The 122860-nt window shown below is 43.9% G+C and overlaps 4 protein-coding genes, 1 non-coding gene and 1 pseudogene across 22 annotated transcripts; 2 read left to right on the top strand and 4 right to left on the bottom strand.

Moving 5' to 3' along the window:
* Positions 1-485: 485 nt before the first annotated feature.
* Positions 486-676, bottom strand: LOC120095476 (U2 spliceosomal RNA). Its single transcript, XR_015632431.1, has one exon. It is a non-coding gene; the product is annotated as a U2 spliceosomal RNA (small nuclear RNA).
* Positions 1877-2640, bottom strand: Bax-ps2 (BCL2-associated X protein, pseudogene 2; annotated as a pseudogene).
* On the top strand, positions 11708-16599 carry Ccdc200 (coiled-coil domain containing 200). 2 transcript variants are annotated; one of them, NM_001433409.1, is given in 4 exon segments: positions 11708-11898; positions 14404-14854; positions 15272-15321; positions 16330-16599. In NM_001433409.1, coding segments are annotated over 4 exon segments (615 nt in total). In that variant the 5' UTR covers positions 11708-11811; the 3' UTR covers positions 16357-16599.
* Positions 16600-18379: 1780 nt separating this feature from the next.
* Positions 18380-27322, bottom strand: Tmem106a (transmembrane protein 106A). Of its 9 annotated transcripts, none has more exons than XM_087570791.1 (9): positions 27288-27322; positions 26912-27030; positions 25865-26091; positions 25314-25377; positions 23823-23976; positions 21515-21655; positions 21367-21410; positions 20147-20200; positions 18380-19789 (listed from the first exon to the last, which is right to left on the bottom strand). In XM_087570791.1, the coding sequence occupies exons 3-9, from the start codon at positions 26070-26072 to the stop codon at positions 19669-19671; spliced, it is 786 nt and encodes a 261-aa protein (XP_087426917.1). In that variant the 5' UTR covers positions 26073-26091; positions 26912-27030; positions 27288-27322; the 3' UTR covers positions 18380-19668.
* A 552-nt stretch (positions 27323-27874) lies between these two features.
* Nbr1 (NBR1, autophagy cargo receptor) lies at positions 27875-56205 on the bottom strand. 9 transcript variants are annotated; one of them, NM_001024765.1, is given in 23 exon segments: positions 27875-29250; positions 31734-31839; positions 32494-32551; positions 33200-33291; positions 34572-34986; positions 36424-36498; positions 36731-36895; positions 37132-37242; positions 37713-37788; positions 38236-38385; positions 39639-39929; positions 40006-40165; positions 41029-41238; positions 42137-42304; positions 42773-42990; positions 43410-43487; positions 44377-44574; positions 46241-46263; positions 47915-47933; positions 48755-48817; positions 51766-51882; positions 52162-52228; positions 55747-55838. In NM_001024765.1, coding segments are annotated over 21 exon segments (2952 nt in total). In that variant the 5' UTR covers positions 51868-51882; positions 52162-52228; positions 55747-55838; the 3' UTR covers positions 27875-29076.
* A 600-nt stretch (positions 56206-56805) lies between these two features.
* Brca1 (BRCA1, DNA repair associated) lies at positions 56806-116873 on the top strand. The gene is given in 23 exon segments (NM_012514.2): positions 56806-56930; positions 59347-59445; positions 69094-69147; positions 73473-73550; positions 75239-75327; positions 77270-77409; positions 78289-78391; positions 79718-79763; positions 81284-81360; positions 82951-86268; positions 87043-87113; positions 91808-91979; positions 96349-96478; positions 98787-98965; positions 101722-102008; positions 104356-104443; positions 107780-107857; positions 108357-108397; positions 109313-109393; positions 113169-113223; positions 114833-114906; positions 115161-115221; positions 115669-116873. Coding segments are annotated over 22 exon segments (5454 nt in total). The 5' UTR covers positions 56806-56930; positions 59347-59365; the 3' UTR covers positions 115821-116873.
* Positions 116874-122860: the final 5987 nt, after the last annotated feature.

The following is a 122860-nucleotide window of genomic DNA, read 5'->3' as shown; positions in this document are numbered from 1 at the left end:
GTGCTTTACGGCAAACCACATTTTGCTTTCATAGTACAAAACAAAAAACAAGACAAAACGAAACAAAACAAAAACCCTACAAACCTGACTGACGGTACTGACAAATAAAACTTCAAACGTTTGTCTGTTTCCTACCTACCATTGTTGCTAAAAGACAATTACAGGAAAAGCAGTAACAATCTCTCGACTAGAAGAACGTACAGAAGGATAAATAAAGATAATTAGGGGCTGGAGAGATGGCTCAGCGGTTAAGAGCACCGACTGCTCTTCCAAAGGTCCTGAGTTCAATTCCCAGCAACCACATGGTGGCTCACAACCATCTATGGGATCTGGTGTGTACTTGTATACATAAATTAAATAAATCTTTAAAAAAAAAGATAATTAGAAGAGGTAAGTTAAAGTTAAGGCCAAAAAGCAGGAGGAAGGTTAGGAAATAGAGACGTAAAGGCAGACTCTCATCTTAAAACCAGTGTTAAAACCCCCCGAGGGGGTGCACCGTTCCTGGAGGTACTGCAATACCAGGTCGATGCGTGGAGTGGACGGAGCAAGCTCCTATTCCAACTCCTAGTTCCAAAAATCCATTTAATATATTGTCCTCGGATAGAGGACGTATCAGATATTAAACTGATAAGAACAGATACTACACTTGATCTTAGCCAAAAGGCCGAGAAGCGATACCACCGATCGGTACTATGGTAGTGTGATCCTCTCAGTGTCCCACTTTAACTCGTGGTGAGCGTTGGCGCAATTTCTGTCTCATATGCTGTGCCCCCCACCTTTCCAAGAAAATTACGGGACTCTGCTACAACCGTCTAACGCCTTCAGGTTTCACACGCGTGTGGGACCCCTGCATTTCTTCCCCTCAGAAGCATGGTCTCCATCTAATTTGCATGCTCCGCCCAGTAGTGGGCGTGGCCACTGACAGTCAACTCCACCGTAGCCGCCCTAAATGAGCGGCAGTAGAGTTCCTCTTTTGTTATAGGTGAAGAACAAGCAGAAGACGACTTAATGGGCTTCTTGGAATCCGGTGTTCCTTCCACCTTTCTCGAAGACAACATGGTTGACACACAATACACACAAGAAAAGCTAATTAGTTAAGTAGTTAATTTATAGGGAGGTATTTTTTAGCCCTGCCTGACTTTAAACTTGGAATTTTAACTTGGAATTTATTATTATTAAATATCGTTGTTAAATATCGGCCCGCGCCCGACCGGGTAGAGCACACCAAACCAACACGGTTCCACGTGGAGAGATTTAATGATAGAACGAGACAAGGGGAAGGGGCGAGAGAAAGAAGAGAAAGAGAGGAGGAGGGCAGAAGTCTGCCTTTTATTTGGAATGTGATATATCTACTCCCAGGTGGAGGTGAGAATTGAGCCAAAAGGTCTTCTGGGAATGTATGGCCGTTACCATGGCAACAGTGACAAAAGAAAAAGGTGTCGCTGTTGAAGTGAAGGCAATTCCTGATACCAACAGAATTCTCTTGCCTTTGCCTCCTGCTCCAATGCCTGGCTTCTAAAAGCTTTTCATATGTTGAGAATCTTTTCTGTGATGTGAGTTGGGTTCTTTTGTCTTCCTTCTTTTCTTTTTTCTTTTTCTTTTTGATACAGTGTTTTGGAACTCAATATGTAGTTTGAGTTATGGGGCATTCACCAGAGAAGACTGCTTGAACATCGGTTTATGCCAATAGAAAGTCTTTTTTTTTTTTAAAGATTTATTTATTTATCTTCGGACACCCCAGAAGAGGGCTTCGGATCCTATTACAGATGGTTGTGAGCCACCATGTAGTTGCTGGGATTTGAACTCAGGACCTCTGGAAGAGCAGTCAATGCTCTTTTTATTTTTATTTATTTTTATTTTTATTTATTTTTTTTTTCAAAATGGATCTGAGGTTTATTGACGCCTCCCCCAGGCCACCATTCCCACCCCTCCCAATAATTACAAAAGTAAGAAAAATGCCTTTCCCCGTCCCCCATTCATCCCAGGAAAAATGTCATAATTTATGAAGAAAAGACACAGTCCAAGGCAGCAGGAGGCCTCAGCCCATCTTCTTCCAGATGGTGAGTGAGACGGTGAGGACTCCAGCCACAAAGATGGTCACTGTCTGCCTTGTGGGGTTCCCGAAGTAGGAGAGGAGGCCATCCCAGCCACCCTGGTTTTGGATCCAGACAAGCAGCCGCTCCCGGAGGAAGTCCAGTGTCCAGCCCATGATGGTTCTGATCAGCTCGGGCACTTTAGTGCACAGGGCCTTGTGCACCAGTTTGCTAGCGAAGTAGAAAAGGGCGACCACCCGGCCCCAGTTGAAGTTGCCGTCTGCAAACATGTCAGCTGCCACACGGAAGAAGACCTCTCGGGGGGAGTCTGTATCCACATCAGCAACCATCCTCTGCAGCACCATGTTGTTGTCCAGTTCATCTCTAATTCGCCTGAGACACTCGATCAGCTTCTTGGTGGATGCATCCTGGGGCGGCTGCTCCAAGGTCAGCTCAGGTGTCTCCCCAGCCATCCTCTCTGCTCGATCCTGGATGAAACCCTGTAACAAAAAGGCCCCTGTCTTCATGAACTGTTCAGAGCTGGTGGGCCCGCCGCCTCCGAGCTGATCCCCGGACCCATCCATCACTGCCGCTGCCTCTCGCCGGGGCAGTCAATGCTCTTAACCACTGAGCCATCTCTCCAGCCCAGAAAGTCTTTATTAAGCAGTCCAGCAACTACACAAGGTGTTCAGGATCCCAGTGTAGCCCCCAGTCTTTCTCAGGGTGTGCTTTTAAGCACAAAGGTCATGTTCTGGGTTGGCATACTTCGGTTAACAAGAACAGTTAGTCAGAAGCAAAACTACAGACGCCACAACACAAGCTTAGTACGTTTAGAGAATACAGACTTTGACAGACTAGGCCTTTGTTTTAGTTTAGGCAATTGATGCTGTCTATGTGCTGAGTTTTACAGACTGAACGGTGCATTTATCATGTAGTCAGTCTGGGGGCCTTCTAAGGTCTGGTGCCCTGTTATAGTCCATACTGGCTTTAAACTTGAAATCCTCCTGCCTCAGCATCCCGAGTGCTGGCATTACAAGCGTGAGCCTTTACTCCCTGATTTTGTTTTGTTTTGTTTTGTTTTTTAAGGCAAGATTTCTCTGTGTAGCCCTGGCTGTCCTGGAACTCAGAGACCCATCTGCATCTGTCTCCAAATGCTAGGATTAACAAGTGTGTCACCATGCCAGCCTCTGGATGTGTTTTGTCTTTATCTCTCTGTGTGTCATTTGTTTTGGGTAGTTTGTCTGTTTGTTGCCTCTGTCTGCCTCTCTCTGTATCTCTCTGTCTGTCTCTATCTCTGTCTCTGTCTCTCACTGTGTGTGTGTGTGTGTGTGTGTGTGAGAGAGAGAGAGAGAGAGAGAGAGAGAGAGAGAGAGAGAGACTGAGAATACAATCTACCACTCAGCATTAGTCTGTCTAACGTCTCTGTCTTAACTTCATTGAAAGTCACAGGCATCACTATTGGTCAGACCCACATGATTCTTGTGAACCTCAGGATAGACCCCAAATTTCAAGAGAGGTGAGAACAATCTTCCTAGTTCAGGGAAGGTCTGCCTAAGTGGTGGTGTATCAGACAAGGATACAGTGACGGAGCAGTGGGCTTGGGAGGTCTTTAGAGCCTCAAGTCAGGGGCCTCCCCATAGCCTTTCATGCACTAAGTCTCATCAGCCCTAACATCTTTCTACATGGCCCCGGTCTGGCTTGCAGGAAGTCCAGCACCAGATCTTGAATCCTAATTCTGAGTTTAGACCAGGGAGTGAATGATCTCCCTCTGCTCTGCCCACAGAACCTGGGGGGGGGGGTTCCACTTATGTTTAGTAAGAGCTGAGTCTGTGAGGCATAAATTGACCTGTCTGGAGTGTCCCAGACATGTCTTTACCTGCATTCTGGTGGTCCCCAGACTCCTGCAAACCCTTCCATGCCAGCTCAGTCTAACTATACAACCTCTCAGTCTTCTGAAGAGCCAGTTCAGCATGGCCCCTCAGTTGAAATGACCTCTTCAAATCTTTAGGCACCTCCAGTCTGTCCAACCTGCTCTCGTTTCTCAGCTCTTTTTTTTTTAAAGATTTATTCATTTATTATTTTATTCATTTATTATATGAATACACTGTAGATGTCTTCAGATACACCAGAAGAGGGCATCGGATCTCTTTACAGATGGTTGTGAGCCACCATGTGGTTGCTGGGAATTGAACTCAGGACTTCTGGAAGAGTAGTCGGGTGCCCTTAACCCCTGAGCCATCTCTCCAGCCCTCTCAGCTCTTGAATACTGGGAGTCATTCCCCTTTCCTGTCACAAGTCCCCACTTTGCTTTACATCAGGCACTTGTATTTTTGTGGTCCTTTAAATTCTATGCTTGGGGACTAAAGAGATGGCTCAGTGGTTAAGGGTAAATACTATGGGGCTAAAGAGATTTTCCAGAGGAACCAGATTCAGTAGTCATCATCCACAAGGCAGCTCATAACTATCTGTAACTCCAGCTGCAGGAGATTCAATGCCTTCTGACTTCCATGGGCACTGAACACACATGGTGCATAGACATATATAAGGGCAAAACACCCTTATATAAAATAAACTTTACAAAATTTACAAAGTCTGTCTCCTTTCCATTCTTAAGAACATTCGATTTTCATTTGGGAGACCTTGGTTCGAGCTCTAGCTGTGTCACTGTGTCATGGGGACCAGGTGTCTGAGAGCCTTTAAGAGGTTCAGAGAAGTAGACTTAGAGCCCCGCCTCCGACTCTCAGTTGACTTGCTGTGTAAACCTGGTTGAACTACTTCTCTGTTTTCCTAGGTATCTTCTCATGCAAACCCGGGAGGCCAGACTAATGGGCTCTAGGATTATGCCAGGGCTCTGCCTTCCTGAGCACCCAGTTTCCAACCCTCTACCCTGCCTTGAAGCAAGAGGAGCTGTCCTCGGTGCTGAACCTCTTGAGATTTGAGCGCCTGGGCTAAGTTGTTCTCAAGAGATCCTGGTTGGGCTGGAGAGATGGCTCAGTGGTTAAGAGCACCCGACTGCTCTTCCAGAGGTCATGAGTTCAATTCCCAGCAACCACATGGTGGCTCACAACCATCTGTAAAGAGATCCGATGCCCTCTTCTGGTGCTGTCTGAAGACAGCTACAGTGTACTTATATATAATAAATAAATAAAAATAAAAAAAAATAGTGTCAGGGACTGTTTCTCCCCCATGGGATGGATCTCAAGTTGGGCTGGTTATTGAAAAAAAAAAAAAGGAGAGATCCTGGTTGTTCACAATGCATCTAGAGCCTCCTGGGCCCAGACAACCACAGAACCCCAAGAAACAGGGTGAGGCTCAATGGATAAAGCACTTGCCGTGCAAGCATAAAGACCGAAGTTCAAATTCCCAAGCATCCAGTCTGTTTATCCAAATCTCTGGGGCAAGAGATAGGATGCCCTGAAGAGATCCCCCTCCTTCTCCCCACAGTGCTTAAGGCCAGCCTGTGGTTACACGTATCACCTAAATATAGGGTTTTTAGAAAAATGTATTATTGTTTTTAAAATGTATTCTAGTTCTCCAGGAATAAGCTTAAAAACTTTTGTTTTAGGGAGCTGGAGAGATTGCTCCAGGGCTAAGAATGCTGGCTGCTTTTACAGGTCACTCAGGTTCAGTCTTCAACACTAATATATACACAGCTCACAACTGTCTATAATTTGGGGCTGGAGAGATGGCTCAGAGGTTAAGAGAACTGGCTGCTCTTCCAGAGGTCCTGAGTTCAAGTCCCAGTAACCACGTGGGGGCTCACAACCATCTGTAATGAGATTTGGTGCCCTCTTCTGGGATGCAGGCATACATGCAGGCAGAATTCTGTATAAATAATGCACAAGGGGTTGGGGATTTAGCTCAGTGGTAGAGCGCTTGCCTAGGAAGCGCAAGGCCCTGGGTTCGGTCCCCAGCTCCGAAAAAAAGAACCAAAAGAAATAATGCACAAGCATGCAGACAAAACACCCATATATAGCCAAGCAGTGGTGGCACTGAGACGGCAGAGGAAGGTGGGTCTTCTGAGTTCAAGGCTAACTGGGTATACAAAGTGAGTTCCAGGATAGCTAGGCCTACACAAAGAAACCCTGTCTCAAACAAAAACAAAAACAAAAACAAAAACAAAAAAAACAAATTAAAACAAAAACATCCATACATATACATAAATCTAAGAAATATTGTGCTTATTATAATTAATGTGTGTGGGTAACGAGTGGGGGGCATGTATATGACACAGGACACATGTGGAGATCAGAGGACAATGTAAAGGAGTCATTCATTTCTCCTCTCCTTCTATCTTGTGGACCCCCAGGATCAAAGTCCGGTGTCAGGCTTGATTGTAAGTGCTTTTATTCACTGAATTATCTTGCCAATCCTAACGTAAGTATTAAAAAAAGCTACATATTTCTTTTTTTTCTTTCTTTCTTTTTTTCGGAGCTGAGGACCGAACCCAGGGCCTTGCGCTTTCTAGGCAAGCGCTCTACCACTGAGCTAAATCCCCAACCCAAAGCTACATATTTCTGTTGGACTTTATTTTTTTTTTTCTTTTTTTTGGAGCTGGGGACCGAACCCAGGGCCTTGCGCTTGCTAGGCAAGTGCTCTACCACTGAGCTAAATCCCCAGCCCCTCTGTTGGACTTTAATATTTCTATACCAGCTTTATCTTTTTGTTTTGGTTTGTTTTTGTTTCCCTGAACTCACTTCATAGATTAGGCTGGTCTCAAACTCACAGAGATCCACTACCTCCCAATGCTGGGATTAAAGGCATGTGCCACTACCACTCTGCCAGCTTTATCTTCTTAGTGTTTTCTTTGGATATATTTTCTTCAGCTCATTACCCTTTAAAGCTTTTTGTATTCTGATTTGGTAAAGATCCTACAGCTGGATTTTATGCTGTGTGCAGGTGTGCGTGCAGGTGTGGGTGCAGATGTGGGTGCAGATGTGGGTGCAGGTGTGCATGCAGGTGTGGGTGCAGGTGGGCATGGGGTGTTTGTGCATGTAGAGGACAAAGGTCAGTGCTGGATATTGTTTTTCAGGCGCCATCCACCATCCACCTTGTTATTTTTGTTGTTTTTTTTTTTTAAGATTTATTTATTTCATGTATATAAGTACACTGTCGCTGTCTTCAGACACACCAGAAGAGAGCATTACAGATGGTTGTGAGCCACCATGTGGTTGCTGGGAATCGAACTCAGGACCTCTGGAAGAACAGTTAGTGCTCTTAACCGCTGAGCCATCTCTCCAGCCCTATTTTTGTTGTTTTAACGTTTTGATTCTTTGTGAATTTCACATCATGCACCCCAATCTCATTCCATCTCTCCATCCCTTCATATCTTCCCTCTGCCCTTGCAGCCTTCCTCCAAAAGAAAAAAAAAATCTCACCATGAAAGCTGTAGTGATCCCCTCCTCCTTCCCACAGTGCTTAAGGCCGGCCTATGTCACATGTATCACCCAAACATAAAGAGAGTTTTGAAAAATGTATTATTGTTTAAAATATTGTATTCTATTTCTCCAGGAGTAAGCTAAAAAAAAAAACAAGCTTTGTTTTAGGGGGCTGGACAGCTCTTCTTGCAAATGATCATTGCAGGGTGTGGTTCGAGGCCTCTGGCTTCTGCTACACTGTCAATACTGGATCCTCACTGGGTATCTTCATGGATATCCTGTTGTTGCCCTGTGTAGTGGAGCTCTTGCAGGGGTCCTTGTTTGTGAGGGGCAGGGGTTTTTGTTTGTTTATTGTTTATTGTTGTTTTTTTTTTTTTTGAGACAGGGTTTCTCTGTGTAGCTTTGGCTGTCCTGGAACCTGCTCTGTAGACCACCTCAGAGATCCACCTGCCTCTGCCTCGGAAGTGCTGGGATTAAAGGCTTGCACCACCACCACCACCTCCAAGCTATTGTTTTTGAAACAGTTTCTTTCTAGCCTGGAAGTCACCAAGTAGACTAGGCTTGCTGGCCTGGGCCTCAGGAATCAACCTGTCTGGGCGTCTCCATAGCACTGAGATTATAAGCATGCACCACCACACCAAAGGGTTAGGGATACAAACTCAGGTCCTCATGCTTGCCAAGCAACCACTTTACTAAGCCATCCTCCCACCTCCCCTATAGATTAAAAAAATAAATCAAAACAAGCTGCGTATTGCTATACAACCTCAAGCAGACCTGAGGCAGGCCTCTGGATTATTATAATTTTCTTGTGTGTTTTGTAATTTTCTGTGAGTTGCATGAGCCATCCCTTTCCCTGAGGAGATCATGTTTCAATCTGGAATAAATAGCTATAAAAAAAGAGGATCTTTTTTTTTTCTCCTTTTTTTCGGAGCTGGGGACCGAACCCAGGGCCTTGCGTTTACTAGGCAAGCGTTCTACCGCTGAGCTAAATCCCTAACCCCTTGTTTTGTCTCTTAAGGGGCCAACATTTTCTCCTTTAACTTTTGCAGGACAGAGGCACTAGATCAGGAGTATGGCTTGTATTCTGTGTCTGATTTCGTCCACTTTACTTTACTTCTCAGATACGAGCTGCTCGGGACGCAGCATGTAGTTTACACCAGGAGAAAGCATCGCTGCTCATTTGTACAAGAGCACTGGGTGGGTACATAAGATAATGCAGTTTCGGGCTGGAGAGATGGCTCAGCGGTTAAGAGCACCCGACTGCTCTTCCAGAGGTCCTGAGTTCAATTCCCGGCAACCACATGGTGGCTCACAACCATCTGTAAAGAGATCTGGTGCCCTCTTCTGGTGTATCTGAAGACAGCTACAGTGTACTTATATATAATAAATGTAATAATATTTATATATAATAAATATTATATATAACATTTAATATTATATATAATATTTAATATTATATATAATATTTAATATTTAAATAATATATAATATTTATATATAATAAATATAATAGTAAATAATTTTTAAAAAAGAATATAAAGCCTCCACTTACTGAAGCTTGTGCCTGATATTGCTTTTTTTTTTTTTAAAGATTTATTTATTTATTATATATAAGTACACTGTAGCTGTCTTCAGATACACCAGAAGAGGGCATCGGATCTCTTTACAGATGGTTGTGAGCCACCATGTGGTTGCCGGGAATTGAACTCTGGACCTCTGGAAGAGCAGTCGGGTGCTCTTAACCGCTGAGCCATCTCTCCAGCCCTGCTTTTCTTTTAATGTCAGAGACTGACATCTGCTGTCTTCAATTGCTCTGTACTTCACTGACTGAGGCGGACTGCAACAGCTCCCTGTGCCATCTAGTCTAGCTAGCCAGCTCTTTTATTTTACTGAAAATGATTTTTTTTCATACAGTAACTTGGATCACGGTTTCTCTTCTCACAGATCCTCTCGGATCCTCCCTACCGCCCACGCATCCATCTCTAGGACTGACTTCTCTCCGTTAGAAAACGAACCAGAATAAAACAAAACAAGTAAGCAAATGGGGTGGGGGGGGAAGGGCATGGGAAAAGCAAACACGGGCAGAGATGCACACGTCCACCCGCAAAATCTGTAAGAACACGAAATCAGAAACCACTCTCTGTAAGCAAAGGATACAGAAGAGGCCATGGGTCTAGTGGCCCAGCGTGGACATCCATTTTCACGTCATGCTCCTCTTTGGATAAACTGACTCTAAAAACTGGGGCACGATGACTCACGAGTATGTCCCAGAATTTGAGGGGCTAAGGCAAGAGGAATGTTACAAACTCTAGGCCAGCTTGAGAAATATAATTCCAGGCCAGCCTGGGGTGAGGTCCTGTCTCAAAATGAAGCGGCAACAACGTTTATATAGAAAATAGTAAGAGGAAGCTGAAGGCCAGGCTGGTAACTTAGTGAGACTCTGTAGGTGGTGTTTGCTACTTTGTGAGTTTTTTCCACCCTTCTCCACCCCTTTTCCACACTGTCATCCCCCTAACACTAGATAGGAAAGAAAAAAGGATAGAGAGGAAAGGGGGTGATACCTTTAGTCTGCTTCCTGCTGATTAGGGGAATTGAGTCCTTGGAGCAAGTTTGATCTTCGATGGCAAGATATCTACTTTTTTCCTGTTCCTTCCTTACACAGGACTACTTAACAAACCTTGACCAACACCAAACAACCAACAACCTACCCCACCTTAGGGGCTGTGGTGGTTTGAATATGCTTGGTGCAAGGGAAGTGGTACTATTACAAGGTGTGGCCTTGTTGAAGGAAGTGTGTCACTGTGTAGGCGGGCTTTGAGGTTTCTTTCTATGTTCAAGCTCCACCCAGTGAGGATGAGACCTTCCTCCTGGCTGCCTTCAGAGGAGAGTCTCCTTCTGGCTGCCTTTGCCTTTGGCTTGGATCAAGATGTAGACCTCTCAGCTCCTCCAGCACCATGTCTGCCTGCAAGTGGTCCTGCCCACTACGATGACAATGGGCTAAACGTCTGAAACTGAAAGCCAACCCCAGTTAAGTATTATTCTTTGGACCAGAGAGATGGCTCAGTGGTTAAGAGCACTGACTGTTCTTCCAGAGGTCCTGAGTTCAAATCCCACAACCACATGGTGGTCACAACCATCTGTAATGAGATCTGACGCCCTCTTCTGGTGTGTCTGAAAACAGCTACAGTGGACATATATAATAAATAAATAAATCTTTTAAAAAGAGTTGCTTTGGTCATGGTGTCTCTTCACAGCAATGGAAAACCTAAGGCAGAAGTTGGTAGAGTTCTACACCTTGACCGGAAGTTCTACACCGATCTTAAACTTAAAAATAAAGAGAGGACCAGTGGGAGATAGATCAGTGGTAACTTGACCCGCATGCAAGGCATCAGTGACAAGTCTCATTTTCACCCTTTGTATCCAATCACGTTAAAGTACCCAGTCATGCGGATGACTCCCCTGGTGCTGGGGAAAGGATCATCACCCTTTTCCTGAAGGACAAAGATCCAGCAAGACCAAGCAGCTTCTCACAGTGTCCCACTTTGAAGGCAGGCATTTTCCAGGCACACCAGCATGCTTCACAGGGCAGGCTCTGAGACACTGAGTGGCAGGCCCAAGTTCCCCCAGCTTGGTGACACAACCAGGGTTAAGCTTGTGTCTGACACTCAAACTCCAGCTGATCCCTCTACAGATGGCTGGAGGTGCGAGGTTACCTCACCCCTACCCTTCGCAGAGAAGCTCAGCTGGGACACATGTGTGTTCACACGCGTGCACATACACACACACACACACACACACACACACACACACGAGTGAAACTCAGTTGAGGTTTGTATTTCCTTTCATCTTGACTCAGTACAAACGGTTCCTGGAAGAATGGAGAGAGACATAGGAGAGTGCTGGGGAAGAAAATTCCAGACAATTTGTGAGGAGGGAAGGGCCATCAGTGTGTCAGGAGCTACTGCCGGAAACCCCTTGGCCAGTCTCTTGAGAGATACTAGAAGAGAAAAATGCACAAGTTTTATTGCCACTCTGTCTTCAGGGGCCTACTGAGACCCCAGGCTGAGGAGGGGCTGTATCTTTTTCCTCCTCAGGACTCTGGAGGACTTACAGATGCTCCCCATGAAGAGCCTAGACCCCCAACACTTCAGTAAAAGGGTGATAAATTCCTTCTCCAGCACCCAGGGGAGTCATCTGCATAACTGGGTACTGCCCAGTTGCCCTGGTAGTGGCCACAGTGGCCACATTGTGATGTGGTCCGGGTAACAGGCAGGTGTGATTGGGATGGGAGGCAACAGAAGCATTTGGGTGCAGTGGCCTCGTTTTGGGCTTTTCCTGCTCTCACCCCCTGCTGGGATTTTCTTTTTTTTTTTCTTTTTTTTTTTTTTTACTACACCATCATGGGTAGTGCCTACCACTGGGAGGCTCGGCGTCGGCAGATGGCATTGGACCGGAGGAAGGCGTTAATGGCACAGCAGCAAGAGCAGGTGCAGGAGAGGGGCTTGGTTTAGCAGGGTCCACCATGGGGGCAACAGGAAGTGGGGAAGGATGAAGGACTTCCTGGGAGTGGATTGCTAGCTTGTGAGTGCTGTGTGCTCGGGTAGGAGGCAAGTGAGCTCAGTTTTTCTGTCATAGGCTGGTGGAAAAGGGGACTGTAACCAAGAGGGTATTTGAAGAGGACAGGTCTCTGTTGCCTGGGTTGCCCATGAACTTCCTGGCTCAAAACCTCCTCCTCCTACCTCAGCCTCCAATGACTAGTTCAGGGCAGAGTATGTATCTGGCCTGAAAGCTGTGCCATCTGGTGTAGCCCTCAGCCTGTGTGCTTCTGAATCCCTACAGAATTCAGAAGCATGGCTGGTGAGGATGAGGAGCTGAAGTTCATGAGTTTAATTCATGTATAAAATTAGAGCATCCAATTTACATATTGGGAAAAATTTCTAAGCATTTTTGGCATAACTTGGGTGACTTTTTTTTAAACTTTTAAAAAATTTATTTATTTTTGCTTATAAGAATACACTGTTGCTCTCTTCAGACACACACCAGAAGAGGGCATCAGATCCCATTACAGATGGCTGTGAGCCACCGTGTGGTTGCTGGGAATTGAACTCAGGACCTCTGGAAGAACAGTTGGTGCTCTTAACCTCTGAACCATCTCTCCAGCCCCCGGCAGGGGGGGAGGTTTCAACTGTATTTTCTTGGGGAGGGGAACAAAGTCTCACTGTATAGTCCTTTGTAGACCAGGCTAACCTAATAATCAAATTGCCCGACTCCATCTCCAAGTACTGGGATTACAGGCATGTGCTATCCTGTCTGGAAGATCAAATGCTTTTTTATGAGAAAGAATTTTTGAGTGAATTTCACCACATAGCCCTAGTTAGCCTGGAGTTTACTATGTAGACCAGACAGGACTGGAACTCATTGAGATCCACCTGCCTTTCCTTGAGTACTGGGATTAAAGGTATATTTCACCATGCCTGAAATGTGTTTTGCTTGCATGGATGTTTATGTACGATGTACGTACTCGGTGCCAGGGGAGGATATTGGATCCCAAGACTGGTGTCATAGTTGTGAGTTGTCATGTAGTGCTTGGAATTGAACCTCAGTCCCACCCAGATTTTGTGCGTGTGTGTGTGTGTGTGTGTGTGTGTGTGTGTGTGTGTACATTCACATGTGTGTGTGCATGCTTGCACACCCTTAAGAGGACAAAAGAAAGTGTCAGATTCCTTGAAGCTGGAGTTTACTATGTAGACTATGTAGGTGGTTGGGAGCTCCCTGATATGGGTGCTGAAACAATGCAGCTCCCCTGAGAGGACAGCAAACATTCTTCACTGATGAGCCATCTCTAAGCCCTGAGCTCAAATGCTTATAATTCAGTGTACCCGTGGCTGGAGAGATGACTCAGTAGTTAAGAGTGCAGGCACGGGGCTGGAGAGATGGCTCAGAGGCCAAGAGCACTGTCTGTTCTTTCAGAGGTTCAAATCCCAGCAACCACATAGTGGCTCACAACCATCTATAATGAGATCTGGTGCCCTCTTCTGGCCTGCAAGCATGCATGCAGATAGAATGCTGTATACATTATAAATCTTAAAAAAAAAAAAAAAAAAAAAAAAAAGAGTGCAGGCACTACTGTTCCGCTCCACGGAGCACCTGCACAAACATACAACGTATTCCCCCCCACATAGAATTAAAAATAATAAAAGACGGAGGCTGAAGAGAGAGCCTCTTTCAGAGGACCCAGGTTTGATTCTTAGCACCCAAAGGGTGACCTCTTGCTTGTGGCAATCCTCCTGTCTCTACCTCCCAAGTTCTGCGATAGTAAGTGTGACCACATCCAGAAAACCTGTTTTAATATGCTTATTAAACTCTGGAGATGGAATTACAGCCAGTCGTGAACTGCTAATGTGGATGGAACTAGGTAGCTTCCTCTCCAGCCCCAGGAACTGTTCTTTTTTTTTTTTTTAAATGATAATCACTTTTATTTATTTATTTATTTATTTATTTATTTATTTATTTATTTATTGTGGTTTTCTTTCTTTGAATTATTTGTTTTATGTATGAGTACACTGTAGGTATCTTCAGACACACCAGAAGGGGGCATCGGATAGATGGTTGCGAGCCACCGTGTGGCTGCTGGAAATTGAACTCAGGGCCGTTGGAAGAGTAGACAGGGCTCTATAACCGCTGAGCCATCTCTCCAACCCCAGGAACAGCTCTTTATCCTCTGGCTTTAACAGCTACTTTCAATGCTAAATTCCAACCCAGTAAATAGACACTGAGACTGGGCCACTTCCTGGCCATGAGTTAAGCAAAGGAGCCCAGCTATTCAGAACCATGCCTTGGCTACTATCCTGGAGAATGGAAACAGCCTCGGCCCTAGCTCCAGCCTCCAATTCAGGGGATAAAGACACTTCTCACAATCTACACTTCTCCCTTGCTCCACGGCCCAGTTTATTCTGTAGGTGAGTGATCACTTGCTGGGTGTTTCTTGATAGGAAGCAAAAAAACAGGAAGAGAAGAAACAGCATTCTGAGAAAACATCTCAGCCACATCAGGATTCAAAAGGGCCACAGCAGGATGCAAAGGGGACACAGCAGGATGCAAAGGGGACACAGCAGGATGCAAAGGGGACACAGCAGGATGCAAAGGGGACACAGCAGGATGCAAAGGGGACACAGCAGGATGCAAAGGGGACACAGCAGGATGCAAAATGCCCACCACCTACACAGCCACAGCAGCAGGCAAAGCCACAGGAGCAGGCACAAGCACAGCCACCTGGGCCAAAGTCACAAAAGGAGCACGACCCTCCTACACAGAGCACCTTCAAGGACAGCCTCCAGAAGGACACCCAAAAGCAAGGACCCCAGACTAGACTCTCGGGAGCTCAACAAGACGGCCAGCAAGCCTGTAAAGTGTGTGATAAACCCCCAGTCCTTCCAGGCCCTGGTGAGTATGCTACCTTTGAGGGCGGGAGGTGAGGGGGCCCCTTACACCCATCCCAGTCCTGTAGTTTAGAAGTTCCATTGCCTCCTGTCCTGTCTAACCCTTCCCGGCCCCTTTGCGCTTAAGTGGCCTCCTCCTGGAATGAATTTCTTCCAACCTAAGGCAGTAAGGAAGCTTCTGAATAGAGCGATTGGGTAGGTGTCAGCCACTCTTCTAGGATGTGGCAGAAAAGGTGGGGGGATGTTGTAGGCTATGGGCAGATACAACTTGAGTCCTGTAAAGTCTGGGACCACAGAATGGCTTCCTAGTGGAGATTCTTCGCAGGAGGTTTAATCTGTGTCTAGCCCCGGGAAGGGCCTAGCCCCACCCCCAGTATCCTTAGCAACTGCCAGATGAGTGACTTGTGCTTTGTCCCATCAGGTCTCACGAATGTTTGCCAGCCTGCCTCTTCTAAATATTCCCGACTCACGGTGAGAGGCAAGGGGGCTCTGGCTAACTGAGGGCAGGTTTTCCTGTGCCTGTGGAAGCCAAGGAGGATTTCTTAGCATAGGTCTAGGGAGAGAACTGGAATCATTTCAAAGTCACTTCTGGGTCTTGTTTTGACATTATTTTTGTGGTACAGGGAACTGAACCCAGGGCCTTGTGCATGCTAGTCAAATGCTCCACTCCTGGGCTGTTGTCCCCCATCTACTCTACCCTCCTTTAAAAAAATCGTTTTACGGGGTTGGGGATTTAGCTCAGTGGTAGAGCGCTTACCTAGGAAGCGCAAGGCCCTGGGTTCGGTCCCCAGCTCTGAAAAAAAGAAAAAAAATTGTTTTACTTTAAAAGGAGTAGTTTACTTATGTATTTTTGCACATGGGTGGGTATCTGAGGCGGCCAGAAGACAGCAATGGACTCCCTAGAGCTGGAATTACAGGGGGTTGTTGTGAGCTGTCTGGTGTGGGTGTTGGAAAAACAGTAAGCAAGCACTTTTTCTTTTTCAAGACAAGGTTTCTCTGTGTAGTTCTGGCTGTCCTGAAACTCGATCATATACTGGACTGGTCTTGAACTTATAGACATTTGCCTGCCTCAGCCTCCAGAGTGCTGTGCTGGGACTCAAGGCCTGTACTACCCCGTGGCCTGCTGGGCTCCAGCCTCCTACTTTTTGAGTTTGAGGCAGGATCTTGATACATCTGGGCTTGCTTGGAACTCACTCAGTAGTCAAGCAAGACTTGAGCTTGAGATCTTCCCAAGTAGTAGCCAAGGTTACAGACTTGAGCCACCAGGCCAGACTACCAGCTGGCGACTCCTAATCACCTAATCATAAAATGGCAGGGATGGGGAGGGCGCCTGGGTGGATTCTCAGCAGTTTAGGCTGAAGAGCAGCTGCTCTTTTACCTCCTCATTTTTATAGTTCACAATATTCTCAAAGCAGAGCGCCCAGAAACGACTAACTTGTCTTGCTTCCTGTCTTTTGTTTTTGTTCGTTTGTTTTTCAGTCAACTAATTACATCCAGCAGTGGTGATCCAGAGATGGACTCCAAGACCTGATGATACCACAAAGCAAAAGCAAAACCCAAAAAAACAATCAACCGAACCACAAAACAAAAAACAAAACAAAAAAAAAAAAAACAAAAAACAAAAAACCCAACAACAACAGAAAGACAGCAACCACACTCTCTTTCCACCCAGCAATCTTTCTAATCCAAAAAGCCATTTGAGTTTGGAAAGGAGACTAGCTGGGATTAAAATGTGATTCCTGGAGAGAACCAGGAGCCTGGTTAATGAGCGCAGGGTGAGGGAGGAGGGCGGCAGAAGGACCCACAGTGGAGGTGGACGGAAGAGGGAGCCCATGCTGTTGCCTAGCCTAGGGAGAACAAGGTCTGGAAACCCCGCCCCCCATGCCCACCCCAAGCTTGCACCTCCTACAACTGTTATGCTGTTCCTTATCGTGATGACTGACAGGCTCCACGGCTCGCTAATGAGCATCACTAGAACAGGGTCCATGCTTATTGAGATACCTGAGAAGGGAGGGTCTGTGACGCACTTGGGCAGCAGCAGAATCGGGGGTGGGGTTCAGTGGGGTGGGGGGCAGGGCCTTATATAATCCCAGGCCCATACTAGGTATTGAGCTGTTAAAACAGGTGATGCAGGAGGGGACTGAGAGAATCCAGAAGAGAAAGATGTGGCAGTAATGGACTCAGGACACATGACCTTGGAAAGGAGAAGAGTTTACCGAGTCCTCAAGCCTCTTTCTTCCTAGGTGTCATATTTTCCACTTAGGAGAGGGGCCGAGAGATTTCCAGTCCAGACGGGAAGAGCGGGCAGGGCTGGGGACCCTCAGTCTCAGCCTCCAGGAAGACACAAATCCTAGGAAAAGCCTCTCTTGGTCACATCAGTCAGAATGGGGGACCAGTGAGTCATTTTGCATTAACACAGGGCATCAGCTCTGGGTTGGGAGCCTTGTGTTAGCATGGTCTAGGGATGATACCTGAATGGGGCAGTATGGGGATAGGTTTGGAACCAGAATAGTATTCCAAAACAGTTTAGGAATACACAATGGAAGAAAGCAAGCCTCTAGAATAATCTCTCAGAAGCCAGAGGAGCACAACTTGTTTCCAAAGGTCTTGTACAGGAAAATCTGTAGCCTGAGGAGGTAGCCAGTCGGTGAAGTTCCCTTATCTTGCAAGTACAGAGGCCTTAGCTTCATCCTCGGAACCCATGTGTACTGGCTGGTTGTGTGTTTCGACTTGACACAAGCTAGAGTCATCACAGAAGAAGGAGCCTCCCTTGAGGAAATGCCTCCAGCTGTAGGGCATTTTCTCAATTAGTGATCAAGGGGGGAGGGAGGGCCCAGCTAGTGGTGGGTGTCACCATCCCTGGGCTGGTGGTCTTGGGCTGGTTGAGGGCTGGAGAGATGGCTCAGCTGTTAAAGGCTAGGCTCACAACCAAAAATATAAGAACGTAGGTAGGTTGAGCAAGCCAGTAATCAGCATCCCCCTACACACACACACACACACACACACACACACACACACACCATGGCTTCTGCATCAACTCCTGCTTCCAAGATGAATTGTGATCTGGAAGTGTAAGCCAAATAAAGCAATTGGTCATGGTGTTTTTGTTGCAGGAATAAAACCCTAACTGAGACATCATGTAAGGAAAGCTGGGCTTGCTGGTGCATGCTCCCTACCCTAGCACTAGGGAGTCGGATGTAACTAGCTACCCTGGAATGGGACTGTTCATAAACATAGTGCCTGGCACAGGGACACAGTCCCAGCCTGAGAGGTAGAGGCAGGCAGATCTCTGTAAGTTTGAGGCTAGCCTGGTCTACATAGTGAGTTCCAGGACAGCCAGGGCTACCCAGTGAGACTCTGTCTCAAAATAAAATACAGTAAAAAAAAAAAAGTACCCAAGGAAGAACACCCAAGGATGTGCTTTGACCTCCACACACGTGTGCATAAACTCCACATACAAAATCAAATACTTGGTGGGATGTGAAACACCAGCACCCCTCACTTCTCTGTCCAGGAATAGCTCTTTCCCTTCAGCATGGCTAAATAACAATTTATTGTTAGAAATCTTTTACATTTGTTGGTTTATACACTTCGATCTCAGTTTTGTTGGTACATCTTAACCCTGGCTACCCAGGAGGGAAAGCTCGGTGACGACAGACTTCCTCTCCCTCCTTGTATTCCCAGGCTAGTTGGACAGTACTGGCACCATCGTTTCCTTGCATCCTTACTTCAAATTCAGCCTTACTTCCCCAACCACGTGGCCTTTCGCCAGCAAAGGATGGCTTCAGAGAACACATGTTTCTGCTCTCCCACAACACAGACATCTCTACCTGGGGTTCAGTAAAAAACTGGGAGTTACCTGTGGCTTGGCTCCAGTGTAGTGACGGGCAAGGAAGGAAAAAATCTGGTGAATCTGTCACTCTTCACAGTCACATCCCAGAGGACGGCAGAGGCCTCGGGAACCGAGTGGGCCTGGTGCAGAGAATATACGAGAGCCCCACAGCGTTGGCCTGATATCAATAGCTTATGTCCTTCAGGCTTTCTGAACAGAGCCCCTGGGCCTACTCAACTGCCTGTCCTGTGTCCACTCACACAGGCTTAGACATTTTCCTTTAATAAAGACTACCTCAAATGGCTCTGCCTTTGCTCTAAGGTAGACCAGATGGCTCCCCCTCAGCTACTTGGCTTCTGCTGTGAAGACAGCATTAGAGCTGTTCTACAGAGAGGTTTAGATGCTGTAATCTGCCTTCCTAGAAACCAGGGACAGTGTCCTGAACCAGGAAGGATGAGGACCATACTGTCCACCTTTCACTGAGAGAACCAGGCCATCACCATCATTATCAAATGGCCAAAGCAGAACAGCACAGGAGAACATTTATAGTCACCTAAGACGACCGCGGACACAGCACTGGATGTCCGGAAAGCCACTTATTACTGAGAGGAAAACTTGAAAAAGATCCATCCATGTTGTGAAGTGTAGCTAGAACTACATTCCAACTGAAGACCCACCCGGGTGGAGCTGGGTAACCAACATGCTCAGTCCCAAGACAATGCCAAGTTAGCCATTCCTCCACACACAAACCACGATGACATAACATCCTGTCTGCACGATGACACTCATCACAAGTGATTCCTGGGGATCTGAGGACTCAGGAACTAGGACATTGTTACAGGAGCTCCATGCGCTGAGGGTGTTAGGGGAAGGCACAGACAAAAGCAGGACGTTTCCTTCAACACAGTCACTACTTTCCTAGAGCTCCATGGAGCGGAGCTGCAGACCCGCTTGCAGGTGCCTGGTGTAGAAGGGCAGCAGACAGATCAGGCTGGGCGAGGGAGCTCCAGATGGGGCATTGACATGTTTTCTCTGCAGTCCACATATTCGAAGCTCTCGAAGGGTAGCTGTTGTGGATGGGTCAGGTAGGAGCAGGTCAGAGCACCCCTGGAGGGGAAGTAGGGCTTGTTGTAAAGTCTGGAGGGAAAGCATAGCTTTGGCCTGGTTCTACAGAGTGTGTGAGGCTGGTTTCCTAAGATCTTCCTCCCACTTCCTTCTGCTCCCTGCTCTGCCAGGACACTGAGGCAGCTGCCTCACCTGTGTTCTGGAAGCTCCAGACAGGGTGCATGAGCAGGATCTGTATAAGATAAGTAAGATCCGGAACAGGCCCTAGGACTTGCTAATCTCCGGAGCTAACACAGACTCATGATATCAGCTACCAGGGCTCTTTCTCTACTTGGTGAAATACAGCTAAGGCGAGACTGAAGTGGGAGTGGGGACATAGGAATTCCACAGCATACTTACTGGATATTCACAAGGATATGGTGGACTCTGATTTTCGGCCATGTACAGATTTTGCTGAGAGAGAGAGAGAGAGAGACAGAAAGAGAGACAGGCAGACAGACAGAAGAGATGAGACACTGAGCTTTGTTTTACAGTGAGCAGATGGGGGTCAGGAAACTCAAAGAGGGGACTGACTTACAAGTTACAATGCACACATTTTCTTGCCTCCCACCAGGAGCCTCTCAGATGTCACCCTTAGCCCTTAGACTCTAGGATGAGCCTGGCCATCCATGTTCCTGGCCCAGGCACATGCTGACCTCTCCCTTGGCAGAAAACTAGATATTATTCTTCTACAGAGATTCAAAGAGTCCAACTCCCATAAAGATTAACAAAAGTCCACCCTATTCCACGTCCAACAGGAAAAGGCTGTGTGGACTTTTACCCTTGCACATTGCAGTCCTAGCCACAAGAGGGCAGTCCTGAGGCAGGTTCCTGAGTCTGAAGCAACCAGGAAACCAGGAATCATAAAGTGGAGACTTTTAAATTTTAAAAATACATTTAGTAGCTGGGTGGTGGTGGCTTGCACCTTTAATCCAACCATTTTGGAGGCAGAGGCAGGCAGATCTCTGAGTTTGAGGTCAGCCTGGTCTAAAGAGTAAGTTCCAGGCTGGAGAGATGGCTCAGTGGTTAAGAACACTGAATGTGGGGTTGGGGATTTAGCTCAGTGGTAGAGCGCTTGCCTAGCAAGTGCAAGGCCCTGGGTTCGGTCCCCAGCTCCGGGGGGAAAAAAAAAAAAAGAACACTGAATGTTCTTCCAGAGGTCCTGAGTTCAAATCCCAGCAACCACATGGTGGCTCACAACCATCTGTAATGATGCCCTCTTCTGGTGTGTCTGAAGACAGCTACAGTGTACTTATATATAATAAATAAATAAATCTTTAAAAAAAAAAAAAGAGTAAGTTCCAAGACAGCCAGGGCTACACAGAGAAACCTTGTCTCAAAAAACAAAAACAACAACAACAAAAACATTGAGTGTAGGCACACTCAAGTAATGGCATACGTGTGGATATCAAAGGACAATTGTGGGAGTGGGTTCTCTTTCTCTTCCTATCATGCAAAGCTAGAAGATTAAACTCACGTCACGGTGGCAAACACCTTTACCTCACCAGCCCTTCGCTTAATATTAACTGGGTTTTTAAACCAAGAAAGGATAGGAAGAGAGGAGACTAAGGGATACTCACTATGTGTTTTCATCCAAAATCCTGCTGGCAACTTCGTAAGGCATCTGTCAACCAAAGAGGCACAAGGTGAGCTGCATCTGAGGCTGCCCCCTCTCCAGTACCACATTACACGCCCGTGTGTAGGGCTGGCCAGGAAGAGGGAAATTACCTGCTTACTGGCTAAAGGGCCAATGTGCAGGCGGAGACTGCTGGTAACCTGGCCTACCACAGAGGTCTGGTGGAGCACCTCGGCCGTCAGCTGTGTCACTGTGACGGGATAGAAGTTGCTGTTGGTGATGTTCAGGACATTCTGGAGATGACAGCAAGGAGAAGTGTAATCTTAATTTTTTCAAAACTTTTTTTTAAGATTTATTTATTTATTATATATAAGTACACTATAGCTGTCTTCAGATACACCAGAAGAGGGCATCGGATCTCTTTACAGATGGTTGTGAGCCACCATGTGGTTGCTGGGAATTGAACTCATGACCTCTGGAAGAGCGGTCGGGCGCTCTTAACTGCTGAGCCATCTCTCCAGCCCTAAAACTTTTTTTTTTTAATTTTATTTATTTGATGTATGTGAATACACTGTCACTGTCTTCAGACACACCAGAAGAGAGCATCAGATGTCATTACAGATGGTTGTGAGCCACCATGTGGTTGCTGGGAATTGAACTCAGGACCTCTGGGAGAGCAGTCAGTGCTCTTAACCACTGAGCCATCGCTCCAGCCCTCAAAACTTATTTTTAATGATGGCTTTAACTTCCCTTGTAGCCCACCATCCACCAGAGAGGTAGTGGAAAAGAAAGGATACGGAGCAACCAGAAAAGGATACGGGGAGTGGACCTGTTTAGAAAGGTTCTTTGGAGCAACTCCCATCTGTGTTGCCTAGAAGCCAGCAGTTCAGTTCACAGGTCAGCAGCAGCTCGATCCACTCGCAAACACCTCACGGATACACCAGCAGTCCAGTTTGGTAGAGTTAGCAACAGCAGTGACATGACTTAGCAAGACAGCCAGGCCTGAGCCTTGGCTCAAGTCAGTAGGATGGACCAACTGGAACACCAGGAGAAGTTCCCGGCCGTGCCTCTTCCAGAGAAACAAAAATTAGCGTAGATATGAGACCCACAAGCCTCGCACAGCTAGCTGTACCAGCAAACGAAGCTCGGCCTCTGTCATTCCGTGGAGTCCTATTTATACTCTTTCCAAACATCATGTGTTCCCCATGTCTCTTCCTTTAGTTCGTGTATCTAATCAGCCCGAGTCCTTGAAGTGGCCAGAAACTGCAGCACACCACCAGAAAGTTTTTTGGTCCATTTCTATGTATGGTGTCCTGACAAATGCAGTTCAACTATGCAACGTAAGGCGGACCAACGCATGAGTGTTGTTAGCAAAGGATAGTTCATCATGTGTCCTTTCACATGCTTGCTTTAGCAGAACACCCTCTCTCCTGTGTCTGCTTCAGTGAAACGTCCCTTCATGAGTCTGCCTTAGCCTTTTACATCTGTGTCCACTTTAACCAAATGTTCCTTCACACGACATGCAACCACTTCCCAAAGAATCCTTGACTTTCCACTTCAGAGAAGAAACGGTGACGATGGCTCCCCATGGAAGGGAGAAGACAAGCAGCAGCCTGTCTCTTTGGCCTGAGTCCCATCCTACCCTTTTTTGGCCTCAGGTACAAAGGACTCTGAAGGCTCTTAAAGGCAAAGGTCACTTTTCAGGAGTGACTGGGTTGGGTTCTGTGGTGCACCCCTACAGTTCCAGTTATTCTGGAGACTGAGAGGGTCACTTGAGCCCAGGAATTTAAGACTCAACTTAGGCAACACAGTGAGAACCTACTCATTAAAATTGCTGGCTCAGGATCCACGAATGTGTGTGTGTGTGTGTGTGTGTGTGTGTGTGTTAAGACAAGGTTTTTCTGTTATAGCCCTGACTGTCATGGAACTCACTCTTGTAGACCAGGCTAGCCTTGAACTCACAGAGATCTGCCTTTCTCTGTCTCCTGACTGCTCGGATTAAAGGTGTGCACCCCTACCACCTGGCCAGATTTTAAAATAATTTTTATGTGCCTTGGTGTTTTGCCTGCACGAGTTTCTGTGTGAGGATGTCAAATCACTTGGAACTGGATTACAGGCAGTGTGAGCTGCCTCATGAGTGCTGGGAACTGAACCTGGATCCTCTGGAAGAACTGCCAGAGGTCTTAATTGCCAAACCATTTCTCCACCCCTCCAGTATCCAGTTTTACCCTGCTCTATTTCTCACCATTTTTTTTTTCTCTATTCTTCCCTGTGATTGATCTGGCCCAGATTCTGATTCTCCACTGTTTGGAGTCCCAATGCCATACAATCTACTACGGGACTCATGTTGCCTTGGAATCTTCTGCATGCCACAAGATCCTTGGTACCCACACCATAGGCTACACAGAGGTGTTTGGGGGGAAGAAAGTGGGGGTGGAACGGGGAGCAGCTACCACATACCGTCATGTTGAGCTGTACATGAGTTTCATCGAAGGCGACTGTAGAGGAGTTGAGGCCTACAGGATGCACAACAATGTTCCGTGGATACAGGAAAAAGATGGTGAGGGAGAAAATCAGCAGGCAGATGGTCACGGCCAGGAACACAGAGAGCTTCCTGTGGGAAAGCATACCCCCACCCCCACGAGGGAAATATGAACACCAAGGAAACTTGGAGGGGATTCAGTCCCCTCTTCCCCCTCTCCAGACAACTGGGTTTCTCTTGCACATAGCTGGCAACGGCACTCTTAGCACTCTAGCTGTGGTTTAGCACGGGATTGGAACAACCTGGCTTCCACTCCCAGCTCTCTATCCCCATGGACACGACGCAAGTGACACTACGTAACCTCTTCAAAGCCCAGGATAAAGTGGAGATAATTGTATCTGTTTCACAGAATTTCCTATGGTCAACGGAGGAAAAAAAATTACTAATCCCCTGTTCCTGGCGCACAGCAGGATCTCAATGAATGCTACTATCACTACTGGGAGCTGGTCCATGATTATTTGAGAGCTCTGAGTTTTAATATTTAATTAAAGTCAAAACTTTGAATGGGATACCTTTTGTGCACGCTGTTCAATCGGAGATATGAATTAAAAGAGACAGAACTCAGCATTTTATGAGGGACACTCCTTGTTTCTAGTTTTATCACAGAGGGATGCTTGTGGGCGTTAGTTCGCTCATACCATGTGAGGCCTGGAGTTTGAACTCAGGTCATCAGGCTTGGGGGCAAGCACCTCTACCTGCTGAGCTATCTCTCGGGATAGTTTCGACTTTTTTTGCAGTGGCGGGGGAGGAGGTGTGCAACAGCTCTCAGGTGGAAGCTGAGGGTCTTTGGAGGGGGTGACACTGATTTATGTTTAATGGATGCTGACCACATGCAGAATCATGGGCACCAGACTGAAGCCCAGGGCTGCTTCTGAGGTTCCAAACTGTTCCAGAAGAGATCTGAGCAGCTGGTTTTCAATCTCTCTTAGGAAGAACGGAAGATCTACACTGCAATAGCAAAGGGAGCGGCGACCAGGGGGATTGGTTCTCTCGTGGAAGGATTCACACAGCCATGAAATGGCCTTAACTTATACCTACTATAATCTATGCTGCCTTATTTTTTGTTATATTTTGACTGACATGTAAGTGTACATATTTATGGGGTATGATATTCCAATATGTTGCCTACATTATGAAATAAAGTTTATTAGCAAAACTATGACATGTATTTATTGCTAAAGATCAAACCTGTGGCCTCTTGCATACTGGCTAAGCAAACACACTATCAGTGAGCTACAATCCCAGTCGCTAATACGATCATTCTTAACCAAGGATGATCCTTGGAAACACATTCATATAAATTTGAGCATAATGGGACGCAGGCTTCTAGATGAAAACCAATGGGAGGAAAAGTCAGATCAAAAGAGGAGAGACAGGTGAGGCAGCCCCTAAGGATATATAAAGCTCACGTGCGTCTGGGCTTCAGCCTTTGGTCTCCATAAGGGATGAGGGCCACCAGCTGCTTCTCTAGCTCTGCAGAGGGAAAGAGAGTGAGAGAGAATGCCAAGAAGTGCCTGTGACAAATATGTCCTATGCCAGCCTCCCCCGAGTATCCCTCTATCCCATCTAGCAGTGGCAGAACACGATGCCTCTGTCCCACAGCAGGCTTGAGAACACCATCAACATTGAAGTTGACCCCCTAGCTTTCAGCTCAAAGAGGAATGTGACTGCCATTACCAGGTATGAAGAAACACTGAGTCACTAGGAAAGTCAGAGGTGTCCCATTCCTTTGTTGAGGTCATTTTTAACTTCCTAAACCCCAAGACACTGGCTCGAGGAACAAACAAACAAGCCACTTTCCGCTAGAAGCTGAGGAACAGAACCACGGCACAGCCTGGATATTTTTTCTTGGTCAGCCTCAGACTCAGCAGGTGAGGTCTCTCTACTCCAGGAGCTTCAGAGGGGCAGGTCTGCTCACTCCCTGGTTTCTAGGATATTTCCAGAGCCTTGGGCTACTCACCTTGGGGGATCTCCCCATTGCCTTGGCAGGTAGGACAAGTCACAAAGCTGGTACTCGCAGCCTTTTCACAAGGCACACAGGAGTGTGATGGTTTTCTGTTACCAGTGCTGAAGTAGTTGGCAGCCTTGCTGGCCATGGCGGGGTTATCAGGTAGGATAGACTTGTCCTCATCCTTCTGAGAGGTGAGCTGGGAGAATGCCTTACCCATAGTTCAGTGGGATTTTTCACTAAGAAATAAAACAAGGTTTCAGAGCTCTCAGCCTATTAGCATGGATGCCAGCTTTTAAGGTTTTAAGATTGGCAAGAAGCCCTATCATTCTCTAAGCAAGCTTTTGCTTAGGGAAGAAAGGTTTGGGCGGTGCCCTGAGGCTTTTTTTTTTTTTTCTTTTTTCGGAGACCGAACCCAGGGCCTTGCGCTTTCTAGGCAAGCTCTCTACCACTGAGCTAAATCCCCAACCCCGCTTTTTTTTTTTTATTTTTTTTTTTATTTTTTTTTTAAAGAGTTCAATTCAGAGAAAACCAAAAAAAAAAAAAAAAAAAAAAAAAAAAAGCAGGTTATTTCAATTTAAGGGACTTCTGTAAGTGAATGTATAATTTTTCTTTAAACCAGGAAAAGCTGAGCTGTTATTTATTTCCAAGAAAGGGAAGCTGAGTAGGACTAGGAGCAGGAACCATAGCAGTCGCTAAGGGTCCTTTTGTCTTTCCTAATCAAGTGATTACTCTGTAGAAATCTCAGAGCACCAGGGAAGATATGCCTGAAGTCCGCTTGGGAGTGTGGAAGGCAGCTCCCATTCGGGAGTCCGGCTGGAAAAGTAGGGTTTCTTAAGAGGTGAGAACTGTGGCTAAGAAACCCTGTGAAACTGGACTGGGAGGGAGCCTAGATCTGCATTGCTTTCTGAGATCTTGGGAGTCTGTTCTTCATTAGGAAAGGTCAAGGTTAAATCTGAACTTTCCCCCGAAACCCTGAGGAGTAGGGGCTGGGATGAAGTGGTAGCTCATTAGGTCACATTCAGGTCTTCCTGGGCTAAAATAAAGACCCTCACTCACCTGATTTAGATCAAGGATTCCAGGCTCTTCTCGGCAGCAAGATTGGGTTTTCTGGAATGCTCCTTTGGGAGAAGGGCCTCTAGGGTAGGGTGGAGGCCATCAGCTCCCTTTAGAGAGACCTGAGAGAGTGAATGTGCCGAAGGTAGGGAGTAGGGACTCTTGCCTACCGGGAGGGTCAAGTCCCCTCTTTACTAGGAGACTCTGCTATGGTGGGCAAGGAAGGAAAGGTAGGACTTCACGGAGGAAGGATTTAAATCCCACCACACTGGCCGTTAGTCAAATTTGGGGACTATGTTTTGGGCGCCAAGAAAGTCCAAACATCTCTGGATTCTTGCTTTGTAAAGGGAAAAAAGATGGGGTCCTGGGGACGCCTTACCAGAAGTTGACAACGCCCTCAGCATAATCGAAACTGCGGGAGCAGCACGTTTATCACAGGCTCAGAGTCCGAGCCAGGCTCGGCCCCGCCCCTCGGCCCCGCCCCCTCCTTCTGAGCGGCGGCATACGCTGCCGGAAGACGCTTCCGGCTTCCAGGACAAATGCTGCTATCACAAGGACCAAAACTAGTCCAGGTAAGAGTTTCAAAGAACTTGTATTCACAATTCTTTTTTTTTTTTTAAAGATTTATTCATTTATTATATGAGTACACTGTAGCTGTCTTCAGACACACCAGAAGAGGGCATCGGATCTCTTTACAGGTGGTTGTGAGCCACCATGTGGTTGCTGGGAATTGAACTCAGGACATCTGGAAGAGCAGTCAGTGCTCTTAACCGCTGAGCCATCTCTCCAGCCCGTATTCACAATTCTTTAAGTGACTATGTGCAAGTACAACGGAACGAACAAGTGGACCCAGATGGTCAAGACAGGTCCAACTCCAAATCCACTCAATTACCCACACCATGCGGCTGGCTCTCTCTGCCTTTACCCCAAACCCCATGAAAACGTTTTAAACAAGAAACAGCCTGGTTGGTTGCAGTTTGAATTGTGGTTTATTTAGAAGCATTCAAGAGTTAGACTGTAAATAAACATATTATGAATAATTAAAATCGCCATTTATTATAAATACCAACTAAGTTAAATAATACTATTTCACCTATCTTTCCCCTTTGAGCTGGAGTCCAGATTCCTTCTCTCAAATTCTTACCAGGAGTAAAATCTTTAGTGTTGTGACCTCTGTACCCATCTGTACCCAAAGTGCCCTTTTATAAACTAAATGAGACCTAGAACTCTGAAAGGAAGCTTCTTCCCACTTACTGTAGTGGTAAACTGACCTTTCTGTGGGTTAGCCCCCAAGCACTACTTCTTGCTCTTGGCTGGACACCTCAGAAGGGGATTACACACATTCGAGACGTCACCAGCATGTGTGTCCCCTCCTTCGCACCGTAACCTTACTGATGTGAATATTTACACACACCTGTCCTCCTTACCATCTGCTGTGACAGAAAAAAAGATGATGTTAACGTTCCCTTTCTCCAACAGGTGGGTTTCCCCCTCTTTATAGGACTAGCAAAATATTTCACACTACCCAGGATTTTTCCTTAAAAAATGTATGCAGAGTTACTTTGACAGACGCTGTCCAGTAGGTGCTGTGGGTTAACCAGCATGCCTGCCATCCTTCCAGGTTCCTGCCAGGTCTTCTGAAAGCAAAGTGTTACTTATTTACTAAGTCTTTTAGGGACATGACTTTCTTGATCTGCTGTCTTTACATAGCTATGAAGCTTGGGGTTGGTTATAGAAATTAGAATAATTCTTGAAAACATTCAAGGTTAATCTTTAAAAAACAGAAAAACCAAACTAACATTTAACAGCCCATTAAAAACATCCACATAAACCAAAGGAAAATACTCAACTTCAATACAAGCAGAAGGAGAAGCAGTCTACAGGAAGTCCAAGTTACACGCTTCCACATACTACAGCAGAGAGAGTTCTGTCCAGATCAGTTGAAAACTGTCTTCCTACCATTCATCCATTTCTAAAGTGAAAATTTAAGTTCTGGCCTTTGATTGCTCCAAAAAATACTGTAACAGGTACGGCTTTGACAATTCAGGGACGCTCGACATAGATTCATCAGATTAAAAAGCAAGCAAGGGCTTCCACCCACACCTCAATGACATGACGGCACAGACCACCTCTGAGCGGCAGGCAGTTATTTAATACGAGGCCAGTCCTCAATAGCGGTGGCTGTACCAGTCGTTGTTGTTCACTTGGAGGAGCTCTGTCACAACCTGCAGGATATTGTGATTGTGTTTTCTCAGCAGTCTTAGGTTCAGCTGCCTGTCGCAGAATCCCATTTCAAAGAGATGGGCCATCAGGGCTGCGGTCTGATCTTCAGAAATGACGGGCTGTGCAAAGACAAGGAGACATTTTTCTGTATAATTTGCTTCTTTGCAAATTTGTATCACACTGTCATCCTAGTCTTTCCTCCTTATTCAAAGTGTTAGGTAATTAGATGCAAGGACACAACTTTTCAACAAGTCATGGGGTCGAGAGTGCCCCTGACCATGTGTGTGTAACTGAAGGAGAGGGTAACCGAGGAGGACAATGCTTCAGGGGACTTGCTGCAAGCAGCACGCTCAGCAGCCCTCAGACCTGTGATCCCAGCCTGGGGAAGAGCAGAGGTTTGGGATGAGCCTCGGCTACAGAGTGAGCCCTCGTATCCAAGCCCCCAAACAAACAGAAACCACCCATCTTCAGCCAAGTAAAAACTGAAGATGACAAGAAGCCTTGAAGACTTTGTTAACATAAAACTGTGGTGATGGAGCAGATGTGAGCAAGACTTCCAGAAACTGGCATGGGACATCAAAACTTCACCAGCCATATAAGTAAGTCTTTTTGACTTTTTACTCTCAAAATAGAAATGATCTCAAAAAGAGGATGCTAACACCCATTTACAGAAACACCCTTCCCATTTTTGAGACAGTCTCTCTAAATAGTCCTGGCTGTCCTCAAACTTGCTATGTATATTAAGATGTTCTTGAACTCAGAGATGTGGCCTCATCCTCACATATGCTAGACATATATTTTGTAACTGAGCTGTAACCCCTACTCTCCCTCTTTCTGCCTGCTTTAGAACAGCCTAACACCCACCACCCTTGACAGATTTAATGTTTGTACTTCTCTCTCCTCTGTCTCTGGTTTTTGAAACAGAGTCTGTGTTCCTGACTGTCTTGGAACTTGTTTTGTAGACCAGGTTAGCCTCAAACTCACAGAGATTCTCCCCAGTGCTGAGATTAAAGGCTGGTACCACTGTGCCTGGCACATTTTTTTCTCTTTATCATCTTTCCTCTCATCTGTACTGATAACATGTTTCATTGCTGGGCTTGCCAACCTTGTTTGTCTTGTAAACAACTTCTTCTGCCTTATGTAGACTAGTGTTTACCTTTCTCCCCCATGTAGCTAGCAAGGCATACTTCAATTGTCAAATTCCTCACCATCGGATCACAGCTCTCTGCAGCATTTAGCACTGTTTACTGACCCCTTATAAACCTCCCCAAGTCCCAGCAGTGGCCCTGTTTCCTCTAACGTTCACTTTTAGTAGCCTTCTGCTGCCCTCAGGCCAAACCTCTCGTCTGTAATGGAAGTGTACAGACCCAACTGCACGCTGGCCGGCTTTATTTTAACCTGGATAAGTTGTAAACAACACTAAGCAAAACTGACAAGGTTTGTTCCTATTCAAGTAATAAACTTTCTTTTTAACTTGGGGGGTGCATTTATTATCTTTTATGATGTGTTTGTGTGTGGGATGCTCATGTGGATGTCAGAGGAGTCAGTTCTCTCCTTCTAGGGATTGAGCTCTGGTTGTCAAGACTTGGCAGCAAGCACCTTTACTCACTGAGCTCGCACTGGCCACACTTTCTCATTGTAATGCATACTACCGAGTACCTAAGCTAAAGCTTGAGATTTATCCTTGAGCTCGTTTTAATCACTTAGTCACTGCCGAGTCCTGATGCTCCTATCTCTTTTATGTTAATGGAGGTGTTGAGCCACATGCCTTTAGCCCCAGCTCTCAGAAGCAGGTGAATTTGTGAGTTCAAGGCTAGCCTGGAGATATTTAGAGAGACTGTTCCAAAAACAAACAAACCCAACTCCCCCCACCCCCACAGACCCTTCCTATGCCTTAAAAACCCCAGCACTTAAGAGTTGGTCTTTTCTCTTCAGATCAAATTCATCACCCACTCACTTTCAACTCTTACTAGCTAGCTACTCTGTCTTTCAAAGGAGAAGACAAGACCCTGTCACTGAACCCAGTGTGCTGTTATTAAACTACATCTGTACCCTTTTTATGATTTTATATTTTCAAATTTTATTTTGAGAAAAGGTTTTACTACATAGCCCAGGCTGACCTTGAACTTGCAATCTTTCTGTTTCCTGAGTTGTTGGGAGTACAGGTGAGCGCTACCAGCATTAAAATACTTTCCTGGGATATACTTGCTTTGTGCTTCAGGCTTCAGTTCAGATACGAACTCCCAGGAAGCCTTGGACCTAGTAGGGGGAGACGCACTAACACAGTGTCCTGTCCTGGAAATGTGTATGCTTTGCTAATTCCCTTTAGTAGTGTGACAGAACTGTGTGTCTTACACACCCTGTCGTACCTACACTACACTGTTGTAGAACGCTCGGTATATGTATTAGGCCTTCCACAAATCTTAGGTTCTTTTCCTTTTCTCCCCAGAGTGACTTGATTAAAACGCTAGGAAACGGCAGGGCTGTGTGTTCATTAAAGAGAATGTTTACACACAGTTATTGCCAATCCAGACAGAAAGACACTGCCATTTGCACTAGTGACTAAGGGGCTGAAATTAAGGAAAAGAAACCACACACTGACCTGTGCAGTGACTGGTGGCCCAGAAAACAGGGCCTTGTACGCAGAGGCAGCAACAGACAAAGCCCCTTTCACCAGTCCTCCAGCAATGCTGCTCCCATTGTGGTGCCTACAGAGGAAAACCAAATTATCTCCCCAAATAAAATCATGACCTTACAAGATAATGTGGGTGCTATTCTCAAAAGAAAAAAAGAGGTATCCTTAAAAGAAAAAAAATCAGATGTAAAAAAGAGAATGAACTGTTTTCATAGCTACAGGTCTTGGTTTGCTGCAGGGCTCTGGCTCGGCTGACAGAAGACCTGAGTACTGCAGGAAATGCATGCCCTAGTTACCACACCAGCTTTCCATCCCAGCTGAAAATTAATGTGGTCCTGGGCACCCCTGGACACCAGCCATCTGTCTGCACATCTCAGAGAAAACCTGGCAAAGGAAATGTGTTTTTTCTGGATTCTGATCTGACAGGGACCAGAGAGGCAGCTGTATCTAAGAGAAAACAGGTAGACGCAGCACCCGGGGCTTGACCTGCCTGGCTTCCTGGGCATCACAGGTAAGGTGAATTTTAGGGTAATCCCTACAAAGTGAAACATTTAAGCACAAGCTTTAGCTCTTTGTCCAGTGGTGCACATAAGCTTCAGAAGAAAGACAAGGAGGAATGAGGGTGCTCCTTCCTGTGCTCTGCACATGCTCTGAGAGGCTCATTTAAGCAGAAGCAATGCTGGGAGGTCTTCCTGCTTCTCAAGAGGAGACTTCACAAGGTCTTTACCTTGAGTGGTCACAGCTCTTCTGTCGGCTGTTTGCGAGTCCTGTTGAGCCTCTGGGCTCTAAAAGCAAAAGAGCTGTGGTTAGCTGCAGCACCCACACGCTATTACTGAGGCAGGCGGCAAGTTAATGGAGGTCTGAAGTCTTCTTCCTCCTTTCTTGTCCTCTTTTAAGTTTTAGAAAGTTCTGTGGGTGATTTAAGTCACCGAGGAAGACAAATTGTCTAGAAATGCTATACAAGAGGACATCATTGAGTAGAAAACTAATTCTCTAATCCTCTAACTCTGATGTGTTAGTTCTGTTTTAGCTTTGGCACTTTTAGAAAGAGGAAGCGACAATGAGTGGGGAACCTCCTTACTGCTCCTTCACAGTACTATAGTCCTGAGACCTCTAATGAGGGGACAGACCTGCTGGCACCACAAACTAGCTGAGCTGCTGCATTACTCTGCTGAAGCAAAGTAAATCGAGCTGGAGCCTAGGCTGGCCTGCTTCCAAGGCTGCGCTCTCCCAGCACAGTGCAGTGTCTACCTCTGTAAGGTTTCCAGATACACTTAAGGGTAGAAACCCCAGCATGAGGGAGGAATACAGAAAGAGGGAAGAGGGAATGTCTCTGAACAAGGCCACGATCTCAAAAACATAGAGCCTGTTGATACCTGATATCCGCTAGAAAGCAGCAGAGGGAGGGAGGCGAAGATCAAGCGTGGCATTACCTCCTCTGACGTGATCGGGGACTGGGAGAACTTCTTGGATGGTAACTGGTGAATCCACTCGTGGTGCCTCATACTGTCCACAAGGGGCGCTCCTTTAGAAAGAAAGAGTATTGGAGCTAAGTTGAAAAGTAGTGGTATGAGAACAGTAAACAGTGCAGCAGTGCTGGATTCTGTGGGCTTCACCTTTCTGATCCCATCACATGTGAACTTGGCAGTGTGGTCAGAAGGACTGCATTCCACTCTGATTTCTTTTTTTTTTTTGGTTCTTTTTTTTTCGGAGCTGGGGACCGAACCCAGGGCCTTGCGCTTCCTAGGTAAGCGCTCTACCACTGAGCTAAATCCCCAGCCCCCCACTCTGATTTCTTTAGCCACAATCCAGCTAGAGAAACCGGCTTCATTCAGGCCACCTCCCCCTTCCTGAGCATTTCGTACTATAGTCAGGGCTCCCACATTTTCTTTTCTTTTCTTTTTTTTTTTTTTTTAAATTTTTTTATTTACTCATTTATTATATATAAGTACACTGTAGCTGTCTTCAGATACACCAGAAGAGGGCATCAGATCTCTTTACAGATGGTTGTGAGCCACCATGTGGTTGCTGGGAATTGAACTCATGACCTCTGGAAGAGCAGTCGGGTGCTCTTAACCACCGAGCCATCTCTCCAGCCCAAATGTGTAGCCCAGGCTGGCCTCGAACTCGTGATCCTCCTGCCTCTGCCTCCTTCAGCAAATCCTACCGGTGTGCGCCACCACAACCGGCCACATTTTCTATACTAGTAGGCGAGACAGTGGCCCAGACGCATTAGAGACTTACATTCTTTCTCTCTGGGTTTGTGGTATAGATCCGTAAGTTATTTAATTTCATAACTGTTCTCTGCTTGTTGGCACACGGAAGAGGAGAGCTTTTCTGTTGAGCCCAGGCCCTCATGCTCTTCAGGCAAGTGCTCTAACATGGAGCTAACTGACAAATCCTTACCTATGTTTTTGTTACATTCATTCAATTTAAGAAACAAAATGTAAAGGGAAGATCCAGAGATGTTTATATTTAAAGATTTTCCTCTTAGTTATAAAAAAATCAGTAGACAAGGGTTGGGGATTTAGCTCAGTGGTAGAGCGCTTGCCTAGGAAGCGCAAGGCCTGGGTTCGGTCCCCAGCTCCGAAAAAAGAACAAAAAAAAAAAAAAATCAGTAGACAGACTATGCTCAGGGAAGGTCAACTAAAACAAACATTTGTTTAAACTTCAAATTTACAGATGCTGAGAAATCTGAATATGACTTTTATTCATCTAAGTTTAGGTTGTAGAAAAAGAAAGGTTTGAGGTAAAGCTGGTCATTCCAGCTCTGGAGAACAGGGTGGCTGAGGTGCTGAGCAGTACCTGGACAGTGCTGCTGGAAGTCCTGCCACTTCTGGGACTAGAGGCACTGTGTCCAGATGCTGTGAGGTCGTGAGGATGTCACTGATGCTCTGCTCCTTTGGCTGGCTCTCCCTTTCCGGGAGTCTCTCTCTAGCCTCAGCTGGTTCCTGCCCAGACTCGATCCCAGGTTCACCTTCAGCCCCTCGCTCCAGGCCTGGCTGGGAGAGCGCAGAGCTGTACATGGAGTCCCCCAGGGGGCGGCTGGTATCAAAGCACTCAGGCAGGATGATGATATAATCTTCAGAGGAAGCAGAAGACTGACTCTGAACTTCTTCATCTTGGACATCCTCTTCCTCAATGGCTTCTTCCTCAGCAATGTGGACAATCTCCTCCCTCTCATCTCCATGTGGTCCTTCTTCAGGCAAGGCAAATTTCACTAAAGAATAAAAGTAATCACTGTGAAGGAAGTGGCTTGGCAGCAAACGTCAGTGCTGTTCTCACTTGGTAAAGCTTGTGGATCACGAGCTAGCACAAAGGGTACAGTGGAAAGAACCAAAGGAACGGGCTGTTTCTGGACTGTACTGTTTCAAGATGACTGAAACAGCCACGACTGTACTGTTTCAAGATGATGCCAAAACAAATAGCTGGGAAGTCAACAGAAACAAGTGTGTGGGCTGAACCAGCCAGACTACCAATGAGCAATGTGAGTCCTACTGTCCTCTTTTTCTCTTTGTTGTGGAAGTTAAAAGACTGAGACAAAGCTTCACCAGAACTGGTGAGCTAGCTATCAGGGCCAGAAAAAGGAGTCATGTGGTAAGCACTTTAGGTTGTCGGCCTGCTTTCCTTTATCTTGCAGTAATTAAACAACTGGTTTATCCTTCTACACCTTTCTGCTATTTGTATGGATAAAAAAGCATTCATTTTTGTGTTCACTTTAAGCAAAAATAGGAAAATCATGTTTAAAGGTATATGCAGGTCAAATTTCATTTTTCTTTGGTACGTGTGATGCATTCTCATTATACATGTATGTGTGCATGGAGGCCAGGTGAGGACATCAAGTGTCTTCCTCATGGCTCTCCCTCAACTTAAAGCTGGCCATTTTGGCTAAGCTGGCTGGCAGTGAGCTTTGGGGAATCTGCCTATCTCAGTTCCCTGATGCTGGGGTTACAGGTAGACAAGGCTGTGCTTTGCTTTTAGGTGGATACTGAGGATTGAAACTCAGGTCTCTTTGTTTACAGAGTAAGGACTCTTACCCACCAGCCATCTTCCCAAGCCCTCACATTTGGTAATTTTGTTACGATGTACCAGAAACTGAATTTTTTGGATAGTTTTTGAGACATATAGAACTGGCTCTACCAGTCTGATACTAGCAGTCTGTTCTGAAGATCTTGTGCATGCTTGTGCACAAGTGTGCAGGTAGATAAATGAGACTGTATGAAGACTAAGAGGAGGTCAACACTGGGTGTAGTTCCCCAGAATCCATTCCCTCATCTTTTGTTTGAAATGGTGTTTCACTACATAGCTGGCCTCAAACTTAAGACAGATGTGCCTACATCTGCACCTTGAATCCTGAGATTAAAGGCGTTTGTAAAATGTCTGTCCATCTACCTTATTTTTGCAACAGGGTCTGCCACAACACCTGAGGTTTTATGTGAGTTCAAGAAATGGAGCTGAGCTCCCGGAGCTTGTAAGACAAGTTCTCTATCGACAGCCACTCTCCAGAACCATGAAGGCATTTTTAGGGAAGCATTTAACTCTGGGGAACAGTTTGGCATTCTTGTGTTGCCTTGCACTTTTCAGATTGCTGTCTTGGGAGAAAGGAGACAACTCAGCTGCCAATGAAAGCATCTGCTGAAGCGCCCTGTCAACTTACAGGAAGAATCCTTTCTGCAGAATCCGGGCAGCATAAGAGGCTGCTGTTCTTCTGTGGAATACAGCTGTAATTCCCCTGGGAGAGGGCAGAAGTGAGTTAGGGTGACTTCTTTGTTCTTTTTTTTTTCCCCGGAGCTGGAGACCGAACCCAGGGCCTTGCGCTTGTTAGGCAAGTGCTCTACCACTGAGCCAAATCCCCAACCCTGACTTCTTTGTTCTTGGTGCTCTAGTAAGAATGCCAGCATAGTCAGAAGCCAACCAAGATCAACCTCCCTCCCCTCTCAGCAAGGAAATATGGGGACACTCACTCTGTGGGGACCTCTGCCTGCAAGGAGGGTTGTGGTCTGGAGCAGCATCCAAGGTTAGGGATCGGATTACAGTCTCACACACAAATTGGGTCCCACTCAGGTCTTCCTCCGTTTCTTCGACTGAAGCAGGGGTCTCGGCCTTTCTCTTTGTTAATACAGTGGAATCTGAAGGACACACAAAGCCCATCTGCCCTTAGTGTCTGAAGAGTTGGGAGCTCTCACCAGTCAGTGCATCCTAAGCCTGGGTGAGGGCAGAGCTGCTCCTGCTCTCATGAGACTAGAGAGCAAGGGATGCTATGCGACATCGATTTGCTGAGGTAAAGGTAATGAGGAATGGACGTGTGAGGACAGGTGTGAGTGGAAAGGGAAAGTACGTGCTTTACAGACATTTAACCCCTTACCAGGAGATGCTTTCAATCCCGCCCCTTCACTCTCTTCCTGTATCCGCCCCAAGCCTGGCTTCTCTATTAAAGGGCTGTCATGCGGCAGAGGAGACATGCGGGGAGTCACATCTGGAGAGTGAAGACAGGAAACCATCAACCGAGAGAGCATGACATCGTAACAGTCAAGTGTCCCAGAAGCAGCATTCTGTAGGTTTCTTGCTTCCTACAGGGTTACAATAAACCCAAATATGCTCCACCACCTGTCACATCATGAAGAGCTTCTCTAGATCACCAGGAATGCAACTAGCTCTGGCTGATCAAAGCTGGGCCACAAACAAGGAACTAGCCTAGAAAGTCAAAGCCAAGATACAAAACTATGAGTAAAGGAACAAAGGGAGAAAAATGAAGAAGTGGTCCCTTTACAGCAAGGCAGCCCTGCACACACTTGTACTGTGGTACTGACAGACAACAGGGAGAGGAGGAGATGGACCATGGGTATAACTTCACTGTCACACACAGCATGGGAGGAATCCTCGCCCTCTAGGGCCACAGACCGTAATGCCAACACCTAAACAAGATGAGCGAAGTAACAGTCTTACCCACAGGGGTGTTGTGTGGCACTCTCTCCAATTCTTGAACAATGTTTATATCCAGCAGTTCAAAGGACAGCAGGTCCTAGAAAAAGAGATGGTCAAACACAAGCATTTGCAGAACAAGTGGGAGCCATGTTCTTTTATGACTGGACCTTCAGGTTTCCTGCATATTGCCTGGATTCAATTGTTCAAATTCATGTCCCCCCTCAACCAAGTGATTAGAAGACTTAAAGGGAATTTGGTGTCTCAAACTCTAACTGGCAGGGGGAGAGGAAACTTGGGCGGGCAAGTGAAGTGGGCTAAGATTCTGAGACCACTGGAGGGAAGCTGTGGGGAAGCACAAGCCTGGCTTCAAGCTCAGGAGAAAACAGTTTAGAAACTTGCTCCATGCCTCACTGGATGCTAAATCCAGTCTGCCCATCTGTAACTCCCCAGAACCATGATGGCTGTGCCACCTTCTCAATAACAAGGTGCAAGCTCTTTCCTCAGTACTCCTCTTTCTGCCCTTGTCCCTCAAAACGGTGTTTACCTGGGCAGTCAGAAGGTCCACGGATGGAATGTAGAGCTCCCTCTCACTGGCAGCATGTTGTGTCTTCTGTGGGGCACTGGATCCTGTCCCTTCTGTCTGCTTTGTCACCTCACCCAATGGAATCTCTTCTTCAGCTAGAAGAAAAGCTTCCTATAGGGACAAATAATTGGGACATATTTTAGGACCTCAACAAAGCTCAAGCACCAGGCTGATAAGGTCATCCCTAAAATAAAAACGCAGCAGAACCTTTACATTAACATTTTTTATTTAATTTAGGACTTCTAGAAAAGCTGCAGAAACAGTGAAGAGTTCAGACACTGTTCCTTCACCTGCCATCCTCTACAACTTGATAAAAGTACAGTTAGCCCAAACCAGGAAATTAACACTGGTTAGCTCTAAGTTCAAACAGTAGAGTCTGCTCCACTAACAAGAAAGTGACAATGGACTGCAGCAAGCAAGTAGGTGACAATGTCCTTAGAGCTCAGGGATACTCTATAGGAGGTGAGTGTGAAGGAGAAAAGCTACCAGGAGTTTACCAGAAGCCCAGGCTGCCTTTCTTTTCCTGGTGCAGTAAGCACCATCACATACAAAAGCCCTCTGGGACGGCCTAAGCACCCTAAGGATTGTAAACACCTTGAGGATTAGGCCAAACACCAGCATAAAAATGTATTGTAGGGAGAAGTATCCCCAGAATCTGGTATGTTAAAAGCCTGACCCCTAGAGCCTGCGTTGGTAGTGCATGGCTTTAATCCCTGTACTTGGAAGGCAGAAGCAAGTAGATTTCCGTGAGTTTGAGACCTGGTCAACAGACTAAGTCCTGGTCAACTACACAGAGAAACCTTGTCTCGAAAAACCAAGAAGAAAGAAAGGAAAGAAAAGGCTTAGCTTCCCTAGAAGCAAAGCATTAGTAGACAATCTTTCTGAGGTGTATCCTTACATGAGAGCCTTAGGTCTGGTCCCTTCCTCTTTTTCTTGTCATCTTGGGCCTGAGTAGCGTTTTTTGGTTTTGTTTTGTTTTTTTGCTGTGCTGTATGTTCTGTCAGTACATCCCAATACCCCGACTAGGGGCCTGAAAGCACTGGAGGTGCCTAATCAGACAGGAATCTCTGAAATTGAGACCCAAACGGCCCTATCTCTTTAGAAGTTAACTATACAGTATTCTGTCACAGTGATGGGAATTCAGAAACAGTAAACTGTCAGGAAATCTGCAAGAATAACAAGCTACCAGTGAGTTCTTTTACATTCCGGTCCCTCTCTTGGTCCCTAGGAAGAGCTAGCCTTGAACCTGCAATATTCTTGCTTCAGCCTCCTGCAAGCATGGACTCCAGGCATGTGCCACAGCTCGACGTTCCTAATGACTGAGGAAATAATGTGGTAGACCGGGCCAACAGCTCAGTGCTCACCTCTTGCTCACAGGTGAAGTCATCAGCTTTGCTTGAGCTAATCCCATCCCTTTCAAGGTTAACAGGGCTCTCAGAGGAAGGAAAAGGATCCACTATGATACTGCACCAGACCCGAGGCCCAAACTGCTGGCCTTTGTGAGAGAGACGCCAATGCGAAGTGTATGTCCCCTCCAAGGTTGGGGCGATGAACTCCACAGACACCACCCCGATGTGTCCAGCCTTCAAGCAGGGAACCAAAACATCCTTCTTCTCTGTAGAAGCCAGAGTCAAATTTCCCCACATGAACTTGAGCTGAAAGAACAGGAAGAAGCTTGTCAGCTGTGCTTTCTGCTCCTGCCTATCCCCGTTTTTACATTTGGGGACGTACCTTTGTGTCTGCGCTCCACTTCACATTCCCTGTGTTTTTCATCCTCCAGTGTTTGATAAACTTGGTTCCTGGCTGAAGATGAGTCCCATCAGGCAAATTCTCATCCACGAATGCTGCACTGAGTGTTGGCATAACTGGGGCACAGGGCTGCAAAGGAAGCCTGGACAGAGATGCAGACGGTTAGTCACTTGCGACTGGTGTGATGGCCTCTGAACGTGTCACACTGTGACTCCAGATAAGCGGGTACTAATACACTTGACTTAACTACTAACACTATTTAGGCTGAGCCTGTGAGAAGGCTCAGCAGGAAAAGGTGCTTGCCGTGCAAGCCCAGAGACCTGAGATCAATCCCCAGAATGCATAAAGGCCGAAGAAAGAGACCTGACTCCATCAGCACGCATGTCAAGGACACAGGCCCTGACGCATTCTCGCGCACACGCACACACACACACTCAAATTCCATAAAACAAAGGCCATAAAACAAAGATATGCTGCCTAAGGTTAATTATAAGTGTCCATAAATATAGGGTAACTGCAAGTGTTCATAAATACAACTGGAGATTTGCTCCTTGGTTCCAACCCTGCCAGACTGCCTCCAGAAAAGAGAAGTCTGAATTATCCCTGTTCTAAGCCTTATTAGTTTCTTGCTTTCTGAATGAGGCATCAAAGCTGAGGGTCAAAAATAACCCCTGAGGGGCTGGAGAGCTGGCTCAGTGGTTAAGAGCACTGACTGCTCTTCCAGAGGTCCTGAGTTCAAAATCCGGCAACCACATGGTGGCTCACAACCATCTGTAATGCGATCTGATGCCCTCTTCTGGTTTCTGAAGACAGCTACAGTGTACTTATATATAATAAATAAATAAATCTTTAAAAAAAAAAACATCCTGAACCAGCCCGGAAGACAATGGGAAGCTTAAAACAGGTGGGTGCTCGGAGACACAGCAGGGAAAGCAAGGGCAGCTAAAATCCCTGTTTCAGAGAGCTGGACCGGAGGCCACATCCCTGCCTTGGCCCTGGACTTACATGAGGGTGTTAGACTGCAGCAAGCTCTCAGGTCGACCCAAAGGCGACTTGGGACTCTGGAGTCCATGGATTGAATTCCACAAATGAATCTTCCGGTGGAGTTTCAGCTGCTTTTTAAGCTCTTTGACCTCTGCCTTCCGCTGTTTCTTCTCAGCCCGCAACCTTTGCTTTTCTGCTTTCACAAAATTCTTATCCACCTGCTTTTGGAGCCTGTGGGATAACGAATGAATGCCTTAAAACACAGAAAGCCTGAGGCAGGCTGGACTGAATGCACGTCATCAACGTTAGCATCTAGTCTCTTAATTTACTCATCATTTCCATTTGACGAGTCTCAGACAACTGTTTCATTATCACACATCAATTGAGAAGGAGCAAAAATACAGACTATTAATAATTTTGTGATACTATATACTACCACTGCACTTTTCTTTTGTTATGAGACTATCTTGCTATGTAGCTTAGCCTGGCCTAACACTCAGGACGGTTCTGAGTGCTGGGCATTACATCTGATTTTTTTCTCACCTGAGACAAGGTTTCTCTGTGTGCAGCTCTGGCTGTCCTGGAACTCACTCTGTAACAGGTTGGCCTTGAACTCACAGAGAGATCTACCTGCCTCTGTCTTATGAGTGCTGGGATTAAAGGCAGCTGGCCAGATTTTTAAAAGATTTATTTACTTTTAATTCATGTGTATTAGTGTTTGCTTGAATATGTATGTGCACCACATTGTGTCTGATGCCCACAAAGGCAGAAATGTGTGTCAGATCCCTTGGAACTGGAATTACGGATTGTTGTGAGTTGCTAAAGTGGATGTTGGGAAGTGAGCCAGGGTCTTTGGCAAAAGCAGCCAGTGCTCTTACCTCTTACCATGAGATATCTCTTCAGCCCACTCAAATATTTTCATCATCAGTACTTTGTGTCAACAGAGTCAAGAAGCCAAATGGGGGGCTGGGGATTTAGCTCAGTGGTAGAGCGCTTACCTAGGAAGCGCAAGGCCCTGGGTTCGGTCCCCAGCTCCAAAAAAAAGAACCAAAAAAAAAAAAAAAAAAAAAAAAAAAAAAAAAAAAAAAAAAGAAGCCAAATGGATGAGCAGCCACAAATATGGCTTTACCTGACTTGTTCCAAAGCAGCAGGCAGACGAGGAGTGGGATACTTTGAGTAGAAAAATGGCTCAGAGGAAATCACAACAGGTCTCCGAAATTTTAGCAAAATGTGGTTAGTGTCATGGGAGTAAGGTCCAGCTTCACAATCTTCACAAATGTTGTAGGATGGGCAGAGGCTGTATGAAAAGACCAACATAGTAAAAATTTCGCAGCAGGAAGTCCCTGAAGTAGAGAGGAACAACCCAGATTAAGCTTTCATTTGCTCCATTACCAGCTGGGTGGAGACTTTTAATTGCCTCTAGGCGATGCTGAGGCCTAAGTTCCTCATTAGTAAAATGAGAAGATAACTCCCACTCACACCTATTCCATGAAAGTTTGTGGAAAGAAGTAAGATACAAGAACATTTTGAACTTGAACAAGGGGGTCTATCCTTAGTGACCTAATTTGGCCTGATGCTGATAATCCAAATGTGTATCTGAATGGCACTCTGAATAGTTCCAAGACCACAAAGGATGTAAATGAGGAGTGGCTTGTGCTTCTAAATCAAAGCCACACTGCCTAAGGCTGGAGAAAGAAGACTCACAGCTTCCCCTAAACTTCCCAGAATGCCAGTCGGCCACCGCTTCTGCCCAGGAACTGCTTACCTACACTGGTAGCGCACACCGACGATCCTCTTTTGGCAGTGGCTACAAGCAATATGCCAGCTGAACTGGTTCTCTGGCAAAAACAGGGTTTCCTCCTCTGAAATAGGCATTGAGACTTCTGAGGGTGAGGAACTGAAGGGTGGCTTCTGGAGGACAAGCTTCTCCTGCAACCTCTGTTCAAGCTTCTCCACCGTTTCCTTCACCACTTGTTCTCTGAACTACAATGTAGAACAGAAGGTAGGGGAAACTCAGTTCCAGCACCAGGAAGAGTGAGAAGAAATGGACCTTCCCTGTCTCTGGGTGCACGTTAAGGACATGGCTAATGGCTACTGGAGGAAGGCACAGCAATGTAATTAACAGGTCTCATCCTCATGAAGTGACTCTTTCCTCCTTGGGATGATTCTGTGAACTTGTCCTTTTCAAGGACAGAGATCTGTCTGTCCCCTCACAAACTTAGAACTGGGTGGTCTCTTTTTATGACGCTTCAGGCAGAGGTTAGAACTTCCTTCACCAGATCTGCTCTATGTCTGGAAGTCACAGCTGCCACTCCCCTGCATCAGAGGCTGCAGTCATCTGGGTTCAGCTTTCTACCTGTGCCAACGGTGCTGCTAAAACTCAGGTCAGAGAGGACACTCACCATCTCCAGGTAGCTTGTAAACCAGTCTGGGGGCTTGTCTTGAGGCTTGTCGGTGTCACAAGGAACAGGTGAACGTGCCTGGGAGAAAATACAAAAGAAGTTACTTTTTCTAAATTTTTCTAAAATGTATTATTTCTTTACCAAATGTCAAAAGCATGTAACACACAAATTTTTGAGAAAGAATACAGAAGAAAATCAAAATGTGTATTCTAGTTTCTTTCCTTTCTCTAGAAGTAAATCAAGGTTGCTAGTTTCAAAAATTCAGATCCAGATGGTCACCTTAATACCCAAGTTGTTGTGTACATGAGTATGCAGTGTGTGCATGTGGAGGCAGTGTGTGCATGTGGAGGCAGTGTGTGCATGTGCAGCTTGGCTGTTATCCCTTAGGTACTTTTTTTTTTAAACTTTTTGAGGCAGACTCAACTCAGTGGCCTGGAAACAGTCAACTAGGCTATGCTGGCTGTCCTGTAAGTCCCAAGGATTCTCCTGTCTCTGCTTCTTCAGTCCTGAGATTACACATAGGTATGACGCATGGCTTTTATGTGAGTCTGGGCACATATGTGGCAATCGGAGGATAGCACTGGGCGTTGGTTCTCACCGTCCACCTGTGGGAACTAGAGCCCGTCTATTGTTCATTACTGCCATGCCAAGGTGGCTAGCCGGTCACCTTTCAGAGATTCTCCTGTCCTTGCTTTCCATCTTGCCATAGGAGCACTTAGACACATCAGGGTTACAACATGACACTATGCCTGTGAACTGGGGGGATTTGAACTCGTGTACATGCTGGCAAACCAACTCTTTACCCAGTAAGTCATCTTTCCAGCTCTTTGGAGATCACACTCAGGGTCTTGTGCTTTCAAGCTATTTCCCCAGCCTCCTTGCCCAAATCTTTGATGACTATTCAAATGTTATATAAGACAATGAGATGTAAGGTTAGACTTGGACGGATAGGCCCATCCTCTCGTACCTCTGCTGTAGGCTCCTCTGTGGTCTTCATATCTGATCCCAAGACTCTTACCAGCGAAGAGTAATGTGCGAGTGGCTTCTTCCCTGTCCTGGCAGTTGCTTGTTTTTCTACTACAGTTTGGGGGAGCACTTCATCTACAACATGGCACCCTTCGTGGACTTGCATCTGTAGTTGATTTCCTTGCTTAATGTTAGCCATCTAAAAGTGTTACAAGAGCATGTCACAAAATGAAAACACATCATGGTTCTCTTTTTCCAAATGAAATGTCAAAGCGCTGGAATGCAGAAGTATGGTGAACTGTGCTGTAATTTTTGTTTGCATTTCTAAGTGAAGAGGCTGAACACCTTAATTAAACTTATTAACTCTTGAGGTGTTGACATGATGCCACACATGGAAAATTAGCACCTAGCATTTTATGATCAGTAGTAACAAAATACTGTATACTAAGAATACTCTAGAAAATTACCTTTAGGCTATAAAAAGTATATATGAGACAAACAAATTTCAAATTTAGCTTTGGGACCCATTTCTAAGATATCTCATTATAAAAGTACAAATATCCCAAAATCAAGTTTAAAAAATATGAAGCATATCTTATTCCAAGCATTTTAGATAAGGATAGTCAACCTCTATTAATATCTCGCCTGATGCTTGTCAAGAATATCAACTACAAATGGCTTTATTAAGTTAACATTTGAAGAAATTGTTAGGTGAGATTTTGCCATCTACTGGTTCTTCTTTAATTACTGTTTGCGTAGTTTGACCTTGTGTCTGCCTGGGTTGCCCTGGCTGGCATAAAGCTTGAGATCTTCCTCTGAGGTACTCCAAGTACAGGTGTGCAGTACCTGTTAACTGCTTGTTCTGTAAGGCATTAACTCTAATCTCAGCTTTCTAAAAGACGAAATTACTTCCAGACTGGTACTAATCATGGAGACTTAAAGCTGTTCCCTATAGCTGAGCACTTACTTTTCTCCTAACCCAGTATTTTAGAAAGCAAGCTTAAGTCATTGTATCTTTGTGAAGAACGTCTTCCTAATAAAGTATTATGGAAACCCCAAGAAGCTGTTTGGTTTTCATCAAGTTATATAAACGTTTAAGAAAAATTAGGGACTGAATAGCTAAGAGTCTAGCCCCCTGTGTCCCAAAACTGTTTTCCCTTTACCCATCTTTATGCAATAGTCTTAAGATTCCTATTAGGATGGGATATTGAGCACTTGTTTAGCACGCACCAGGGCCTGAGTTAGAGCAGCATTGCAAGAAAGGAAAAAAAAATCACCTAAAATTTCCTGTACAAATATATTTTATTTGAAACTGGGTTTTGTTCTGCTGCCCAAGTTATCCCTAAACTAGGCTTAAATAATCCTCCTGCCACCTCCTTTTTTTTTTTTTTTTTTTTTTGGTTTTGAGACACGATCTTGCTACACAGCCTAACTGGTCTTTGAACTCGATGTCCAGGCACCTTGGCCTCCAGAGTGCTGGGATCACAGAAGCGTGCCCCATGCTCAGGGCTGCTGCTGGTTCTCTTCTTCATGTCTGAGTGCTGTCTGCCAGAGGAGGGCATCAGATCCCATTGCAGATGGTTGTGAGCCACCATGTGGTGATTGCTGGGAATTGAACTCAGGACCTGGAAGAATAGCTAGTACTCTTAACGCCTGAGCTATCTCTCCATTCCCTTGGGCTTCTTTTTAAGATGGTGGCACTAAGGCCGGCAATGATTAGAAGTGCCTGCTGCTGAGTCCCTGCCCTACTTAACAGACGTCCTAGCAATAGGTGTCATTCTGCTTATTCTTAGTACTTTCCAGGGGAGTTTAGGTTTTAATAAGTATCTTTCAAATACTTGAAAATAATACGAAGTAAACATTACCTTAAGTGCTTCTTCATATTCTCCTAAAGGGACAAAAACAAAACAGTGGGATTTTTGGTTTTTGTTTTTGATCAGTTTTACAATTACACTGAATATCATCTACCCTACAATTTTTTGCTTTTTTGGGGGTGGGAGAGTCTAGCTATGTAGCTTAGGCTGACATCAAACTTACAATCCTTTGTGTGTTGGGATTACAGAAGGGTCAGGCTAATTCTATAGTTCCAGTGTAAAGCATAGAGACTATCAAATTCTTAGAATCTTCATATATAGACTCCCTTCTTATTATATGGTGCTCTTCCTTCTGGTCATAACAAGATTTCATCCCTGGCCTCTTCCCCTATAGCTATGACAACCAGAGCACAGCAATATAGTGGTAGCCAGGACTCTGGCAATGGAGCTATGGTTACTCCACTGAGGTGTCAGGAGACCCTTGCCTGAGATTCCATTCCTTTCCCTAGCTGCAAGAGGTCTGAGAGATGATAGCCTATTTACAGAAGTGAAGGACGGCTAAAAGCAGGTCTCCATGATGCAGTAAGATGGCAAACCATGACGGGGTGGGGCCTTGCAGTGATCTACCTGTTTGGGGGCCTCCCAAACTCCTGTACACAACTCTGCTCTGCAAGGAAGTGCAACAGACTCACGGCTTCCACCGGGCTGGCTTTGGGGAGATTATACTTTGATCTCTTGTTGGCGCCCACCTGGTGTGGTGTCTCCTCTGAAGTTCTTGCAACAAGATCCAGAGCTGAGAGCAGCTAATACAAAGAATCTTCCTCTTCAGTCCCTCTGTGCTGCTCTAGCCTTTGAAGTAAAAAATATCAACCCAAACCCCCTAACTACACTTTGTGAAGCCCAAGATTCAGTTAAGCTCCTGGACTATGTGAAGACTATCATTTTACCTGGTTCACATAAGGTTGTAGGGACGACAATATGGACTACAACCAAGTATCTGACAAACAGGGACATGACTTGTCTAAGCATTGATAGTCACACATACGCCAGGTCAAAAGCCTGCAGCACCAGCAGAATGAGTTGTGTGTGACAACTAGATGTGAACCACTTTCAGAAGATCGGCATCCTAAGTATCATGTTGGCTAAGACCTGCCCTTATGATCCATACACATGTACTGTCTTCTATTAAAAACACTGGCATACAATAAAAGTCCCCTGTGAGGCTGGGGACGTAGCTGAACTGGTAGGGTGCTTGCCTAGAAAGCACCAGGCACTAAGTCTGATTCTCAGTATTGCATACAGTGGGGTGGAGGCCCAAGCCTGTAATCCAGTACCCAGAAGGTGGAGGCAGAAGAATCATGTTGTTCAAGGTTATCTTAGGAGTAGAAGTAAGCCAGAGATACCCTGAGATAACCTGAGAGTCTGCCGCAAGAAGAAAAAAGAATCTCCTATAAAACTAAAGCCACAGGTGACCGGGTACAACATCGGTTTACATTATACCAAATTCTACTCTAAAATGTGTGCTAGGGAAAAACAGGATTTAGATGGAAACACCTCAATGGGCAGAGTAATTTGTTTTGAAACAGGGTTTCACTACGTAGTCCAGATTGCCTTTAAACCAAGGATCCTCCTGCCTCAGCCTCCTCAGTACTGGACTTAAAGATAAATATTGCCATGTGAGGCAAATTTTAAGTAAAGCTAACAGGATTTTTCTCAGGAACTTACCTTGACTATTGATGGATATCTATGAAGAGAAAAAAGCAACAGTGAATTCTGAGTCTCATCACCGGAGCATTTTGTTAACTAGGACCAGTCAGTCTCATGGCAAACTCCCAGGTCAGGTGGTCAGCATTCCTACTACTGCTTAAATAGCGTGCTCTGTTTTATCTCAGTGGCATTAACACGTAGCATAACGTAGGCCTAGGAGCATGGATCTGGGGCCCCTACTTCATTACTTTTGTGCCTTTGGGCAGGATTCCTGCCCTCAGAGCTTCTGCTTCCTTATGGCAAAGTGAAGACGACGTGGTACCTGACGACAGTAGTGCTAGTCTAATGCACTCAGACCACTTCCTAAAGCTTCATCATCATCAACTAAATGACGGCCTAGCTATAGTTAGGTTCTTCCTCTGATATCCTTCATGTTACTTTCCCATTTCTCAACTCCAGTTCAGATGCCAAGAGTTTTTGTTGTTGTTGCTGTTTTGAGACAGGGTTTCTCTGGCTGTCCTAGAACTCGCTCTGTAGACCAGGCTGGCCTCAGAGATCCGTGTGTCTCTGTCTCCCCACCCACAGTCTTCATGAAGTACGCAACTATCAAACACATTTAAACTATGAGGCAAGTGCGATAAAACTATTATGAGCTTTTTCTTTCTTTTGTTCCCCCTGCCTCTATGGCTCTCTGAGACAGTTTTTTGTTCTAAAGTCCAAGTTGGCTTAAACTTCCCAAGTACTGGAAAGACAGGTGTGAGCCATTAAACTGGGCTTTATTCTGAACTTTTAAGCTCCATACCACTCTGGAAAGATCCCTGTTCTACATATCTAATAACGGGTTCACAGATACTTTACCTCCTCATTTTCCTCATCCAGGTATTTTATTTGGATAGTATTCAGATCAAATGAAACTTTTACCTGTAAATCAAACAATTGGTTCAGTGTATCTCACTATATAAGATTAAACATTTTAACTTTATTTTATTGATTATGAACTTTCCAAACATTAACATGTATTAGCGGTAATGGTGGAGCTGGGAAGAATGCTGCCTAAGCCAAGAGTAGTGTGGTAGAACTTGTGGACCTTTCCAAGACCACAGCTCTTGCAGCCTGCAGATAGCAGCCCATGAATCTCCAACTTACATATCGCGGCAAAGCCTCCTGAACCCAGAGCTCACCAATTTGGCTAGTCTAGTTAGCAAATTTGCTTCCAGGATGCCCTTTATGGGCTTCCTAAGTAACAACGTTACATTTGTATGGGTGGTGGGAATCCAAATGCTGGTGCTCACATCTTTATGGCAAGGGCTTAGCCCAAGGAGCCCTCTCCCTGGCCCTTATGTTCACTCTTCTGTGATGCTGGGGATTCAATGCGGAGCTTTGTGGATGCTAACTGAGCCCTTCACTAAGGTACACACACCTTAAAGTAGTTTTAAAAAACAACTACAAGCAGACTAAAACATCTGCAAGTGGTAATAGATACAGGGGTAATACTTCTAACACACACACAAAATCACGAAAACGGACAGTAGGAGGAGTAATCCAGTGGCCCAATGCAGGACACAGAGGCAGGTGGATGTCTGTGTTTTTTAGGCCAGCCTGGTCTACATAAGAAGTTCCAGAACAGAGAGATTTACAAAAAAAAAAAAAAAAAAAAAAAACCACCAAAAATTTTAACAGATTAACTTAAGTAAATACGTGTACAGAATTTACAAGAGGAAATAGAATGCCTAATATAAAAACATATTCAAACTAACCACTGCCAAACAATGTAAACAAAGAAATATGTGATATATTAGGGTGGTAAACAAAAAAAATTTTTTTTTTGAGACATGGTTGTTTCTCTGTTTAACAGCTCTGGCTGTCCTGGAACTCAGAGACCCACCTGTCTTTGCCTCCCAAGTACTGGGACTAGAGGTGTACACTACTACTTGGTGTGAACATTTTTGAAGCTGTAATGTTCAGTGTTGTCAAAGATTTAGGGCAAGGAATGAAGCTCAGCGGCAGAACACTTCTCTAGCATGTGGAAGGCCCAACGTTTGACCTCCAGAACCACAAAATAAAAAAACAAAAAACAAAAAAACAAAAAAAACCCAAACAACCTTCAAGGCTGTAAGTCATTTTTCTGTTCACCGTTATAATCATTCTGTGAAACAGTCGGCAGCTACCTATTAAAGTGTTTTTGATTTTATGTGTTTGGGTGTTTTGCCTACGCATCACAGGAACGCCTGCTGCCTGCACAGGAAAGAAGAAGATGGCTGAGGTTCTGGGCTCGTGAGCTGCCACATGGATGCTAGAAATCAAACTGGTCCTCTGGAAGAGCTGCCCCTGTTCTTAACCCCAACCCCTATCTATCACAATTTAAAATCAGGCTAATGAAATGGCTTAAGTAGTAAAGTGCTTGTTGTACACAAGCCTACTAACCTGAGGTTGAGCCTCAGAACTCACATAAAGGTGGAAGGAACACCCCCCCAACCACCACACACCCCACACCAATTTTTTAAAGTTCATCACCTTTGGATAAAGTCTACTCTATAGAACCAATGTAAGTTATCCATACTGAGCTATCGGTCCTGTCTACTTTATAATGAGAAAAGAAAGAAAACCTGGGTGGGGAAATCAGTAAGTAATGGTTACATCCACAGTGTTCAGCAATACTAACACCACCGGGGACTCAGAGCTTTCAAAGACTGAGCTTTGCTGTGTGTACTGATGAGGAACTATTTACTGCTGGGCAAGGACAGCAAGATGCAGAACACTGTTTCTGTATGACCAGATAACTGCACAGACGAGGAACTGTGTGTGGGTAAGTTCCTCGGGCTGTTTTCTCTGCTTACTTAAAGGAGAAGTAAACAGCACATGCAGGATAGGAGTTTGTGGACAGATATTCTCTCCTTACATGTTAAGACTCTTTCATGCCTTATAATGGGCATGTAATACACTTTTATAATTTAAAAATTTCCAACAGAAGAAAAGGGCAGGCTGTCCGCTCACCCAACTGCTACAGAAAGGAAGGTATCTGCTGCTCACATCATTTAACAAGTGCACTGCTTGCTCAACAGCCACCTGCCTGGGGCAGCATGGAGAGAAATTGCTGGAAGGCAGGGAACTCGACTGTAACATACTGGTTCTTCTCTAAAATTTCCTTCCTTCTAAAGCTACCCACATAGATTACCAGGTAAAAACATATTTGTAACCAAAAATGGTTACATTAAACACAGATGTCCAAGTAGTAAAACATTGACCATGGCAGGCCCACAAAACTGGAAGAGTACAAAGGGCAAACCAAGATGAAAAAAACTATTACCAAATCAAGGAACAGAGACGCTGCTGCGTGAGCACCCGAGGGAGTTTTTGCTTTTTGCCAGTTCCGAGACAGCCAACCTTTGACCCAGCAATAAAGCAACTGGCAGGTCTTGCAAAACACAAGTTACATCCTCGTCAGGTAACAAGCAGCAGCAGCAGTCTCCTCTCCAGCCAGACAACACCCCCACGGCCTCGCTGTTGGGGAGGACAGCCAAATTTATCCCTCAGAATGTTCCGAACCTTAATTCACTGAAAATATAATTTTACGTCATACAGTAGAGAGAACCAACTCCCAAAACTGTCCCAGACTTTTGCTCTCACAAAAAAAATTTATATATATATTTCTATGTATATATATATATATATATAAACTTTTAAAGATGTTTAAAGGAACATAGTTGTTTCTTCCCTTTGTCCTGGCACATATCCTCTACACATACTGAATCCCTGTAAAAAACAATTTTCCAAGGTCCAGAAATGCATGAAATAAATTGCTCAAAATAGCTATATTTTGAAAAAATATCTGTTTAAACCATTGAGAAACAGAACAAAGTGGTACTTACCATAGCTTCAACATCAGCCCAAGTTGTATTTTCTGGATCCGAAACCAGAAAGCTTTGAGTTTCATTTTTAAAAGTCACATTTAGAGTAACCTGTGGTTCCATGCTGTCGGGCTGGAGCTGAGAGGATGGGTAGATGAAAGGAAGAGGAAGGGATTAAAAACCCAGAGACATCAGCTCTGATCTGTAAGTTAGATTTGGCAGATCATAGCGAATGAGAGAAACAATGTCCCTAGGGTGACATTACTATCTAGCAGTGTGTTTTATTTCAAATCTCAGTTACACAGAATTTTTTTTTCAGAAGTAATGCTCAAACTATTGCCATAAAGATTTGTACTGTTACAGTCACACTTACATAGAACTTGCACGTCAGAGAGAAAAGCTGAGGTGAGCACACACCTGTAGTCCCAGTTACTCAGGAAGTTGCAGCAGGATGGTAGCAGGAGTCCAAGAGTTCTAGGTCAGCCTAGGAAACATTGAGATCCTGGCTTTAGGATTAAAGAGGAGAAGTGTGGGGAGGGGATAAATGTCTGAAAAGAGTTTAAATTCTGTCCACGTCTATAAAAACTCCTTTAACATGTCTTGGGTCTCTGAGATTTTCACTGCCTATGTCAGTGCTTGGATAGTTAAGCATCTCTAGCATAAGCCAGCATGGTGGATTAACATGGACAAGGGCTCTGCCTTGGGGGGGGGGCAGGAAGGGAATCTCCAATTTTAGGCAATGAGAACAAAATAGCCTGGGCTATAGAATGAACACTTGTCTCCAGAAAATAAGCAAGCAAGCAAACACCAAAACAAAACAAAACAAAACAAGAACAACAAATCTTCCACAATTACAGGAAAATTTAAAGCTATACAAAAGTGAAGAAAGTAACATAATGGGTTCTTTTGGACCTATCAGCTACAGCTAGCTTCCAAAATAGCCAACTGCGAGCTAATTCTGTTATCCAGAATTCCTTCCTTTCAGGGGTGTGTGTGTGTGTGTGTGTGTGTGTGTGTGTGTTGCTGCAAATAGAATACAGATGTTTGGATGCTAGGGAATCGCTCTACCACTGAGCTACAACCTTGCCCCATGACAATTTCTCTCTCGACAAAATATTCATCCTTTCATTCATAAATATGTGTAAAATGAGAAAAAAATATAAAATCCACCATTATCATGCCTAAGAAGCTGTTGATTCCTTAATCAACTACCTACTATTAAAGTCTTTGATTTTTTTTTTAAGAAATATTTATATATAAGTACACTGTAGCTGTCTTCTGAGACACCAGAAGAGGGCATCAGATCCCATTACAGATGGTTGTGAGCCACAATGTTTATATAGTTGCCAGGAATTGAACTCAGGACCTCTGGAAGAGCAGTCAGTGCTCTTAACCACTGAGCCCATCTGTTTGATTTTAATGAAGGACTTTGCTTACTGATGAGCTGTGACTTTAGGGGGAAAGATAGTTTAAGTTGGGTTGGGGATTTAGCTCAGTGGTAGAGCGCTTGCCTAGCAAGCACAAGGCCCTGGGTTCGGTCCCCAGCTCCGAAAAAAAAAAAAAAAAAAAGATAGTTTAAGTTGTTTAAAGCTACAAGTAAACTCATTGACCACCCCCCCCTCCCACCGCAAATGTTACCACCTCTTAAAATATTCAGCACATCTTCACTCTGCATCTAGAAAGGCCAGATTCTGTTCCACATACAAGAGGCAAACAAGATTAAGTCCTAGACTTTTCTAATGTCACAGGAAGGGAGGCCATGGGACGGGAAGACTTGGGTTCCAGATACAGTTCCACCACAAGACTAGTTGTGGAATCTAATAAAATTATGGTCTAGGAGATTGGGATTAAGGTGGAACCAGTCAGTCTAAGTATGTGCAAAGCTGTGGGGTCAATTTCTAGCGCCACAAAGTGAGCAAATTCCTTGAAACAGTGTCCAAAGATGCAAACTATTATCAACAGAAACAATTCTTCAATTCCTCTTTTTTTTTTTTCTCCTCGGAGCTGGGGACCGAACCCAGGGCCCTAGCAAGCGCTCTACCACTGAGCCAAATCCCCAACCCCCTCTTTAATTCCTTAAAATAGTTTCTATTTTATTTTTTTACTAATTTTTTTTAAAAGATTTATTTATTTATCATATACAAGTACGCTGTAGCTGTCTTCAGATACACCAGAAGAGGGCATCAGATCCCATTACAGATGGTTGTGAGCTACCATGTGGTTGCTGGGAATTGAACTCATGACCTCTGGAAGAGCAATCGGTGCTCTTAACCGCTAAGCCATCTCTCCAACCCCCTATTTCTTACTAATTTTTGAAGGAGACATAATCTCACTCTGCAGCCCATGCTGGCCTGGAAACTGCTATAGATTTGCCTGCTTCTGCCTCCAGAGTATTGTACTGTGGATACCACTGTCATTTTAAGAATCTTATAGGGCTGGAGAGATGGCTCAGCAGTTAAGGGCACTACCTTCTCCCCCAACGGACCCAGTTCAATTCCCAGCATCCATGTAGCAGCTTACAACTGTCTGTGATTCCAATCCAGGGGATCTAACTCTCTCCTATAGACATACAAACAGGCAAAACACCGATGCTCTAAAAATAAATAAAGTATTAAAACACAAGAATGTTGCATTCTTTTTTTTTTTTTTTTCGGAGCTGGGGACCGAACCCAGGGCCTTGCGCTTGCTAGGCAATTGCTCTACCGCTGAGCTAAATTCCCAACCCCAGAACGTTGCATTCTTAATTCTGACTATTTTATATACTCAATTATTCTTTTTTCTCCATTACTTGTCTTTATCTAGAGTTAACTTCACTGCCAAATTAATGCTAATCTCTAATACCAAACCTGTTGACATCCAGCATTCATTTACCTTACATGCAATTCTTCCTTAGGAGCTTTAAAATTTAGGCAGACTCTCATCAATTCCCCCCAGCATATTGGAGTTTGTTTTTTTATTTTTAAATCAGAAAAACAAAGTGACCCAGTTTGCTAAACGTAAAAGTTCTGAAACACACTTTCCAACCTCAAGAAATACTCTTCCACTCTTTTCTATCTGGAAGGAAACTAATCTTCCCCGTTCTGAAATTACACAAGTGGGAATTAGTTTCCATACTTTGGAGTTCAACCAGCTGCTCTGTCAATGGGAGAAAACAGGAAGTAGGAGGATCTAGTTTAGCTGGCTAGTATACAGGTCTTTATAAAGGGCTTACGTGTGAAAATCCTTTCAGCCACAGCATTAATCTTGCAATTGTGAAAATATCAAAAGTACAGTTAACCATAGCTATACCTGAAGTTTACACTCCAGCAGTCAGATAGCTGGGCCTAAGCCTGCACTTTCCTAAGTGGCATTGTAAACTCATGTCTTATTGACTCACGTTCACGTGGCCAAAGTCAGCGTTTCCTCATGTGATTTTTTTTTCAACCCCGACAAATAATTTTAATAAAGCCAACCTGGGAATCTGAACTTCATTTTCTTTACCAGAAGTAGGCACAAGCAACCTAAGCTTGAAAATGTGTGATCCTTTCAGATCACCTTTCAGTGGGTGTTTGACATAACGGGAAAAACGACGCCTTTTAAACCCAGAAGGTCCTAGATCAAGATATCTTCCTTCAATAGAGCCTCAAAAATAGGAAAGGGTTAGAATGAGGAAGATGTGTGTCCTTTCTTGTCGCAGACGTAATCCTAGTATTCCAGTAATCGTTTTCCCGTAACTCCATGTCCCCAGGACAGTGTCACCATCATTGAAGCTCTCTTTTTGTTTACGGGGAATCTAGACCTTCTCTTAGCAGAAAACGGCTTTTCTAAGCCATGAACTTGCTCCCTCATGCAATATCCACCCCCCACTATCGATGACAACCTAAGCGACCCCCTCATTTGGTCACCGAAAAGACTGGCTGCCCCTGAACACGGAAAAAGTCAGTCCTCTTTGCAAGATTTTTCCCTTGAACTTCCCCGAGCACCCGAGTCCCTACTTCTAGGTAACAGTAGTGTCTTCCTTACCAGCTTTCCGCCCACGGGGGGCGCTTGCCAGTGGCCAGTGCAAGAATCGTTCGCGGCCAGCTCGGCTGCTATCCCTGCGGGGTGAATCTAACATGGCGGACAGAGACCGGGCCTAGTCCCATGTTTCCCGGAGTTTTCCACAAGATGATTGGCTCTGTCTATTTGCCCCTCAAAATCACCACTCTATCGATTGGTCAATGCTGCGTTGGCAAGGGCGGGACAGAAGCTCTCTGAACCGCACAACAATAACAAACACCCAGGCCGAGGGGCGGAACTAGTACGCAGATGTCAGCTGGTTGGATTTCCCTTTCCCAAGCCGATTGGCCACCCTCTGCTTTTTCCAGGTCACTGACATTGGAGGACTAGTTACCCGAGAATCGCGGGGCTGGACGGGAATTGTAGTCTTCCTGGAACTTGCAGCTCCTTTTAGCCTATTTTTGGTGCGCAAACCACGAACACAAAATGCTGCGATGCATACCAGCCAAGTGACATAACCGCGAGAAGGTCTCTGTTGTATCGACTGGGTTACTGTGGTAATCGTGCCTGCTTCCGGCGTGGGAAGCTCCTTTTCCGTAAGACTACAGTTTCCAAGGGATGCTGTGGAGACGGCCTTTCCTTCCGCAATGCATGCTGGAATTGGTAGTTCTTCCACAATCCTCTATTTACCGAAACTGGAGACTTCCATGGCAGGAATGCTGAGGGAGGGATAAGGCCTCGTCTTGCAACTGCTTTGGGCACTACCTTGCGCTCATATTCCGGCCTCAGGTAGCGATTCCGACCCTTTGTACAGAATTACTGTGACGTAATAGGCAGGGGTAGATGCGAAGGGGCTGCCTAATAGAAAACTGAAAATTCTTTCTCTTCCGTCTCTTTCTAGTGACGACATACAGGAAGACTAGGTAGCCAATCCCGAGCCCAGAAAGAGTTTCAGCGCCCCACGCCTCAACTTGCTCCTCCTCTCCCTTCCGCTGACGTGTCTAGATCTCTTGTTCCGAAAGGCTAGCACTAGGCGCCAAGCGGCCGGTTTCCTTGGCGACGAAGAGCGCGGGAATTTCAGATAGATTGTAATTGCGGCTGCGCGGTGGCCGCTGGTGCAACTCGAAGACCTATCTCCTTCCCGGGGGGGCTTCTCCGGCATTTAGGCCTCGGCGTTTGGAAGTACGGAGGTTTTTCTCGGAAGAAAGGTGAGACAGCCCTGAGGAACAGAGACGGTACCTCGGAATACTCTTAGGAAAGGTGGGAAGCTGCAGGTGGAGACGGGTGTTTACTGATTAGGAAAACGCCTGGAGCGGAACCAAAGTTCCAAGACTTGAAACAGGACTCCTGGGAAGGGTGCAGTTTGTGCATTCCCAGGGGCAACTGTGAGGAAGACGGCAATGGATGTGTGAGGGAGTCCTGGCTGTACCTTGAAGGCAGTATAAGGATGCGGGCTAGAGGATGAGGGGAAAGGCGGGCCGAAAGTGTGGCAGGGAAGAGGAAAAGACGGAGTTTGTGGAGGGAAACTGCTGAAGAACTAGACCCATGTACATTTCGCAGAAGGCGCTAGAAGTTCATAAGGGAATGGCAATATTAATGAATGCTGTTGGCAGAGAAGTGTTTAAAGAGTCTTGAGGTTAAGTGCCTTAACAGGGAAACATCTAGAAGAGGTAGGGTGGAGAAGCTTCAGCAGTTTTTAGTGTTCGTTTTGTTGACTTTTTAAAAACATGCGAGCTTTTTTGTTTGTTTGGTTAGGGTTTTTGTTGGTGGTGGTGGTTTGGTTTTGCCTTTTGTGTAGCCTTGGCTGTCCTGGAAGTAGCTCGGTAGACCAGGCTGCCCTCAAACTCACAGAGATCAGCCTGCCTCTGCCTCCTACATGCTGGGTAGTTGATTAGGTTTGAGACAGAGTCTAGTCTCATTTTTGTACCTGGCTTGGAACTGTGTATATAGAGCAGGCTAGTCTCGAACTCATCCACCTGCCCCTGTCTGTGGGGAGGAGGGGTTAAAGGTATCCACCCACTACCATGCTCTGCTTGTTTTGGAGTTTTGGAGGCAAGGTCTTCTGTAATCAGATTGGCCTTGAACTCCTTTTGCTCTAGGTGACCTTGAACTCTTCATCCTCCTGCCTGTACTTCCTGACTGGTGAAAGTACAGGTTTAAACCATCGTACCCGATCGATTTGAACTATCCCAGAAAGACTTTTGAACTTCTGTGTTCAAGCCATCTTCCTCCTTCAACTTCTCCAGTCCCTGAGATTCTAGGCATGACACCCACCAATGCACCTTGCTTGATCCTGGTTTTTAAGCAAGAAAAGAAAAAAAAAAGCCCAAACGCTGGAGAAGGTTCAGATATTACTGATTCTGTCCAGTGCCTCCGGCTGGAGAGATAGCTCAGCCGATCAAGGCTAGGCTCACAACCATCCCTCTGCTATAGTTTTTCTTGGAGAAAGGGATTGACCAAAGGAAGGTTTTAGAGGTTACATATCAAAGAGTAGAGAATTGAGATTGCTGCTACAAAGAGAGCAACTGCTAAAAGTTTTATTTGTTTATTTATTGGATTTTTTGTTTGTTTTGTTTGTTTTTTGTTTTTTAAGACAGGTGTTGTCTATATAGCCCTGGCTGTCCTGAAATTCACTCTGTAGACCAGGCTGGCCTGAAACTCAGACATCGGCCTGCTTTCACCTTCCCAATGTTAGGATTAAATATATGTGCCACGGACGCCTGGGGAACTTTTTTTTTTTTAAGATTTTTTTTTATTATGTTTAATTATGTATATGTGTATGCAGAGGTTCTGACCTTGATCTAGAGTTCCAGATTATCTGACATGGGTGCTGGGAACAGACACATATTTTAAACCACTGAACCCTCTCTTCAGACCCTGGGTTTTCTCTTTGTTTTTGATATTGTTTTTAAAATATTTTTTTTTTTGGTTCTTTTTTTCGGAGCTGGGGACCGAACCCAGGGCCTTGCGCTTCCTAGGTAAGCGCTCTACCACTGAGCTAAATCCCCAGCCCCTTTAAAATATTTTTTAACAGTTCCATTTATTTTATATATGTGAGTACACCATCACTGTCTTCAGACACACCAGAAGAGGGCATCGGATCCTATTATAGATAGTTGTGAGCCACCATGTGGTTGCTGGGAATTGAACCTCTGGATGAACAGTCAGTGCTGTTAACCGCTGTTTTTTAATGAAGATTTTTCATCAGTCAGCTCTCTGGTTGGTATAATTCTAAAGCACTCAAATTTAAATTTTTCTTATTTAGAAATGACAAACCAGGTGCAGTAGCTCGCACCTGTACTCAGAAGGCTGAGGCAGGGTGATTGCTACAAGTTGGAGGGTAATCTGGGCTTCATAGTTCTTTCCAGACGTGTGTGGGTTGCAGAGTGAGAACTCCTCCAAAAAGCGTGGATAGGGGTGACTTACCTTCAGCAATTCCAGCACTAAGGGGGTGGAGATAGGAGGATCAGAGGTTTAAGACTAGGCATGAGTACATGCAGGTACAAAGCCTGGTTATATGACATCTTGCCTCAGAAAGAAAAAGAAAGTTGGCAGGTAAGATAGTGTGTTTAAAAGCCTTTTAATGCAGTTTAATTACGTGTGTTTTTTAATTTGTGTTTAAAGTTCACTGGAAGTGGAAGAAATGGATTTATCTGCTGTTCGAATTCAAGAAGTACAAAATGTCCTTCATGCTATGCAGAAAATCTTGGAGTGTCCAATCTGGTAAGTCAATGGAAGAGTTTACTAATCTGAGAATTTTTTATGTGACTACTTTTCCTGCAAATGAGTAGAAGTGGCTTTACATAATAGAGAAAAACAATCTTTTTTTTTTTCCGGAGCTGGGGACCGGAGCTGGGGACCGAACCCAGGGCCTTGTGCTTCCTAGGCAAGCGCTCTACCACTGAGCTAAATCCCCAACCCCGAGAAAAACAATCTATTAATATTAAAATGACTTTGTGTCTTTCATCACTAAAGAGTTTTAAGAATTCAGAAAAGTAGTCTTCACTCTGCCATCCCTCCCCCTTTCCCTGCCAAAGACTGTCTTGATCTGTTCTTCCTCGTGGCAGGATTCCGGCTTTTTCTCCAGCTGTAGGACCAGCCTGATCTCTTAGAATTCCTCTAATAAAAAGCGTCAAAATAACATAATGAGTGGTTGGGGTCTGCAGGAGAGAGCATCTGTCTCGGGGTGAGACTTGGGCTGAAACTGGTCTTGTAAATTTAAATGAGAACACCACCAGTCCTCAGAGCTTTTAGCAACTCTGGTGTGGAATGAGCTCTTAAATTCCCTTTTCTATGAAGTAAAGAGAAGACCCATCTTTTGGTCTATTCAGGCACTTCCACATTCCTGCTTTTGGGTGGGGGTAGTTACACTGTATAGACCAAATCAGCCTCAACCTTATTAATTTATCCTCCTGCCTTAGCCTGTTGTGCACTAGGGTTCTAGGCATACACTAGCACACCTGGCTAAAAGAGTGAGTTTGACCAGTGTTTATCTGTGTAACTCTTACTTCCAAGATAGGAAGTGTTTCCATTACCCCAGAAAGTTCTCTTGTGTACGCAGGAAGTTCTTCATTTTCAGGCCTTCTAGGGCCTTTGGAAATTAGTATTTACTGTATGAGTTTGTGGTTTTTACAATTTTTATGGGGGCTGGAGAGATGGCTCAGTGGTTAAGGGCACTGACTGCCCTTCCAGAGGTCCTGAGTTCAATTCCCAGCAACCACACGGTGGCTCACAACCATCTGTAATGGGATCTGATGCCCTCTTCTGGTGTATCTGAAGACAGCGACAGTGTACTCATATTAGAATTTTATGCACCAGGACTTAGAATATAGATCAATAGAGTGGCTTAGCTAGCACACAGGAAGCCCTAGGTTCAGTTTCCAACACTGTATAAATTGGGCCTAGCGGCAGACATCTGTAATCCCACCAGAAGGTAGAGACAGGAGGAGTAGGAATCAAGGTCATCTTTGACTGTGAGGCTAGCCTGGGATACATATGACCGTTTCTTTTTGCTTGGATGTAGAGAAACATGATGAATAGCTTTAGACTCCAAGTTCAGTTTTCAGTACCACAAAATAAAGAAATGATGAAGAAATGAATACTCTGAGAAAAGAGTCCCTGGCCTAAGGAATGTTAAAAATCCTAAGCAAGGGCTGGAGAGATGGCTCAGCGGTTAAGAGCACTGACTGTGCTTCCAGAGGTCCTGAGTTCAATTCCCAGCACCCACATGGTGGCTCACAACTGTGTAATTTCAAGACCTGACATTCTCACACAGACATACATGCAGGCAAAAGACCAGTACACATCAAATAAAGTAAATAAATTATTAAAAAGAAAGAAATTGGAAGGGTTGCGTCTCTTCTCCTTTGGTGCTGTGGTTATTTAGACCCGTAGCCAGGCTTTTAAGCTGTGCTTAAGATTTGCAGCCTAATCTCTGCTTCTGCCTGTGAGCCAGCATGCTCTCTCTGACTATAACCTTTTGATGGATATAATTACCTGCCTTGAAAAATCTTGGTTCTTGGGGCTTGATTTATGCGGCTCAGCATTAAAGAGTGCTTGCTTCCTGCTCCTTTGAGGAAGAACAGTTCGGTTCCTGGCATTCTAATTGATAGTTCACAATCATTTGTAATTCTGGACCCGGGGATCCAATGACCTCTGCAGGTACCTGCATGTATGTGTGTGCATACACACAGAGAGGCATAAAACGAAAAACGTTATATTTCATAAAAATAAAGAAAAATCTTAATTTATATACCACTCCTTTTTTAAAAATTTATTTATAGTCTGTTTTTCGAGACAAGGTTTCTCTATATAGTCCTGGCCATCCTGGAACTAACTCTGTAGCCAGACTGGCATCAATTCAGAGATCCTCCTGCCTCTGTCTCCTGAGTGCTGGGATTAAAAGTGTGCGTGTGCATGTGCGTGTGCGCGTGTGTGTGTCACTTTCTCACTAAGACATCTCTGAATTGCTCTGTGTAAACTTAACAGCCTCCACATACTGCATATGTGTCCTTCCCTGCCTTTTCTTTTTTTCTTTTTTTTCCCCTCTCCTCTGCCTTTTCTTTTCCTGCATAAATTTTGATTTTTTTTTTTAAGATTTATTCATTTATTATATATGAGTACACTGTAGCTGTCTTCAGATATACCAGAAGAGGGCATCGGATCTCTTTACAGATGGTTGTGAGCCACCATGTGGTTGCTGGGAATTGAACTCAGAACCTCTGGAAGAGCAGTCGGGTGCTCTTAACCGCTGAGCCATCTCTCCAGCCCCCAGCCTTGTTTTTTAAACCAACTACTTCTATTACTACTGCTGCTGCTGCTGCTTCTGCTTCTGCTGCTTCTGCTGCTGCTGCTGCTTCTTCTTCTTCTTCTTCTTCTTCTTCTTCTTCTTCTTCTTCTTCTTCTTCTTCTTCTTCTTCTTCTTCTTTTTCTTCTTCTTCTTCTTCTTCTTCTTCTTCTTCTTCTTCTTCTTTCTCCTCTTCCTCCTTCTCCTCTTCCTCTTCTTCCTTCTTCCTTCTTTCTCCTCTTCTTCCTCTTCATCTTCCTCCTATCTGTCCTCCCCCATTTCTCCCCTTTTGATTTTTCAAGATAGTTTCTTTGTATATCCCTGGCTGTCCTAAAACTCCCTCTATAGATAAGCTAGCTTCAACTCACAGAGATCCACCTCCCTCTCCACTTCTGGGATTAAAGACAAGTGCCCACACTATTGCTTGGCTATACCAACTTTTTAGATACATGGATCCTTTAATTTTTTTATGTTACTCTTTACTATGACATACATACTATGTAATTTACTCAACTTCTTTCCTTCCCCAGAGAATTTAAACTGCTTGGGGACAGTTTATATTATCTTTATTAGTTAGCATCTAGGATATAGTAGACATTCAATAAACTAAGTTGTTTTGTTTTGTTTTGTTTTTCCATTTTTTCAAGATAGTCTTACTGTATAGCTCTGACTGACCTAGAACTCATCAGGTAGACCAAGCTGGCCTTGAATTCACAGGTATCCTCCTGTCTCTAAATCCAAAGTGCTAGGATTAATGACATATACTGTCATACCCTACTTAAATTTGAAATTACTTCTTAATACTTATTTATTTTAGTGCTGGGGTTGAGTTGGGATCTCCTGATTGTTGTGTATACGCTCCATCTCTGAACTGTACCCAGCCTAACTTTTTTGTGCTTTGTTTTATTGTTGTTGTTGTTTTGCTTTGTTTTTGTTTTTTCTGTACAGAGTCTCAGTATGTAGCCCCAGCTGTCCTGAAACTCACTATGTAGACCACACTTACCTCAAACTCATTGAGATCCCTCTGCTTCTACTGGGAGTAAAGACATGTGCCACTGTTCTCAGCTTTTTAATAGTCTTTAAATATTAGAGCACAATATTTAGAAATAGAGGGCTGGAGAGACAGATGCTTGGTGGGAAAACTTTTGCCACGAGAGCATAGGTGCTGGAGTTTGCATCCCCAGCAACCACTTAAATGCTAGGTGGGTTGGCAGCATACCTAGAATCCCAGTGCGTGGGAACCAGCTGGCTAGCTAGACTAGCTAGCTACAACAGTGAGCTCTAGGTTCAAGTGAAAGGCCCCTCTCAGTGCATAAGGTGGAAAGCAAGGGAAACATCAGTCTAGAGCCTCCACATGTATTCGTTCATGCCACCATGTCAAAAAATTCCTTTTTGGGAGTTGGGGATTTAGCTCAGTGGTAGAGCACTTGCCTAGCAAGCACAAGGCCCTGGGTTCAGTCCTCAGCTCCAGAAAAAAAAAAATTCCTTTTTAATTAATCAGTTGGGGGTTTATTTTTTTGGGAGGGGTGTTTTTTGTTTGTTTTGGTTTGGGGTTTTTTTTTTTTGGTGGGGGTTCCCATTTAGTTTTGATGGATAGATTCAAGTAAATTTGACTCTGTGCTTCTTGGGGTTGTTATTTATGTTTGGCATCAAGTTAATAAGGTTTAGGAAGATGCATGTGCTTTCAGAGACAAGATTTCAAAAGTGCTAGCCTCTACCCTCAGCATTGCACCTAAACAAAAACAAGTCCTAATGAGATTTACATCCAAGTCTATGAAATATCAGGGCCACAGAGGCAGAAATAACACTGCAAGAGAAAGATGGGCTGTGAAAAGCCTAAGCTTACTAAAAATAATTATAAACAGTGATCAGAAAGTCTTCAATAGGGCTGGAGAGGTGGCTCAGTGGTTAAGAGCACTGACTGCTCTTCTAGAGGTCCTGAGTTCAAATCCCAGCAATCACATGGTGGCTCACAACCATCTGTAATGAGATCTGATGCCCTCTTCTGGTGTGTCTGAAGACAGCAACAGTGTACTCAAGTACATAAAAAATAAATAAGTTAAAAAAAAAAGTCTCGGGGCTGGGGATTTAGCTCAGTGGTAGAGCGCTTACCTAGGAAGCGCAAGGCCCTGGGTTTGGTCCCCAGCTCCGAAAAAAAAAGAACCAAAAAAAAAAAAAAGTCTCCAATAATGTGGCCTTTGGGTCCATTTATTTTACATTCCCGGGGGACTCAATCATAAAAATGTAATGTGCTTTCTCATTCTGGCAAATTAAACCATCAGTTAAAAATTCAGACATATGCAAACTAAAGTTGCAAGAAAGAAAGGTTACTGCTAAATTTTCAGTTGCTCGGCGTTCTTGGCTTCTTATTGCACTTTCTTGTTCTCCTTGAGACACGGTCTCAAAGTCGTCCTATCTCAGCCTTGAAATGCTAGAATTATAGGTGTGCGTCTGCAAGTTTTAGGCTAGCTTTTTGTTTTGATATGGAGTCTCACCTTATAAACCAGGCTAGCCTTCATTTCTCAGATGCCCACTCCTCTGCCTCCCAGTGTTGGGATTAAAGGTGTATGTCACCATGCCAGGCTTGCTTTTAATAATTTCAAAACTAGTCTTTTTGAAGCTTAAGGTCATTTTATAGAATGTTCTAGAGTGGGACTAAACCTAACCTATTTTTTCTTTCCTTGGGATTCAACCGAGGGCTTTTTCATGGTAGGCTGCGTTATACCTATAGTCCCAACCTACCTGGACGATTTTTAGTTATGTGAACCCTCCTCTTCAGTATGTTAATAGGAAGTGAATCCTATAGGCACACTGTACTGCTGAGTTACACTCGTAGCCCGTATATTAGTTCCTAATGATAACTGATTATGACTAAACACTGTTACTTGGAACTTTTAGTTCCAACTATTGGGAGACAGATGCAAGGGGATTTCTGAGTTGGAGGTTAGCCTGGTTTACATAGCAAATTCCTGGACAGCCAGGGCTACATAGAGACCCTGTCTAAAAACCGATGGATGGATGGATGGATGGATGGATGGATGGATGGATGGATGGATGCCTAAAAAAAAATAAAACAAAAGTTGTTCTTTGGGTTGGCTGCAGGATAAGGTACTCAGTCCTTGGGTGTCCTGCCTGAGATTCCTTTTGTCCCTAAATTATTTAGGAGTAGCCCCTTTGTTCTTTTTCTCAAGGTAGGGTCTTGTGATGTCCAGACTGGTCTCCAAGTCCTGAGTTCATGTGGTCTTCCCATCTCAGCCTCCCAAGATTCTGGAACCACAAATGTGCACTGCTATACCTGGCTCTGTTGGCACGTCCTTGTGCTGGTCTGTGCGCGTGCTCTTGTGCGCGCTCTTGTGTGTGTCTGGGTCGGGGAGGTTGTTTTTGTTTTGTTTTTTGCTTGTTTGTTTTTCCAGGACAGGATTTCTCTTTGTGTATCCCTGGCTGTCCTGGAACTCACTCTCTAGACCAGATTGGCCTTGAACTCGGATCTACCTGCTTCTGCCTCTGAAGTGCTGGTGTGCTGGGGTTAAAAGCATGGGTCACCACTGGCTGGCAGGCTCCTTTTATCTTTTTAAATGTGACTATGTAACATTTCTAAGTGCTGAAATGGGTACCTAGTAGTTCCATTTAAAAAAAAAAAAACTAGCTGCTGCTCCCAGTGATTCATACTGTTAAAACTCAAAGCACAGATACTCAGTAGGCTGGAAATACTGTGTGGCATGAAAAGTGTTTAAAACATTTGAATTTTGTAGTAAACATTTACTCTTATCAGAAGCTAGAAGAGAAACATTTCATTTTTTTCCCATTTTCGTTCCTATTCATCTCCAAGCTCTTCCTACAACAGTCACTACCTTTTTACATATGGGAGTTTTCATCTGTTCAGAGTTGGTGTTTACAGTGTGTTTATATAGCTTGGATCGTAATTACCATACTGAAATATAATTATTTCAGAATTGAGTCAGTGGTGAGAATGAAAGCCATCTGGTATCATGACTCAATCCAATTTCTCTTTTACTAAGAACTTCCTTTGGTGTCTAGCCTGTCAGAAGCAGTGATGTAGTGACAGATCAGTCTCCTGTGGACGTTGTGTTCTCACAGTGACCCCAGAAGACTGCCAAGGTGGAAGCAAGGCTCAGGTAAAAAGCTTGGCCTGAAGTTGTTCTGCTCATGCAGACAGAGCTAAGTAGGAGGAGCCAGCCTTCAGGCTTAGTCGGGTGTGTTCATTGTGTCTGTGTTGTCAGGACCCCCATGACCACAAGGCCTACATTACCAAGCCCCTTTGGGTGCTCTTCCCTCCCAGCCTTTCCTGTGATCCTGTTCTACATGTAACAGAAGGACAGTGTTGCTCTCACACTAGCAAGTCATCTCTTTAGTGTCTTACATGGCCATTACCACTAGAACTCGGTGTCTGTGCCTCACACAGAATAAAGCTGCAGACAATAGACAGTTTCCGGACCGGCCGGGCTCCCAGATACCTCTGACCTTCTGCAGGCCTCCATTGTGCCCTCTCAGCAGAGTGACTGGCATACACTAACACAAGGCACAGTCCTACTCAGCTTCACTTCTCTGCTCCGTCTCCAGTGATTGCAGTTTGTCCTTATGACTCAGCTGTCCTCTGCCGTCACTTCCTCGTTTGTGCATTTTATTGCTGCTCTATATAGACCTGCTCATATGCACTGCGCTGTGTCCTTTTGTCCTGTTTAGTTTTTCTTTTTAGCACATTTCTTCCTTCCAGATGATAGGTTCGTACAGTTCACTTTCCTGTTTTATTTGTGCAAATGCTTGAACTTGTCATACTCAGTTTTAAAGTCCTTCCCAATCCCTGCCAAAACCACAGTGTGAGGTGGGCTGTTAAGACGGCTCAGCAGTAAAAGCACTTATCGCAGCCTGACAGCCTGAGTTTGATCCTTAGGATCCACAGATTGTTCTCTGACCTTCACATGTGCATGACAGCAAGAGCACACACTCACAAATAGTCTGATACACACGCAGTACATGAGTACGTTTTTTTAAGTACTGTGAGGCAATCAAAAATATATAATTAGGCTTCATATTACCATGGCTAGGGTGCATACATTCCAAGATCCCTAAAGGGTGTCTGAAACCTCAAAGAGTACTGAACCCTGCATACACTACAGTGTTTTTCCCCTTGCTCTCTCTCAGTGCATACATACCTTTGATGAACTTTTATCCTTTCATTTAAAGGAGCATTTTCTGCCCTAGCTGTGGTATATCTAAATCACCAGCTTGGTATGGTGGCATATGCCTAGATTCCCAGGATTTCAGAACTGAGTTATGAGGGACCATGAGTTCTCAGCTAGCCTGAGCTATATAGTGAGACAGTGTTCGTGGGTGGAGGGGGGTAACTGGCATCATCACTTGTTGGCTTTGGGGCCATATCAAGTAAATTTAATGTTACTTGAACACAAGCACTTTGATAGCCTAATGTCTGATTTCATGGCAAACTTCTACTGACCTGTCAGCAGTTGAGTACAGCTTGGATACACGGCACTGGAGCAGAGCTAGGCTAGGTTAGGAACCAGCAAAGGTGGTTAACACTGCACAAGGGGGTGATGATTCAGATTCTGGGAGGATGGACTGATACTGACTAAAAATGGTCTACAGTTGAAAACTCATAGATGGGCCGGCCAGTGGGATGGCTCACTGGGCAAGGCACCTGGGCACAAGCCTGGTGGTCTTAGTTGGTAGCACTCATAAAGGTGCTAAGAGGACTGACTCCTTGGTTGCTCTAAACACATGTACTCACATAATTAAAATTCAGGCAAGTAGAAACTTACAATGGGCTGGAGAGATGGCTTAGTGGTTAAAAGCATTTACTGGCTGCTCTTTCAGAGGACACAGGTTCAGTCTCTAGTGCCTACATCAGGTGGTTTACAACAGCCTGTAACTCTGGTCCCGGGGAATCTGACACCCTCCTCTGGATCCAAGGACACTGCATGAGTGTGGTGTTCATATATGCCCTCAGGCACACATACACACAAAAATCAGTTTGTTTTTTCAAGTTTATAACTGAGGGAAAGCTTACTTTAAAGCAAACCTTTCTGTCATTTTTTTAGGGTTTTATTTGTGTGTCTGTCTGTTTGTCCGTCCATATCAAGGTATGTCTAGAGCTACTGACAATTGTGAGCTACATGATGTGGGTCCTAGGAACTGGTCTGCTCCCCTGGAGGACCAGCAAGTGCTCTTCACTGCTGAGCCATCTCCCATCTTTTCAGCCACTGGTTAGATGGGGGTCGGGGGTGAGGGGGCGAGGCTGGCCATTAGCTTGCTGTATGGTCCAGGATGATCCAAATTTATTCTCCTGCTTCTATTTCTCAAGTTCTGGTGGACTACACTACCACACTAAGGACAATTTTTATGTGTTTGTGGAGTTTAGTTAAGATTCAGAGTATGCATTCAGAATGCTGGTTAACAGTGAAAATAACCAATGGGAAAGAAATACCAGTTGTCAACCCAGGGCCTTGAACTTGGTTGGGAGGTGCTCCGCTGTTGAGCTTCATTCCCAGCTTAGCTAATCTTCGACGTAATCCAGAGTGTTGAGGAGACCCATATTCCTGTCATGGTGTCTAAATGCTTGGTGAAAGGATCTTTTGTTCTGTTTTTGTTTTTGTTTTTTTGAGACACGGTCTCAGTGTGGAGCCCTGACTGGTCTTGAATTCTCAGGATCAACCTGCTTCCTTCTGCCTCTCGGGGGCTGGGGGCACCAGCACACCCAGCAGGATCAAACTTTCTCCTCTGTTCTTTGTTCCTAGCATGGCAGACCTTTAGTACTGAATTATCGTAAAATAGTGGTTCTCAACTTTCCTAATGCTTTGACCTTTAATACAGTTCCTCATGTTGTGATGACCCCCAACCATAAAATGATTTTTGTGGCTACTTTAAATATCTGTTTTATCTGTGTTTTCTGATGATCTAAGGCTATTCAACCCTCAAAGGGGTCTCGACCCATAGGTTGTGACCCACTGTCCTAAATCAATATTCAGGCTCAGTTACAGCAACTTAAGTGTATCTCTAACCAAAATGACACACTTACTCTTTCTTTCCCTGTCTCCATATTCTTCTAGTTTGGAACTGATCAAAGAACCGGTTTCCACAAAGTGCGACCACATATTTTGCAAGTAAGTGAATGATTTTGTACATACATTATTAGCTTCTGCATGTGTTCATTGAACAGCATTTGTTTCTTCAGTTAAATGACAAGAAAACCTGTCATTCTTCCTCAGGGAGCACTTAGGAATTTCTCATGTATATTGGCTGTAGCCATTGTTCTTGGTAAAGTTTTAACATTGCCTGTCTGTGTAAGAAATCACATGGTCATGTTGTACAGCGGTTCTGTTTGCTTTGGTGTCCAAGGGTGAGTATAGAAAGCAGTTGTGAAATGAGCAAATTGTGTTTCAGCCATCACCCCTTGTTCATTCCTGCCTGTCCTTCCGCTCTTCCCCTTTAGAAGGTGCAGTGTTTGCGGGCTTTTGGTGCTGATTTTTCAATTCATTAATACCAATAATTCCAGTCACATGTAGTCCTCCATACCTAGAGGTTATGTATTAGCTGACTGAATCACCCATGGGTTGAAAATATCCTGGAAACCATAAAATAATTATGTCTACATTGAGCATACACAAACCTTTTCTCCTTTTCATTGTTTGCTAAACTATATAAAGACATAGCCATGTGTTATTTAATTTACAAAAAAAATCTATTTATATGTGTGTCTATGCTTGTGTGAATGTACGCACGTATGGTTGGGTCTCCAGGAGCTGGAGTTACAGATAGCTGTGAGCTGCCCAATGTGGGTGCGGGGAAACAAGCTCAGGTCCTCCGCAGGCAGCACGTCCTCGTAACCACGGGACCATCTCTCCAGCTCTGGATCCTTTATACTTCATTATATTACCTATTCTAAATCAACTATAGACCTTTTTATGTACAGAACTTGAGCATCCAAAGAGTTTGGTGTCTGCGACCTGTCTCCCCCATTCTGAGGGAAGACTGTTAATAATCTTGCTCTTTTTTGTTGTTTAAACAGTTTCCGATATTATAGATCTAGCAGTTAGAAATTCAAGATGAATCCTAGGGCCAAACTGCAGCTGTTTCAGAGCTGCTTCTCTCCGGAGCCAGTTTCCAGACTACTCCTCATTCTTTGGCTCCTGCTGTGTAGAGCTACACTTTTGTGGTCACCTGTGATTGGTCCTTTTGTCGTGTGTGTGTGTGTGTGTGTGTGTGTGTGTGTGTGTGTGTGTGTCTGTCTGTCTGTCTCGTGTGTCGTGTCAGGGTCCTTTTCTAAAGGAAACTGTCTTCCCTGATGTTCTTTGTTGTATTTTCCTTTTGTTGTTGTTGTTTTATTTTATTTATTTATTTATTTTTGAGTCATTTCAACTGTGTATCCCTGGGTAGCCTTGAGCTTGATATATAGACCAGACTGACTGAACTTCCTGTGATCTTCCTGCTTCCTAAATACTGGTGGTGTGGGTGTGGACCACAGCATCTAGCCTTTGAAATGAAAGTGTGTCATGATAGCGTACACCTTGACTTAGTTACTGTTGCTGTGAAAAAACACCCTAACCGAGAGGATTATAGAAGGAAGCATTTAGGGGCTGGGGATTTAGCTCAGTGGTAGAGCGCTTGCCTAGGAAGCGCAAGGCCCTGGGTTCGGTCCCCAGCTCCGAAAAAAAGAACCAAAAAAAAAAAAAAAAAAAGAAGGAAGCATTTAACTGGGACTTAAAGTTCCAGATAGGGAGGAGTCCGTCACCTCACCATGTCCAGGAGCATTGCTGGGATCATGGCAGGCATGTTGCTGGAACATTGGAGCTCACATCCTGACTCAGCAAGCAAGAATAATAATGGAAATAGTAATTTTTGTTATTATTTAAGCTTGTTGTCTGGCCTTGTGGCTTCTACTTGTCAAACTATATTGTGTAGAAACATTTCTTTTTTCAATTCTATTTTTATTTGTCATGTGCACTCATGTGGGTCGGTTAAGAGTATGTGTATTAGTGTAGATGCCCAAGGAGACCAGAAGAAGGTGTTGGATCCCCTGGAGTAGGAGTTCCAAGAAGTTTTGCGCTATCTGTAGGTGCTGAGAACTGAACTTGAGTCCTCTATAAAAGCAGTCGAAGCCCTTAACTGCTGAGCCATATCTCTAACCCCCTTATGGCATTATGGAGGCATGATGGGAACTAAGGTAGAACTGACTGGAAGATACAGTTCCCTCGGCCATGCTTTTAGGGTTCTATCTTGTTCACAGTTCTTTATCTCCCCACTGTGCTCCTCCCCTTCCCTCTGTCTGTGTTCCCTCTGCTATTCTACATGTCCTGATATTTCTGCCTTGCTTTTTTGCCCAAAGCAGTGGAGCTAGCCAGCTATGAACTGAAATTGTAAGCGAAAACATTTACTCCAAAGAGTATGATTTACATTCCCCAAGCACCTGTGTTGTTCCATATTTACTATACCTTAGTTCAGACTGACACATCGCAAGTGTTCAGCAGCCACATTTGTCTAGTAGCTGTTTTACTGGATAGTGCCATTCTTAAAGCTTACCCAAGGAGTTTTATGGGTCAGTAACAACAGCATCCCGTAAGAGCTTGCTATTCTCTTAGCCCTAGCCTAAATCTACTGAATAAAGCATTTAAAAATAAGGAATTTAGGGCTTGGGGATTTAGCTCAGTGGTAGAGCGCTTGGCGCAAGGCCCTGGGTTCGGTCCCCATCTTCAAACCCCCCCCCCCCAAATAAGGAATTTAAAAAGAGGGAAATATATATTAAAAGACTTGGCCATACTCTGCATTTGTCTCCTGGCTCACTGTTACCAATGACTTTTCAATTCCTTTAATCTTTCTTGGCTTTCATTAGTGTCAGTAACTGCTTTTTATTTCCTACCCTATTATGTCTGTTAAAACAGCAAGGATTTTCCTTTGCTTTAGCCCTTATTATAACTGGAGTGCTACCAGATATGTAATGAATATTAGTTGTGTTCCTAAGACACCGTTAATTATTACCACCGAATCTCACTACTTGTCCATGATCAATTTGAGTTCATTTTGGTGTGTGGAGTGAGATAAGAATGTAATTTTTGGGTTGAGAAAATGACACACTTGGCGCAAAGTATTTACCATATAAAAATACGGTCTTTATGTACCCGGGACCCAAAAGCTAAGCATGGCTGCCTGTGCCTGTAATCCCAGTGTTGGGGAGGTGGAGACAGAAGATCCTGGGGCTTGCTGGCTAGCTGTATAGCCAAATCAATGAGCTCCAGCATCAGCAAGAAGTCCTGTCTCAAAGAATAAAGTGAAGAATGATTGGATTAAGAACCTGGCTATCACGGCATGGTGGCACATATCTTTAATCTCATCACGTGAGAGGCAAAGGCAAGTGCTTTCCTGAGTTTGAAGTCAGCCTGGTGTACAAAGTGAGTCCAGGATAGCCAGGGCTACAGGGAAAAACCTTGTCTCAAAAAAAAAAAAAAAAAAGGAGGGCTGGGGATTTAGCTCAGTGGTAGAGCGCTTGCCTAGGAAGCGCAAGGCCCTGGGTTCGGTCCCCAGCTCCGAAAAAAAGAAAAAAAACAAACAAACAAACAAAAAAAGGAGTCCTAGCCATCCTAGAACTCACTCTGTAGACCAGGCTGGTTTTGAATACAAAGAACCTTTAAAAGTACTTATCACCACATCCAGCTTCAGAACATTTTTTTTTTTTCCAGACAAGGTTTCTCTGTGTGTAGCCTTGGCTGTCCTGGAATGTACTTTGTAGACCAAGCTGGCCTTGAACTCACAGAAATCCACCTGCCTCTGCATCCCAAATGCTATGATTAAAGGTATGTGCACCATGCCAGACTAGAATCTGATTATTTTAATTCCTGTAGATTTGTAGTGATGTGCAGAGTTTTTGTTTACTTGGTTCTAGAGAGCAAACCTGGGGCTTATGTATACTAGACAAGTACTTTACCTCTGATACATACATATGTATATATGTATATATATATATATGTGTGTATATATATGTATGTATATATATATATGGCACTAGGTACTGAGCCTTTAAACTAATATAACCATTTTATATTAAGTACTTAAGCATTTATATCTGATTATGCAGCATGAAATAATTATGAATATATCATTAAATATGCTGCATTAATTTTTTAATGTTTTACTTGATCATAACAGTAAATCATATGCAGGTAAGTGTAATTTTCATAGGTCATTTCTTATGTCGTTTGATTTTTCTGCTTATGCAGCATCTAAAAATAATTACTGAGAAATCATTGGTTGTAATTTACCTGCCATTACTCTTTAAATGACTCTCGAAGGCATTCGTGAATTTTCTTCATGGCTGTTGCCTTTTGAGTGTTATTTCCACAAAAGAAAGTAACTTAAATTAGTGTTCTCTCTCTCTCTCTCTCTCTCTCTCTCCCTCTCTCCCTCTCTCCCTCTCTCTCTCTCTCTCTCAACTTAGATTTTGTATGCTGAAACTCCTTAACCAGAAGAAAGGACCTTCCCAGTGTCCTTTGTGTAAGAATGAGATAACCAAAAGGTAAATAACATGTGTAATCATGGAGGTTGGAAGCAACATGGCAGGAAAAAGTAGAAATTGATGTGTAGGTAATATTTCTTTAAAACCATTCACCAATAGGAAAATATACTAAATGTGTTTGGGGACTAGAGGTGTAACTCGATTGGTAGAGTGCTTGCTAAGTAGACACAAGGCCTCTGACGTCACTTGACAGTACCATGCACATCGGGCATCTCACCTGAGATGGCTGAGCAGGTAAAGTTGCTGGAGCCTGAAGACCTGAGATGGGTTTCTAAGACCCATGATGGAAGGTAGCCCGTTCTCTAGCCTCAGACCCGAGCTATGGCATATACATACACTCTTCCTCTAATTGAATAGTTAGTAATTGTTTTTTTAACTTAAAAATGAGGGCTGGGGGGCTGGAGAGATGGCTCAGTGGTTAAGAGCACTGACTGCTCTTCTAGGGGTCCTGAGTTCAAATCCCAGCATCCACATGGTGGCTCACAACCATCTGTAATAAGATCTGATGCCCTCTTCTGGTGTGTCTGAAGACAGCAACAGTGTACTCATATAAATAAAATAAATAAATCTTTAACCAAAAACAAAAGAATAAGGACTGGAGAGTTGGCTCAGAGATTAAGGATGTTTGTAGTTTATGACTATAAAATTATTTCCTTGGAAGTTTTAGGGCACATCTGCTGTCAATAACTCTTATGACATTGGTGCCTTGGTCTCCCACTCACATGCTAGTCAGCCCCCATCCTGCGTAACTTCCAACACCAAATGTGCTCAGGTGCCCTCAGCTGGTGTGGCCATAGATAGCAGAGTCAGCATTCTCCCAGGTGGAGCTGCACTTGGGAGTACCATGCATCTCCCCCCACAGTTACTTCTGTTAAGGCACACACTTAATCTTTTCAGTCAATCCTGTTTTGCAAGTGTTTAGATTGTAGTAGGCAGTCAGATATTTAAAGGAGGAATTAATTATATTCTACCTAAGACTAAAATCTCTTTGGATTATGATGTCTATTTTCAAAATAACAAAATTACTATTTGGTGGAAAGCAGAGCTGGCAGTAAGGGTTGGGTTGGGATATTAAGAATCGTTTCCTGCTGTTGATTTCTATCTACTCCGTGTTCAGGGTAGAATTCTGTAGCAGGGACGGGTTAAGATAAGGTCTCTCTTTACCATGGCTAGCATCAAACTACAGATCCTCTCGCTTCCTCTGAGATTACAGGAGTGTGCTACTCTTCTGGTTTTTTACTTTTGTTTGAAACGGTGTTGTGTAGCCCAGATTAGTTTTGAGCCTATTCTCCTAGCTCTGCCTCTCAGGCACTGGGATCACAGGCATACACAACCTGCCACACTCAGGACTGTTGGGTTAGGGCTTTTAGTGGACTTGTATGAGTTCCTGAAGTATTTTAAAAATCTGTATAGTCAAAAGGAGAAAGAAAACATACAGACACACAAAACCAAAGCAAAACAAATACACCCATGAAGTTTATTCTCATGTCACTGATTCAGTGATTATAGTGTGATGTCACTGGTAGGACTGTTTTTATTGTGCTGGGGATCAAATCACTAGTTCTTTGAGGTTGTGCTTTCTACAACATCAACAGTAGGAAAGTTACAATCCACGTGTTTATGTGTCTGTCTTTTAGTGTACTTAAAATTAATAATCACTTATGTGCTTCTCAAAAAAAAAATTCCAGGAGCCTACAAGGAAGTGCAAGGTTTAGTCAACTTGTTGAAGAGCTGCTGAAAATCATTGATGCTTTTGAGCTTGACACCGGAATGCAGTGTAAGTGTCACACAGCCCCAGTGGCAATGCTCGAGGGGCTGGTTGGAAAACTTGACAAGTGTTTGATGCTGCTATTTGTGAATAGATGATAAGACTATGTGGTCTGGTTAAAAGTTAGACCTATGCCTGGAATTATGTTTTATTTATTGGGAAGCCAGGAACCTAGGCTGGGATGGATGTGACTATTTGTGTGGTCATCTTCAGGTATTGTCCCTCGGAGCCATCCACTTTATTTTTTAAGACAAGGTTGAGCTGGTTGAGCTGATACAGTTAGGTTTAGTGCAGGTGGCCTTTACTCACTGGTCCTATTTTTTACATTTTTATTACGAGTAATAGTATGTGTTTGTGTATGATACGTGAGTGTACACATGCATGTGCTAAGGCACACATTTGGATAGAAGAGGTCAATTTTGGGATTGATTTTTCTCCTACTTTTACATAGTGTTAAACCTGAGAACTGTGAGGGAAAAGACCAAATCCAATTAGAGGAAGCTTTGTTCCAATACTAGACAGAACAATGGACACTGGACTCTGCACTTCCCAGAGAATGGCATTGGATGTTAGTCAGGTACTCATAAAGGCAGAACACATAAGGCTATGTACTTCCCACCTTCTCCTAATTGGGGACGGGGAGGGGCAAGTGTCTATCCTGATGTGCTTTCTGCCTACCTTGATAGCATATCCTGTGCAGCTGGGACAGCCATTCTTACAGCCCCCAGCATTCCCAGGACATTATCTGTCCTTGCGCAAGTGGGGCTTACAGGTTGGCTTTAGCCCTCACACATCAGTTAGGGGCAAGCTCAGGTGATAATGTTTCGTGGCAAGCACTTATCCCTACTGAGCTATCTTGTCAGCCTATCTTTAAAACTACTCCTGTTAGTCCTGCATTTTATAGTTCAATCCTTTTTTTTTTTCTTTTTTTTTCTTTTTTTTCCTTTTTCTTTTTTTCGGAGCTGGGGACCGAACCCAGGGCCTTCTGCTTGCTAGGCTACCACTGAGCTAAATCCCCAACCCCTTAGTTCAATCCTAAAATGTGTTGGTGATCATTTGTTTGTTTTTGAGATAGTTCCTGGCTATCCTGGAACTCTCTGTAGACCAGGCTGGCCTTGAACTCAGAAGTCTGTCTGCCTCTGCCTCCGAAGTGCTAGGATTAAAAGGCCTGTGCTACTGCTACCTGCCTGACATGTGTATCTTAATGTCTCTGAAATTGGGAGCATTTTAGAGACGTGGTAAATTTGTTACTGGGGAAAGTTATTACTTTTCAAGTATTTGGGAGGGAATAAAAATAAGTTGATAGTCTCTGAATTTCTAAACTGCACTTTTAAAACAATTATAGACAATCAGGGCTGGAAAGATAGCTCAACATTTCAGAATGTTTAACAGAGTACCCAGGCTCATCTCTCATTAGCCACAGCAGGCGGCTTACAACTTTCGGGGCTACAATGCCTTCTGACTTCTACAGCTACCCGCACACATGCTACACACAAACTTGTGCTTACATACACATAAATTAAAAATTAAACGTAGACAAACATGGCGGCATGTGCCTTGAATCCCACCACTCACGAGGACAGGTGGATCTTGGAGATCAAAGCCATCAAATTCCAAACTAATGAGGGCTATACAGAACCTATGTTGGGGGGGAGGTATATATAATCCGCAATGCATTATTTTTGTTTTTTGCTTGTTTGTTGTGTAGCCCTGGCTGTTATCAAAAAACTCAGATATCCTCCTGCTTCTGCTCCTGCCTCTGCCTCTTCTGCTTCTGCCACCACCTCTAGCCTTTTGTTTTGTTTTGTTTTGTTTTGTTTTGTTTTGTTTTGTTTTGTTTTTGCATTATCCTTAGGCAGCAAAGAGCAAACACAGTATTCTTTCTGGATATTTAATGAAGATTAATATATTTTTTCTAACTAAAGCATGTCCCCCCCTCTTTTTTTTACAGGTGCAAATGGTTTTAGTTTTTCAAAAAAGAAAAATAGTTCTTCTGAGCTTCTGAATGAGGACGCTTCTATCATCCAGAGTGTGGGCTACCGAAACCGCGTCAAAAAACTTCAACAGATTGAGTCTGGAAGTGCCACCTTGGTAAAGCTGTTTTCCACTTTTTTCTGGCCTCTCTTTACTGAGTGTTAGTGAGTGTGGATTGTATGAGAACTTAGTAGAGAGAGGATGATGATGGTCCACTTAGTAAGAGTTAGACTCAGGAAGGCGGGGTACCTGGTGTGATCAACAGACACTTTATAGGCCCTTTGCCTGTTTACAACTTCATCAGCTCTGATGCAGGTCTGAAATGGACATAGTCCGTGAACTGTTGTAAGCGTTTGCTTACCCAGTGTAAGAATAAAGAAAATGCAATGACTTGCTCTGTTCCAGTGGATGATGGAGATCAGGAAAGTATACCTTCCCAAGTGTTATTAGAATGCTGGAATTCTATGGCCGTCAATTCTTTTAAAAATGCTTTTATTTAAATATTCTACATTTATTTTTTAATCTTTGATTCTGTATGTGGTGGGGGTTGTACGTGTGACTGTAGATGCTTTGTGGTCTAGAAGAGGGTGTCAGAACCCCTCCGCCTGGGGTTGCAGGTAGTCGTGAGCTGTTCAGCATGGTGACTAGAAACCAAGCTCGGGTCCTCTGCGGGAACAATCCATTCTCTTAAGCTCTGAGCCTTCTGAGCACCTGTTTCATGGCTTTAACTCAGTGTAATGCATTGCATATAGTTACGTATAATAACGCACTATAACATTTTCAGTCAAGATGGGTTTGTACTTCTTTCGGTTCCTGCCCTTGCTCCCTCTATGCCGACTCTGTAGCCTCCCCCTCAGATTCTTCCTCTTATCATTTATTCTTTTCAAAAATGCATTTATGTTGCTGACCTTATTGTGATTATAATTAGTTTTGAAAAACTAAATCTGGAAAAAAAATTTCAAAAAGTAAAAATAGACATTCTTTACTGTTTAACAGAAGGACAGTCTCAGTGTCCAGTTGTCTAACCTTGGGATTGTGAGATCAATGAAGAAAAATAGGCAGACACAACCTCAAAACAAATCTGTCTACATTGCTTTAGGTAAGGCTCTCAGATTTTACTAAGTTGGAAATACTTGCTAGGCTGTTCCCCTTAGAGTTTTATCGTAGATTTATATGTGTTGCATAGGGTTTGGGTAAGTGAGAATAGAATAATTTTATGGGATCCATCATGAATTATAGATTTTGTAAAGTTTTACTTCATACCTTGAAGAATCTTAACCAGCAGGATGTCTAGTTGTCTGATTATGGATTTAAGTGTATTTTGGAAAAATGTAAAGTCAGAATAGAAAAAAAAAAAGATTGGTTGCCGTAGCATTTTGAGGGATCTAGGATAAATTCTACAACCTGTGTGTTCAGTCTCCAGCTGGCCAACAGATACTCAGCTCAGACAGGCGTCTCTATCTTAGCACATGACTGGGTTTGTCATCCTAGCCCCTGAGAGGCTGAACTAGGAGAATCATGAGTTTGAAGTTAACCTGGGATATGTAGAGAACCCTAGCTCAAAATCATCACCACCACAACCACCATTGTAATAGTAAATAATAAAATTAGGAAGAATGGTTGTGTTTTGAGTTCCTACCCACCACCATTTGTCTCCATTGACAGCAGATCATGTTTTGTCAAACTATTCCAGGGTATGGTGAGATGTCTTAGTTGGTAAAGGCACTTACTTACCACCTAAATTCAATCTCTGGAATCTACAGGGTGGACAAGGAAACCAGCTCCAACAAGTTGTCCTCTGACCACTGCACTCTACATACACATACATACAAATAATTAGGTGTTAATAAAAGTAGTGCAAATGTGTTGGTTAATATCTAGGAGCACTTAACTACAATACAGTTGCTATTGTACTTTTTATAACCTCATCTAAAATGTTAGTCCTGAGGTGATGAGAAAATTAACTCACAGAGAGATTAAGAATTTGAGCAAAGGGGGCCTGGGGAGAAGCCCCATAGGGGGATGCAGAGTGCTTAAGAGCACTGACTGCTCTTCCAGAGGTTCTGAGTTCAAATCCCAGCAATCACATGGTGGCTCACAACCATCTGTAATGAGATCTGATGCCCTCTTCTGGTGTGTCTGAAGACAGCTACAGAGTACTTATATATAATAAATCTTTTTTTGGAAAAAAAAAGAATTTGAACATAGGAAGCCATTCTTTTGGCCACTTCTCTGTATTGCCACATGTGTCTACACTTTCCACATAGGGAGTGTTATTTATATACTATAACATATTATATTATAAATATTTCTGGATGAGCTACTGTATGTTTTACAAAAAGGAGGGTTTTTGTTTTGTTTGTTTTTGTTTTTTGACCCTTAAAAACCTTGACTGATACGGGGTTTTCTGTTGTCATTTTTTAAGAATCTGATTCTTCTGAGGAGAGAGTAAATGCACCCGATGGCTGCAGGTGAGTCAGAAGGAGCCTTTGCCATGGAGCTGGTGTTTTCGTATCTAATTAGTATTGAGGATCCTAGATTTAGATCATAGTATTAGAAAAATCCTTAAGGATCAGTCAGTTTTATCTGCTTATTTTCTGGGAGATCTTTTTTGTTTGTTAGACTTTTTTTTTAGTGCCAAACGAGTTTTAGAGAACATGGAAGTCAGCACGCACTTGTTCTCTGGGTTTCTCCTATGTGGTAGTAAGAATTCATTTATTTTGGGGCGGGGTCTGTCTATAGAGCGCTGGCTCTCCAGGAACTTACTATGTAAACCTCTAAGTCTCAGGAATCATCTGTTGCTTTCCAAGTCACTGAAGACATCCACCACAATGCCTGATCCAAACATCTTATTTTCACTTAGAATCACCCAGTTCCCTCCCTTAAGATCTGTGATAACTGGTCATTATCAGTAATTATTTATAAATTACTTTTACCTGACCTTATAATTGGAAGAGAGGGCTAGAAGTAGGGTTCAGTAATAGAGATTAAAGATTTTTTTTCTTAAATTTTATATGAAATCAGGTGTGTTAGTGCATGCCTTTAATCTCAGCACTCAGGAGGCAGAGGCTGGTGGATCTCTGCGAGTTTTTGGACAGCCTAGTGTACATAGCAAGTTCTAGGACAGCCAGGATAAAATCTGAGAGACCTTGTCTCAAGGAAAAATAAATAAATAAAAAATATATATATTCATACATGTATATATATACATATACTCATATATATATATATATATATACATATACTCATATATATGACTATTTTCCCTGCATGTATATTTGTGCACCACATTTGTTCTTAGTGCCTGAAGAAGACAGAAGAATGCATCAGGTCTCATGGAACTAGAATTACAGATGACTGAGCCACCATGTGGGTGCTGGGATCAAACCTGGATCCTCTGGAACATTAACCTGTGCTCTTAACCCTGATTCATTTCTCCACTGCTCCAGGGTGTTGGACCATCCACTGAGTGGGATCAGTTCCAACCTATAAGGGGCCTCACACCCTTGAAGGAAACTGTCTCTCCCTCAGAATCTATCAACTGTCCATAGCTCCGTAGTTAGGGATGTAGCTCATGAGCCCCTCCTCTCTGCACGCTAGAATGTTGATAGGCTTGATCATGTACAGACCTTGTGCAAACCAAAACTGCTGTGAGCTCATGAGTACAGTGCTTCTGTCATGTCCAGTAGACACTGGTTTTGCTTTGGTCTTTCCAACCTCTAGTTCTGAGAATCTTTGAACCCCTTCTTCATCAGTGGGTCCTGAGCATGCTTGCGAGAGTATGTGAGTGTGTGTCTGTATGTGTTTGCATATCTAGAAAGCATCGTTCTGCACTATTCTGATCTTTGTGACTGTACTTGGAAAGCAGATTTCAGAAAGTGAGTCAGTTAGCTCAGTTGTTACAGCCCTATTTAGAAACGCTAACACAGTTGATCTTGCATATTTGACTGAGCATAGAATTTCTTATTAGGGGTTCTCTTTTCCCCTTTAGTGTGAGAGATCAGGAATTGTTTCAGATCGCCCCTGGAGGAGCTGGAGATGAAGGCAAGTTGAACTCTGCAAAAAAGGGTAAGTCTGGCCTTCCTGACACAGTAACACTAAGGGGCAGTGGGGCGATGCCGTTCCATAATTCCATTCATCTGAAGGCCATTTTCCAAGTTTATTTATAATTTATAATTCACAGCATCTTTTTAAAGAATTAAAATCTTAGGTGCTGAGAGAGGGCTCAGTGGTTAAGAGCACTGACTGCTTTTCCAGAGGTCCTGCAACCACATAGTGTTTCACAACCATCTGTAATGGGATCTTGATGCCCTCTTCTGGTGTGTCTGAAGATAACTACAATGTACTTATATACATAAAAATAAATTTAAAAAAATAAATAAATAAATTTTTTTTTCTTCTCGGAGCTAGGGACCGAACCGGGCCTTGCGCTTGCTAGGCAAGCGCTCTACCGCTGAGCTAAATCCCCAACCCAAATAAATATTTTTTTTTTCAAGATTTATTATTTCATTTATTATATATAAGTACACTGTAGCTGTCTTCAGATACACCAGAAGAGGGCATCAGATCTCTTTATAGATGGTTGTGAGCCACCATGTGGTTGCTGGGAATTGAACTCATGACCTCTGGAAGAGCAGTCGGGTGCTCTTAACCGCTGAGCCATCTCTCCAGCCCTTTTTTTTTTTTTTTTTCAGATTCTACCTTTTTTTTTTTTTTTTTTTCAGAGCTGGGGACCGAACCCAGGGCCTTGCGCTTCCTAGGCAAGCGCTCTACCACTGAGCTAAATCCCCAACCCCCCCACTGAGCTAAATCCCCAACCCCCTCACTGAGCTAAATCCCCAACCCCCAAATATTTTTTTAAAAGAAGGAATTATAATATTTTTCCCTCGACTGCCATTGTGAGATGGTGAGTGTAAGTACTAGACTGGTGTGGTTATAGTAATATCATGTGTAACTACATGCGGCCATTAACTTTTTTTTTAAGACAGTTCTATATAACCCTGAGCAGTCTAACCATACTTTTATTTAAGCCTCCCAAGCTGGGACTAATTTGCTTTTATTTCATTCTTAAGGGACTAGGGAAATAAGAGATGTGCTCTAATTACTGTGTTTGAGAAGATATCCGTTGCATAAGTTAGATCTTCAGTATACTTGGTAGCTTATGATGTTAGCTCCCCTAAAGAAGCCAGGGGAAGCAGTTAGTGGTGATGGAAGTCTTTTATCCCAGAGGTTGGGAGGCAGAGGCAGGTGAATCTCTGTGAGCGCGAGGCCAGCCTGGTCTCAGAGGTTTCTTGGACAGACAGGGCTACACAGAACCCTATCTCCAACAAACAGACAAAGCAAGGCAGTGGATCAGGGCTGGAGAAATGGCTAAGCTGTTAAATGGGCTTGTTCCTCTTGCAGAAGACCTGGATAGTTCGCAGCCTTCCATAACATCAGTTCTAGGGGATCTGCAGCCCTCTTTACTTTGCGCTCCAGGCATGTGTGGTCCAATACATGCATGCACTCCAAAACATACATGCACTTATATCCTCTCAGGATGATCTGAAATTAGAAAAATGATAATGTTAGTGGATTGTTTTCTACTCCGGTTGTACTTGGTATGTGGTTCCTCGTGATCATTCCATTTTAAGAACCTTGTTATTTTGTGTATTTCAGCTGCTTGTGACTTTTCTGAGGGCATAAGAAACATTGAACATCATCAATGCAGTGATAAAGATTTGAACCCCACTGAGAATCATGCAACTGAAAGGCATCCAGAAAAATGTCCGCGTATTTCTGTTGCAAACGTGCACGTGGAGCCGTGTGGCACAGATGCTCGTGCCAGCTCATTACAGCGTGGGACCCGCAGTTTATTGTTCACTGAGGACAGACTGGATGCAGAAAAGGCTGAATTCTGTGATAGAAGCAAACAGTCTGGCGCAGCAGTGAGCCAGCAGAGCAGATGGGCTGACAGTAAAGAAACATGTAATGGCAGGCCGGTTCCCCGCACTGAGGGAAAGGCAGATCCAAATGTGGATTCCCTCTGTGGTAGAAAGCAGTGGAATCATCCGAAAAGCCTGTGCCCTGAGAATTCTGGAGCTACCACTGACGTTCCTTGGATAACACTGAATAGCAGCATTCAGAAAGTGAATGAGTGGTTTTCCAGAACTGGTGAAATGTTAACTTCTGACAATGCATCTGACAGGAGGCCTGCGTCAAATGCAGAAGCTGCTGTTGTGTTAGAAGTTTCAAATGAAGTGGATGGATGTTTCAGTTCTTCAAAGAAAATAGACTTAGTTGCCCCTGATCCCGATAATGCTGTAATGTGTACAAGTGGAAGAGACTTCTCCAAGCCAGTAGAGAATATTATCAACGATAAAATATTTGGGAAAACCTATCAGAGAAAGGGAAGCCGCCCTCACTTGAACCATGTGACTGAAATTATAGGCACATTTACTACAGAACCACAGATTATACAAGAGCAGCCCTTCACAAATAAATTAAAACGCAAAAGAAGTACATGCCTTCATCCTGAGGACTTTATCAAGAAAGCAGATTTAACAGTTGTTCAAAGGATTTCTGAAAATTTAAATCAGGGAACTGACCAAATGGAGCCAAATGACCAAGCAATGAGTATTACCAGTAACGGTCAGGAGAACAGAGCAACAGGTAATGATCTTCAGAGAGGGAGAAATGCTCATCCAATAGAATCATTGAGAAAGGAACCTGCTTTCACAGCTAAAGCCAAATCTATAAGCAACAGTATAAGTGATTTGGAGGTAGAATTAAATGTTCACAGTTCAAAAGCACCTAAGAAAAATAGGCTGAGGAGGAAGTCTACCAGGTGTGTTCTTCCACTCGAACCAATCAGTAGAAATCCGAGCCCACCTACTTGTGCTGAACTTCAGATCGAGAGTTGTGGTAGCAGTGAAGAAACAAAGAAAAACAATTCCAACCAAACCCCAGCCGGGCACATTAGAGAGCCTCAACTCATCGAAGACACAGAACCCGCAGCTGATGCCAAGAAGAACGAGCCAAATGAACACATAAGGAAGAGAAGTGCCAGTGATGCGTTCCCAGAAGAGAAATTAATGAACAAAGCTGGTTTATTAACTAGCTGTTCAAGTCCTAGAAAGCCTCAAGGACCTGTCAATCCTAGCCCTGAGAGAAAAGGAATAGAGCAACTTGAAATGTGCCAGATGCCTGATAATAACAAAGAACTCGGGGATTTGGTCCTGGGAGGAGAGCCCAGTGGGAAACCTACTGAACCATCTGAGGAGAGCACCAGTGTGTCCTTGGTACCCGACACAGACTACGACACCCAGAACAGTGTCTCAATACTGGAAGCGAACACTGTCAGATATGCAAGAACAGGATCAGTTCAGTGTATGACTCAGTTTGTCGCAAGTGAAAACCCCAAGGAACTTGTCCATGGTTCTAACAATGCTGGAAGTGGCTCGGAGTGCTTCAAGCACCCATTGAGACATGAACTTAACCACAATCAAGAGACAATAGAAATGGAAGACAGTGAACTTGATACTCAGTATTTGCAGAATACATTTCAAGTTTCAAAGCGTCAGTCATTTGCTTTATTTTCAAAACTTAGAAGTCCCCAAAAGGACTGTACTCTGGTAGGTGCCCGCTCTGTGCCCTCAAGGGAACCAAGTCCAAAGGTGACTTCTAGAGGTGAACAAAAAGAACGTCAGGGACAAGAAGAGTCTGAAATCAGTCATGTACAGGCAGTCACAGTCACAGTAGGCTTACCTGTGCCCTGTCAGGAAGGTAAGCCAGGTGCTGTTACAATGTGTGCTGATGTTTCTAGGCTTTGTCCGTCATCTCATTATAGAAGCTGTGAGAATGGACTCAACACCACAGATAAATCTGGAATTTCACAAAACTCACATTTTAGACAATCAGTTTCTCCCCTCAGGTCATCTATAAAAACTGACAATAGAAAAACTCTGACAGAGGGACGATTTGAGAAACATACTGAAAGGGGAATGGGAAATGAGACTGCTGTTCAAAGTACAATACACACAATTAGTCAAAATAACAGAGGAGATGCTTGTCAAGAAGCCAGCTCAGGCAGTGTTATTGAAGTACATTCCACTGGTGAAAACGTCCAGGGGCAACTAGATAGAAACAGAGGGCCTAAGGTAAACACCGTGTCTCTATTAGATAGTACACAGCCTGGTGTCTCTAAGCAGAGTGCTCCTGTAAGTGATAAGTATCTTGAAATAAAGCAGGAGAGTAAGGCTGTCAGTGCAGACTTCTCTCCATGTCTGTTCTCAGATCATCTTGAAAAACCTATGAGAAGTGATAAGACTTTTCAGGTTTGCTCTGAGACACCTGATGACCTGTTGGATGATGTTGAAATACAGGAAAATGCTAGCTTCGGTGAAGGTGGCATAACGGAAAAGTCTGCTATTTTTAATGGAAGTGTCCTGAGAAGAGAGTCCAGTAGGAGCCCTAGCCCTGTAACCCATGCATCGAAGTCGCGGAGTCTCCACAGAGGGTCTAGGAAATTAGAATTCTCAGAAGAGAGCGACTCCACTGAGGATGAAGACCTTCCCTGCTTCCAACACTTGCTGAGCAGAGTAAGCAGCACACCCGAACTTACCAGATGCAGCAGTGTGGTGACACAGCGTGTGCCAGAGAAAGCGAAGGGGACCCAAGCACCCCGGAAGAGTAGCATCAGTGACTGCAATAATGAGGTGATCTTGGTAGAGGCATCTCAGGAATATCAGTTTAGTGAGGATGCAAAATGCTCTGGCAGCATGTTCTCCTCACAGCACAGTGCTGCCCTAGGTTCACCTGCAAATGCACTCTCCCAGGATCCCGATTTTAATCCACCTTCCAAACAAAGGCGTCACCAGGCTGAGAATGAGGAAGCCTTTCTAAGTGATAAGGAATTGATTTCAGATCATGAGGACATGGCAGCTTGCCTGGAAGAGGCTAGCGATCAAGAAGAGGACAGTATAATCCCGGACTCAGGTAGTTTCCTTTATTTGCACCAGTCCACAGAAGTGAGCTGAGCAGATACAGTCAAATCTCCCTCCTGAGGTTGGGGAGATTGGGGTGGTTAGGAGTAGGTACTTTGTGGGGTGGGGAAGGCTAGAGAGATGGCTCAGCTGTTAACGAGCACTGGCTGTTTTTCCAGAGGAAGTAGGTTCAATTCCCAGCATCCATGTGGCAGTTCACATTTTTCTGTCACTTCAATTCCATGGGGATTCAATACCCTCATACAGATAAACATTCAGGCAAAACACCAACGCACATTAAAAATACACCTTGGGTATCTGCTGCATTCATATATAAGTAGCCCACACAGACATACATAATTAAAAATAAAAATAAAATCTTTTTAATGCCTTCATGCAGCCAGAATGTCTGAGAGCATGAACTTGAATAACCTAATTTTCAGTAGACCTGCTTCTAATTTTTTTTTGCAGAATTTTTCTGATTTGTTTAGGGTTTTTTGTTTGTTTGTTTGTTTTTTAAAAGACAGTCTGTTTATATAGCCCTGGCTATCCTGGAACAGAGATCTGCCTGCCTCTGCCTCCCACAATCTGGGATTAAATACATTTGCCAAACCCAGCTGTTGTAGGAGTTCTGGGAGGAAACCCAGTAACCCAAATGTAGTCACTTATGTGGCACGAGAGTGAAGCAGAAGCTATGCAGGGGAAGGAACAGATACTAACTGCAGGCTACAGGGTTCCCGGTCTGACTTTACATGAGTCTCTGATTGTATTGTCATTTTATGTGAAGTGGCGTCTGGATATGAGAGTGAAGCAAACCTCTCTGAAGACTGCTCACAGAGTGATATTCTAACCACTCAGGTAAGAAGCATGCACACGTGTGTGAAGTCCTTTGTATATGGTGTTGTGAACCTGACATTCTCATACACGCTAATTTCATCTTCGGATTAATGGTCTAACATACACGATCCCTTGTTTCCTCAAGTGAGAGTTCTAAAGCATTTAGGTGGAACTCACTGCCTTTTATATCCACCGTCTAGCTCACTGTAGAACACCAAGTCTTAACTTTAGAATAAGCCAGATCTAAAGATTCTACTTGCCCCATAGCAAAATTATATGAAAGCACTATTGTACCAAAAGGGGTCTGTTTATTCTCAGAACCAAATTGAAACCTACAGGATTCTTTCCACTAGAGGCCATCTTGCCTTTCACTGTGTTATGGATATTCCTTTTAACTTTTGTTTTTTATAAAATAGTTGCTTGTTAGTATCTATAAGTCATCTCCCTCTACTTGGAAAAGAATGTACACAGTATTCATTCCAGCATGGTAATGGCCACAGGTGACTAGCTACGTTTGGATGGGGTTGTGGGAGTGCCTCTGTACTGGAGGCAGGACAGTCTCTTGGGGAAAAGATGATCTTTCTCACAGCCAGAACTTAGTCCTATTTGATTTAAAAAAAAAAAAAAAAAGTCCCAAACTTGCATTTCAGACCTTAGGTTTGTCTAGGTCTTTCTTTCCTGTATTTATCTCTCTCACTAGCTGGGCAACTTCTGAGGGCCCCTTCCGTATTCTATAGAGTCTTGGGCAGAGGACACGGCAAGTCTGGAGGGAGTATTGGTTAGAGCTCTCTGCCTGACTGTGTGATCTTAATTGGCTAGCTTTCTCTGGATTAAAATAGTTATATTCTTATTTCTTTTTTTAAACATACATATTTGTATGTATGTAAGTGGTATGGGTAAATGTGTGGAGATCAGATGACACCTTATGTGAGTCAGTGCTTCTATGCTCTGAGCCAGCCCACTGCTCCAGTGGTGTGATGTGGAACTTCACATGAGTCATCCTGCTGTAGCTTTTGTTTCTCTCCTAAAACATAAATGTGCTTTTAGCTGTAGCATGGGGGTGACTTTTCTTCTCTTCCTAAAAAGTACTAAGTTAAATGAAACTGGGAACTCTTAGTATTCCTAAGGGCATTTTGTTGTCACCAAAGACAGCATCCCCTATTGGTTCCAGCACTCCAGTGGTAGAGGCAGGTGGATTTCTGTAAGTTCCTGGCCAGGCTGGTTTACATGGTAAATACCAGGCCAGCCAGGGCTACAAAGTGACACCCTGTCTCAAAAAATAAAGCAAAAATTGATTAAAAGGTTTAAGCCTTCTGATGGTGTACCACTCCTGATCCTTTCCAGATTTAGGTTTGGGGCTCTGTCAATATGTCTGTCACCTAATTCTGTCCCTTAGCTGCTTGTTTGTTAAGTTCCAACTTTTTATTCCATCTGTCTTAGCCATACTGTATTAAATCTGACATTCAATACACTAACTACTCTTGTTTCTCTTGTCTCTGATCTTATTCCCAGAAATATGTTCATTATTTGATCAGGATTCATTTTTATAAAAGTGTTTTTATATTGAGTATCTATTCAGAACAGGTAACTTTGATCTGGACCAGCACAGAAAAGCAAAATGATTGCAATGGGACCTTTTCCCTATGTTTATATAGAACTGAGGGGTAACATGATACAGAGTGCCTTATGCGAAATCACTGATACACCTTTATGGTGCATGCATGCATGCCTGCACGAGTACATGTGTGGGGTGTGTGCGTGCTTTCGCACACCATCTCAGACAGGTAAAGATGCAAGATTATCTCCTCCCACTATGTAGGTCCCAAGGATTGACCTCAAGACATTAGTCTTGGTGGCAAGTACCTTTACCCACTGAACCATCTTGTCAGCCTCCTATTTCTCCCCCATTTTTTTTTTCTTTTTCTTTTTTTCTGGAGCTGGGGACCGAACCCAGGGCATTGTGTTTGCTAGGCAAGTGCTCTACCACTGAGCTAAATCCCCAACCCCTCTCCCCCACTTTATAACCCAAAGATTTCATTCCTTTGTTCATTTCCATCGTAAATGCTTGCTGAGAAAATACTCTCTGATAGGCAATGTGTGATTGGGCTTAGTGTTGCATACCTTGTACACCCATAACCTTGGCATTCCCAACTGTGAGGGAAGCTTAGTCAGGAGAATCTCAACTTTGAAACTAGCCTGGGATACACAGACCAGTCTTCAAAACAAAAAGGAAACAGACAAGGGAAGATTCCTCCCATCAGGGAAGTTGTGTGCTCCCCTGAGTATACTGATGCATTGGCAGCCAGAGCCAAGTAATGAGGCATACTGCTGTCCTCAGAGACGATAATTGCTGGCTTTGAAAGATTAGAAGAGTTTACCAAGCAGGAAAGGGGGATGTAGGAATTGAGGCCCAGATACAGATGTACTGAATGCATAGGAGTCACTGAGCAGTCTAGTGTCTCTAGAAGACTAGACTTGTGGGAAATATTGGGGATAAATGACAGACAGGATCAAGGTGTCCTCAGAGTTTTAAATGGTATGTTTAGGAATCTGAACTTTGACCTGAGGGCAGTAATAACTAGGTTCTTTAGTGTTCAAATACTAACTTATTAGCTGAGCTGTGTTATGCCACTTGAGGCCCTTTTGGAAAGAGTCTTGATAAGCGTGACTTTCAGAGAACTTGGGCAGTCATGTTAAAGTGTGAGCATAGCATTGTGGGAATCAGACTGAAGAAGAGAGCTCTATAACAAGATAGTTCATTAGAGTCAAGCAAACATGGCAACCTGTGTGGCTTTGTCCTCCTTGGTGCATTTGAGCAATTCACCCATAGTAGAATTTGTCTAAGTTATTCATGCCTTCCTCCAGGAAAAGCCAAGAGAAAGTCACTGCAGCAGTGGTCTGGTTACTTTTTCCTCCTGATTTTCTGATGTGTTTAGTAGCCACGTGGAAGTTAGATGGTGTGCTTGTGAGTGTTACTAATTCAGCTTTTAAAGCATTGGTCTCACATCTGTGTGGGGCCTTGACTAGGGTTTGATCAGTGATGTCACTACTCATGGGTACCACGTGGTGGCATTGGTAGCACTGCAGATGTTGGCAGCAATACACTCTCAGTAGCAGCGGGGACCTTTGTAAAGCTCAAAATAATTTTTTTTTTTTTGGTCATAAAATTCTCCTGAGAACTATGAATTTGTTGTAGCTATAGGAAGAAAATGCCTTGATTTTAGTGGAAAGCAAAGTCATTTTCAGGGTCAGAAGAAAGAAAGGGAAGGTGAAACAAATTTTGTTTCCCTCCCGCAGCTGAAAACCAGGCATCAACATTTCTTCTAAAAGTGGTGAAGAGGCATACATTTTGGGAAATTCCTTATATGCCCACATCCTTTGCTTGTCAAAGACCTTAGACTTGCTAGATTGTCTGTGACAGGGTCTCACTGTATAGTCTTGGCTGTCCTGAAACTCACTATGTAGACCAGGATAGCCTCAACTCAACTGCTGCTATTAAAGCTACCATGCCTGGCTTAAATTATTCCCCACCCCGCCACAAACACACTTTCAAGACAAGGTTTCTCTGTGTAACAGCTCTGGCTACAGGAATTCACTTTGTAGACCACTCTGCAGTCTGACCTTGAACTCAGAGATCTGCTTGCCTCTGCTCCCAAGCACTGGATTAAAGGTGGCTATAGATTCCTTCTCGAAGTGTTTCCGTAAACAGTGCGAGCCCATGTACAAGAAAGCTCATTATCTTGAAGTGTATCTGTAAACAGTGCGAGCCCATGTATAAGAAAGATCTCATTATCTTGAATTGAAAACAGTAAGAGCACTGACTGGTCTTCTAGAGGTCTTGAGTTCAATTCCCAGCAATCACATGGTGGCTCACAACCATCTGTAATGGCATCTGATTCCTTTTTCTGGTGTGTCTGAAGACAGTGACAGTGTATTCACACACATAAGATAAATAAATCTTTAAAAAGAGAGAGAGAGAGAAAACAGTAACTTGTTATGGGCTTTCTAGGATGTCAGGAAATTTTCAGTACTTCATCCATTTAAAAACTAAATATACTTGGGGCTAAGCACACCGATGCTTCTTTACACTCAGCCACAAACCTTTTAAAGATAAAATAATAAATAGATCGGGCTGGAGAGAGGGCTTAGTGGCTAACAGGCTGCTGTTACAGAGGACCTGGATTCAGCTCCCAGCACTCAAATGATGGTGCCCAGCTCTTGTTCAGATGATCCAATGCCCTCTGATGACCTCCGAGAGCAGACACATGTAGATAAAACATCCATAAACCTAAATTTTTTGAAATTTTGTTTTAATTAGACTTTTTTGTGAGCTAATTAAATGTCTTAATCTCACAGTACCAAATCTTTGAAACATACTCTATGTAGTTTGTGAATAGATTCTTGTGAATTTTAAGCTTGAGGTACTGTTATTACCCCACTCCATCCCCCATCTTTAAAAGAGCATAAAGAGCTACAATGAAGCAAATCTATTTGGGAGAGCTGGAGGGTGCACCCTCCTCCAATATCATTTTGAAATAATTTCAAAGTCATTAACCACATGAGTATGGCTGGATTAAAGGTATTCAACCAGAACTCATAATTCCATACTAGGTGATTTCAGTTCCCATGCTAAAATTAATTGGTGTGACATTTTTACTTTATGACACATCTCTCAAAGGATGTAACTTTGTTGGTGTTCCTGTTTGGTTTTACAGCAGAGGGCGACCATGAAGGATAACCTGATAAAGCTCCAGCAGGAAATGGCTCAGCTGGAAGCTGTGCTAGAGCAGCATGGGAGCCAGCCGTCTGGCCACCCCCCTTGCCTCCCAGCTGACCCTTGTGCCCTAGAAGACCTGCCAGATCCAGAACAAAACAGATCAGGAACAGGTTTGTAATGCTGAACAGATGCCAGTATCATAAGCAGAATTCTTCCCTCTCTTGACCCTCTTTTTCCTTTGAAAACTGAGGACTGAGTTCCAACGTTGTGTGATCTTTCTCAGTGCATATTTACCGAGTTCCTCCATGAGTAATTTGGGAACCTTATTCCTAGTCCTTGCTCACAAGTGATGTACCATAGAGACAGTCCCAAGGTAATCACTCACTTGTGTCCTCCTCTGGGTGTTTCCAAAGAGATGCTATGGACCCCAAAGAGAAATAGTTCTTGCTCTTGGATGCTGGAGATTGGTAATAGGTAGCCCATCATTTCAGAAAGCCATGTGCAGGAGCCACGCAGAATCACGAAGTGAAGGCCTGTTTCCTGTGTTTTCCGACTTAGGAGAGGAGACTTGTTTCAGGAGCTGTAGCTCATGTTTTCAGGTGAAAAGTGGCTTTGACGTCGTGTTGGAAATCCCAGCCTTGGGGTGTGGAGGCAGAGGGATCAGGAGTAAGGGAAGTTTTCGTTTAGAGAATCCTCATGTATGGCTACCAACAGGAGTTGGTGCTTAGGCACAGACCAGGGTAGTGAGCCTTCACTGAGTTTGTTCGCTGTGGTCTCTCAGCAGTCCTACATGTCTCTCTGCTCAGGGTCCTCCTCCCGAACTTCACCATCCTCTGGGCCCTGAGGCCGTCCTTTGACTCGTAGGTACTCAAGTCTTGATTTTTCAGTACAGTGACCTTGTGCCTTATAATATTTCTGTGTTCAGAAAGAAACAGTAGCTCATGCAAGGGAAGCTGGAAACTGTTGCTATGACACTGCTTCAAAATCTCCCTCCTTAAATACTTTTCTTTGTAAGCACATCTTCATTTAGTTCATCACCAGATGATGAAGCCCAGAGTCCCATCCCCCATACAGTTATCTTTGGGTACTGTTGCTGTCATTACTGTGAAAATAGACGGGACTTTGAGTGCTCTTGCACAAGATGAGAATTGTTAGTTTCTGGCTTGGAATATCCGCCTAAACTACCTCGTCTTTGGCACACGTGCTAGGGAGTTGGCTGTGTTATCTTTGGTTGCTTTTTGTTTGCTTGTTTTGGCTCCCACTGAATGTCTGCAGATAAAATGTTTCTTTGTGGCTCATTTCTAAAATGCTTGACTGTCAGGAGCAACTCCAGATTTGAGCCTGTCTCACCTTAGGCTGATGCAGTAAGAGAAACTCAGTTTCCTCTCCCTTTTAAAGGAAAGGCCCTGTTATCACACACCTTTAATCACAGCACTCAGAGAGGCAGGTGCAGGAGGATCTCTATGAGTTAAGGCCAGCCTGGCATACATAGCAAGCTCTAGGACAGGACTGTGTGGAAAGACCCTGCCTAAAAACAAACAAAAAGGTATTTTTAATATATATAGACCTAAGCACTAAGGTTAATAAGGTTTACAGAAAAGGTACAAGTGTTCAGTAAACCTGACAGCCACCTGGGATTCCAGCCTAGGAAAGCAGAGACAAGGGATCCCCAGATCAGGTTGGCTAGGGAGACTTGACAAAGAGCAAATTCTGGGGTTAATCGAGACCCTCCCTCAATGTGTAAAGTCAAAGAGCCATGGAGGCGGCCGCAGAGATGGTTCAGAAATAGAGAGCACTTGCTGTTCTTCCAGAAGACCCAGGTTCAATTCCCAGTACTCACATGAAACCTCACAACTGACTGTAGAGCCCTTATTCCAGAAGATCTGTCATTCTCATACAGATATACATGCAGGCAAAACACCAATGTACATGAAATAAGAATAAATTAAAAAGAGCCATAGAGAATCATTTTTTGGCATCTGGCCTCCAAACACTAATGTACGCATGTGTTCACACATGTTATATATACTATGTTGTGCACATCAGAGTAAGAGCTTTGATCACTGAGCTGTCTCGCAGCTCATGATCTTAAAGATGATGAAAGGCCCTTACATCAGTGTCCTGCTCCTCTGCATAGGTCTTTCTGTAAGGTTTATCCCACAGCCTGCATAATATTTGGGCAGAAATTTATACACACCCATATTAAATTATCTTCCTCTAAAGATTTGCTTCTGTCGTGTCAGACATGCATATTATTCCCATCGTTCAGAAAGCAAATATTAGCATTTATGAGATCATGGCTCATTGTGGTAAAAGTGATTTTCAGATATATCTGAGCTTTTCTTTTTTTTTTTTTTTTTTTTTTTTTGGAAAGGAAAACCAGGCAAGACTCTTTTTATTGTTAAAATGTCTTAAAAACAAGAAAAAGCTATTAAGTCACATGATTTACAATGGATATTAAATAAGATACAGAAGGATTATGGGAATTTCAGGACAAGTGATCAAATGGATGGTTTTAATCATTAAGACCCTTCTATACCCCTGAACTATGTTTCACTAACTTGAAGACATGCTATAGTAAACACACATATTTGGTTTCTTTAGTCTTGGCTCTATCTTATACATATCTGAGCTTTTCTAGCTGGCAGCATATTTATTCCTAGAAATACTTGTTCAATTTTTCTAGGATCCTCCCCTGTGAATTCTGAATGAGTTGGGATTAGTTGGAATAAACAACTTATGTAACCTGTTCTCTGTGTGTGTGTGTGTGTGTGTGTGTGTGTGTGTGAGAGAGAGAGAGAGAGAGAGAGAGAGAGAGAGAGAGAGAGAGAGATATTGACCTGGAACTCACTCTACATCTTCACGTCTCTGACACCAAGCCTGACCACCAGTCACCAGCCTTTTTAATGGATAAAAGATATTTAACTTAAATTTTTAAATATTTTTGTTGTCTACATGTGTATATGTGTACTTGTGAACACCTGGTGTCCAGAGAGGTCAGAAGACAGCATTGGCATTCCCTGGAACAGAAGTTAAAGTTTGTAAGACACTATATGGATATCATATGGTTCTGGGAATTAAATACATGTCTTCTGCAAGAGCAACAACTCTTACCTCTGATCTTCATTTTTGGACTGTTTTTGATGTTTAAGTATTCACCTGTGTATGATGACTCACACTTTTAATCCCATTGCCTTTTGGGGGCCTGAGGGGGGTGCAGATTCTCTCTAGACTGTCCTAGGACTCCCTCTGGAGACCAGGATGACCTCTAACTCTATACCCACACACCTTTGCTAGTGTTTTAACATCTATTCTTTATGTATACAGCATGTATGCCTGCGGGCCAGAAGAGGGCACCAGATCCCATTACCAATGGTGTGAGCCACCTTGTGGTTGATGGGAATTGAACTCAGGACCCCTGGAAGAGAAGTCAGTGCTCTTAACCGCTGAGCTTGCTTGTTTGTTTTTGAGATAGGGTTTCACAATGTAGCCTTTTCTGGTCTGGAACTCGGAGAGATTCCCATCTGTGCCTACCAAATACTAGGATTAAAGGTATATACTATCACACCTAGATTTCAATGACTTTTTAATAGATAGGAGATATATTTAATTTTTCAGTTAATTGTCTTTGATGTTTATCTATTTCTTGTGCTGTGCAGATAGTAACACATACCTCTTTAATTCCCAGCCTGGTCTACAGAGTGAGTTCATTTCTTCCTTTAAGCCATTTTCTCAAAGGGAATAAATAGCACATGTGCGCCTTACCTTGGGTCTGTTATGACTTTCCCCTTCCTGTGCCTTTCATTATTATTTCCTATTACCCTAGATTCCTTATCCAGTACCTCGAGGTAGGGATGTGCGTGTGCGTGTGTGTGTTCCCAGTAATTAAAGTGTGAGGCAAATGTCATCTCATCTGACGCTTCCTGCACCACCTACCCACCATCTCCACCCCCACCTTCTCCCATTAAAGCTCCAGCGGGTCCTGTACCATCTCTGATGTGCTCTGCTCCCAGTACTTTAATGGTAGCAAAGGAGATTTTGTCATAGGTCAGTTTGCTTCCGAGATAAGAATACATTATCTATTTTTGTTTTATCATTATTTAGTCCTCCCTGGTGCTATCCTTTGTCTGCTGGACTACTTGTATCAGTAAAATTCTGTCTACTACATTTGTTTAAATGCCAGTTTCAGGGTTTGGGGTACTTGAGTTGGTAGCGTGCCTGGCTAACACTCAAGTGAAGCATTTGGTAATCTGGTACATGGAGTCAGGTGTGATCACACAGCTGGGACCTTGCACTTGAGAGGCAGTGGAAGGAAGATCAGTTCAGTGTCACCCTCAGCTGTGTATTCTGCTCTGCCATCCGTGCTGGCACATGCTGGTAAAATGTGCTGAAAAGATGACAGTCCTGTAACACAGAAAAAGATAAAAAGACTAGTTTGATTTTCATAGATTGCTGCTTTTAAAAAAAATCAATATCCTGACCTGAATTAAGACCATCAGAACAAATAAGTAAAATAGATTTTTCTCATTCCATTTAAAGCAATTTTAACTTCAAAGAACATTAATGAGAATCCTGTAAGCCAGAATCCAAAGCGCGCCTGTGATGACAAATCCCAACCACAACCTCCGGACGGTCTCCCCAGTGGAGATAAGGAGTCAGGAATGAGAAGGTAAGAGTTGTCAGTCTGTGGCATCTGAGTGACATCTGGGCATGACTTAGTCAGTCATGTGATTTCCTATGCAGACGTGAGGACCTGAGTTCAGATCCCTTGAACCCATCTAAAAGTTATGAGTAGCTGCACGCCTGTAACCCTGTGCTGTGGTTCCTAGGGCAGGGGCTGACAGGCAGATCCTGGGTGCAGTGAGCTCTAGATTCAGTGAGAGGTGGGTGTATAGCCATATAGAATCCTGATGGGTAGACTTCCTCTGGCCTTCACACTCAACCCAACCAAGTGTACATACTCATGCACCCACATGCAACCACAGTGGACGACTACACCTGTATCTTTTTTAAAAAATGCCAAGAGCAGTAACATAAGGCTGTAGTGTCAGCTCTGGAAACACAAAGACAGGAAGCCCTTTAGTGCTGTTGGCCAGCCACTTTATCCAAATTGTTTTGCTCGAAAGAGACTCTGCCTCAAAAGTAAGGTAGAGATCATCAAGACTGGATCCTCGGTGTCAGTTTCTGGCTTCTACCTGCTCCCTCCCATCCTTCCTGGGTGTGTTTTTGTGTCTTTTGTTGTTGTTTTGTTTAGGGTTTTACTGGTTTGTTGCAGTCAGGGTCGCCCTATATGGTCTGGAATGCTCTCTGAGACCAACCTGGCCTCAAACTTGGAGTAGTCCTTCTTCAGCCTTCAGAATACTAGATGTATACAGTTACAGACCCTTAGTGATCCTAGGTCACGTTCCTTTCTTCATTTGGATACAGACTCTGTTAGGTATGTTCAGGCCTAAGCTACAACCTGAGAAGTAAGCACTTAGATCTAACTTGAGGTTTAGAGGTTAGAATGTAATATAACTGAACTAAAACCAAAGCCTGCTTGCTGATGGGAGCTCCAGGCAGACCTTGCCATAAATGAAATTTTTGCCTTCCTAGAAAAAGTATGTCTTGCTAATTTACTCTGAGAAATATTCAGAATATTGTTCCAGGATATGTATTTAAATCACTATTGTTAAAATCTACACAGGAAAAAAAAAGTTAGGATCGTGAGTTTGGGAATTAGGGGCCTGAACCACCATAGCCCATTTTGATTTTCAGTGATACTTAACAGCCATCAGGACAAACATCTTCACCACTCCAAGCAACAAAACTCTTGTTTTCTGAATTGCTATTATGTCTACATATCCCTTTTGGGAATAGTCACACGTTGTCAATAATCAAACGATGCTCTCTTTTCCTGGACCTGGACTTAACAGAGGACATCTTTTTAAGGCTAAGGTACTGACATTGTGATTGTGACCAAAAAAAAAAAAAAAAAAAAAAGTCAGCTTCCTTGGGCACTAAAGCTTTGTTTAGTGTTAAGTATTTCCTTGGCATACTGTCACTGTCATGAACACTCAAAACACTGGAGGAACTACTTGTTGTGCACATGTATTATTAATTTTTAAGGGATGTGATAGTGGGGATTAAATGCGGGCCTTCCCATATACTAGGCAAGGTGCTTTACTGAGATATGCGCTTACCCCTAAGAGCTGACTTTTGTTTTTATTGTTTTTAATTACATTTTTTTGAGACAGGATCCCAGATAGCCCAGGCTGGCTTTGAACTTACTACGTAACCAAGGATGACCTCGAACTCCTGGTCTTCAGCCTCTACCTTGAAAGTCATGTGCTATTACTCCTGGCTTTTATTTTATTCTCTGTGTGTGAGTGGCTTGCTCAGGTGTATGTCTCTGTCATGGGCATGCTGAGGCTGGAGTGTTGCACAGTTGTGAACCACCATGTGTTTGCTAGGACTTGAACGCAAGTCCTCTCCAAGAAGAAAAGGTGCGGTTAACTGCTGAGTCATTTCTCCAGCCTAGCCTCTTGTTTTTAGAATGACTTTGGAAATTGAAAGGGTAGGGAATAAGGGTGATACTCTAAATTCTTCCAAAATTAGGTAGAAATAAAGTGTAGAGACGTCAGCATTGCTCAGTTTTCTGTCTCCATAAGAGGCCTCACATACATTTGGACTCAAGGGGAATAGTGTATAGAATCTGAATTAGCAATAGTGGGAATTTGACAGAAGAAAAAAATGCTGACATGCTTTTAAACAGCTCTGAGATCACCTTCAGGCCTCAGGGCCCCAGACCAGCCCTGAAGGGGTACATCATGTGTCAGCAGTGGGTGTGGGCAGGCAATGTGAATCCAGGCTTTTTTTGTTGGTCATCCCTTATCTGTCTGACAGTCAGATGTTTCAGTCATGCTTTAGCTGCTGGGGAGTCATGATTAGGCCTTTCTGAATTGCTGGTGATGGTTTTCTTTCATCCATCTTTCCAGGCCTTCCCCTTTTAAATCTCCACTGACCAGCAGTAGGTGCTCTGCACGAGGCCACTCCAGGAGTCTTCAGAATAGAAACTCCACCTCGCAAGAGGAGCTCCTTCAGCCTGTTGAATTGGAGAAGTCATGTGAACCACACAACTTAACAGGGCGGTCTTGCTTGCCAAGGCAAGATCTCGGTAATGCTTTTGTACTGGACAGACACTCTGTTTCACTGTGTATCTTTTATAAAGCTGGTCTAGTACAGGCTTATCCTGCATGTTTGCTGTGCTCAGGTAAGTTCACCTTGCTGCCGACTGAGCTGCAAGTCTGTCCAGGTCAAGTACCAGGAGTTCTGAATATGGTAGACTCTGGTCATCTAAATGTTTCGCTTCATCTGTTAGAATCTTAAGACCCAGAATAAAATTAGAAGTCTGTCTTTTGCTGGAAAAAAAGTCACATCCCAAAGTGAGTTTTTTTTTTTTTTTTTTTTTCTGAGCTGGGGACTGAACCCAGGGCCTTGCGCTTGTTAGGCAAGTGCTCTACCACTGAGCTAAATCCCCAACCCCAAAGTGAGATATTTTTAATAAATATAAATGACTATCTTTTATGCTTCATAAATCACTTAGTAGATAGTATATTTTATTACTTATAAATCAAAGTTTTAGTAAAGAAATGTTTTAATTACTTATCAAAAATATATTATCATAAAAGCCACTGTTTAGCATCAGATGTAGTATTTAGCGGTGTTCTTAACTGGCTTACTTCTTTTTTACTTTTATGCTGTGTATATGAGTATTTTGCCCACATGTATGTCTATGCACTGCGTGTGTACCAGGTACCTATTGAGGCCAAAAGAGGGTGATAGGTTTCCTGGAATTGAGGGTTCAGGCTGTTGTGAGCTGCCGTGTGGGAGCTGGGAACAAAGTCCAGGTCCTCTAGAAGCGCAGCCAGTGCTCTTAGCTGCTGAGTCTTTTTTTTCCCTAGCTTAATTTTTGATCGGTGACATTTTTGGAAATGTTTTAAAATGTATCTACTGTTTTTAACATGTTTAGCACCTGTTGATTAAGTGAAAAATATAATGGTTTATTTATATTTTTTTTTCTTTTTTTTTTTTTTTTCGGAGCTGGGGACCAAACCCAGGGCCTTGCGCTTTCTAGGCAAGTGCTCTACCACTGAGCTAAATCCCCCAACCCCGTTTATTTATAATTTTAACCTTCTTTCTTCCTCATGAAAGTTCTGTATACTGATTGCCCCCAAATTGGACAATATAGTAAATTAGAGTAATTAAAATCACCTCTATTCCTGTTCAGTTATTAGTAATAAAATATTGCTGTCTCAGCTGAGCATGGGGGCACATGCCTGTTAGCCCAGTGCCTGATTGGCAGAGACAGAAGAATCTCTGTGAATTTGAGGCCAGCCTGGTCTGCAGAGTAACCTCCAGAGCAGCCAGGGCTACATAATGAGACCCTCTACCAAAATAATAGTAGTAGTAGTAATAATAATAATAGTAATAATAATAATAGTAATAGTAATAATTGCTGTTTCTTTCGTTATTTTACTCAGTTTTTGTTTTAATTAACTTGAGTATTTCTTATTTACATTTTTTTTTTTTTTTTTTTTTCAGAGCTGGGGACCGAACCCAGGGCCTTGCACTTGCTAGGCAAGCACTCTACCACTGAGCTAAATCCCCAACCCCTCTTATTTACATTTCAAATGTTATTCCCTTTCCCGGTTTCCGGGCCAACATCCCCCTAACCCCTCCCCCTCCCCTTCTATATGGCTGTTCCCCTCCCCATCCTCCCCCCATTACCGCCCTCCCCCCAACAATCACGTTCACTGGGGGTACAGTCTTGGCAGGACCAAGGGCTTCCCTTTTCACTGGTGCCCTTACTAGGCTATTCATTGCTACCTATGAGGTTGGAGCCCAGGGTTAGTCCATCTATAGTCTTTGGGTAGTGGCTTAGTCCCTGGAAGCTCTGGTTGGTTGGCATTGTTGTTCATATGGGGTCTCGAGCCCCTTCAAGCTCTTCCAGTCCTTTCTCTGTCAGTTTTATTTTTAAATATAGTTAGAGATATAGTGGGTCATGTCTATGGTCTCAGTTAATCAATTAAAATAAAACAAAAAATAGTTTTAAACTTTCTATATAGCCCAGGTAAGCCTTGAACTTGTGATTCTTCTTCAGCCTTGAGTAGGTGGGGTCATAGGCCTGTGCCACCAGGTCTAACTACAGTAAATACTTCTGGACTGTAAGATGGCAAGAACACCTGTCACCAAGGCTAGTGACTTGTGACTTTAGTCTCTGGGACTCACAGGATACAAGGAGAGAGCCAACCCCTATAAATTGGCCTCTGACAAATTACATCACATGGACGGGGACAAAGTGTAAAATCTGATGGGTGCGCCAGAGAGATGTCACAGCAAGTTGCCTTCTGAACTCTATGTGCAAAATTAAGTAAATGTGAAAAGAAAATTATAACGGATGAAGACTCCTTTGTTAGAATAGATGTATTATAATTTATTCAATCTCACTGGATATTAAATTATGCTGCTACAAACAGTTGCAGCACGCATTCTATCACTAACCCTTTTTAAGGTTTATTCAGTTTTTTATGTGTACGGATATTTTACCTACATGTATGTCTGTACCACATACATGCATGGTACTTATAGAGGTCAGAAGAAAGTGTTAGATGCCCTGGAACTAGTTAGAGGCAGTTGTGAGCTACTGTGGATATTGGGAACGGAACCTGGATCTTCTGGAAGAGCAGTCATCTCTCCAGCCTCATATGTTAAGGTTTTTTGCATATAGTGCCATATTATTCTTTAGAGAAGTTAATGTCCATGCTTTCACCAACGTATTGTCCTCTTAACAAAATTAAATGGGTCTTTTTCTTCATTGAAGCTAGAACCTTGAGTTTATTGCTACTTAAGTTAAATTTGTCTTCCTTGCAGAAGGAACCCCATACCTGGAATCTGGAATCAGCCTTTTCTCCAGTAGAGACCCTGATTCTGAATCCCCTAAAGTGCCAGCCCTTGTTTGCACTGCACCAGCTTCAACCTCTGCACTGAAAATATCCCAAGGTCAAGTTGCTGGGTCTTGCAGGAGTCCAGCTGCTGGTGGTGCTGATACTGCAGTGGTAGAAATTGTGAGCAAGATAAAGCCGGAAGTGACGTCTTCAAAAGAACGAGCGGAGAGAGATATATCCATGGTGGTGTCAGGCTTGACCCCTAAAGAAGTAGTGAGTGTGCCATCTGTGTCTCTAACTGGGGCTCGACCTGGGCTTCAGATATTACTATAAGCACTGGCAGTGGCTAACCTGTCAGATATTACTATAAGCACTGGCAGTGGCTAACCTGCAGGAATTAAGTTATTGGAAGAAATATTTAGGGAATACTGGGCACCTTGTCAGATATGATAGAGATTTTAAATTGTATTGGAATTTCCTTTTTAGCAAAAAAACAAAACAAATGAACAAAAAACAACTGGGTAGGTAGATAGAGCAACTCTCTTCAGAAGGCATTGTTTTCTCCTTAGTTCCCATCAAGTAACATTGTCTGCACGGCTAACTCAGTGTGAGCTGGTTCCACGGCACTGCCAGACAGCAGCATTTCTCCAGGGCTTGTCTTCACCTTGCCTGGGGACAGCCTTTCTGTCCTCTCTGCCCTGCAGGACTTACTCCCCTGCTTATTAGGATTTGGGCACCTCCTTGGGCCAGAGATGGGAACTGTGTCAGACTAATAACATTAAGCCCACCGAACCCATGTTCTCTTTAAGCTGCTTATAGATTTCAACCATTCTGGGAAATTTATTTCTCCTATAATTAACTGTTAGAGTAATGTATAATAACACGTCAGACCATCGATTGGATTTAATAGTAGATGCCATTTATTACACACTGAGAGGCAATATTAAAATGCAAGAAACTCCTGCTTCCGGGGTGTGACTCCATTCCCCATCCTAGCAGCTCTACAGGTAGTGACTCAGCATAGATTCTCTATGGCTCCATGGGTCCCACCCTGATAGATGCGTTGCATACATTGTACAGGATGACAACTTGATGTGGTCACTTCACAGTCCCATGTTCAGGCAGCAGTTTGTTTTGAAAATTCTTACCTGTGCTTGTTTAAATAGCTCCTAATGGACTTCCTTACACACCTAGAATTCCCATTAATTCACTGAAATTTTTTATTGCCTTATTCCTTTGTTTTGTGAGTTCAACTGTTTAGAGATAGCTAGAGTGGTCTAATCATTTGCGCCTTGGGCAATTTTGAGCAGCAGATTAAACTACAAGTGCTTGGGAACGTGTTTTCTTTAAACAAGCAAAGAGGAAAACTTTGAGCCCTATTCAGACTTGCCGAAGTGTGTTAAATTTATGATGAAAGCCGCTGACTGTATTACACATGATTAATTCTGAAGCCCATATTAAGATGATCTTTTCAGCAGTTGCTTTTCTAACTGAACACTGTTTTAAAGCTGGGATTCCAGCAATTAACCAGTTCAGAATTGCTAATGACTAGCAGAGGGCAACAGCAGAAGTTGGAGGAGGGTGGAGGGTGGTGCTCGCTTCCCAGGCTGCTGTTTTCCGGGGCTCAGTGGCACTGCAGAGTGAGCAGGCACGGGGTGGCTTCCACCGCAGTGCTAAGGGGCATGTGAATATTGGCATGGGTGGTGATGGCTAGAAAATGAAGCTTTCTGGTAAACAAGCGTATTTACCAAACAGTAGCTACCAGTTATATCAACTGTGCCCATAATGGATCTGGTTAATTTCTTTTACTGTCTATTGATTTTTATTTGCTTGATAGATTATAGCTAAAGGACTCTAGATTTCTTTTGGGAAGAATTAATCTTTTCTAATATTTTTTTAAGAGACAATTGATATTTTTTGCATACAGATACCTTTGCTTGAGTGCTTTGTAACTATCAGAGTTGAATCTTGGTCTTAAGATATTATTTACAGCAGAACTTTCTATATAAGGCTAGTTACCACTCAGTTTTGAAGACTTGTAAATTTATTATAGGATAGTAGGCTGTCATTCTGTAAAGAAACTTCGAGAATCAAGCTATAAGATCTTGGTTATAATTCCATGGCTTCTGGTACTACATAGACTACATTAGAATATTTTTCTTTGATTTATACATGATTTGGGGGTTTTTATTAAGTTGTCAATTTTGAGACTTCGGCCACGTTATATGTTTAAAAGTCAGGGCCGGGGGTTAGGGATTTAGCTCAGTGGTAGAGCGCTTGCCTAGCATGTGCAAGGCCCTGGGTTCTGTCCTCAACTCTGAAAAAAAAAAAAAAGACAAAATAAAAGTCAGGGCGGAATGATCACGGTGACTCCACAGTGTTTGCCACGTAAGCCTGCCAACCTGGGTTCAGTCCCCAAACAACACACGTGAAAGCCGCAGCCCCACCATGTTGTCCTTCGTCTCCTCCATGTACACTGAAGTACAAGCTCACAATCAACATTTTAACAATATTTTAGAGATGTGCCTTTTATGAGAATGGAGACTCAGAATCAGAGTAAATAATCCTTTGAACTGTAGCAAAGATAACATCATAATTCAATGTTTGATTTTTGTTTCAGATGATTGTGCAAAAGTTTGCTGAAAAATACCGCCTTGCTTTAACTGATGTAATTACTGAGGAAACTACGCATGTAATTATAAAAACAGGTACACTACAAACTTTTACAGACTATGTTGTATTTATATTAGAAGCCACATGAAGAGCTGTGTCAATCAAGTTAAGCATCCCTAACCCAGACGTTCAGAATCCTCAACTATTTGACGTAACATCATGGAAGTGGAGAATCCCACTCTTCACGTGTTAGTAATAGCCAGGATGTAGGCACGTTAAACATGTTGTGTAAAATTGCTTTAGGGTTTTCAGGCGAGGCGTAGTGGAAGAATACGACTTAGTTAGCATGCACACGGCTCTAGAGCAGCACTTCTCAACCTGTGGCTCGTTCCCCTTTCGGGAGATTGGAACAACCCTTTCACAGGGCTCGCTTAAGAAAATGTGAAAATGTAGGTGCTTACATTACATATAATTCATAACAGCAACATTAGTTATGAAGAGCAACGAAATTATTTAATAGTTGAGGGGGATCACACAACAGGAGGGAATGTAGTAAAAGGCTGCAGCATTAGGAGGGCTGAGGACCACGGCTCAAGGTACTATCTCTAGCATCATAAATAAGAAATTACAGGCTGGAGAGATGGTTCAGTGGTTAAGAGCCCCGACTGCTCTTCCAGAGGTCCTGAGTTCAATTCCCAGCAACCACATGGTGGCTCACAACCATCTGTAAAGAGATCTGATGCCCTCGTCTGGTGTATCTGAAGACAGTTACAGTGGACATATATATAATAAATCAATACATCTTTTTTAAAAATAAATAAATAAATAAATAAGAAATTACCCTCAGACTGGCTGTGGGAACTCACACCTATGATCTCAGCAGTCAGGAGGTTAAAGGAGTGTATCAGAAGTTTACGGACGGGCTGGAGAGATGGCTCAGTGGTTAGGAGCGCTGACTGCTCTTCCACAGGTCCTGAGTTCAATTCCCAGCAACCACATGGTGGCTCACAACCAACTGTAATGGGTTCTGATGCCCTCTTCTGGTGTGTCTGAAGACAGCTACAGTGTACTCATATAAATAAAATAAATCTTTTAAAAAAACAAACAAAAAAAAAAATGAAGAAGTTTACGGCCAGCCTGGGCTATGAAGCAAGACTTTGTCTCAAAAAAACAAATGAAGTAACAACAACAGAGCTTGGGTTTGTGCTGTGCTTGAAGATGTCTCAGTACATATGCAGATTTGCTGAAAATACTTTTGGGCCTAGCATGCCAGAGTGCTAAGCCGTGGATGAAGTCTCCTGATGGTCACTCATTTTGTTTGACCTTATTTGGGTTAAAATTTAGGGAGGGGACCAAATCATGGAAAGGCAAGTGAGCCAGAGAAGAGAACGGGGAGAAGTAAGTCTTAAAACTCAGGACACTGGCTGGCTACATGTGGCCTCTGGCTTGAGTGTGACAGAGTAAGTCCTATAACTGTAACCTGGAAAGAGTGGAGCCGCTCACTTGCGTGCTTTCTCTTCATGTAGTCTTAACTTTGCTTGCGTAAGAAGGCTCTGGGAGTTTTCACTGTGAAATCCAGACAAACAGACATTCCAGGCTGCCGGAAAGCTATTTGGAGTTGGCCTGCATTGATACAAACCTGATAGGTGTAGCAGGTGAAATATGGATCTGGCCTTTGATGAACCTTCTGCAGTGATAGTCTAGGTGATAGCCTCTGTGCTGAGCACAGTGCTTCTCGTGGTGGCAACTAATAAGACTGGAGAACATCAAGAGCTGGATGGAGAAGAAACTCAGACTAGTGAAGTTGGAGGGCTGGAGCAGTGGCACAGTGGTTAAGAGCACCTGTTCTTGCAGAGGACCCAGGTTTGATCCCCAGCACCCACGTGGCAGCTTATGACCATCCATAATTCTAGTTCCAGGGGATCCAGTGCACCTGTGACTTCAGGCATAAGGCATGCATGTGATACGTAGACATACATGTAAGCAGAACATACATAAAATAAATCTAGAACTACTTTTCAGTAAAAGTGGCAGAGCGTAAAGAAATGAGAAGACTGAAAGGGCCAAGAGATCCATCTTTAAGCATCTGAAAAATTGTCAGGCTTCAGAAATTTAAAATAAATAAAAAAAAAAAAAGCAGGGATTTGGAAGGTATAAATTATGACCACACTTTAAAACCTAGCCAGCAGAATTGGTTTTCATATATTTTTTTTTCATTTTATGCATATGAATACACTGTGGCTCCCTTCAGACGCACCAGAGAAGGCATCAGATCCCATTACAGATGGTTGTGAGCCACCATGTGGTTGCTGGGAATTGAATTCAGGACCTCTGGAAGAACAGTCAGTGCTTTTTTTTTTTTTTTTGTTCTTTTTTTCGGAGCTGGGGACCGAACCCAGGGCCTTGCGCTTCCTAGGTAAGCGCTCTACCACTGAGCTAAATCCCCAGCCCCTAAATTTTAACATAGTTTAAGCAGCAAGTTTGGATCAAAGATGATGAAGGCTGAAAGGAGAGCTTTGAAATACAAATTAAACCTAAAGTAACTCTTTTTAACGCAAAAGCAGTACAACACTTGTTGCTTGTGATCTAAAATCAACTTTTATAACACTTAAACAAGCTTCAGAAAATTATGAGGAATTATGTGCAGCAGAATGGCCACTAATGCTACTTGCAGATGGCCTGCTGTGTGGGGTTCAGCTGAATACTTTTCTCCTGTTTAAATGGTTTTTTCCTCAGTTTGCTTAGTTCTTCAAAGGAGCCTTTGAAACACTAGGCAATAAACAGATTCTTCAGCTACAACTTATTGAATACAAAAAAAAAATAAATAAATAGCTGTGACAAGACTGCTTTCCTGCTTTCCTGGGGCTGGAGAGATGGCTCAGTGGTTAAGAGCACTGACTGCTCTTCCTGAGGTCCTGAGTTCAAATCCCAGCAACCACATGGTGGCTCACAACCATCTGTAATGGGATCTGATGCCCTCTTCTGGTGTGTCTGAAGACAACTACAATGTACTCATATAAATAAAAATAAATTAAAAAACAAAAAAGACCACTTTCCCGTCCCTCTCAGGAGTACAAGTGGGTAAGAGTCCCCTGGGTAGAAATTGCCTGGGTGAACTTCCGTCACGTTGTCTCACTTACTGCTGTCTGGTAAAATAGATCTCTGTCCATATCAGCTACCACCATGATGTATATAATTAACACAGGATAGAACTCTTTAGTTAATCTTGGCATCTCAGAGTTGAAGCCAACAGTTCTCTGGTCTTAGCATGGCATCTCTTCTAAGTTTCCAAACCCCATGCCTGGTTACCCGTCATCAGAGGTGAATCACGATTCCAGACTGATCTTGAGAGCTAGAGCTGGGGCTTGAGCTTTTCGGGGGCAGCGCCTCTTCTCCCTTTCTCAGCTTTTGGATGTTTTTCATTTTTGCAGATGCTGAGTTTGTGTGTGAACGGACACTGAAATATTTTCTGGGCATTGCAGGAGGAAAGTGGATAGTTAGCTATTCTTGTGAGTACAATTTGTGTGTGTGTGTGTGTGTGTGTGTGTGTGTGTGTGTGTGTGTGTGTGTGTGTTGGGGGAGGTGTGTCTCTGTTGCTCCCTTTAGCACCTCCGAACTGCATTTTACACCTAACGTTAACACCTGAGGTTTCTGCCTATGCCAAGTCTGAGCCACCAAAGGGTCTCAACAGTAACACAGAACTGGCTTTGTCTTAGTGCACATTGCTTTGTTCAGATTCACTGGCAGTGCTGAAAAAGTGAGTTCTTCTATAACTAGTATGACCTCATCTTCTCTGAGCAGAGTTAGCATATGACCAGGGGTTTATTTAATAGTTGGTGGGAATCCATGCACAGCAGCACTTTTATAATGTTTAACTATCTGCTGTCTCCAGATCTCTGCCACAAGTCTTAGGAATCTCCTCTCTTGTGAATTATTGAGCTTCCCACCTCCACAAAAGGGGCATATTTTTCCGTTCTCTGTGACTTACCTTTTCTGTCTTCTCTTCAGGGGTGATCAAGTCTATCCAAGAAAGAAAACTTCTGAGTGTGGTGGGTACCTCATACAGACTAATCCCGGACACCTCACATGGGTGTTGGGGTCAGGCGGAGGAGGGTGTGGTTCTGCTCTCTTCCTTCAGACACATCTTTTCCTCATCAAGGGAGACCATCAAGAGGGGTGCAGAACAGGCCAGGAAATGTCATATTCTCAGTCATTCTAGGTTTCAAAGGAAGGTCTTTTCTTTGGAAAAAGAGAAAGGACTTTACAGATTAAAGATTCAGAGGAACAAATAATGAGCCACCCGCAGAGACAGATGAGGTGATGGCCCCTGTGATCCTGGCACTTGGGAGTTTGGGTCTCACTGGACTACATAATAGGAGCCTGTCGGGCTGGAGAGATGGCTCAGCCGTTAAAGGCTAGGCTCACAACCAGAAATAATAGGAGCCTGTCTTTGGTTGGTTGGTTCAGTTTGTTGTTTTCAAGACGAACTCAGGAAGAGCAGCCAGTAGTAGTTAAGTACACTTGCCACTCTTTCAAGGAACCAGGGTTTTATTCAGGCCTCACGGATTCTCACAACTATTCCAGTTCCAGGGACTCTGACATCTTTCAGCACTGGGCGTGCATATGGTACATATAACATACATTTAGCAAAATACTCATAAAATAAAAAATAAAAAATAAGAATGAATTTTTAAAATAAATTTTCTAAGTCAGGGTCTTATCTGGGTTTCATAGCCTAGGTCCTTAATCTCAGCTCTTCGGAGGAAGCAGAATCAGAAAGATTTCTGAATCCCAGGCCAGCCAGATTTCACTGACTTGTCTCCAAAAGGTAAAAAAATAAAGACAAGGTTTCATTCTGTAATCCTGGCTGGTCTGGAACTCATTTCATGAGTGTGGTGCCTTAATGCTTCACTGCTGAGCCATCACCCACCCCAGTGATCACAGAGGGTTATATTTGGTTTCAGCATGAATTTGAAGTCAAAGGAGACGTTGTGACTGGAAGCAACCACCAAGGTCCAAGGCGATCCAGAGAATCCCAGGAAAAGGTAAAGTCCCTCTTGATGTGACAAAACCCCAGCCTAAGGCTTTGCAGCCAGCTGCTGTGGTGAGGTTGGTCTGTGCCTGGTAAGGCACTTTGCATGAGTGATATCGGAGCACTGGCTGGGCAGTGGAGACAGGCTTTTGGTTTGGTTTGGGGGTTTTTTCTAGCCCAAGAAGGCAAACAGGAATCACTTGTGCCCCATAAGTAAGAGAGTGCAGTTGTAAATTGAGTTCCAGTCTGAGGCTTAGATCCCAGCATCGCTTCACTAGGGAGTGGTGGGAGACGTGAAGCCTGTACACCCAAGCTCCAGGTCTAAATTCCTAAGTGTCTTGGCTTTAGATGGTTGTAGACAACTTCACAGGAGAAAAACAGATTATCCCAGCAGCTTTCCAAGGAAGAGCAGGACACCCCCAGCAGCCGGAACTCCATCTTCCTTGCGGGAAGAAGTCTTCCCAAGATTTCGCACCTGCCTGGCAGGCCTGAGCCAGCTGCTGTCTGGGTTACTGGATAAGTGCTTGTGTTCCCAGGCTGCTTTTCTTCTTTTGCAAATGTGCACCAGCAGGTGTTTCAGAACATTCCCACACGGAGCACCTTCTGTTCTTCATAGAAACTTGGGAGGAGACCAGTAGAGGTTTTTCTAAGGAGAACTGCTTTGGGCAGGATCACAAATCATGCCTGGAGTTCTGAGCCCTGGGATTAGTCCATCCTCTCTCCGAGCCTATCAGATACCTGTTCCAGATGCCAAGAACAGCTGCTCACCCTGCTTCCACTTCTCCCGATCCTCAAGGAGTTCTCTATGAACCAGCCATTTGTTCTTATGCACCTGGGAGCCTTGCACAATTAGCAGCGGGTCCCTTCTCCCTCAAAATCCCTTAGGATGTCTTTTACATTCAGAATAGCAGTGATGGAAATTGCTTGGGCAAAGTAGTGACATTCAGAAGATACTAAAATGTCGCTACAGTATTTTCACAAAGCAATCTATTTGTAGGGGTGAGCTTCAGATTTCTTATCTCACCACTAGACACTCATCAGGAAGCGTCAGTGTGGATTTGGAGATCCTGAGGTTTTATTCTCCTTAAGGCAGCATTTGTCTCCAGCTGGCTGCCTGGGGACTTTGAGGATTTCTGAGTATTAGGTCCTGGGAGAGCGGCAGAGGTTCTAGAACCGTCATCCCTGACTAACTGATTTGCCCACTGTTCCCTTCCTCCTGCCTGCAGTGTGGGATGAAGCCATTTCCAATAGAGCTATCTGTGTGGTTTTAGCCAAACCTTGATCTTTCTATCTCAGCCTCTGTATCTAGGTGAATTTTAGACCTAGACAAATTTGTGTTAGTGTCATAAAAGGGTAGGAAAATGGTCAAAAAAAATGAGTAACTCAAATGATACATGAAAATATATCCATCCGTCCTGAGTCTGATGGCACTCCTGTAAAACTAACACTCAGGCTAAAGCAGGAGGATTGTGAATTGGAGAGCTAGACTATTTTGAAATCCTTTATCAATCAGAAAATATTAATAATTGACACAAATTTAGGTTTCTTTAAAATAATAGCTTGAGAGCCTTTCTAAGAACTCATGCCAGGACACACGAGCATTCGCACCATCTAACACCGTTGTTACTGCACACACGGGCTGTTCTAAGGTTCACTAAAAACAAAGTTCAAAGCAGATATGGTGGTTCGTGCATTCAGGAGCCAGAGGCAGGTGGGTTATTTTTGTCAATATGGCATAGTAGCCCACGCTTGTACTGCACCAGCCTTTACTCTATGAAGTCCTGCCTTTAATTAAACCAGCTCCTTGACAAGTGGTGCACACCTTTAATCCCAGTATTTGAGAGACAGATGAATGTCTAAATTCCAAGTCCACCTTTGTCTACATAAAGAGTTCCAGGCTACCAGGACCATAGTGATATCTTTTCTCAGAAATGAAAATAACTTTAAAGGTTTAGAAGTTCAAGCCTGGGGATAGTGGCTCACACATTAATTTCAACACCCGGGTGCTAGAGAAATGGCTCAGTGGTTAGCAATGACTGCTTGCACTTCCAGAGGTCCTGAATTCAATTCCCATCAACCACACGGTTGCTCACAACCATCTGTAATGAGATCTGATGCCCTGGTGTGTCTGAAGAGAGTGACAATGTACTCTCACATACATAAAACAAATAAATCTTTAAAAAAAGAAATCTCAGCACTCAGGAGACAGAGTTTGGATCTCTGAGTTTGATGAGGACTATACATACAGAGAAACTCTTTCTTGAAAAAAAATCTTTTGGATCAGCGAGATGGCTCAGTAGTTAGCAGAACTCCAAGATCTGACACTCTCACATAGACATACATGCGGGCAAAACACAATACACAAAATAAAGGTAAATAATAAATTAGAGGAGGGTAGAGAGATGGCTCGGCAGTTAAGAGCACTGGCTAGTCTTCTAGAGGTCCTGAGTTCAATTCCCAACATCCACATAGCGACTCAACAACCATCTATATTAGGATCTAATGCCCTTTTCTTCTGGTGTCCATGAAGACAGCACACTCATATACATAAAATAAATATTTTTTAAAAAGAAAAGTGAAGTTTGGAAGTAAGTACAGTTCCTCACTCACACCATGTTTCAAATGTCTAACAACCACATCTGACTTGTGGCCTCCTGCCTTGTGGGACCAGATACAGGACATTTCCAATGTCACAGAAAGTCTTTGGCCAGCACTGAGGAGCACTGTAATTACATTTCCCTTAGGATGTGCATGTGTGTGTAAGAGGGGCGTTTCTCCATGGCATAGGTGTTCTGCTGGCTGAGTTCATGCTTAGTTCTGTGTGACGGGCCTGAGTAATCCTGACTTCAGCTCTCTGACTTTCTCACCCTTCAGTGTAAGGAAGGGCCAGAGGGGACTGTGCGTTCGTCTGTCTTTAGTTTGTCTTCCTCATCTGTGACACGGGCCACCCAGCATGAGCCTGGGCCTGATTAATAACAGAGTGGGAGCCCATCCCTTGAATAACAGAATGACTACAAGGGTCAGAGAGATGACTCAGAGCACTGGCACCAGGCAGTCTAACTCCTGGCCTCCTGGCATTTGACATATATGACATATATATGACATACATGCTTTTATTCTTTTTTAACGAATCACTCTAGAATGTGGATCATTGTATACAAATTTCAATAAAATCTAAATCAGTTCAGAATCTTGAACTGATTGTCTCTGGAAAAGAGGACAAACTGTCACGGATAAAGATCCTTCCACTGCATGTGAAAGTGTCTCTATTTCTTACTAAAATACCCAAACTCTGAGCATGTCCGTGCCATTCCCAGCACTTGTGAGGTGGGAACAGGAGGGTCAGGAGTTCAAGGCTGACCTACATTATAAGTTTGAAGCCACCTGGCTTATCTAAGATCTTGTCTCACAAAAAAAGGGGGGGGGACCCCACTGGAGAGGCAGCTCATTGGTTAGTGCTTGCTGCTCATTCAGAAGACCTGATTTTAATTTTGATTCCCAGCACTCAGATTGAGCAATTCACAACTGCCAGTAACCTCAGCTCCAGGAGATGTGGTGCATTCTTCTGGCCTCCTTGGGCACCTGCATACATGTTGTGTATACTCTCTTCTCTCTCTCTCTCTCTCTCTCTCTCTCTCTCTCTCTCTCTCTCTTCTCTCTCTCTCTCTCTCTCTCTCTCTCTCTCTCACACACACACACACACACACACACACACACACACACACACACACACACTTAATAATTATAACTTTCTCTCCACTCCATCACTTATTCTCCTCTCTTCGCAGCTCTTTGAAGGCCTACAGATCTATTGTTGTGAGCCCTTCACCAACATGCCCAAAGGTAAGAGCCTGGGAGGGCTACAGAGTATTATAGATAGCATCAGCCTACGTGGAAGGTCCTCAGATGGGTTAAGTGGTCCAGTGAAGACTGCTGTGGTTCTGCTCTTATATACCAAAGCCCTTGTCCGTGTACAGATTCGTGTAGTTCTTTTCAGAGTGAAGGTCCCTCACCTTTTTCTCTGCTTCCCTTCAGCTCCAGGGCTGGAGTTCTGTGACTTAGGAGAGGGGGAGCCTAGGAGCAGTGGTTCTCACATTTATTCCCTCATGCTTTGGTGACCCTCCCCTGACCATAAAATATTTAATTGCTGCTTCATAACTAATTTTGCTAATGTTCTGAGTACTAGTATAAATATCTGATATGTAGGACATTTGATATACAATTCCCAATGGGGTTGTGACCCACAGGTTGAGAACCACTGCCTTGGTGTCTGGCCATAAGCAAATTTGTGGTAATGAGAGCCTAGCAGTGTAATTTTGTTTCCTTCTGTACTGGTTAGTGGTTGGATTTTTAGAAGGTTTCAAGTGTCACTCAATGTTTTATGTTTTTAGACTTTAATATAATGAAAGCCAGGGGTACTAGTGGGTATCATTATGGGAGGGATTAAGTTAGTAACCTCAGTTCAGGCAGCACCTCCACAGTCCCCAGGAAGAAGCAGATGTTCTTTCTAGAAGAGCATCTCCAGGGGCTGGAGAGATGGCTCAGCGGTTAAGAGCACCCGACTGCTCTTCCAGAGGTCATGAGTTCAATTCCCAGCAACCACATGGTGGCTCACAACCATCTGTAAAGAGATCCGATGCCCTCTTCTGGTGTATCTGAAGACAGCTACAGTGTACTTATATATAATAAATAAATAAATCTTAAAAAAAAAAAAAAAGAAGAGCATCATCTCCAGAGAGCCTAGAAGGTTAGTCAGTGCTACTGAGTCCTAGGCCCCACCTCTTATGAGAGTCATTCCCTAGCTGTGTGGCTCCTAGCATAGCCTGCCATCTTTCCTAATGAAATGCTGGATCTCTGACCAGGGTGACCTGTATTTTTCTCCCACTGGATAAAATATCTTCCAGTCTTTCACATTTAGAGTAATTACCATCAAGAATGGTGCTCTTGGGGCTGGGGATTTAGCTCAGTGGTAGAGCGCTTACCTAGGAAGCTCAAGGCGCTGGGTTCAGTCCCCAGCTCCGAAAAAAAGAACCAAAAAAAAAAAAAAAAAAAAAGAATGGTGCTCTCAGTGGCCGTGATTATCGATTACCAGCAACAAACTAGGATGTAGGAGCAAAGAAGAAAGGCGAGGGGTTTTCACACAGTATCTAGCAATTTAGCAAATTATTGAAATTCAATCCTCTTTTTCAACATGTTTCATTTAGAGACCATGAAGCCTTATCTTCCACGTGGCTTCATGGAAACTAATAACCAGGAGTAGGCAGCAGCTAGATCAGTGGCAGATTGACTTAGAAGCCATACTAATTTTAGGGTCTTTCTATCCTTTAGAGAAAAAAAAAAAACACAGCTGAGTCCAGGGAGGGGGTTACTCACTGAGATTTGCTCCAGGGGAGACTAGAGGGCGCAGGAGTAGATGTGGTCGCTATGGTGATTTTACATCTGTGCTCTGTAGATGAGCTGGAGAGGATGCTGCAGCTGTGTGGGGCTTCTGTGGTGAAGGAGCTTCCATTGCTCACCCGTGACACAGTGAGTATTTGGAGCCTTCAAAGGGGGAGGAAAACACTCTCCTTCCATTAAGCAAGTCCAGTAAATAGCCCAGAGAGCTTTCTCTACCCATGACTCTGTATCAGAAGACCCGTCTGTGAGTAAGGGCTCGGGAACTGTAAGCATTGAATGTACTGAGGGAGGTCTCTCCCTTCTAGCCCTCTTAACCATGTGGAAGTGACTTTCCCTGAGGCCCTGCTTTGGCACTAAATGCTTTTTCCTTTCTGGGGATGCAGGGTGCTCATCCAATTGTGCTCGTGCAGCCAAGTGCCTGGACAGAAGACAACGACTGCCCTGGTAAAGTTCCTCCGTGTACATTTGTGAGGTTTGAAGGACAACATAAAGGAGTTGATGGTCTCCGTCCACCATGTGGAGCCGAGGAATCAGCTCAGGTTCTATAAGAGTCTCACCCACCGAGCTATCGTTTTGGTGTTTTTGTTGTTCGAGGTCTACCAGAGCTTGATCATGCTTGTGTTTTGTCTTTTCACTTAAGATATTCCCCCACACCATCTGCTATCTCTGGTGGCTTTTCCTGAAACAGGTTGGAGCTTGTGTTATTTCAGTTTACAGAGTTTGGGCTTTTACCATGATCGCTCCTCTGGCTTCTGAATAAGGTCCTGAAGTGTTGCTTCAGAGCACCTGATTAGTACTGAGAACTTATATACTCAGATCTAAGGGTGGGGTGGTTAATTCTGGTCTGGAAGGATGACTGGACACCAGTCTCTGCTTCTGTTCTGTCTGCAGATATTGGGCAGCTGTGCAAGGGACGTCTAGTGATGTGGGACTGGGTGTTGGACAGTATATCCGTCTACCGGTGTCGGGATCTGGATGCCTACCTGGTACAGAATATCACCTGTGGCCGTGATGGTAGCGAGCCACAAGACTCCAATGATTAATTTAAGAAATGGTCTTCCCGTCCCGGGAGCATCTCTCAGTCTTCGGTGCCTCTACGCCCTACTTACTAAGTCTTTTACATGCATCGGCCTGGACAAAACAGCTTCTACCTTTGCATGGGTGCCTTAAAGGTTTTCTAATTAAGTCTCTCTTTGAAATCCGTCTTGAGCACAAAAAGTTTTCACATGAGAAGACTCCAAGACTATTTAAATCCCACCAATTGAGCAAGATGCTCACTCATTATATATCGTTCTTGGAGAGACGGTAGAGTAGCTCGGCTGGTCTGAGCTGGGCATGGTGGTACTTGCCTCTAATCACAGCTCTTGGTGGAAAAAGTCAGGAGTGTCATGAGTTCAAGGCCAACCTGGGCTATATAAGACTGAAGAACATATAACTAGTGGTTCTAATTTTTTCCTTATAAAATCACATGTTCATAATGGCCAAGAGTCGAGTTCTTCAAGGAGATGGCTTGAAATCTGTGATTTCACTTAAGATTAGTGCTCCTCAAGGCTTCAGGTTTAATACTCAGCACCAAACAATACCCATTTCCCTCCCCCAACAACACCCAGAATAGGGCTTGTGCAGGTCTTAGAGGGCACTGAGGAAATTCAGAGGCAGATTATGTATTTGATGTGAATGTGAAGTTTTTCAAGTGCCAGTGTCAAGGAGAGCCTTCTAATTCCCCATAACTGATGAGCAGCGTGTCTGTTGTAGTAGCTCTAAGTAACCCATTCCTCTTTAAATACAAGGTCTCTGGTATGAATATTGCATGTCTGTAAAATGATGGATTCCACCGGAAAGGAGCTGTTGCTTTCTTTGAAGTAATTTTTTCCCTTTTACTCCCTGTTGCTGAACCATACTACTTCATAAATAATTTTGCTCGCTGAAGGAAGAGAACATATTTTTTATGAACTCATAATCTTGGACTGTTTATAGATATTGGGGGAGTGGGTCTTCCCTGGCACCCCAGTGTGCAAGGACAGTGGAGACCTGATTATACAGGTATGTTTATAATGCTGTACTGTTAATGCTGCAAATAAACGGAATAGCAATCATTTCGACAAAGAATGACTGTTTGGGGGCCTCGCAAGATGGATCAGTGGGTAAGATCCTGATGCCACAACCAACCCCTGGGGTCCACACGACACCTGCAAGATGTCTTCTGACTTCCACACACATGCCATGGCCTGTGTGTGCTCGTGCACTTGGCAAGAGTGCGACTCTGGCATATCCAAGGTCCAGGAAACCCAAGTGTTTCATGTTTCACAAAACCAAGAACAAGGTAGCAGCAGGCCTCTGTCCACCCTAAGGATAAACCTGCTTTAAATTCCTTCAAGTTAGCTGGGCAGTGCTGGCTCACAATTTTAATCCCAGCACTCAAGAGTTAGAGGCAGTGGATTTTCTTCAAGTTAGGCCAGGCAAGGTGGTGCACACTTTTAATGCCAGCACTGAGAAGGCAGAGACAGGTGGATCTCCATGAGTGTAGAGTCAGCCTGTCATGTAGGGGGTTCCAGGCCAGCCAAAGCTACATAATGAGTCCCCGTCTCGAATAAGTAAATTCATTTTGACTGAATTATTCCTTGTGATTTGGGACTGAGACCTCTGTGTCCTTGCTGATCGTTGGTGAGTGGGTTCCATCTCTGCTGCCTCTGGTCTTCCAAGCTGTTTTTCTCCACTACATCTGCATCTGGCTGCTCTGTTTCCCTAACCCTTTGGAGGCACTTCTGTCATAGAGACTCAAGCAGTTCGGGTGCACTCACTGGATAGTTGATGGTATTCTCCTGTCTTAAGGCCCCTCATGGCAGTTACAAATCCCCTCACAATGGTGTCTGGATTAGTGTTAGGTTGAATCGAGACAACCGTCAGGGAAGACAGAGTCTTGTGTATCCCTGGCTAGTCTGGAGCCTCCTGCACCGACAGGCTGGCCCTGCCTGCTGAGCACTAAGGTTACAGCACTGTGCTGCCACAACTGACCTTTCTTAATCCATATGCTATCCTTCAAGACAAAGGCGAAATCATCTCACATCGATAATGACAGGACAGATGGAGTAGGCAGAAAAAGGAAGCAAAGTGCACTCACTCTTCTATCTCAGCCTTCATCACAGCCTACGAAATGAAAGTGGGTATTTCATCACTTTATTTGAAAAATGGGAACAAATTTCTTATTTATGAGGTTTTCCATAGCTGTCAAATGACTTGAGGAACCTTGGGCCTGCTCTCGTTCCTACTCATTCAGTCTCCCAGCGTGTGTGTTTTCTCAGCTGTCAGAAAATACAGGTTCAGATAGGGAAGTGGAAGCTGAGGGATCAGTTCCTGGTCAAACTGGGCCACATGAGACCCTGTCTCAAAACGAAACAAGGGTCTGGCACGATGGAGATCCTATGCTCGTGCACAGACGCTGGATCCCAGCACTTGGTCAGATCTAACCCCAGTTCCTGGGGATGCAATGGCCTCCTGCAGGCACTGCACATGTGGTGCATACAAACTCACAGGCAGACTACACATACAAAAAAAATAAATGTCTGAAAAGAAACGCCTTTCAATTCAACCTTATCAAAGCAGGGCCCTCCCCAGACCTGTTACTTTGCTAAGTACTTGTCAAGAAATTGACGGGTCTCTTTGTTAGTGGTTGTCTGAGTTTGGGTTTTATTGCTGTGAGGAGACACTATTCCCACAGCAACTCTTTTTTTTTTTTTGGCTCTTTTTTTTTTTTTTTTTTTTTGGCTCTTTTTTTTTTTTTTTTTTTTTTTTTTTTTTTTTTTTTTTGGCTCTTTTTTTCGGAGCTGGGGACCGAACCCAGGGCCTTGCGCTTCCTAGGTAAGCACTCTAACCACTGAGCTAAATCCCCAGCCCCCCCACAGCAACTCTTATAGAGGAAAACGTTGAATTGGGGCTGGCTTACAGTTTCAGGGGTTCCGTCTATGATGGCGGGAAGCATGGCAGCATGCAGCCAGACAAGGTACCTGGAGGAGCTGAGAGTTCTACACCCTGCTCCAAAGGTAGCAGATGGGGACTGACTTCCAAATTGGGCAAAGCTTAAACATAGACCTTGAAGCTCGTCCCCAGGGACACATTTCCTCCAACAAGGCCACATCCCCTAATAAGTTCCACTCCCCATGGGCCAAACCAGTCATGGTTTGTGCAACCTGCTGTCCCTAAACACTGATGTTAGTAGAAAAAAAAAAAAAATGCCGATCTAGAACATCCCTGTCTTCATGGGATCCTGGGTAAAAGCAGATTTAACTGAAATACACTTAAAAGTCATGTAATTGTCTCAGTCTCTGCACATGGACACCCCCATCTGATTGCCTATATGCCTTTCCTAGAAGTCCACTTCTGGCCCGGACCTCTGTTGCTTGCCCTAGTCTAAGAGTTCTATCTGATGATGGTGTGAATCTTGCTCCTTTGACCTCTAACATCCCTTCCCACTCTTCCACTCTACAATCCCTAACCCTCTCTGAGCAAAGCAACCCTTCCGAACTGGTTCCTAGATTGTCTGTTATCTCGTTCTGTAAAGAAACTGGAAAGGGAAGAGGATTATCAGGCAGTCACAGGGAGGGGGCTCAGAGGAGAACACTGGCTGATTATCTCCCTCCTTAAAAAAAAAAAATGTAACCAGAATCCACAAAGTATCTGCACAAAAACATGCAAGAAAAAAAGAAAGGAATCAGTGTTGGGACGGTTGGAGCGGAAGGAGTCCAGATGCCCAGAATGTATCCTGTGAAGGCTGCTAGGAGCTGATAAGGACGGCCCGGGAGGCAGTGTGCACTAGAAAGGGCAGAGTGAGGGGGACTGCAGATGTGCCCAAGGAAGCCTGGACAGAAGGGAGGTTGCTGCTTAACAGTGTGGGGTCACTAACAATGTGATGGCTTGAACTGAATTTGAGGCCTCTGCATCCTGCTTCCGAGATGCCCGATACCTGCATACAGCCTAAGAAACCGCTAAAACAAGGGAACATCAAAGAGACGCATCGGCATGTGAAAGGTTAAAGAGAACTGGAAACAGTTTCTACGAAGAGCATGCCTTGGGGGATCTGAGTTAGTCCTCAGCGAGGTTGTGGACACCTATTATCAGAAACTGAGGGAAAATTGGCTATGCTTAAGCTGGGCAGAGGCAGAAGGATGGCTATCCCAGGCCTGTCTGAGCTACAGGAAACCCTGTTAGAACAGATAGACCGAGCTGGTAAAATGATTCAGCAGGTAAACATGTTTGTCTCCAAGCCAGGTAACCTGAGTTCAATCCCCAAACTCGGGGTGGAAGGAAACACGACAGGACACCTGACTCAAACAAGTGTCTTCTGATCACTTGAGCCCTAAGGCCCACTTGGGTGTGCATAGAGACACAAAACATGTAAAATGTTATACAAATTTGAAAAAAACCCAAGAAACTGACTCTGGACAATAACCTAAGTGTTCGTCTCTAACATGGCTGAAGGGTGTGACCTTTGAATGCCTGGTTTCAGAGACCAAAAGATATGACAACATGTACCTTAGCAGTGTGGTTTCAAAACATGTAAACATGTCCCCTTGACGGAGGCCTTGGTGTGGAGCAACTCCATTCTAGATTCCTAGACCTGCCCTAGACCCACTGAACCAGCAAGTGGCAGGTAGAGCCACCCCGTGACCTGGAACTCTGCAGCAGACTCAAGTCTAAGAACCAGAAGCAGAGATGAGGGGAATAATCCTGTAAAATGTTCCCTGTATCCTCTCCCTTTGTCTCCAAGAAAGGTAAATCTCTGAGCCCGAAGAGAATATACGAGGTTGGGGGGCTTGTAAGAGAGAGGTTCTTATCTCCAAGGTTGCAGTAGCTGGCTCGAGTCAACTCCACAATGGCCCTTTAAAAATAAACAAAGCCAAGGACAAAGATTATATTATATTAGCAACCTAGGAACAGAAGGGCCAGACTAGATTTAAAATAAAAATACGGCTAGAGGTTTCGGAGTTTTTATTAATATTTAAATTGCAGTGAAACCACCGATGCAGCCTTTGACTCCAGCATAGAGATATGCAAATGTGGCTTCAAAAGCAAGGCAATTTCACACAGCCCTCAAGGTAACAAGAACAAATAAAACAAATGATTTTGTAATTTATCTCTATTGACTGACAGAGTGCAAGGCCCCCCGGACAGCCCTGAGAGAGTCAGCAACCACTTGCTCTCTAAGGGGAGCAGAGAAAGCCTGTCTGGAGGGAGGAATGCAAGCAGCTCCAGAGACTAGTGACAGAAAAGACCCAAGCAGATCAGGAGGTTTCTGGGAGGAAGAGATGACGACAGTAAAAAGGGAAATGTCAGAGACCCAGCCTTGGGTTCTGTGAGCCATTTGATCCTGCCAACTTATGGGAGCAACAGCCATGATCATCTTTTACTACCGTTTGCCATGCTCCTGAATGCCATGCATCGCTCCCTACAGACGAATAGAGAAAATGAGGTTGTGAGAGGTCAAGTCACTTGCCCTAGGTCACACTACAGGAAAAAAGTGACAAAGCTTAGATTCGAAGTTGTGCCAGGCCAAACAGCTCATTTTTTCCAGTGCATCTCTCAGGGAACCAACAGGCAGTGAACGATAAGATAAGTGATCAAAGCCAGATGTGGTGGCACATGCCTTTAATCCCAGCACTCAAGAGGCAGAGGCAGACCTCCCAGAGGATCTCCGTGAGTTCAAGGCCAGCCTAGTCTACAGAGGGAATTCTAGGACAGCCAGAGCTGCACAGAGAAACCCAACAAACTCAGGCTGCTTACCGTCCAGGGGAGACGAGACATAGAAGAATTCTAGTTCAGGCGTTCTTTGGAAACGATGTGATGGCCCCAGGACTCAGAAGGACTTATAAAGAGAAATCTCAGATTGAGAGTTAGGCACCGTTTAGCCAAGTAAAGAGGAAGCCAAGAGTTTCTGGAAGGGCCCAGTAAAATCCCTCAGGCTCTGGAATTAGGGCCTGAAGCACTAATGTAGAGGAGACAGAAACGTTTTTTGGCCATTTCCCAGTTTCTTGAATTCTTACATCTTAATCCCAACTTTTTTCTTTAATTTTTTTTCATTAATTTGTATTTATATGAGTACACTGTAGCTGTCTTCAGACACCAGGAGAGGCATCAGATCCCATTACAGATGGTTGTGAGCCACCATGTGGTCGCTAGGAATTGAACCTTTGGAAGAGCAGCCAGTGCTCGTAACCACTGCACCATCTCTCCAGTCCCAAACCCAACTCTTTAATGTGTCATCCAGTGATCCCTTTCAGATGCCCTAGCTTACCACCTGTAGGAACTCACACGACTTTACTCAAGCTGTATTGAATACTGATCTGCCACCTCTACAAGGACCAAATCTTGTTCAACCCATCCTTCACAAAGCCTCTCCGCTGATTTCCCAGACTAGAATCACTCCCCAGTTAAGATACCCATTCTGGGGCTGGAGAGACCACTCCATGATTAAAAGCACTGTCTGCTCCGCTAAACCACCCAGGTTCAATCCCCAGCACCCATCTGGCAGCTCCCAACTGTAACTCCAGTTTTAAGAGATCTGATGTTCTCTTTTGGCCTCTACTGAATATTCAGGGTACAAATAATATATGTGCAAGCAAAACACCCATACAATATTTTTTTAAATTTTTTATTAATACCCATTCAGCTTCATTTGTAATTGGCTTTGTTTGTTATATAGTCCTGCATGGCCTGGGACTCACTTCTGTAGACCAGGTTGGCCTCAGATTGAATTCAGAGATCCACCTGCCTCTGTCTCCTGCATGCTGGAATTAAAAGCATGAGCCACCACACCCAGCTGGTTTTTTTTTTTTTAAATATAAATATATATAGTTAATCTTTATCATTCTTCTTTGAGTTTGTTTACATGGTGGATTGCGTTGACGGGTTTCCGTATATTGAGCCATCCCTGCATTCCTGGGTGATCATGATGGATGATCATTTTGATATGTAACCTTTATCATTCTTTTTTTTTTTTTTTTTTTGGTTCTTTTTTTCCAGAGCTGGGGCCTTGCGCTTCCTAGGCAAGCTCTCTACCACTGAGCTAAATCCCCAACCCCAACCTTTA

The sequence above is a fragment of the Rattus norvegicus genome, chromosome 10 (assembly GCF_021556685.1).
Source record: "Rattus norvegicus strain SHRSP/BbbUtx chromosome 10, alternate assembly SHRSP_T2T, whole genome shotgun sequence".
NCBI classification, from domain to species: domain Eukaryota; kingdom Metazoa; phylum Chordata; class Mammalia; order Rodentia; family Muridae; genus Rattus; species Rattus norvegicus.
The sequence above is the reverse complement of the archived record's forward strand: the minus strand, read 5'-3'. Positions and strand labels throughout refer to the sequence as shown.

Coding starts and splice junctions, on each gene's coding strand:
- Tmem106a (XM_087570787.1), bottom strand. CDS start 26,072: ATGGGTAAGGCATTCTCCCAGCTCACCTCTCAGAAGGATGAGGACAAG. Junction 21,656..23,822: donor ATGTACAGCTCAACATGACG/GTATGTGGTAGC, acceptor TGTCATCTCCAG/AATGTCCTGAACATCACCAA. Junction 21,411..21,514: donor GCCCTTTAGCCAGTAAGCAG/GTAATTTCCCTC, acceptor TTTGGTTGACAG/ATGCCTTACGAAGTTGCCAG.
- Nbr1 (XM_087572288.1), bottom strand. CDS start 51,867: ATGGAACCACAGGTTACTCTAAATGTGACTTTTAAAAATGAAACTCAA. Junction 41,239..42,136: donor GCTGCTTTGGAACAAGTCAG/GTAAAGCCATAT, acceptor GTTATCCCACAG/GCTCCAAAAGCAGGTGGATA. Junction 29,251..31,733: donor GGCCACCAGTCACTGCACAG/GTCAGTGTGTGG, acceptor GTCTTTGCACAG/CCCGTCATTTCTGAAGATCA.